Source organism: Papilio xuthus, unplaced genomic scaffold (genome assembly GCF_000836235.2).
Source record: "Papilio xuthus unplaced genomic scaffold, Pxut_1.1 DF827680.1, whole genome shotgun sequence".
Lineage (NCBI taxonomy): Eukaryota > Metazoa > Arthropoda > Insecta > Lepidoptera > Papilionidae > Papilio > Papilio xuthus.
In genome coordinates, this window is record NW_013530969.1 from 6058860 (window position 1) to 6203038 (window position 144179).

The following is a 144179-nucleotide window of genomic DNA, read 5'->3' on the forward strand; positions in this document are numbered from 1 at the left end:
ATACAGCCTCAAGTAATAAAAAAAACAACAGTTATTTATAGTTCAATTTAATCAGTAACTCGACTGTTAACAGGAATGTTTGTAAGGTCAGAATAATAAAAATATTCAAGCGATTTGTATAATTTACAGCGTATTTATGATATGTAAATATTTTGAAAAATTTAATTTGTTGGCAAATGCTTTTATGCTATTATAAATTTTTAATTTGGCGAAAAAATCGAGCAAAAAATTCACATGCGGATTTTTGAACATCCTATATATTATAACTATAAATTGGCACCAAGATATATTATGTAATTCTATATGTATTTATTGAAATTGCAGGTTTTTATGTAATTTAAGCACATAGAACAGTCAAATACAAAATTTCTAAATGACATTTTTCGCATTAAGTAAAAGCAGTATTTTCAAAAAATATTTTTGAATACCAAATTTTAAATAATCTATTATATTTCTATTACAACAATGACTAAATATCTTATTATATAAACATTTAAATTTTTTCGGTGACTACATTTTTTTTTGAGTTTACTGATGCATCACAGTATGAAAATTCCAAGTCTACGAAAATATAAATTTCTCTAATTAAATAAATTCATATGTAATATTAATAAGTAAATACTTGAAATATATTTGCGAAGAAAACTTTGTATTTGAAGATATTCGACATCAAACAATACAAATAATTGTCTTTCTGTGCATTCTCTCCTCCGTCGATTAAAGGTAGGCAACGCATATGCAATTGCGTATGACTATGGGCAACGGTCGCTTCGCTATTTCAGCGCTCGCTCGTTTGCCACCTTGTGATATAGAAAAAAAATCAGAGTAAAAACGGCTATTGTAGGAATTTACATAAATACATAATATAAATATATAATAGTTTAGGTATAGCACAAATATATGCACAGCCTTAATATTAAATATCAATGTAAAAGTATACATGATTTTTCAAGCTTTAACATTTTTATAGAAAGATATTTACAAAAGTTGCGATATCAAGAATATTGGAATTTGCTTTTACTAAAGTATTCTATATTATCAAACGTTCACTGAACTATTTATGTTGAAAATAGACTCATTTATTATCTCACGGAAAATATATTTTTCATACAATCTCTTAAAATACTACAAATTTTAAAGACATAATTTGTGAATGTAATTAACGTAAGCGGATTTTGTATATAACTAATGACAGTCTCTCTAAAGCAAATTCACAAACTCTATGAGTTTAAATTATTCACTTGCATTTCAAAGAGAAAATTTATTTAAAAAGGAACTTTAATTAAATTTAAGCGTAGCTCTGTGCGTGCTCTAACGGGATTCCTGAAAGCTTGTTACCTTTTTCTACCCAATTTTTTAGTCTGCCTCTCAATTCTTCCAAACTTTTCGATTTAGCTTTATTTATCCTTTTGTATTTGACATCTTTTGGTTTGGTTACATTCCTGTGGTTGGACATGACTCGATTGTAAGTCACCACGGGGTTCGACCTAGATTCCTGTTCACCTTCATCGCTTTCAGCGTTGGAAGTCACTTCCTCGTCGGAATCGTTCGCCGGCATCATCCTTTTTGGCACATAAGTATAGGACCAGACTTCTTTAGCTTTGGGCTTAGGTACATCTTTATCAGAATCTATGCTTTTGACTTCCGCAGTCAATACAAGACTTCTCATTCTAAAGTTGTCCCGTCTTTGTGCAAGCAGACTATTTGTCTCCTTGTACTTCTGTTCGTCAGTTTTATTCATATCTTTCAATTCTTTCTCGGTGCTGTTCTGTGCACTCAACCCTTTAGTGGAATCTCCATCGGCTTCTTCTTCCACACTGTATACTGTTTCTAGTATTTCGGGCCTTCGTAGAAAGCCATTAGAACGCCTGACGACGCTGTACTTAATGTTTGGATCTATGGCATCAGAAATGGATCGAACTACAGTAACACTGTCAGGATTTGCGGACCTGAATCGGGGTACGAGTGGGAGATTACTGCAGTCGGAATCTACGTCTTCCATTATGACAGCAGAATCTGAGTCGTTCAATGAATCAAAATCGCCAGTAATATGTGTATCTTGCAGCATATCACGAAAATCTGGGATCTGTTGAGCCAGTTCTATGCCATTTTCGTGCAGCTTTGATTGCAACGTCTCAATGACTTTTTGCTGTTTCATTATAATGGTTTCCCTGAGCGCAAGCATGTTGGTTATCTCTTTCTGCTTTCGAACCAATCTCGACTCGAAGAGTAGAAGTTGACTTGACAGCGACTTCAACTGTTCCGCTTTCTCCCTTTGCAAGCGCGTGACTAACTCTTCTTGAGTGCGATGTGCGCGACGCCATGTCATCAGTTGGTGGGCTTGGGCGCGGTACTTCATGCGCAAATCCCTGGAAAACCAATTACAAATTTATAATTGTTCTCACTCCTAACACAACAGCTATAGCGAATACAGATATCGTGAAATATGATTAACCAATTAAACTTATTAACTTAATAGGACTACTTTAATACCTTATGGTTCGCCGCGCTTCATCCAGAGTGTGAGCTTCAAGAGGGTCGGTGAGGGAGGCGGCCAGCGACACATCCGGCTCCGTCGGACTGTTCAATGCCGATTCGCTCCGACTGCAAACAAACATTTTTTTATCAAAACATAATAAATTTGTTATAAAATAAAAATGGTGTCAGATAAGTTAAGCTACTAAAAAGTATGTAAAATAGTAAACTTTTATAAAAGTTTGTAATTGCAATTACTGTCTAAATGTGTAAACGTGAAAGGTCGATTCCTAGTTTGGTCATATTGCGGCGATGTGTTCATACGTCCTTGCTCCTTAAAAAGACAGCTGTGCAATTTAATATTCATGTCCGAAACCGAAACAAAAACACAACACCTTCTGCGTAGTGCCTAAAATGTCTACGGACTTTGTTGAGTTTCTTACTTTAATTTGCTATGTATATGAAACTCTTATCTTATTTACCAATTTAAATAAAACTTGTTTTTAAAGTTTTCAAAAAGATAAATTAAAATCGAATTATTATTTGAATGGTACCAAACCGGTGACTGTTGGTCGCGGTTGAGTGCCCGACGGGTGTACGGCGGGTGCGGCGCGACAGGTGGCATCCGATACTTCCGCTGGCAGATGTGCCTTGTAACGAATATCATTATACTAAGCAACTGCCAAGGTAATGATGGTTGCACCAACCAAATCAGCACGCGATCGAGTTGATTTTTATATAATTAAAGCTTCATTGTTTTACTTCTAAGTACGTCATAATTTGACAACAGATGCATGGAAATATTGACAGCATTTTGCGCACGTGTAACAAAGGTTCATGACCATGTCATCAAAGCCGAGGCTCACGTATTTAGCAAGGCAATTCATGGGAGATTGGGATACTAATTCCTTGATTATACTACTTAAAAATAACATCGTGTACGATAACTAGGTTAGTTATTTTTTATCTCATCTGCTATCCAAGTCTTGTACATTCTATGTAAATGATCATTGTTTTTACATAAGCTGTGCCGTCTGTAAATCGATAAATAAATAAGTGAGCAATGCTCGCTGTCCAACTGGACATCTCAACGCGTGTGTAAAGATATCGCGTCTCGGAACATTTCCTAGTTCAGTTGCTGTGACGTAATGCCTCACTTCCTGCACGATCTAGTACACTTTTAGACCCTTCTTCCACTATCGTGACTATATGCGTTCTATGAGCAATTAAACAAGCACGCCCGAGATCCATAGAAATAGACTTAATGGAAAAGGGGTCTTAATATAAAAACAGTACAGTTTTAAATTTAGAAAAGTAAAATATTTTTATGTTTCATTTTTAATTTGTAATGGCTTTTATATAAATTATTGTCGTTTTTTTATCACTTCAAAGTTCCGGTTTTTATTTTTATAATAGTTTTATTTTTGTTTCCTGTAGAATGTATTTTATCTTAAATACTCGGATGTATTTAAGTTCAAAAGATATATATGATTAACCTCGGTTTAACTAGACGTGTGCAACTTACCTATTGTGACTAATTACTTTACGCTTGTCTTCGTATCAAATTAATTCAAATGAGAATAATAATAAAAACTGATGTTATCAAAAAATGTCTACATAAGTATTTTTAAATGTTCAATGTCATTTTGGTCTACATGTCATAGCAGTGAAAGTGTTAAATGTTTTATAACAACAAAGAAAAAAAATGTACTATTCAGATGGTAAGGTGTTGCGGTCTACAATATCCTGCGGCCCGTATCTATTTCAGTTTTAGTCGCTTTTGTCGGTCCAACTGTCGTTAACAAAGGACTCATTTTTTTATCTATTTAAATCTTCAGTATGTCTCCGAGGGCTACAAACATATTATATCTATGTTTATTATGAGCTACTAGCTGTCGTCTGTGTAAGTTAAAAAAAACTTAATAAGTAGTCTATGTGTTAGACTATGTTCTACATCTATGCCAAATTTCATCAAAATGCGTTGAGCTGTTAAACCTTCTAACAAACATTCATCCATCTAAACATTCGCATTTATAATATTAGAAGTAACATTAGTAAGAATGTACGTTTAGACGTTAAACGATAATTTACGAAATATTTTTTCATTACCAACGGTGTATTACTTCCCATGATTGCCAACATAAAAACAAAATTCCAACGCTAATAACAAAAGTGGAACAGGTCCATAAATCGTAAGTCCATTGTTGGTATTGTCCTCTTTATGTTCACGTGGAAATAGCGCTTCAAATAGTCATGCGGGCTGCAGTAAAATGTATGCTATCCGTTATAAAAGGCTTTCACATCAAAAACAAAGCAAATCATATTAACCTTCTCATGTCAGATGCGACTACAACGTAATTGTAAGATGAACTTTTAACCTAGTTAATGTTATAGTACTAGTTTTGGTCCAGTAAGAACATTTAAGTGACATTTTTAATACGGGTCATGTCAACTGTAAGGTAATAACATCAATGTCACGATTGGTATTAGGATATTATATGGTAAAAAATATGACAGAATGGTAGACACGGGAAGGGTAAAGATTAGACCACCAGCCGAACGGGTAGATGACGACTTATATTGACCAGCAGATGAAAAAATCTGAACAACAGTGGTAGAGCCCGCTTTAACATCTTCGCACGAATTGGTCCGGCTCGCCCGGTGAAATACCACGACCACACAGAAGACAGGCGTGTAGTGGAAGCAATTCCGCGTTTCCTCTGATGAGTGTGTGTCCCGGAGGCCTAATTTAGTCCTCTTTCCCATCCCACCCTTTTTCTTATAAGGAACTGACTTATAATATTTTCTTTCTGTGCACCCTCTCCTCCGTCGATTAAAGCTAGGCAACGCATATGCAATTGCGTATGTCTATGGGCAACGGTCACTTCGCTATTTCAGCGATTTCAGGTGGCCGCTCGCTCGTTTGCCACGTTGATATAAAAAAAATAGAAATGCTGAATTATGATGATGATGATGGTAAAGATGACCTTCAAAAGAAAAATATTGACTACCTTTCTTCATAAATTATTTAATTTATTTTTTATAAAATATAGGTGTGTTTAGATTGATCATATCTTTTATGAACAAAATAACTTTCATATGAACGATTGATGAAAAATTACTCAAAGCAAAAGGAAGACTTTGACTACTTTGTAATCTTAATAATTTCCCAAGGGATAAATTCTTCTTCAAGGGCTTCTGAATTTTGAATATCTCCTTCAACAATTATAGACAAGGATATTTGACACGGTGGGCATAAATCAAACTAAATAATAGCTCACTAGCGCCCTCCTAGCAATACCAAAACCACTGTGACCAAGTCTTCTTCTTTTTTTTTATATCATAAGGTGGCAAACGGGCGAGCGGCCAACTAAAATCAATCACAGAAAGAAAACATTTTCCCTCCCTATGCATCCTCTCATCCGGGAAGTCCACTTCCACTTCCCATCCTTTCCTTACAAGAAAAAGGAAGAGAAAGAGGGCTAAATGAGGGCTCCGGGACGCACACTCAACAGACAAAACGCGGAATTGCTTCCACTTTGCGAAGATGTTAAAGCGGGCTCTACCACTGTTCGTACGGTAATTGTCATGTTTTTTTCGTTTATGGCATTTTCTGACAAAAGTAACCACGTTACCAGAACCTTTTACATCAGGCGAGAGATTCTTGTTTGAATTTATATTGCAAAGCGAATATTCTGACAACTGTTGTTGTTTTTGGTAAATATTTCAAAAACGTTACAGCTATAAATAATGATTCGCTTTGAGTTTGGCACGTTTCATTCCTGTCACATAGCTCCAGAGAACTGCTACCATAAATATAGCAAAGCCATGTTTTTATAATTTATACATTTATCATGTTAGTTTGAGAGTTATTATCTATTGTTATTTCTTACATCTATATTTTTTTTGTGACTAAGTAATCACTGTTTGCCTTGAAGAGGCATTTACAGCTTCACCGGGCTTGAGGTGGCCGAGCGCAGATAGCGTTTAGCCTGAACCTCGATTGACATTTGTATTAATGCGTTTATCAATCACATATTTGCCGTGGTTTCGCCAGTGAAAACTTACGTTTAAAGATTCTACTAAGCTATAATTAGTATATTTTTAATTGTCGTACCAATTTAAAACAGTTCATGATAGATTTTAATGAGACTTAATTTACCTGCAAACACGTAATGATAATGACGATTTGATGTCACTTCCAGAATAATTATACATGTACACAAATACACGAGTTACGGACAAATTGTTTATTACGGTATAGTACAGAATACCTAGTTAAGGATAAATTTTTATATCATCATTAAGGGTTATTTCTGTTTTAATTTAACATGCAATAGTGTAAAAATCATTTCTTCAGATGCTTCTTTTCATTGCATGATCATTATCCGCCCGGTCATTATGCGTATTGTCCAAATCAATAACATTGTGTGCGACACATTTGTTACCGTTCAATGTACTATTCAGAGCACGTGCTAACCGCAGCCGGGACGCACTTTCGCCACCGTGACTTATGTCCGAAGTGAACGCGTTCTACTTTAGCTAAGTACTGGTTGTATGAAGATACACAAAATCCAACCAACTAAAGAGCATTGTTAAGATATCTCTCTATTTTTCTAAGCACTATCTGACATGGTGTTGGAATTAGCTATTAGTGAATTTTCTGGAATGTTTTCATAAGATAAACTAATCCTATGGTTAACTTTTTATACTAAAGTTTATTCAATATCTCCTAATATTTTGACAATAGTTACTTACTAGCAGTCGCCCGTGATTCTAGAGACTATGTTCTACATATGTACCAAATTTCAGTGAAATCCATACAGCCGTTCTCCAGATACCGTCATACAAACATCCATGAATCCATACATCCATCTATCCATTTCATACAAAATTGACTACACATTGAATACGATATGAAAATCTATTTCGCAATAATGTTCATATGTTTCACAAAATGCAAATTGAAACCGAGAGTCGGCACTTCGTATTGCAACCGCAGACTGCAATTGTCGTCTAAATTAAGCTAATATTATCTAGAATACTCTGCGGAACTACACTGTAATTAGATGGTTCAAACTGTTTAACATTTTAGTACCCTAAGGAACCAAACATTCAATTTTGATTAAATATTATTACATTGTTTTTGTAAAAACAAGTGATATGGGTCGAGCGTCGGTGGCTCAGTGGTCAAGCACTTGACTTGCAATCTGCAGGTCCTGGGATCGAATCCCGCCATGTACCAATGTGATTTTCGATTTTCCGATTTACATATGTACATTTATCCTGCATGCAACCTTACATATAATGTAATACATGCAACCTGCACATATCTGAGAAGAAATTCAAAGATATGTGTGAAGTCAACCAATCCTCACTTGGCCAGCGTGGTTGACTAGGGCCTAATCACTCTTAACTTAGGGTAGGCTCCGAGCCCCTCGGTGGGGACGTATAGTGAGCTGATAATGATGAAGTGATATGGGACTGATGCGGGACTTCTGAATTGCGCTGAATTATCGCTTCTTTACAAACTATCTACAACTTAAAGCAATATTTATATTAGGTCAGTACAGTAAGACAGTATCACTGACTTGGCTTGGCTAGGACTGTTTTGTATTGCCAGTTAGTGTACGAGTGTGTGTGAATAGACATTAATATCTTTTTCCTTCAAATCATCAATATGAAATGAAATTACATTCGATGAATTATTATTAAATCTTCCAATTTCAAAATGAATCATAATAAATATTAGATTTAAAGGCCATTTAAATGGGTCTATATATTTATTCGATGCCACCGTAGACTTTATTGCGAATGGCGCAATAATGCAAATTTAAACAATAATAACATTGCCAGGACCGACATCCGAGCACTTACGAGTGCGCCGGCGCCATCTTGCGTAAGATTACTTACTACGGTGACAGTAATTTTAATTATTTTTAAAGGATCATGTTGTATCAAGACTCGGTTTCTTTTGTTCATAAAAAATTGAGCTATTTGCAATTTACTGTAATTATACATTATTTAAAAATACTTATGTATATTACGTATACAATGCTATATAATTTGAATTAAGGATCTGAGCTGCATAACTGAATATTATGACCATGAGATCTTTGAGAAATAATGAAAACTAGATATCCATGGTCAAATTAAACTATATTTATATATGTTCATGGTCACCCTACAATAACAATATCGTCACCCGGTAGCACTCAAATCAACAGGGCACTGCGCTGCGCCTGCGCACAACGAAAGTACCACTGCATTTTATGTAACGATTATTAATTTGACTGCGCGTGCGCACGCAATTAAACAGATTGAAGTTACTTGTGATTTATTTCGAGGCTATAGGAAGTGATACGAATACAGTTAGATAATTTTCTAAACAATAGAATTGATATGTTATAATTTAATGTAACTTTTATGATCTTTGTGGTAAGTTAATTATAGGTTTAGTTGTATAGTTAAATAATCGAAAGAAGTTTAGAAGTTATTTTGACATAGGTCAAAGTTTACGATAATCTCTCATTGTACAGACTAATATATGGACCGTTTATTATGAAAGTGGTGTAAGTCCATTAACAGCACGTAAATATGTGTTATCGTAGTCTAATTAGCCAAAAACAAATTTATATAAACATATTAAATGTTGATAAAATAATAGAAACAATGCCAGACCTCATATAATTTGCCTGTATTTTTAAATCAACAAATATAGTAACCTTTAATTATCTCGAAACAAAAGAAAATGGACTTACATCACTTTGTAGTGGTAGAGTTAACAGTGGTAGAGCCCGCTTTAACATCTTCGCACGAATTGGCCCGGCTTGCCCGGTGAAATACCACGAACATACAGAAGACAGGCGTCAAATGGAAGCAATTCCGCGTTTCTAATGAGTGTGCGTGCGTCCCTGAAGCCTTATATAGTCATCTTTCCTTTCCCATTCTCTTTCTTATAAGGAAAGGATGGGAAGTGGAAGTGGACTTTCCGGATGAGAGGATGCATGGATAGGGAAAATATTTTCTCTCTGTGCATCCTCTCCTCCGTCGATTAAAGGTAGTCAACGCGTATGCAATTGCGTATGTCTATGGGCAACGGCCACTTCGCTATTTCAGCCATTTCAGGTGACCGCTCGCTCGTACCACCTTATGATACAAAAAAAAAACTTACTAGAAATGGCATATCTACTTTTATTAAACTCTATCTTTCTACAAAGGAATAAAACTATATAACAAAAAAAATCGGTTAAATGGTATTGGCCATAATCACAAGGAATTCGTATAGACATGACCACATTTACTACAGATGGCGTTATTGATATTTACGAAGGTTAGATATGGCCACTTAATGCAAGAAACGTGCTACAGTATACAGAGATAAATCGCTATGGTTTAGGTGGCCTAGATTCATCTAGTAACACTACGATATACAATGGAAAATAATCGTATTAATCTCTAAGTGTTACTTAATTCTTAGAAATATATTATTCTCATTATATAGACCGTTTATTTTGATTTTTTTTTTATATCGCAAGGTGGCAAACGAGCGAGCGGCCACCTAAAAACGCTGAAATAGCGAAGTGGCCGTTGCCCATAGACATACGCAATTGCATACGCGTTGACTACCTTTAATCGACGGAGGAGAGGATGCACAGAGAGAAAATATTTTCCCTATCCATGCATCCTCTCATACGAAAAGTCCACTTCCACTTCCCATCCTTTCCTTATAAGAAAAAGGGTGGGATGGGAGAGAGGACTAAATTATACCTCCGAGACACACACTCATCAGACGAAACGCGGAATTACTTCCACTTGACGCCTGTCTTCTGTGTGGTCGTAGTATTTCACCGGGCGAGCCGGGACAATTCGTGCGAAGATGTTAAAGCGGGCTCTACCACTGTTATTTAATATCGTAATTCGATTTATAATCTGTTGAATTTGATTGCACTCTTGTAACAAAGAGTATATTTCATAGTAATTTATTAATATCTCTATATTAATAGTTATTAAACTTCAATTTAACCGTATCAATTTAATTGCTTTAAAATTGAAAGATCCCTAAAATAATTGAGCATATAATTTGAGTCCATACCAGTAAAATGTTCCGAGGCTTTTATTGTAAAGATGCGTTACCTCGAACGATTACGAATAAGAGTAAATTGTACCGTGTCGCAACTCTCGAATTTTTCCACGCGCCAGGGTTGCCAACTGGCAGATTTGCCACGAATTTCAAGTTTGTATAATGCATATTCAAATACGAGTTCGAGAGAAACAAGGAGACAATGTCTTAGACCAAAATCTATATCATCTCTGTTTTAAAAACGTGTGTCGTTCCCTGTGTCAAAAGTAGATTTTGGTGATGGAACGGAATGGATACAAATCAACAGTGGACATCGCATCTTTTTTGTTTTAAACCACGAAGAAATTAAGAGTTGACAATTCGTTATTCGTTGTTTCTTTGTGTGTTGTACGTTTCTTGAAAGTTGGCAGCCCTAGTTCCGAGGTATTGTTGTCGTGTCAAGGCCGCTGAGATTACGGATCTCTCGAGACACATTTTTTGCAAGTTGCATTAATCGGATAACCTGTTTTTAAATCGATTGCATTTAACGAAAGAAATCGGTTTACTTTTGTAAATTGAAATAATTAAATCTGGTTAATTATGTAATTAAATTGTCATGATTTTTCACAACACTATTAAATTATACTGTAAACGCTTATAAGGATTTTATTCGTGTTAATTAGTAGATAAAATAATATAAAAGAAAACTATTTACCTCTCGGAATCCATGGCTATGTTTGAATATCCAGTTTTATCTCGTACAAACTATCAGCAATCTGAAACAAACAAATAAATTAGTCATACGACTTTGAAACAACAATAAATGTATTTATTACTTACTATAAAAAAATAACTAACTAATAACTAAGAGGGTGAAGTGAGGTTAATTAATATATTATTAACTAATTTATAGCATGAGTTTACGGGGTACGTTATGGCAAATTTATTGCACCATAAAATAAAACTTTAGCACTTTTTATTATTAATATTATGTTCATCAGCAAATGACGTAATTATATATCAACCAGAAAAGTTAAACGTAAAATTAAAGTGGTGGTGAACTCCTAAATGTAACTACTACATATATAGAACAATGAATTAACAATAGGACTGTCAAAAATGTTGCTATCTCTTTTTAATCAAAGAAAATGAAAGGGATAACAATATATTTTTGAATAAGTAATTTCAGATATAAACAACTAAAGAGGTGTAAGTACTAGGATATCAGCAGTCATAAGTAAAAAAATTAACAGAATGTTTAATTTTAATATAAAAAGAATTATGTGTCTTCACTAAACCTGCTTTTAATATTAACAATGTACTTTTAGTTCACAAATAACCATAAATATGTATATTATTGTACGATTCATTTAAGTCTGTGTAAAGAAGTCAGTAACAGTATAGTGAAGGAGCAATTTTCTAAACTGCTGCAATTCTCTGCACAAAATGACTCGCTTCCGACGTGAAAAGCGGAATATGGACGCCGAGGTCACGGCTGCCAGGTCACAAGAGACCGCGATATGAAACAAAAGATTATACAAATGCCTTTATTCCAGAGGTCACATCATTAATATTCTTTTTATATTATAAGGTGGCAAACGGGCAAGCGGCCACTGCCCATAGATATCCGCAATTGCAGATGCGTAAAAACTAAATTTATGGCCATCATACTGGACCGGTCATCTTGGCGATCTTTGGGGGAGGCCTTTGCCCAGCAGTGGGCGACTCATGGCTGACAAAAAGAAGGAAAAAATTTCCCTTTTTATACGTCCCCTTCTCCGTTAAATCCATTACCGCTTTCTATCCTTTGCTTATAAGAAATAGGTGGGTAATAGGGCTTAAATTAGGCCTACGGAACGCACAATCATCATGGGCTCATATAGTTACTGCTTGACCTAATAAACCTTCATGACATTTTTCATGACATTTGAGATAAGACTACCATCATCAACCTGCCCTTATCCATATTGAGGGACGGCACAGTATGTACTACTCCTCCATACATCTCTATCAGCCGTCATATCCGAATCTACCCCCTTCCTACGCATATCCTCTTTCACACAGTCATTCCATACTTTTTTTGGTCTTCCTCTACCTTTGTAGCCACACTCAATCTCATTACTCATTCGAGATTAGACTGTTATCAAAAATTCGTCTTTTAGTTTTATTTTTCAAAAATATAGAACGTAATAACGATTATTATTTTAACAAGATCTAAGTTGTAAGTTTTGTTGCAAGATTTATGTGTTATTGTACTAAATAAGCCATAATAGATATCGTGTAGAATAGTTCAATCAATAAAATGATTATCAATTCATTTGCAAGCAATTTTCAACCTTATGCTAATGATTATAATATTAAAATTGCTTGCGTATCTCAGAAGTAACCGTGGGAATTAAGCCAGTTTCTCTCCTTTATCAATCGAGTGATAGTGTATTAACAAAATAAAGAGTAATGTGTGAAAATCTTATTATCCATAGAACTTTGTAGACTAGAAATATGAGTTTTATATTAGTCAGTTGTTGAGGTTCTTTGGTGAGTTGGCTGGAGTGGTCCATGTCCTCGCGTAAAATACGTAGACGTGGAGTTACAGAAACCCCACCTAGTTATTAGTAGTATCATCATCAGCTCAGTATACGGCCCTCACCGAGGGGCTCAGAGCCTACCCTAAGTTAGGGGTGATTAGGTCATAGTCAACCACGAGAGCCAAGTGCGGGTTGGTTGACTTCACACATATCTTTGAATTAGTTCTCAGATATGTGCAGGTTGCATCACGATGTTTTCCTTCACCGTAAGAACGTCGGATATATGTACATATGTAAATCGGAAACAGAAAAACTCATTGGTACAAGGCGTGATCCTACCCCGGACCTGTAGATTGCAAGTTAAGTGCTGTACCCCTAAGCCAGCGACGCTCCTTAGTAGTAAATATTATAATGAAATCCAGGTCTCTGTCTTTTCAAAGAGAACGAGTGGGATAGCAATATATTTATACAAGTGCGTTGATAGTGGAAACGCACATTAAGTCAAAAAGAACTGTAAATATAAAATGAATAAATAACCCGAGAAAACTCGTAAAATAAAATCGTAAACCACAAACTTATACTTTAAAATAAAGCTGTGTTACATGTCTTGTAACATCGTAACGGTAAAAGAATTTGAAACGTACATCTTAGCGTATTACATAATGTGAATACATACATACATTATGTCTGTTTTGTATATTGATTTCAGATACTATTACAAGTAGGTTTCACTTTAAAATAATAAAAATTTTTTAACAATTTTTTTTAATTCAATGTTATAATTTGGAAGATAACTAAAACATAAGTGGTGACTATCTAAACTATTTTCATTAATTTACATAGAGTATGTTAAGTAACCAGTTTACATTTGACTAAGCATATATTATGCTAAAGATATCGACGTTCAGTTTCAACTTAATCCTACTGTAAAAGTATAACCAACTGTTAATTTAAAAAATGGGACTGACTATACTACCAACACACGACAGGGGCCAAAAAAAGAAAGATTACTGTACAAAATTTGCCTTAAAAACATGCAAACATTACTCACTTATTTCGTAGGAAAAGATAAGAAAATAAAATGGATTTGGCAGGACTCAGGTAGTAATATGCATTTTCAGCGCGTCTAATCTTTTGATTAAAAGGAAGGCATCTACAAATGCGAATTATGGACTTGATTTGGCGAATACCATTGATCGTTTGTCACCTTATAAAATAGGTAAAAAAACATGATAATATTCTTATTTTAATGTGTTTAAATAAAAGAGATTACACGTGGGTAAACTTGCTTATAACCATCATAGGCATGAAGGCAGGATCTGTACCGTTATTGACCTTTATTTGTTCATTATTTTAAACTACCCGTGGCTGTACCGTTATCTAATACTATTGAGCCCCTATATACATTGAATCGATTTTATACGCTGGTATAAGTATTTAACTTTTAATTAATATAATTTTATAGCTTTTGAACACTTAACTTTAACGCAATATTTCTTGTATCTTACATTGAATAAATACATAACAGACAAAACCCTTCGATCAAAAAAACCATTAAAAAAATTACGCGGTAACACACATAAAAAAAAATTATAACCTTTTTGAAGTCGGCTTTCTAAGCGTTTATTTAGTTAAACTTTGTTTGTACTAACCGTGAGTTTCTAAAATCAGTATCTCTTTATAAAAATTATCGTCATTATTTCTGTTTTGTCTTTGACAAAACAAAAATAATATATTTTCAACGATGATTTTATTCTCAGAAACCCACGGTAAGAAGACTTTTTTCAACTTTAATGATGTACGGATGATTGTTGACGGATTATTTTATTTGGTATATCGGAAACCAAAGAATGTAATCTTCTGTCGTGGAAAATCAGTCGCCTATTATTACACATTGCTACATGTAAAGTTTAAGTAAATAAAAGCCTTATCCCGCTTAGCGCTTATAACTTAGTTCGGGTTGAAGCTTCAACTTGACCGGCGGTATCGGGTGTCAGTCACGGTTCCCGGTGAGCGCGGAAGTGGGCTTTCGATAGGATGCACTTAATAGGGCTCAGCACGATGCAACGAGTACCAAAACGTGAACGCCCTATCGTAAAGTTATAATATCTTATTATTGACGTCTAACAATTCAAAAATGTATATTTTATGACATAATAAAATACTGTCTTTGAGCTGCGCGGTAAAGGACAGTATTTGGACATTGCAATATTACTTTATTTTTCTAAAATAAAAGATTTTTTTAAATAAACGTAGCCTAAGTATCTCCTTACCAGCTACTGCCAATGAAATTTCCGTCAAAATCGGTCTAGCCATTTAAGAGATTAGCCGGAATAAACAGACAGACAGACAAAAATTGTTATTTTAGTGTATGTACCGTATATATGTACATGTAGTAAAAAACGGTTTTTTACAAACAGACATTCTAATTTTATTTATATGTATTTATATATTCAAGATATGTACATTTCGTAGTTTATAGCAGTTTAAATTAGAGCTATGATTGGGGTCGAGTCATAAATTGTTTAATTTGTTTTCCATTGCGTAGTCATGGTATCTACATACGAGTTGTTAAAAGGGGGTGAATTTTAGAAAGCAAGGGGGTTGCAGTTAAACACCACATTATTATTCAAACAATTCACGAGCAATGACAACGCAATCTATGTTTCAATGTATTACTTGACGCGGCATACTCGTCCAAAAAAAAACATAAAATTAACAAATTGCTTATTATTATTTTTTAGAAACACAAGGTAACTTCACTTAATATTTTCAAATATTTTTTTGTTAAGAAATAATAAAAAATACGGTTATGAAAGTTATTTTTAATGGCCAGTAAGAATTCCTACAGAGGATGGTGCAAGTGTCATTGTGTTAACAAACGTTGCCATCGGGCTGTCGTAAAGTTTAATCACCCGATAACGTTGCGCAATGTTTGTATATTATGTTGCCGGAAAACCTTATAAACCGCCAGTTTGTAATTTACCTAGATGAATAGTGGACTCAAAAAATTGCATATCGAGTTTATTTGTAAAGACATTTCATTGGTTAGATTGTTATCGGAGCTGTTCAGTTCGCAATTTTATTTTTTACTTTATTGAAAATAAAGTGTCACTTTTACAGTGTCCAAATATCTCTATTTAATAACACGTTAATTTATGTATGAATTCTTTTAGTATGCCTTTACGATTTATCTGGACAAATTACAATCGAACGGATTACACAATTTGAAGGTGACTACACAATAATCGTTTGTTAAGTTTAAAGCGTGGGTTTATTTTTTAATCAACATTTATTGTTCTCCTACGAATCTCGAATTTTAACATGATTGCGTTGGTGTTCGATTGCATAGTAACTGTTTCTTTGTATCGGTTACATGTAAATTTAAAAAAAACTGATATCTTTATCCATTCATCTCAGGGTTACCGTTAACCGTAGATAGTAAGAACTCTGTGCTATTTATAAAACAACCTACGAATGTTAACACGTTCAGTGCCGCCGACTCGCTTAGTACATCCAAGCGAGTTCAATACAGTATGTATTATGTACACCCTTATGTTCATTTTGTATACCATACATACAACTTTATAAAAATATACGATCGCTATAAAATAATTTTTAACTTAGTTTTTTTTTGTTTTTTGCTTTACTTCAAAAAAGAAATCTTGCCACAAAAAGGGTTAAAATCCTGAAGCGAGGCACGTGTTAAATCAAACAAGCTCTCGTTACTTTAGAGTGTTGGATGGAAGGATAGCAATCTCGACAATACAAAACTGTACTACGCAATTGAAAACAAACACGGTTCAGTGCTTTCAATGAAAGATGTTCACAAAAAATCTGTTCTTGCAAAATTATTCTGGAATTGCTACACGAATAAAAATAAATCTTATATCTTACTAATATTATAATACTTAATACTAATAACAATATTTAACGTCTGGCGTCCTGGATGCAGGTAGCACGAGACCGGTCATCTTGACGATCTTTAGGGGAGACCTATGCCCAGCAGTGGGCGATTCATGGCTGACAAGAAGATAGACGGATGGATGTATGAATGGATAGTTTAAAAGTATATCCAGAACTGCTCAAAGAATGTGGATGAAATTTTGCATACATATAGAACACAGTCTGAAAGAAGACACAGGCTACTAGTTAAGTTTTTTATTAATAGCGCGCGGACGGATTCGCGGGCGACCACTAGTTATAAATACATCTTATGCTTCAATTAACTAGCAGACTTCTTTGGCGTTTATTGAGAAAATATGAAATTCACATTGCGAGGGCACAGCCGCGCCTACATGTATGGAATATAACATATACTCGTCAATACCAAGTATATAGTAATACTTTACATGTAAGAAGTTGTTTAGTAACGTACCAAGGTGGGTAAGGATATTGCATCTATGGCCAACGAGATTAATTTTTCCTTCATTTCCCTTTACTAGTTAAGAAATATGCCATAAAGATGTCGGTAATATTTCTTTATATGAATATCGAAGGAAATTGGTTAAAATTAAACCTAATGGGCTTTGTTTTAAAAATTACACAATGTTTCAAATACATTTTAGCTTAAACGTACGTCAACCATTTTGTACCGTGGCCCTATAGTCGCACGGCGCGAATTTTTGAAAAATCATAGCTATTGGAAACATTATGCGTAGGTTTGCGAACTTCTTGACCAATAAATGAATTAAATTTATACCGAAAATACATATTTATGATAAAACATATAACCTTTTGGACATCCATAATATACATCGGCGTTCAAAGGGTTAAAACAGTGGTTCCCAAACTTATTTTGTCTACTGCCCACTTTGAGAATAAATATTTTTTTAGCGCCCCCATATTTTCACATATTTAAAAACTGCTATAACTTCAAATAAAATGAATTAATTATTGTGACCTATATATGTATATTAACGGAGAATTCGAAACGAAACTTTTACTATAACCCGCAACTTGAGACCTGCAGCGCCTACAAGGGGGCGTTATCGCCCACTTTGGGAATGACTGGGTTAAAACACGTGTTTAACTAAACAGTGTCTAATTGTATTTTAAGGGTAACATAATTTCTTTAACTTAAAGTGGCAATTAACTCAATTAACGCAAAACTTAATATACAATTTAATCGTTACTCTTTTGAGATTTGTCTATGATAGGCCTGCTGCAGGAAACATAATAATTACAACTTGGTAGGAGTAATAAAGAATCATATTTCATCAACTTTTATTATAAAAAACGATTAATTACTAAGTAATAGTCATTGTACCGTTTTCGTTATAATTTATTGTTTGCGCGTCTGAAGAAAGTTTTCTTTAAAGCCATTTAAATTACTAGCTGTCGCCTGCGACTCCGTTCGCGCGGAATTAAAAAAAAATATTGGTTGCAGCGTAATTTTATATAGCCTAAAGCCTTCCTTTATAAATGGACTATCCAACAAAAAAAGAATTTTTCAAATCGGACCAGTAGTTCCAGAGATTAGCGCGTTTAAACAAACAAACAAACAAACTCTTCCGCTTTATTAGTATAGATTCTTTGCAGTATTGCTACTATACTTAATGTTTAATATCATTAATATTGCTTTTCATTTTTATGAATATTAAATTTACGAACTGTCGCCTGCGACTCTGTCCGCGCCTTATTAAATGTAAACTTAGTAAGAAGAGTATGTTTTCTTCCAGACTATGTTCTACATCTTTGCCAAATTTCAACTAAATCCGTTAAGTCGTTTTATGTCTTGAAACAAACATCCATCCGTACATGTAAACTTTCACATTTATAATATTAGTAATAATTAAGATTAGTTGTATTTTAAAGAGCAATCAAATATATATGTTCGTACGTTTGTTTTTTTTTTATATTTATAAATTAAGGCTTTAGTAACTTACATGAAGACAAGAATACTTATCTCAACTTAACAGTTACATCCATTACTTGAGAAGTAAGAAAAAGGTCAAATAAACGTATTATTCAAGACATTTTTATCGCGTTAAATGTTTTTCTACTCGTAATAATATCTAAGCATCAGTATCCATTGTCGTAAGGAGTGGCTGGTACTGTCACGTTGCATTGTCTGCTTAATATATTTGGAGATAATTGGAAATGTTTTTGGAGCGTTCGGCTTATCATATTAATGGAATATTTTTGCGAATTATTCCAAGAAAGGTATCTAAGATATTAGAAAGTTCTAGTAACAAAAGAAAATGTGCTTTTGGAATGATTAGCTTTTAACTTAGTAAGTAGCCTATGTGTTCTTCCAGACTATGTTTTACATCTATGTCAAATTTCATCGATATCAGTTCGGTCGTTCTGAAGGTACCTTAAAACAAACATCCATCCATCCATCTAAACATTCGCATAGTAAGATAAGATTTATACTGTTACTAGCGGACCTGACAGACGTTGTCCTGTCTACACGTGTTCAATTTGAATAAATTAATATGAAGTTAATATTTGATGAAAATTGTAAATCTAAACCATTCCCAGATCCCCTTGAACACACACAAAAAATTTCATCAAAATCGGTCCAGTCGTTTGAGAGAAGTTCAGTGACATACACACTCACAGAAGAATTATATATATATAAAGACTAGCGGACCCGACAGACGTTGTCCTGTCTACACGTCTTTAATTCGAATATTATTTAAAATTTGACACTGCGATGGTAGCGCCGTCTGTCGGATCCAATGTAAAACATTCCAAAATCAACAACTACTAATAAATTAAAAATGAATTAAAAAAACATTGTCCAGCGGACAAAATTGTGAATCTAAACCATTCCCAGATCCCCTTGAACACACAAAAACAATCATCAAAATCGGTCCAGTCCTTTGAGAGAAGTTCAGTGACATACACACTCACAGAAGAATTATATATATAAAGATTGTCGACACAAATTTAAGAAAAGATATTGTCGTCCATTTTATTATTTTTAGGAATATAATAGAATATTTTATATGTTGCAACGAAAACCTATCCTAATAAGATTATTAAAAACATAATGAAATTGTTGAAAGAGCAATCCAATTTATATTGAAATATTCTGAATTTTGTATACCAAATGCTAAATTCAATTCTAACCGAGTCTAACTTAGCTTGTTATGCAGAATTCTAATTATGATTGAAATTCAATTTGCACAATGTACGGCTATATTGTAATAATTGGATAAAGCTCCAGTCTCTCGTCAAATTTACTAATGAGATACCAACACTCGACTCAACAGGGTAGACATTATGTCTATTATCATTAAAATATTTTTTCATCGTCGGTGGGTCAGGGGTCAAGCACTTTATTTGCAATCTGCAGGTCCTCGGTTCGAATCTCGCCATATACCAATGTGTTTTTCGATTTCCGATTTACATATGTACATTTATCCGACGTTCTTACGGTGAAGGAAAACATCGTGATGCAACCTGCACATATCTGAGAAGTTCAAAGATATGTGTTATGTCAACCAACCCGCACTTGGCAAGCGTGGTTGACTATGGTCTAATCACCCTTAACTTAGTGTATGCTCCGAGCCCCTAGGTGGGGACGTGCGCTGATGATGATAAGAGGGTTATGAGTATCGCATTGGGTGTACATATGTCATATTGATGCCGTGTACATGCAGTTTAAGGTACGCGTCCATTGGCCCGCGCAGGACGCACCGGATTTTAGTTTGCTTTGTATGATAGCCTGCGTCCAACATCCGCATCGCATAAGACAAAGCAAATCTGTTTTATCCGTACGTACGGTGCGTCCGGCGCGGGCCAATGGATGCATACCTTTAGATGATTGAACTCATTTTAACAAGTGAAGTATTTCTATTCGTATTTTCCGCGGAGTGTTATGACAATTTTTTGTATAGAAAAAGTTGGACTAATATTTCGGTTGAAATATATTTCTATTAAATAATAAGAAAAGGTAATATGTTAAAAAAGGTTAAAGCATCAGAAATAGTTGCAAGAAGTTTTTCCAAAAGTTACCTTATATTTTAAGGATGAAAATGAAAGTTTCTTATTACTAGCGAATTTGTCTGAGAATTTACTGCTTATTTATATAAATTGTACCAAAATACCATATCAGACGTCCGATCAGAAAAGGTTGCGGTTACAGAGTATGTTAACCCGTACTAATTTAACTTGAAAATTGAATTAATATGTTCGGCTTAGTACTTTGAACATTCTAAACTTATCATCACGTCATACGTCCCCTCTGAGGAGCTCGGAGTCTACCCTAAGTCACGGGTGACTAGGCTATAGTCAACCACGCTGGCGAAGCGCACAATATTATGTGAAACTCTCAAATATTTTGTAAAAATTAAATGTTAAAATAAATTACATTCCCTCGAAAATTAAGAGTGAGAATTTTATTGCGAATGAGAAGCAATCTAACGTAATGATCGCAATTAAATGGGGGCGCCACTCGACCCCACTTAATTATTTCCCCAAAGCAAACCATTACAGTATTTTGTGGTCAATTTCTAACAAGTTAAGGAATGTTAGGATCGTTTTCTCATGTACAAAGAACAGACATGATACTACTGTTAGATTTAGTAGACTAGCGGTTCCCACCAACTTCGTCAGCGCGAAATTGAAAATAGCCTAAGTTACTCCCGTATACATCAGCTGCCTTTCAATCCAAGTCACATCAAAATCGGTCCATTCGTTTCAAAGATTACGCGATACAAACTCAAATTTGCAGACAGATGGACAAAAATTTTACATATTTTTTTTTAGAAAATTACATACAAACTTTACAATATTTTTAATTATATATAATAGATTAAGTTATATTAAACAACACATTTCATCGAAAACAATCATAGCGTCGGTGGCTCAGTAGTCAAGCACTTGACTTACAATCAGCAGGTCCTGGGTTCGAATCCCGCCATGTACCAATGTGTTTTCGATCTCCGATTTATATATGTACATTTATCCGACGTTCTTACGGAGAAGGAAAATATCGTGATGCAACCTGCACATTTCTGGGAAGAAATTCAAAGATATGTGTGAAGTCAACCAAGCCGCACTTAGCCAGCGTGGTTGACTATGGCCTAATCACCCTTAACTTAGGGTAGGCTCCGAGCCCCTCGGTGGGAACGTATAGTGTGCTGAAGATGATGAATCATAGGTTTCTATAACCAAAACACACAGAAAACTTTTATCACATCTCCTTAGAAAAAACTCTTAATTTCGGTACTAAAAATGATAGTTATGAATATTGTTTTCACTTTCCGTATTTGATTCTTGTAATTTATAATCAAATTCGATTACGTGAGTAACACACTGACCGCGACATCTTTAAGCCTAAGCCTGGTTCAGATCGATGTATTACTTTATATCTCTGCCGACCCACATTTGACTACGGAACTTCGTAGTGAATGTTATGTAAAGTATTGCACCAACTTTGTTATTATTTTGCATAATATATTTTCCGTCAGCATAGAGTTTATTACATCTAGTGTAGTTTTTGTCGACTTATTACTATATCTTATTTCTTACTAATCTTACTAATATTATAAATGCGAATATTTAGATGGATGGATGTTTGTTTGAAGACATTTCCAGAACGTCTGAACGGTTCTCAATTAGATTTGGCATAAATATAAATATAGTTTTGAAGAACACATAGATTACTATTTTTATTTAAATTCCGGATAGAGCCGCGGGCGACAGCTAGTCTCTAAAGATACAGTAAATCATAAGATTAATATAATATCATCATCAGCTCGCTATATGTCCCTGCTCGCTGTATGTATAATGTTTGCGTTACTTCCGTAGGTTTCTGAGGCCAAATTCCGTCTTTTTTGAAAAAGACAGGGATGATATGTTTTATTCAGAGATTTTGGTCTCATAAACAACAATGAAACGTATACTTAAAAGCTACTATTATAAACTTATACATAATTTCATGAGAATTCTAATACATAAATAATTAAGTAAAAGAAACAAAATCCTATTCTTATAAAAAGTAAATTGGTATAACAAATTAAAGCTTTGTTGTCGCCTCATTTAGGTATTTTAAGGTATCATCTTTGGGAATAACGTAGTTTGAAAAAGTTTGAGATTAAATCTTAAAATTAGGTCTACACTATTCTATAGACCTAATGAAAATTTCAAATTAAAGAAAGAAATTGCTAGATTAATGCACCTATTTTAAGATACGCCTTAGAAATGTATTAATAAATAGTCTTTGGCTGAAGGTAGCTAGAAACTTTAGCGGCCGTATTCAAATGCCCTAGGCTACAACAGACCTTTAAGCTTAGTTCAGTATTAATACTGCGGTTCCTTGTGCGACCAAATTGCAGCCTTCGATACAATGTAACATGCATCTAATATGATTTATATCGGTATATGATAATACTAGCTGTAGCTCGCGACTCTGTCCGCAAAAGAAAATGATTGTAATTAGTAGCCTATGTGTTCTTCTAGACTATGGTCTACATTTATGCTAAATTTCAGCGAAATCCATGCAGCCGTTCTGGTGATAACTTACAAACATTCACCCATCCGAACATACACATTTTAAATATTAGTGTTTTATATTTGGAAATTGAACGAACATTTTCTTCACGTGCATAATTTACAATATAGTTAAACTAACTGCATTGCTCTGGCAATCTCTTAGTGTTAACTTAGTTAGTGAATCTACACTAAGGGTGTACCTAAACTATTCTGAATGACTCTGTTTTTATTTTAAGATGAATCTTTTTACATTTCTACATTTCCCTTACGTTGGCTAACGTATATTAAAAATTACTAACATTTCGTTTTATTTATTCGCGTACGAAATGTAACAGGTAGAAACATATGTGTAATTTTCCGAGCGCACGAAAAGCTAGGACGTTCGTTTATTCTTGTCGGAACGAAATTTAATATTTATTAATGTTAGAGACATAATTTTAAGTTTTACGTACATATATTAATAATATTATCCTCTAAAACAATAAATAGAGATTATATTATTTTCAAGTATAATAGTAAAAAGTTAATCCATCTAAGTTGATCATTTCGTCATCAGTTCACTATACGTCCCCACTGTGGGCCTACCCTAAGTTATTGGTGAATAGGCCATCAATCACGCTGGCCCATTGTGGGTTGGTTGACTTCACATATATCTCTGAATTTCTTTTTAGATATGTGCAGGTTGCATCACGATGTTTTCAACGTAAGAACGTTGGATGTACATATCGAAAATGGAAAAACACATTGGTATATGGGTGGATTCGAACCCTGAACCTGTAGATTACAAGCTAAGTGCTTAACCTTTGAATCATCGAGTTTTTTATACATCATAATATAAACAGGGCTCAAGTAGTTATCTAAACTATTTTATATTAAAAGTATATCAGAACTACGTAACACAATATACAATGATGTCAAAGAATTCCATATTATGCAGGCTAATGTTGAAGAAGCCGGTTGCTTCATACTACAAGCTATTTATGCGTCGTTTAGCGATTAAGCATATTTATAAAAAATGTTAATTTGTAACTCAACCACTGGGTATTGGTGTCAAAAGTTGAATTTATATCTTAGCAAATTATTAATTCATAAACGGTTATTTTTTTCTTTCTTTACATAAGATTATATAACTTAGCTTTTTTTGCTTACAAATTTGATTTTCCTGTCTCAGATATGTTTTAAAAATAGACTGTTAGTAGCATCCGTGAGTTTTCGAGACCAAAATCATCAATATATAGTTATCTCTGTTTTGTCAAAGATAATGACAGGGATGACGATATCTTATATCTTTAAATGAGAAATTCTTGTATTTATATAATTGGAATCTCGGAATCGGCTCCAAACGATTTTCATAAAATTTAGTATATAGGGGGTTTCGGGGGCGATAAATCGATCTAGCTAGGAATCATTTTTAGAAAATGTCATTTTATTCGTGTTTTATCGATAATCAATTTAAACATAAACTTAACTTTTTCTATCGGTAAGATCGAAAAATATTATTCATATTTCATCATTTTATTAGTAATTCGTACTTAAATATAATTTTCAAAAAACACAATTAAAAAAAAAAATACCGAGCAAAGCTCATCCAGACTTTGTTTTATACATCGAGATTTCGATCTTAAAAAAAAATAGATTAAAGCTGCACTTAGAGACATATAAGACTATCCTTAAGTGTATAATCTACATCTGAATAAGTTACTCTTTCCGTTTTAGTAACGCAGTAACGTTGGCATTCCAAAAATGTTTACTCAAGTCAGGCTTAAGATGTAAGTCAAGAATCTTTATAAATAATTTATATTTTGGCAAACAACACATAGGTATTAAATTACAATTTCATTTCTTTCTTACCCATACTCTTGTAATTAATTATAAAGTATAAATATATTAACTCGAACATAAGAACATGAAACAGGTTTGAATGTTATCGAAAATGACATCACTTTAGCTCTACTTTAGTTTTTTATCGTATTAATTACAGCAGCAACAAATTAATAAGATAAGGTTTTTTTTAATTGTTTAGCGATGAGATGAATTAAGATTTTAATCAGATATGTCTGTACTTGACAATACATTTTGAACGCAAACGTTTGAACTCTATTATGACGGATATAAAACTCTGTAATAATTAGGGAATGTAAACAATATTTTTTTAGGTAAATTTTCGTACGTAATCGAAATTTGAAATCAGTCCTAGATACTAGTAGGTGTAGGTTTAAAGACGAAGAAAAAGGTGACTTACATGAAAAAAAATCTCTTAATATCATTAAGTGAAAGAAATCTACACTAAGCGACTACCTTAATAACTAGTTAATACTACGATTAAAAACACTTTTTTGGATTATGTGAACGATTTTATATGAAGATCGTGAACCAGATGCGACGGCTGCTGTATATTATTGTTTTGACTAAAACCCTGTAGAATTAAAAAGGTAACATGTGAGTTTTGTTTATTCATTAAGTGCGATAACCGTACAATATCTACTCGTAATGTCCGTTGCCAGGTCGCCGACACACACGCTCGGCTAGCCACCAGTTATTCAATCCACGTAACTCATTATAATTACCTTTATAATCACGTGTAAATTACTGTTATTTTTGTTTATTGATTTGAGTTTATAACATATTTTTGGTGATTGCATTAATCTGATGCTAATCTGATCTCAAGAAGTGATGTCAAATAAACATATTATGTTGTTTATATCTACATTTCTACAATAGCACTAAACAATCAAATTCAACAGAAAAATGTATTCAATTTTACTTGTGCGAGAAAATAAAAATAGATGACCTTGCTCTCGCTTCAAACATATAGAAAAATATAATCCTATAATAGGCTTTCATCGTACAGAGAAGGGATTAAAATGTGAGAGAATTTCATTCGTATTTTGTACCGCAGAGAATGTGACGTCACATTGTGAAACTAAAGCCTTATGTGAACGAGGCTTTACATTTTCTGACATATTAATAAACTAGCTGTCGACTGCGACTTTGTCCGGAATTAAAAACAAAACTATGTCTGCAGTATGTAGCATATGTGCTATTCCAGATTAAAATATATTTCTATTCAAGATGTTCAAACGCTCTGTAGTTACGAATAAATAGAAATAACGAGTACGAAATTCCAATATTAGTTCTTTACGGGAATAGCACTTTTCAAATATCTCTGCCCGCATCCCGCTACGCTCCGCTACACCTAAAATAGATTTCTGCGCAGCGGCTCGAATTTAAGAGCCGCCAAGATATATGAATACTATTATACAACGCATGAAGTTTCCTATTTTTTATTTTTTTAGCCTTGTAATTAAAAGTGTGAATAAAAAAATTATATATTAATACAATATTTCAAGTCACATTGCGAACTAAAAATAAAATGTCTAATGAAACCATTGGGGTCTGTTACAGATTATAAATGAAAAAAAAATAACAATTTTACAATTTATTTAGAAGTTAGTAGATATTTAATTAAGTCACCGTTATATTTTTAATGTTCACGAACAGGAAGTTATTAAAGAAGGATGTTCAATTAGCATAATCATTTAAATAACTTAGCTGTTATATACAACGAAGTATATATATACTAACTAACATAGCAACATCGTTGAGAACAGGATATCAAGTTGTGTTCTCACGATGATACTATATGTTACATACTAGCGGTCGCCCACGACCCCATCCGCGGATCGATAAGGACATCCATCGAAACATACGCATTTATAATATTAGTAAGAAGTAAGAAATAAGAAGTAAGATTTTGAAATATAATTTAAATTATTATTAAATAAGAAATAAACTATTAATAATTTAACAATAAAACGCTAATCAATTGTTAAGAATTAATAGTAATGATAATTATTAATAAAATTTAAATATTAAAAATTAAATTTTAAATCGAGATTTATAAAATTGACTCCATACTATGTAGATAAAACACTAAAATTTTAATTGTATTTTAAAAACATTTTAAAGAAAATGTGCAAATTAAATTATTTTATAGTTGTTTTATTTTTAATGATTGTTAATATAATTGAAACTATAAGATTTTAAATTGTTTTTTGAAGATTAAAAGCTTTTATTGTATGTGTTAATAGAATCATTTAGGAACGTTTTTATTTTTGCTCTTTTAAGAATATTTTGCCTTCTTTAATTAAAATATTTTGTCTTCATAAATGAGCGAAGACGGTCTTTAATTTCCCTCAAGACTCAACATTTAGATTAATAAACTGTTTTCTGTCTTAAATATTTCGATTTTCATTTAAATTATATGGGAACTTTTGCAATGAAAATTGATTAAAAAATTATTTAAGCAGTCTCTTAGTGTAAATCTTTCTTTTTACTTATCATACTAATATTATAAATGCGAATGTTTAGATGGATGTTTGTTAGAAGGTATATCCAAAACGACTGCATGGATCTAGCTGAAATTTACCATAGATGTAAACATCGTCTGGAAGATCACATAGATAATGAAGTTTTTTTTTATCCCGGCCGGACAGTAACGCGGGCTACAGCTGATCTTATCATCAACTACGTTAAGGATGACATTACTGTAGGCATTCCATATAAGGACTATGAATCTTTTTGTTAAAGTGAATTGTAACTTTAGATTATCCTGATGTTTATTAAATTCAATGAACTAATAAATTTTGATGCACAAAGGAAATTTTATTAGGACCTTTATTTTATTAAGAGCTCTCAAGCGCTATATTAAATTGTCCATAAAAGTTAAAAGCCTAAGAACCTTCGGTCGAGTCTATAAGTCAACGTTGATTAAAATTGTTTTAGGTTTGGCGTTGTCACATTTATTTTTGATCTTAAAACACCCAACTGTATCTTGAAAATAGAAACTTTGAGAAACTTAACACGAACTGGTATCATACTTGTGGCTGTTTAGTTCTAGGTTATTATGTAGTTTTAGTTACCCGCGAAACTCAACTGATCTTTGCATTTAGAGCTAGCGGTTGCCAGAGTACATCACCTACCTTTACGTCGAAGTCGTGTTAAAATCGGTCCAGCTGTTCCTGTGTTTACCAGAAAAATACGCGACATTGCGAACAGACATACAAACAGACAAAAGTTAAAATACAATGTTTCTCGTTATCTACTGCGTAGTTTCATATGTACGAAATACGATTTTTTTTTCGATGTTTCTTTGCGAATATTTTCCATATCATAAAACTTGATTTGAAATAAGTTTATTAAACTGTAAGTAATGTAGAAAACGGGAAGGTAAGTTAGCTGTTAAGGCAATTAAAATATATCTACCTTCTAACTAGGCGTTGCATTAAAAGTGGTCTCGTTTCTTCGCCTTAAGGAAAACTTGATAAGTATTTATCTATTCAACTGTGGTTCCGTAGAATATATCTTACTAATATTATAATACATTTATAACTAGGTTAAAGCTTTAAGAAATATTGAAAAGGGACAAACACAGCTTTATTTTTTTGACTTATGTCGTGTGTAATCATTTTAAGTCCTACACTTTTGGATATAAATGACTTTATACTTAATATTTTACCTTTAGTGCCTTTTGACGAAGGTGTCTCCAACTTTAAATTTCAAGTAAAATAAGACTACACCCTCCGATTTACGGTTCCTAGGTAATGTTACAAAATTTTATTCAACCCCTTAACCCTAGAGAATTATTGAATAATCCGATATCAACATAAAACGGTAGAATTTAAAAGGCCCCTGAGACGGTAGTACCTAGATCCGATCTTTATGTACTTGATGCGGCTTCGAAAGCGATTTACATAGTTTATTTTAGATATCGAAATCAGAACGTTATATATATTTATGTAACAGTGTTGGTTTTCTTTTCTCGGTTACGAACTGCCTAGCAAAAAGCAATCCTTTAAGGTAAATAGCAATATGTATAACTGTTTTCATCGCCGAAACATGTGTAAAAACATATTATCATCGTTATCTTTGGCAGAAGAAAGGCAAAAATATGTTATAATACAAGTCTTAACAATGTAACCTTAATGTATGATAGTGGGTCTTCGACTCAAAATACCGTTGGGCCGATCGATTCCTCGTTTGAACGACCCAACGGGAAACAACCAGGAAAACTATGCATATCGAATTTAAAACTAAACAAATATGATTGTACAACATATTGTTTTGTAAATATTGTATTCATGAACGATACGGTCAAATGCTTCAATTGAAAAGGTAATTTCATTCAATAAATTTTCATTGTGTTCGACACTCCCTTGACATGTTTCTCTATTTGATGCTTTGTTAGACGTTTTGTTTTGATACTGTATACAGCAGTTATTGTAGACCTAGCACGAATATTTGTGAAAAAAAATTATATTCAAACAAGCTGTCTCCCGCGTCATCCACGCAGAATTAAAAACAAACTTAATAAGTAGCCTATGTATTCTTCCAGACTATGTTCTACATCTATGCCAAATTTCAGCGAGATCTATGCAGCCGTTACAGAGGTACTTTCACAGAAGACAGGCGTGAAGTGGAAGCTATTCCGCGTTTCGTCTGATGAGTGTACGTCCCGGAGGAGGAGTGTAATTTAGTCCTCTTTCCCTTCCCACCCTTTTTCTTATGAGGAAGGGCTGGGAAGCGGAAGTGGACTTTCCGGATGAGAGGATACATGGAAAGAGAAAATATTTTTTTCTGTGCATCCTCTCCTCCGTCGATTTAAGGTAGGCAACGCATATGCAATTGCGTATGTCTATGGGCAACGGTCACTTCGCTATTTCAGCGATTTCAGGTGGCCGCTCGTTCGTTTGCCGCCTTATGATATAAAAAAATTAAGATACAACGTTATCGTTTGGATGTTTAAGCAGTGAAAACTAACGGTTAGAAATTAATTTAAATATACAAATATCTGTAATTATTATTCAAATAACAATCAATTTATAATAAACAAACAATAACTTACATGAGCTTCTTTAATCAAACACGCGGTACCTTTTATGTTGGTTTCACACTAGCGCAGAACAGTAGAACTATTATATGGTCTCACACGTCGAGACAAAATTGCATTGTGTCCACAGTAAGTATATATTCAAACAATGACAGTACTGCATGATCCACTGTTCTTTCACTGTGCTTTCCTCGTGTGAAATTAACATTACGATAGCTTGTCTATCGCAACCCACCTGTAACTAATGATTAAAATTAATCACTACTTATAAAGTCGGCGTGAAATCGATAATCGGATGGGTGGGCGGCCACCGAGCTATACAGGATGTAATGATTGTTTGACAAATTAAAACCATCGCGAGTCAGACAAATAGATTTGATTTATTGCTGTGATAAATATTGTTACATTGAGAAATTATGAAAGACGAAGATACCATCAATTTTTAGTCTTTATTTTAGAATCAATTCACGGTATTTAAAACTAATCTCTTTTGCAGTTTGTATGTACTGTAATTGTGGATTAAAAAAGTAACAAACAAATATTATAAATATTGTTTTTCTTATCTTATTAATAAACATGCGAATGCTTAAATATATGGATGTGTTTTAGTTAGTAGGTATCTCCAGATCGGCATAACAGATCTTGATGAAATTGTGCGCAGATGTAGAACATAGTCTGGAAGAACACGTAGGCTGGCAAGTTTTTTTTAATCCCACACGGATGGAGTCGCTGGCGTCAACTAGTTTTTAAATAATGAAGGCAATATGATTTCGTACATATTAGGGCAGCTAGATAGCAATTGTAAAATGTGGTTTATAAGTTAGTGACTATTTAATAATGTAAGGAAGCATTTGTAAAGATCACCGCATTACAACTTGTCACTTTATTATACATGTACCGTGTTTTACGACGCCCGAGGGACGAAATCGTGCAAGTCTCGATCGATACATATCTAATTAAGGCTCTTCCTTATAATAAAATCATGGGTAGCCTTAACAAAAAGAAGTTGTTAATTCACTTTAAAAATATCTTCAAGGAGATATAAATAAATTAGTTTGTTTTTTTAGGATCAACAGTCTTAGCTTAAAAGGGTGCTCAAATTAATCTGATCGGAATAAATAAGTAACATTTTATTAATAGAATAAAATGAAATAAACATAATAAATTAAATATTAAAATAACTAACTGTCGCCCGCGACTCCGGTCGCGCGGTATTAAAAAAAAACTTAATAAGTAGCCTAGGTTTAATGAATGTATAAGATGATTATTTGAAGGTATCTCCAGTACGGATCTCGATGAACTTTGACATAATAAGACATAGTCTAGAAGAACATGTATGCTAATATATTTTTTATTATAATTCCGAGCAGACGGAGTCGCGGGCGACAGCTAGTTAAATGATAATTTCTAACAGATGTAAATTTAAACATAAAATATTAACGGTATAAAACATCTATGTATTCATACAAATGTAGTCATAAATACATAATTACGTACAAGAAGTTAAATGGACCACTGCCAATGTGGCTCATATTAACGGGATATCTCGCACTTGAACTTAGAATAATTTTAATCAGAACAACAAGAAATTATCTCGTATGTCGTACAATGTACAGTTTTAATAGTATTTTAATAAACTGAATAATAAATCAAAATTATTCTGAATATAATATCAAAATTATTTAAATCATATTTTGTACATATATATAAAACTTATATTTAATTTTTTTTTGTCTGTCTGTCCGCAAGTTGCGTTTGTTCCCTGTAATCTCAGAAACAGCTGGACTGAGTTAGACAAAGTCGCGAGCAACAGCTAGTTTAAACCAAATCTTACTAATCTTACTTCTTACTCTTACTAATGTTATAAATGTGATGTTTTAGAATTTATCTCCAGAACGGCTGAACGGATGTCGATGAAATTTGTCGTACATACAGAACATAGTCTGGAAGAACACATAGGCTACAAATCAAGTTTTTTTAATCCCTCGCGAACGGAGTCGCGGGCGACCGCTAGTTAAGAATAAAAATTAAGTTCTAATGATATAAGAATACATAAAAATGCATTAACTAAGAAAACTAATGCTATTAAAAGAAATAAAGATTAAGAAACCTTTTATAATTATATTAAATGTACAGAAATATCTTTGCCATGTCTATTGAAAATATTACTATGGTCTCTAATTAATATTGTAAAGAAAACGTTTCTATATTTGCTACGAACTCTGCATTGGAGGGGCTTTTTACACTGCATTAGAACGCGTTCAAATAGACTTAAATCACAATAGATTTAGATCGAACAATCTACAATTTAGGTTTGAAGCCAAAACTATGTCGGTGATCAAGGCAATAAAATAAACTATCTAAAAATCAAGGTCTTGAAATTTGACAGCGATATCCAAACCAATCGGCTTTTGTTTTTAGATTTCAATTAAGAAAAACAACAAATTGCAATATTTTAACCTCAAATATGACTACAAAATTATTTAAAAGAGGGTCTTGACAGACAGACGGACAGACAACAAAGTGATCCTATTAGGGTTCCGTTTTTTTCCTACGAGGTACGGAACTCTAAAAATGAAATAATTTTAATTAGTTCTAATTATAGAAACTGAGTATACTAGTTAAGTAACTTTGAGAAATTAACAAGTACTCGAAAAATAAACTACCGACGTATTTGTGCTCTGTTAACGGGAATTCTAAATTAACGTTTAAAGTGATAATTTTTAACTGCTTTTGTTTACTTTGTTGAACTTTGTGATACATTCAAAGTTTTTCTCACGCTTAGTTGAATGTTTACGGCGAAGCGATGTTTATAACTTTTAAATACATTTCGTCTGTGAACTTAGTTATCAAACAAAGGTCACGAAAAACAACTTTTTTATATTAAATTTAAAGATAATCTTACTAATATTATAAATACGAAAGTTTAAATGGTTGGATGTTTGTTAGAAGGTATCTCCAGAATGGCTGCTTAGATCTCGATGAAATTTAAGATGTAGAACATAGTCTGGAAGAAGACTAGTCTACTTACTAAGTTTTTTTAATTCCTCACGGACAAAGGTAAACGTAAAATTACATTAATGGTACAGTCAAAGCAAAGAATTGTCCGTTTCATTTGTTTTTTTATAAGTTAATTGGAATTTCAATATCAGGGAGGCTTCAGAGTGTCATTACGCTTCGGATCACGTAGTCCAATCGAATTAAAACAATTACAGTAATATAAAAAATAGAGAAGCCTGCACGTGCGAACGCCATCAAGTTAAATTACAAACTGATCGAGGGAAGCTTTTATTACTTTGTAATAAAAAAAAAATGCAGAATAAAAGAATACGTCCGTGCGGCTTTGTGGTAAATATTATTAGGAAGAAAATCCGAAAATAAGCCAGTGTATTGACTCAACACTAGCCTTACTAAAATGTCGACGTTTATGTCCCCCTCACTATTCATTCTGACAATGGACTTTGTAACAATAGCACGACATTCGCGCCATATGATTCTAACTAATAATGTCTAAAAATATGTATAAAATTGACGACTTTATCCTTCTGATCGCTGGTTTTTGAGTCCAAAATCTCTGTATAAAACATATCGTTATCCCTATTATCTTTGGCAAAACAGAGATAACAATATGTTTTAAACGTAAATCTTGGTCTTAAAAACCCACAATGATATCACCTCTCTAATATCTTTAGATAAATTGATTCAAACAAGTAAATTAATTCAACAAACATTAAGATCGACTTTAAGATAAAACTTTTGTGCAATCCTAAAAACAAAAACTTTTCAATAGACGCTAAAACATAAAAAAATATTGCATAAAAACAAACGGATCCGGTTACTCAATCGTATTGGTTACAGATAATTCTTAAATCAACATAAAACATAAAGTGGCTCCAAAAAGGTCAATTGCATTATATAGGCTTTCGATCATTCGTAAAAAATTCCACCGAGTTTTATTCAAGCAGGTTTAAATGCTTTTAAAATCAACAATGATATTTGTTGCTATGACAACGTGCATAATAATTAGCAACAGACCATGAAAGTCTAGATTTGCAACTTAGGGAACATACCCATACTACGCGACCTATTTTTTTTAGTTTTTTCTAAGTTTTTTAAAGACTGCATGCATACTTAAATTACTAGTGAATTATGTATTATGAAAAAGAACAACTAACGACTACGTCACAAAAACCTAAGACTCCCCCCGCTCCTGTGTCTGACTGTAGTATTTTAAAGACTCCGCTAAACCCCCGCCCCCCTTAAACGGGTCAAGTAGTATGGGTACGTTCCCTTACCTGTGCTTGAATTTGGATTATTATTAAAACTGTTTGACCTATTCGATTTTTAATTTGACATTCAACAAGGTTGGTAACAATCCTAAATTAGAATACACGTTTGTGTTTATACTGCATACTAATCGTGACATTAATAGTGGGTTTCTGAGACCAATATCAAACATAACAAAAACTCATTTTTCTAAACTCTGTTTTCTCAAAGATAAGGAGTGAGATGACGACAAGTTTTAAAGAATTACAAAAGAATCATATTGTAACACTACTAATGCAGATTGATGTGTGTTTTTCAACGATTTTGCCACTTTTTCTTTCGTAAACCTGTATCTTAATGCGTACTTCAAGGAAGAATTAAACCAATAATATAAGTCTAAGTTTCTTGCTAAATAATCTGTCGAATAATACAACCTTTCGAATCTATTCAATAACGAAATAACCAGAAGAAAACATTAACTCCGTTTATCGGCGTAATTCGCCGGTTTAACGTAAAACAAAGAGCTCGTTCGCCGAGATAACAATGCCTACGTTAGCAATTGGAAATGAAACGAGCTACTATAACGAGCAATCAGCTGTTCAAGTTAAAATGCACACAAAGCGAGACTGCAAGTTGATATTGCGATCTGTTTTCGAGATTATAGTGAAGTCAAACGTTTTGTCGACACATTTAGAATCTCTGTGGGGTTAGACAAAGTGCATTCGCTCCGAAACGATTCCATAACGAACTTCGAACTGTGGAATTGACAATAACTTTCGATAAGGCACGTGACTGACGCGCGTCAGCGTTTAGATGGATGCTTGTTAGAAGGTATCTCCAGAACGGCTGCTTAGGTCTAGATGAAATTTGACATACGCTACTAATATTTTTTTTTTAATTCCGCGCGGACGGAGTCTCGGACTACAGCTAGTCATAGAATAAGTTAAATTTCAAATTTGACTTTGTTTTACATAACGGTTGAGTGGGATTGTCAGCGTCGAGTTTGCTGCAGCGACCATTTGAATTCAAATTGTTTTATATATTTGTTTGCTTTGTCTTTTATAGCTTAAACGATATATAATATCTAATAATCTATACGAAATAGCAAATAAAGGATAAAAGAAAGCAATACAAGTTGAAAATATAAAAACATTTTTATGTATTATATAATATAATATATTGAATGCCAATTAAATTGCAATGAAAATGTTTAGAATCTATGTAGATGTATATGTACGATAGGTATGAGTACCTATGTATTATAAGTACATAGTAGAGTTATCATAATTCTTAATTACATCAATTAAAACCATCACCAACGCAAAAAAGTAACTATACACAAGATCATTTTAAAATATATCACAATAAAAAACAATCGTCGTTTTAAAAGAGAAAGTTTCTTAGTAATCTGAAGACAATCCTCTTTGTGAAACATTTCAATTGACATAATTTAATGGGGTCCAGCGATGCGTTCTTCATTCACAACTCGAGGGAACGGTTCAAAGGAATTAAATTCCTCGACGGTTTCGCGCAATTAACTTTTTTTTTTCGTACCATGTAGGGCTGGCAAACGACGAGCGACTTGTCAATCCTTGACTCGTTGGTAGACGGCAAAACAACGTCGACTTGTAATACTTAGTAAAGACGAAAAATAAATGACTATCAACGATCCATTAATCACTCTGACCCGAAGATGTGCACATTAAATTCGTGACCCAAATACACTTGCACTTTACATACCCTGAAGCCCTAATTTAAACGGGCGTGTTTCAAACGCCGCGCTTAAACTCATCATTGGCGGCTCTTTATCGACGAACTCTTTAAAATCACGCTTGTTAACGTTTGCCCAGCGCTTAAAATGCAACTGCAAAGTACTGCCGGATGCTACTGCCTTACCGTATAAAAAAGCGTCTATGCGAATGAGGGCTAAGAGTGTGTCTACATCTATCAACAACTTATGAACTTCTGCGCATTCGCCAAATATGGACGGACTTTTAATTCGCGTTAAACCCAAAGAGGTGTCAGCCCTAGCCATGCGGGTTGTTTACCTGTCCGTCATGACAGACAGTCATTCTTCGTGTCGTTGACACTACTTCCTTGTATGTACGTTTGTTTCGTCTGTATATGTAATGATTACAAAGTTAAAATTACCATTAAACGAGCATTATTCCGTTTTTATTGCTGGCCATTTCCTTTACGGATCTTATTTAAGAAGTCTGGCTGGATTTAATTTCTTTAATTGTAGTAAAAAAAATACTTTCATTGGTCATTTAATTTAATTAATTTTTAATTTTGATAAACGTGCAGACGTTTTTAGGAGTAATCAAATTTTTGTGTTCTTTAAAACTATAAATTTTTGATAGTTGAAAAGCTAAGTTACATTATTTGAACAAAGACCACAAATTTTATTACCTCAATAAATATAATTAAGTTTATTATATTATATATCCTTATTTCTATAATTACATATAGTCTTAAATCTATGATATATAATAAGGTATTAAAAAAAACGAATAATTCACTAAAATATGTTATTAAAAGGAGTCCCTTTAGGCAAGGTCCCGAAGATACTGGCAGCGTTCCCCCTCTAGACAGCTAAACTAATTTGAACAAATCAATTTCAAATCGGTTCAGTAGTTTCGGAACCTATTCAATGCAAACAATCATATCTTTACTCTTATATTATTATAGAGCACTGCTACAAAAGTAGCTAGTAAATTATTCCTCGTATTTATTCTAAAAACCGCTGACGTATCAAGAACCCGGAAAGTGAAATTAACTACACGGGTTAATTAACAGAATACGTAGCTAAAATATATCCCCCAGCGAACATTCTCACTGAGTATCTCACTAGAGATAACTCAGCCAAATTAAAGAACCGTAAGTAATAACCCAACAGTGTTGACAATTTAAGTAAGAAGGAAAAATATTTGCAAAAAAATTACAAGGAAATATATTTTGTTGATTTTTTTTCCCTTTTTACTTAATATTTGTATTTCTTGTTTAAATATGTGTTCTTATTTTGCTTTATATTGAAATTTAAGTAAACAAACGTAACCTAAACAAATATGAAACAGGACATTTGTACACAACATAAATATCCTTATGTTTTATTTCGCGGATGTATATTATTCGGTGACGTTCTTACGGTGAAGGAAAACATCGTGATGCTGCACATATCTGAGAAGAAATTCAAAGATATGTGTGAAGTCAACCAAATCGCACTTGGCCAGCGTGGTTGACTATGACATAATCACCCCTAACTTAGGGTAGAGCTGATGATGATGTATATTGTTATCTGTTATCATTTAACAAAGCAATAACTTACTTCTTACTATTATAATATTAAAAATGCGAATGTTAAGATACATGGATGTTTGTTTGAAGGTACCTCCAGAACGGCTGCTAGGATTTTGATGAAATTTGGCATACATATAGAACATAGTCTTGAATAATACATAGGCTATTTATTATATTTATTGATTTCGCGCAGACTGAGTCGCGGGCGACAGCTAGTGTCAAATAAATCTCAAGACAACTACTTAAATCTGACAACATTGACTCTATTAAAATCATCTGATATTTTAATTAATCGTAATATCTAGTCTTTATAAAGGTGTTCAGAGATTTTTATTGCAATACCTAATATGACTTTTAAGCTTAGTTTACACAATTAAATGCTGGCTATTCTCACTAATACTCCTTTAAATGTATTTTAAGTTCCTGTTCTTTGTCTAGCCTTATTTCCTAACCTATTCGTAGTGACGTCGACTTATCAGAACTACGTGAGTTGTATACCTAACGTTATGTTTGTCGCAACTGCACCTGTTTGCGAAATAAACAATACGTTTCGTTGTATTCGTGACTTTACACCGCCATATTATGTTTTCTATAGTAAATTTTTAAATTGATATTATATTTGTTTATTAAAGCACGATTCTACTTTACTCACGAATTTACTAACCTACACTTGAATTTATGCATCACATTTTTTACTTACATAAAGTTATTAAATGTAAGCTGTCGCCCGCGATTCCGTCCGAGGTGAATTAAAAAAATGATACATTCCATTTTTAAATACCATGTTCTACATGTGTGCCAAATTTAATCAAAATCCGTTGAGCCCTTCTAAAGATACTTTTAAACAAACGTCCATCCATCTAAACTTTCGCTTTTATAATATTAGTAAGATTTTATTTATGAATATTTTATTTATTTATATAGATATTATTTCTATTCCCCTTAATGTTATTTTAGTAATGAATAATATTACTTCGTATATGCTAAATTACTTGTTACATTCCACTAAAAGCCGAGACGTACAATACAAATAGAAATATAAAAAAAAATAATATCCCAACAACTGAAACATCTCAACGAAAATCCAGGCAATTGTCGTATAAGAGCGAGATATTTTCCTTTAATATTTTCCCGTTTCACGTTTACTCGTTTCGATAAACAATTGTTACAACTTTAGTAAGGAATTTCGCTCAATAAAATGATATCTTCTATAAGAAATGTCTACTTGAACAAAAGGAACTTCTGTAAAAACCATTTAATACAAAATCGGTTTTTAAACGAAATAACAGTAGCAAACCTTATATCTGGCAGAACTACAGAAAACCATAACATTTTTTTTTATAACAGAAGGGGGCAAACGAGCAGCGGGAACACCGAGGTGTTAAACGACGCCCATAGACATCAGCAATCCCAGAGGAACCGCAGATGCGTTGCCTTTGAGATGGTGATAAGCTCGCTTCTTGAAGGACCCTAAGTCGTAGCGGTTTGGAAATACAGCCGAGGACAGACCATTCCACAACGCTGCTGTGCGAAGCAGGAAGTTTCGCGCAAACCGCACGGTTGTGGATTGCCAGCCATGGAGATGGTGTGGATGGAACCTGTCGTGTCGTCCGATGACGGAACTCGGCGGCAGGAATCGTTCCAAACAATTCTTCAGAGCACTCCCCGTGGTAGATGCGGTGAACATTATTTAATCTAGAAAAAGCATAGCTGATTTCAAACATGGTTTTTGTCTTTAAAAAAAATAGACAAGTGACAGTTCAAACAGCAAAAAAGAATACGTAACTTCTCTTAGCGAGTTGAATACAAGCATGCACAATATGGCACGTGCTTTGATAACTTGGCAATCGGGGCCGGAACATATTCGCGTTGCTCGACATATTGCGTTACAGTACAACACTGGCTTCGCATGCGAATGTATAAAGCCTTTCTACATGTCTTTATCTACAGATATTTTACGTTGAATAAATATACAAAAGTTATGAAAATATTTGGGAATGAAATTCAATCATTTAACGGTCACTGAGGGATTCATTTTAGCATAAAGAAGCTACACTAAGCGACAGTTTGAGCTAGCATAAAAACTGTAAGTGAGAAAAACCAGTGTGACAAAGATATTTTAGTCTACCGATTACTTTAGGATAGAATAAGTGTAAAACTCTTTAAATTACTACAAAATGTTTTCAAATTTGCGTTGTTTTCTGAATAATCTAATATACAATCCTTGTTACTCCTTAAAATGAATGTTATCATTTGATTTCTTACAAAATTCTCGTAAAACAAATCAGTTTTTATATAAATATTCATCGAAAACGCGTTTAATATAAATCTCAAGAGATATCACCACAAAAAATATTCCGAGAAGACAGAAATATATCTTTGAACAGGCGACGCAGCTGTTATATACGAGTCTGGAATCTAACCATTTGTTCTTACAAGAATAGCAAATATTTGGTTAAGTGTTATTCATGTAACAATATACAGAGATCGTAAACATTTTTTCTACAATTGTAACGTATAAAAACATATGAGTAATTTTATCGTATTAACAAAGTAAAGACATGGTGAACAAAATTATCAATTAATGTAACTAGTCGTCGCCCGTGACTCCGTCCCAACGCAATTAAAAATATTAGCCTATGTGTTCTTCAAGATTATGTTCTACATCTATGCCAAATTTCATAGACATCCGTTGAGCCGTTCCGCGGATACCAAACAAACATCTATCCATCATCTAAAAATTCGCATTAATTATGTTAAAATTAAGATTAGCAAGATTGACAATGGCCGTATTCAAAGTTGTTATTTTCAGGCAGGTTAAGTACCTCATTGAAAATAAGAAAATCTTATACTTTTCATAATTTACTTATTTCATAAGTATAAAAATTCATTGCATTAACCTGGCTTTCCCTGACTACATCTGGATATTAAGTATGCAGGCCGCTAAGTGGCTCACATCCGACTTTAGATTCGATTAATGGACCGCTCAAACACCACTGAAATATTAACAAGATGTAGGAGCTTGCAATTATACTGAGAGCTTATTGATTAAAAATAACTAATAAACGACGCCATATTTGTGTTATATATTTATATATGTAATTAAACTTATTAACGAAATTAAAATATGTTAAACTTACTAATATTATAAATGCGAATGTTATAAAATATCTACAGAATGACTGAACTAAGATCTCAGAGAAAATTGGCATAGATGTAGAGCACATTCTGGAAGAACACATAGGCTACTAATTAAGCTTTTTATAAATCCTCGCGAACGGAGTCCTGTACTTAAGTCACTTGTTAAATATTAATAATATATTCATATGTTACTCCGGTAAATACGAAACGAATCGGTTATGTCGGGGCTTCAAGTTCACAATGCAAACCCACATATTAAAAACATGCCCGTAAAAATTGCATTCCTGGGTTGCTTTTAAAAAGCAATGCTAGCAAATGTAATACGCATGTTACATATTTGCTTTTGAAAACATAAATTGAACTGTGCTTGATAATTTTGCAATGCAAACATACAAATTCCGATCTGGCAATAACAGAATTTCGTTAATTAACGCGAATTTAACAGTATCAATTCCCAGACATGTGTAAAATACAGTACGCTTTCTTTTATGTTAGTCGGTTTAGGTTCTCACTAACACTTGTACAAAAACATAAACTTGTCTCAGTTTTATCAAAGAGAATAAAAGAGAAGACATGCTTTTGTATGTTTCGTCAGTGGAAACAGAATGTGATAATTTCTCTTACTACCACGTTCGCTTTTGTTCTGCTTACGTCATAAATTTTTACAAACTTTCTTACGACATGGGAATAATTTGCAATTTTACATACATATTTTGACTACAGTAGCGGAGAAATTTATTATCTGAATCTTGTGAAAACCATAGATTAAATACTGATTAATAACCATAGATAATAATCGGAGAGAAATTATTAAAAAATAAATTGTTCAATTGCTCAGCTTAATAAAGCTTTATAAACCTAGTTTCTTCTGACACAAATTCGTTCGTGTCAGAAGTTCGTTCGTTCTAAAAATATATAACACTAGCAGTTGCTCGCATAGAATTAAAAAAAATCTAATAATAAATATAGTCTGTTACCTAGGGATAGTGTAACTTCTCTACAATGAAGGAAATTTTCTAATCGACTCAATAGTGGAGCCTATTCGATACAAACAATCCAATCTTTCCTCTTTATAATATAAGTTAAATTAAATTCAGTTAAATTCTCTTATTATATGTTGAGACAGTTTAATAACATCCTGAAATCTATATTTTTAAAGCTTCATGTATAATGTCTTCGTGCTTAGTTTAGCTACACAAAGATGTTATATAAATTTCCTCCAGCAAACCAATACAATGCGTTCAAAAGTCGTCAAAATTACGTACGCGATCGCCTTTTGTTCCATATTAAGACTATCTCGTTACATTTACACAAAAGTCTTTGTTTCGGTAGCACTAAGTGAAAGTCCAAAGCTAAATGGTGCATTGTTTTGTCATAGCTTTACTTTCTATTCAATCTAGACCAGTACGCCTGTCTGTTTGTGCCTTTATCTATATTGAAAGTTGCCGAGTAACCATCAATTATTACTTCTTGGCGGGAAAGATCACGATTTCGAAGTAATAAAAAGGTAAAATTTACGGCGCACAATCCCTATTACGATTTAACGTTCCCCAAACCAAGTAATCGATTCTCCATCGGTTTATGATTGATTGTAGACGAATATAACAGCGCCATAACTTTTTTCTGTGTAATTATAAAAAATATTATAACATTACATGAATTAAAACTATGTAGATTTTATTGTTAGCGATGAATCAATTGCTGATAGCAATTGTTTTTTGCATAAAAAAAATGTCAAAAATTACAAACAGTAATGTGAAACACAAATATTATAAAGCGGAAGAGTTTGTTTGTTTGTTTAAACGCGCTAATTTCATGAACTACTGGTTCGATTTGAAAACTTCTTTTGTTGGATAGTCCGACGTTAGTAGATAGAGGAAGGCGTTAGGCTATATAACATTACGCTGTGACCAATAGTTTTTGTTTAATTCCGCGCCGCCGGAGTCGCGTGCGACAGCTAGTATTAGATATTTTTAATTATCATTTTAATATAGTACTAACTTAGTATAGCTAACGAAAACTCGATATATCGTTTATTACAATTACCTTCGGATCGATCTTAAAATAGGTCATTATGTTCTGTCGTATAACAATCAATATAAAAGTCTCTAAATATCTAAATATAAAATAATCGAAGCGTGTCTAATTTAGAATATACTTCAAATTGTTGTTTTACTCAGGTAAAGAATTCATCAATTTTAAATGGAATACCTTGGCATACTGACACAGTGAGACTTTAAGCGTCCGAGAAAAAGTAAACTCATTTTGACTCACGTAATATTAACAGCTGGTCGATATATTGTGATGACTCTATCAATTTTATGGACCGTAAAATCTTTACTGAACATTTTATAGTTTATAATATTTCTTCTAATAATTTAAAATCGAAAAAAGTATACCCGGAGTTTGAGTTGGCACGCCGCGTAAAGGAGTACTCTTGCTACAGGCGTGCCAAATCAAGTAGCTTAGAAGACAACCCCAAAAATCTTACGTTTAGATCACCGTCTATTATTTACTCTTACGTAAGCTTATAATCTATATCTTTTTGAAGGAGATTTCTGTGTACTTAAGTTATAACAAACTTGTAATTAATATTATTATACGACTCGTATCTAATTCGACCTAATTTAATTACGTTACAGTTTCTTAACTCTCTTTGTAAAACCCTCTTAGAATTCCATTGATCGTATTTATATGAATTTACATAAAATACATTTACACATTATAATCCTTATGGTCATTGTTATAGAGTCCAAATTTGTGTTATTTAATCCATGTCCACCGATTGCTTATGTGAGTTGTAACTTTACTCTTGACACGTCTTTACCTTAGAAGAAAATGCCGTCCGTATTAACCTAGTTTTCAATAGTTTTCCCTATGCGTGGACTACTGAATAAATTAATATATTTATCAAATGCTTAGAATATAAAACAGCTTTTGTATAACATTGGCTTGTTTGTAATGTAATAAAAGCAAAAAAATACAGCTAGATGTTGCCCGCAACTTAATTAGCGGCCTATGTGTGTTCTCTTAACGTATTTATATTAGTAAGATTTACACAATCGTACACTATATTACAGTTTAAGAAAAGTACTGAAATTAATTAATTAAGTAAAAATAATCAAACTAGATATTTTTAATCATCGTCATCAGCTCACTATACGTCCCCACCGAGCTACCTCGGAGCTCGTGGCTCGGAGCCTACCCTAAGTTAGAGGTGACTAGGCCATAGTCAACCACGCTGGCTAAGTGCAGGTTGGTTGACTTCATACATATCTTTGAATTTCTTCTCAGATATGTGCAGGTTGCATCACGATGTTATCCTTCACCGTAAGAACGTTAGATAAATGTATAGATGTAAATCAGAAATGAAAAAACACATTGGTACATTGCGAGATTCGAACCCAGGACTTGCAGATTGCAAGTCAAGTGCTTGATCTGAGCCACCGACGCTCTAATTTTTAATGCTTTATCCGAATTGTGATGTAAGTTATTTTGATAAAGTGTTTTTCGTATTTACGTTACAGAGACGAAGTAATCCTATCCTTTATTCAAATAATAATGCATACTAAACAATACAACAAACAATGCTAAATAATATAATTCAAACGAACACAATGCATTTTCATTGTGACAGTTGACGAATTAATCTCGCCTTTAAAGTCCCAACAATGGATAGTTTAGCGTAACGCAAAAGTCTAGAGCAAGGCCTCATTATAAAAAAAACGTCCGTTGATTAGAAACTGGGGCAAAGTTGAATATGAAAAAAATAATTCTAACGTCTTCATATTTCATCTCATACCTGCTTTGTTCCACATGTCGCCACAAAGTCGAGTCTGCCTTAATTTCTCACCAGTAATGGTTGGTTTCTGAGCTCAAAATCTCGGTATATAATATATCAACATCCTTGTTTAACTAATAATATAAATGCAAATGTTTAGATGGATGGATGTTTGTTTGAAGGTATCTCTAGAACGGCTGAACGGATCTCAATGAAATTTGGCATACATATAGAATATAGTCTGGTAGAACTGAGGCTACTAAGCATTTTTTTAATCAGCGCAGATGGAGTCGCGTTCTATAGCCAGTCTTTGATGAAACAGAGATGTTTAAAGAAGAATATTGGTCTCAGAAACTCACGGTAAGTAAGGAAGGAATTTCGAAGGAGTTTCCAATGTTTGTTACTTAAATGCCTATTCGGACCGAATGTTTACCAATGAAATTAACTAAGGTGTTTTATCATTAACTAATTTTATGGAAGACTTTGTTAAATTGTTTTAAAATAAAGCCAAAACTATAATTCAGAATCAAATGCCATCGTGTACCACAAATGAGAGCTAATGACAACCAGCGCCCTTAATAAAGGGGTAGTAACAGGTGGGTTCTGCAATTTGCGGTGCCACTAACTGAAGTTTGTCGTAATTGGACTATAAATTAATGATAGTACTAACATAAATCTTCTCGAAAAGTAACTAATATATAGTAAGTATATATTCAAATAACTTACTAATAACTTACTTCAAGTAACTTGAACTAAAATATCAACGTTCTTTCTCATATCTAAATACGAGTACAATTCTTGTCAGCATTTTCATACCGAGTAAATTTTATATATAACTAGCTGTCGCCCGCGACTCCGTCCGCACGGGATTAAAAATAGATGTTGGCCGATTCTCAGACCTACTCAATATACTCACAAAATTTCATAAGAATCGGTCAAGCCGTTTCGGAGGAGTATAGGAACGAAAATTGTGACACGAGAATTTTATATAAAACATTTCGTAATCAAAAAGTTAATCCCAACTGAATTAAACGTAATATTAGAAGGTCAATAATTAATCTTAGTTAATGAAGTAAATTAATTAATTTAACTTGCAGTGTATTACACAGACTGGGGTAACGTGGTTATTGTTGACGTTATTACTAACTAAGCGGTGTGTCCAATTAGTACCAAATGTTACGTCTACCATTTGCTATTTTTGGACTACCAACATGCTATTTTTTTTCATAACTATTTGAACTCTTATATTTTTTTTTTATATCATAAGGTGGCAATCGAACGAGCGGTCACCTGAAATCGCTGACATAGCGAAGTGACCGTTGCCCATAGACATACGGAATTGCATATGCGTTGCGTGCGAAGATGTTAAAGCGGGCTCTACCACTGTAAAAGACGACACTGTAGAGGACAAACAAATATTGGTTTTTAGTATACGCAAAAAATACACTCACAGGAAGATTTCGTGTTTGTTATAAACATGTACTAAGGATCCATAGCTATGTATTCAATCATGTGTCGACACTTGCTTAACAGTTTACCATAACGGGCAGACAACGCGCCTCTCGCGTTACTTTTTTGTCGCACAACTCCTCGTATTACAGGCTACTATTAGCTACGCACCATATTGTACGGTGAAATATCAGGACAATATTTCATGCATACATCTTTTCACTAGTTAAGAAGCCAAGGTAACATTGAATATTGTAAATTTAGTTTCAATCATAGATTCAACAGTCAGGAGTTTTTTTTAATTAAGTGCCCTTTATTATACTCAAATAATATCAAAAAACAATACGTGATTATTAGTACTTTTTTAATTATACAAAAAAATAACAATAATATGAATTTTGTAATAAGCATTATTTTAACTTTTTTTAATAAGAGAAGGGGGCAAACGGGCGGAAGAACACCGAGGTGATCAACGACACCCATGGACATCTGGGAGGAACTGCAGATGCGTTGCCGGTCTTAAGGAAATGGTATACTCGCTTCTTGAAGGTCCCCAAGTCGTATTGGTTATCGTTAACTATTTAAATTGTAGTAAATCCTACAAAATTCCAAATCTATGGTCACCCTAACATCTTATAATTTTATGGTGTGCCTTAACTTGTATCGTAACGTGTATTCAATTGTTTCACACGCTTATGGTTAAGAATTTTTATTTAATGTGTTATGTTTTGTTTGCGTTTAGTAACGGTGGTTTGTAATATTACCAGTTTTCTTTAAAAAAAACCATTATTGAACATCAGAAAAACATGATATACGTGAAACAAAAACAAGTTTAATTTGTTCTCCTTGTAAACAAAATAAAAGTTACCTAAATATACATAGGTACCGCGGCTCCGTCCGCACGGCATTGGAAGAACTTAATTAGTATATTCTTCCAAACTATGTTCTACATCTGTACCAAATTTCATTAAGATCTGTGCCGTTCTAGATATACCTTCTAACAAACATCTATCGATCCATACTTCTTACTAATATTATAAATGCGAATGTTTGGATGTACAGATGGGTGGATAAATGTTTGTATGAGTTATCTCCAGAACGACTGCATGGGTCTTGCTGAAATTTGGCATAAATGTAGAAAGAACACATAGACTACTAATTAAGTTTTTTTTTTTAATATTCTTCTAATAATATACAATTAACTTTTCTATTATTTCGCGCCGAGGGTGTCACGGGCTTAAGATAACATAACTAGATTTTTAGTTACTTTAGTTATGTAACGCACGATATAGCACTTCACCAAAATTTAGCGAAGTGTGCCGCATTAAATTGGATGATAGTAACGTAACTAGCGCTGCGTCGACGTAATATGTTGAAACATCGAGTTTCAGAGTTAAGCTTCACACTGTTTCAGTGTAAGGTAAAGTTAACTGACGGCTTAGTCTTCTTACTTAGTTAGGAATACATGAAGACAACTTTAAACGTACTTATGTTTGAATGATATCAGCGTAATCTTACTAATATCATAAATGTGAATGTTTGGATGTATGCATAGATGTTTGTTAGAAGGTATCTACAGAACGGCTCCATGGATGTCGTTGTTTGCTATATATATAGAACATAATCTGGAAGAACACATAGATTACTAATTAGTTAGTTTAATTCCGCGTAGACGGAGTCGCGGGCGAGAGCTAGTAATGAAATAAAAGACGATTTTATAAAGAGATATCGGTTGCCAAGTACCAATTAGGGTTGGATAACGTCTCAGTGTTTCGCAGCATGCATTTAGTGCGCGCAAGAATTCATAATCCAATTCCTCTTTTCTTTCTTCTTCTTCTTACGCTAATGCATGTCTATATAAATACTATAAAAAAATTCTGTTCTATTTTTATCTTGTTAGAATCCTATTTCCAACTCTGTATTTCATGATCTTTGAGTTTAATCTTACAAATCTTACATCTTACTTATATTATATATGCGAATGTTTAGACGGATGGGTGTTTGTTAAAAGGTATCTCCGGAACAGCTCAACGGATCTTGATGAAATTTTGCACAGATGTAAAACACATATACTACTTGTTAAGTCTTTTCAATCCCGCACAAACGCAGTCACGAGCGATAGCTATTCTTGCAAAAAAAATACGATACCGGCTTTATAAATTAAAGTAAAATTAATGTATATGAAAATGTAACACAATTCGTGGGAAGAACACCTACAGATCAGTTTACCGTTGGCTTGCATTACGCCTGCACTAATCTGGGAAACTTACACGTAACGTAATCGCGTGTGGGCAGATAAAGCTGAGGTTTACTTGTTTAAATAATTAAAACTTGCTTTGTAATCATCGCATTGTGTGAATTGTGTGAGGATTATGTTCATGCAATGAATGCAGTTACATCAGATATTATTTAATTATGCATATTACACTTTGAAGTGTTAGAACACATAAGAATGTTGAAAAATATCCCATACGTTAATATTTCGTCGCGTAGAGAATTGCTTTCATCATATTCAACCTAAGCTTGTCCACTGCTGGACGTAGGCCTCCCCCATCGATTGCCACAATGCCCGGTCCTGTGCCGCCCGCATCCAGTGCACTCCCGCAACCTTGACCAGGTCATCGGTCCATCGTGCGGGGGGCCTACCTACGCTGCGTCGACCCGTCCGCGGCCGCCACTCTAGGACTTTTCGGCCAGAGAATTGCTTTATTATGCTTTTATTGTTTACTAGCTGCCACAACTCCCTCAAAACATAATTATTATCCTATGTGTTCTTCCAGGCTATGTTCTTCATCTGTGCCAAATTTCAACAGGATCCATGCAGTTCTGGAGATACCTTCAAACAAACATCCAAACATTCGCATTTATAATATAATATTAGCAAATTTTTGTAGTAAGTTCAATGTCAAAATAACATCAAATATTAATACCCAATAATGTCAGGGTGTATGCAAAAAGCCTTAATATAAAAAATATATACATATTATGATTTTTTTATAATTTTTATCAATTTTTTTGAAACTAAATTTCGGGGGATTATCAGAACATTCAGCCAAAGTTTATCGAATTCTCTACATGGATTAGAACAAAACAATAGATTTCTATGTAAACTTTAATCTAGTTGCTTAATTTTATTTACAACAACCTGACTACAACAGTTCAATATTACATCATCCAACTCAAATGTTTAATTTACAAATACCTCGAGATATGTCTCTGACATATTGGAGTTTGTCTAGCCAATTAGTCAATAACCTGTGGTCTGTGACCAATTATCTCTTACTGCGTCAATTATAATTCGCAACATGTCAATTTTGACACAATAATAAATGTTGCCAATTAACTAATTATAATAATTATAAATTCATATTTAAAGTAGACAATATTTGTTTAAATTTTATGAAGAAATTACTGTGGGTTATAAAGACCGAAATCTCCATTTAAAACATAATGATATCTTTGGATGACAATATATTTTATACAGAAATTTTTGTCTCAGAAATCCACGATTAGTCTCTTAGTTTGATATATAAAAAAAATGACACCAAGGTAATTCTAAATTCCAGTTTACACTATCGAAACACTAATACAAATTTTAAATATTATCATCGTTTTCCTTCTTGGACAAAGTGGTTCACCTGTGAAAATATATGAAATACTAGCGATCACAGGCGACTTTCCCTGCGCGGAATTTAAAAGAATCTTAATAAGTAGCCTATGTGCTCTACCAGATTATGTTCTACTCCATACCAAATTTTATCGATATCTGTTGACCAGTTCTGGAGATATCTTCTAAAATATCCATCCATTCATAATCATTTTTATGCTATTCGTTTACAACTGCAAAATAGAAACTAAATTGTACCTGTTTTTCAAACTTTTATTTTATTTAAAAAAAAAAACAATCTGACACAATATAACGAAAGAGTATTGTTACAAACCCGAGCAACACATTTATTATGCGAAAGGTTTCCTTCTTACAGTTACATTCCCACGTTAAAATGAGTTTGAATAATTTGCGAATTAAGGCGATACGTTCATTTTTAATCAGATTATAAAATTAACGTCCCAGAAAGGAGATAGTTTAATTTTACCCACGTGCTTAAAACCTGAGAATTAAATTTTAAATAATTAATTTACCAACGGAAAAACAACTCGGTTTCATTGGTTTGGTAATTTTCTCATTACATTTATAATTCGTGTTATTTATTACTAAAAAAAATAACTTTTTAATTTCGTTTTTTTTTATAATTTGTTATTAAACAATTAAGGACCAAATTACACTCTAGTACCAAGCAAACAATCCAAGCCAACAAAGATAAACAGAGTTTTAGTTTTTATTTTATATTTTACTATGAAGTATATAAAGCAGCAGTTTGCGTGTAAAAAAATAAAGAAAAGAGTAAAGCAATTATTTATTAAATCTTTACTATCTATTATAAACTACCTGTCGCCCGCGACTCCGTCCGAGTGGATATATAAAAATCTTAATTAGTGTAGCCTATGTGTTCTTTCAGACTATGTTCTATATGTATGCCAAATTTAATCGAGATCCGTTCAGCCGTTCTAGAGATATCTTCAAACACCCATCCATCCACATCACATCCATCTAAACATTCGCATTTATAATAGTAGTAAGTTAAATAAAAAGCAGCTCTTCAAGGCATAAATTAAAAAAAAACAATAAACAGTATCCTATTTCCGTCTCCTGGCTCTAAGCTACCTCCTCACCAATTTTCAGGCACATCGGTAAAGCCTTTCTTGAGGTATAAATAGTGTAACTAACACGACTTTCTTTTATATATATAGATTCGTAATAGCGCGTTCCCAGAATTGTAACTACGAAGTATTATATCTATATAGCTCTCTGATATTAATCAATTTTAGCAGTTTATTTGGCAAACAGTGGTGGCCCCTGTTGACTGTGCGCTCGCGGAGGTCAATCGGTTCCGTTCAACAAACAACCAACGAATTTTGTGTTGAGTTTATTAAATTTTGTCTATTAACAAAAACTTCGCAAACTCTTAATTGGATTGCCGTAATATAAAATAATAAATAGTAGAGTGAATAGGCACTTACTAAGCTAGCGCGTACCATCTTTCGACCAAATCTCCACTTCACCAGGTGGGACCGTGGTCAAGCGCTAGCTTATAAAACGTAAAAAAAAATATAAATAGATTTTAGTTATAGATTTTAACAAAAATCTAGTCATCATCAACCTGCCCTTATCCCTAAAAAGGGTCGGCACAGTATGTACTACTCCATACATCTCTATCAGCCGTCATATCTAAATCCACCCCTTTCTTATTAATATCCTCTTTCACACAATCCATCCATACTTTAATCGGATGACATATAAAGATAAAACTTTAGAATAGATGTAGAAAAAGACTCAATCTAAATAAGAGATCCCAAGCGTTATATGAAAGTGAATATAAAAGTTTACTCCTATTATTGTCCTGAGACTGAATATTTTGTTACATAATAAACAAAGGTTGATATTGTTATAAAAGGTAAGGTAAACAAGATAAAATTGCTTATCTGTCCCTATGCGCCAAATCGCCTTCAAGATCATTCTTCAATTTTTTTTATTACGTTTTTAATAAAGCCCTAAATCAATAATTTCAATGGTTTAAAATTCGAATTCGATCTTTTTACTCATAAAGTATTACCGTTGAAAATAAAACCAGCCAATTTCAATGTCGAAGTAGCGGGCACCTCGGGTTATACTTTTGGGAAAATAACTCGTTGACCCAATTTATCTGTATCGTTGCTTTATTTGAGCATTCAATGACAGTCGTCGCTAAAACTGGTTGTAGAACCAGCCGGTGTCTGGCTATTTTTGGGCTTCACAAGGTTTCTTACGACATTAAGGTTTTGCAAAAATTTATACGTATAAAGTATTATTTAAATCGATAATAAAAAATCGTAAGATAATGACAAACAAAGACAGATGAAAGCTAAACACAGACGTATTCATTGGATTCAAACAAAAAATAGTTAAATTTATGTATAGTAAATAAAAAAAATAGAAAAATCCGAATACCCATTTCATATTACTTATTCAGTTTGAATCACTTGATCTTTGGCCATATCGAGACGAAGACTGAAAAGTTTTTCAAACTACACCATTAATAGTTTCATCTTCGTCCTTAATCAAAGGCAAGTAATATTTTTTTTGACAAGAGTTGGAAAAAACGTATTTTTTTTTATCTCGTAAACGTTTTCGGGGCAAAGTAATCAAGCAGCCTATTGTAATGTTTCCCGCAGGCTTCGCCCGTATATTTCACTGAGGCTGAATATGAAATTGCAATGAAAACAAAAACTGTGAGTAAACCGCGTTATTTATTCACAGCGAAATAACTTGCACTCTCTGAATTTCGGTGCTCTATGCTTTATTTCGTATTGGTTTACGAACGACTATTTTTATACTATCGTCTGTTTATTCATTTACTAGTTGTCGCCCGCGACACCGTCCACGCGGTATTAAAAATACTTATTAAGTAGCCTATGTGTTCTTCCAGACAATGTTCTACAACTATGCCAAATTTTAACAAGATCCATGCAGCCGTTCTGGAGATACCTTCAAACAAACATCTAATCCAGTGTTTCCCAAACTGGGCGATAACGCCCCCTTGTGGGCGCTGCAAGTCTCAAGTTGCGGGTTATAGTAAAAGTTTCGTTTAGAATTTTCCGTTAATATACATATATAGGTCACAATAATTAATTAATTTAATTTGAAGTTATAGTGGTTTTTAAATATGTGAAAATATGGGGGCGCTAAAAAAATATTTATTCTCAAAGTAGGCAGTAGACAAAATAAGTTTGGGAACCACTGGCCTAAGCATTCACATTTATAATATTAGTAAGATTTGAAAGGTTGTTGTTCGATTGACAGGTTGTTTTTTGTTTTTGTCTTTGTAGATCCATTGTGTATCCTCTCCGGAGTATCATAGAGGTACAGTTTAACTTTTTAATTTTTATTTCTGTAACGATATCACAGTTAAGATCGACAATGTGATTTCAATTGTTTTTAAGTGAATAAATGAACGTACACGGTGTAAGTCGTAGAGCCGTCGTTTATGCAAATGAATACAATACCCTAGCAACAAGTGTGACGGCACCTGATTATTCGTAATGCTAATTTCACACGAAGCACAATGAAGTAGAGCAGTAGGACAGTGCAGTGTTGCTTTTGATTAAACGAACAAACCGCAACAAAATATTGCTATTTTCATAGTAAGCAGGTAGTGATTAAGAACCTGTCTTGTAATGTGTAAGTTCTGGATTCGAATCCCATTTTGTACCAACGTTTTTTTCAATACACCAATTTCATACGTACATAAACCCGACGTTCTTAGAGTTAAAGTTTAACTACATGTGAGAAATCAAACAAAATCCGCACTTAGCCATCATGGTTGACTAACACCTAGTCACCCCTAAGTTAGGGAAGGCTTTGAGCCCTTCGGTGGGGACGTATGAGCTGGTAATGAACGTTCAAACAGGAGCACTGCAATGTCTGCTACTCTTCCTCACCCCACCCACGTGTTACCCACGTGTGAAACTATTGAAATAAGCAGTGATAATTGTGCATTTACAATTCTTTCCATTGAGACATCACGAGGTAATCCATCGCAAAACAATAATTCTGATTATTTGATTCGTTTATAATAGTCTTTATAACTTTTTTATATAAATTTTAAAACTATTTCAAGAGAAAACAAAGAGATGAATATTAATTTAATTTTATATTAACTTAATTTATTATTCACAAAGCCATCAATGGTGGTGGTGTTATTACTGTAATTAATTAAAAAACTTAAGATCTTGTATGGATGGCTGGATGTTTGTTTGAAGATATCTCTATAACGGTTGCATGGGTCTCGCTGAAATTTAGCATAGATATAGAACATAGCGGGGAAAAACTAATAGGCTACTAATTAAGTTTTTTTTTTAACTCCACGCGGACGGAGTCGCGACAGCTAGTATACTCATAAATAGTTATCCACGTTTACAATATCCATTTCGTCTCCAAAGTTTTTTAGAAAAAATGTTTGCTTTCAACTTACGAAGAAAGAAAACTTTGTAATAGCTATTTGAAGTCGAAATAATAAAATATTTATAACTCAAATTATAACTTTAGGAAAGTCCCACTTACGTCAATTATAGTGTTAACGAGACTGTTTTCTTTTATTTTTAGGAGTATTTTGTGTTACTTAAACTCCATATAGTAGGCATGGATAAATAAATAACCCCATCAGGCTAAGAGATCAGATGTACTTCAGACTGTGCGTGGAATTGCTTACATTTAACGCCTGACTTCTGTTTAGTCGTGGTATTTCACTAGGCGAGCCGATTCGTGAAACAAATATTTTCTTTCTGTGCATCCTCTCCTCCGTCGATTAAAGGTAGGCAACGCATAGGCAATTGCGTATGTCTATGAGCAACGATCACTTCTCAATTTCAGCGATTTCAGGTGGCCGCTTGCTCATTATTTTTTTTATTTTTTTTTTTTCATACAAAAGATTTCACAAAGAATTTTATCTCGCCAAGCTGTAATGCTTAACGGCGAGACGCGCTAGTTATCGCAAGAAAACAAAAATGTATTCAATCAACAACATTTACACATACTTAAGGTAAACATTAAACACATAAACATAACCTCACTTTATTACAGATTTGTTTATCGATGAGGACACTTTTTCTTCATCGAGAAACAAGTCTGTCAGCTTTGACTTTAACAATTTTCTGCTTATATCTTGTCTCTGTCTTAGCTTAGCTATTCTATTAAATAATTTTGGTACCATGTAATTAGACGTTCTTTCTCCATAGTAATTCTTTACCTTCGTCTGAACTAATTCTTTGTCATTTACTCTTCGTGTATTATATTTATTTTTTACTAATATTTTACATTCGTCCTTGTAAAAGTATTCTAATCCTATTAATCAATCTTTTTGTAATAATTTGTCACCTTATGATATGTAAAAAAAAAACAGATGTAATTTTAGCTGGCGTCTACCACTACTAAAGGTACTTATTAATTCCTAAAGTACGTTAATTACATAAAAATCACTCATATCATCTTTATGCTAGCTGCCTCCCGCGACTCCATCCGTACGGAATTAAATAAGAAACTTAATAAGTATGTTGTTCCAAGCTAGATTATACATCCATGCCATCCATCTAAACATTCGCATTTATAATATTAGTAAGATATGTTTCGACACAATTTCACTAGTGGAAACCCACACTAAACTTAGTACACAAACGTAAAGAAATTGTAAACAAACTATCCATGTGATTAATTTAAACAAGAATAAACATAAAATTCCTACACAATATTAAACCACAAGATCTCCACTTAACTGTTAACTTGTAACATTAGTGTCAGTTTAGAGATTCGCCTTCGTATCTCCAGTTTATTTAACATGGCTACTGCAACAGGTTATGTCCTCTTAAGACCGGATTCTTAGTAAAAGTTTTAAACGCTTGCTTGCGAACTTAGACTTAGAAATAATAAATACTGTCCATTAATAATTATCTTGCCTATTTTAATTTTTTGAAATAACAAACAAAAAAAATTAACAAAATTGTTCTTCGTCTAATTTAAAATATAATAAAATGCAAATTTTTGGTAATTTGCTTAATTTTAGCCAGCATCTAAACGCTGAGACTAAAGCAAATTATTTATTGCCTAATTTAAATTGTTAATTTTAAGACGTTATAAAATTGTGTTTTTTTAAATAACGGTTTATTGCACAAACGGTTCCACTTATATACACATTTAAGGAAAAATGGCGCAGGCAAGTATAATAAGTAAATCTAATATTGAACATTGTTTACGAAGATTTACAGAGTGTGTTAAGAGATGGGCGACCGAAATAATATCATAGCTTTTGTCCGGAGAATTTTCTTTTAATAAGAGACGTCAAACAAATAGCTGCTCAAATCTTCTGCAAAACTTTCATCGAAGGTCATATTAAATCGATTAAAAATATAATTAATTAAACATTGAAGCGTTAATAGCCTAATGGTTAAGGGCACGGATGCGATCGCGTGGTCGGTGGTTCGAATCCCTCGGTCTTAAACCGTGTCATAGCACAAGTATAATGCTCAGTTGGAATAATACAAGAATTATTAGTAAATTAACAAAATATCTGCTTATCTTACTTCTTACTTATATTAAAAATGCGAATATTTAGATATCATCACCAGAACGGCTGAACAGACTCCCAGATAAAATTTTGGCTTACATATAGAACATAGTCTAGAAGAACACATAGGCTACTAATTAGTTTTTTTTTTAATTCCGCGAGGACTTTTATAAAAAAGATCAAAGTTAACTATCCTAACATTAATCCAACAAAGAAAAATAATAATTTTACATAACAATTACCATGAGTTTTATAATTGCATTCATTGTATTATTCCATTAAACAAATTAAAAAAAACATTTAAAAATGAAAATTAAATCTAATCTTCTTTGCTTGTGAATTATTAAACAATTCTTAACACAACAATGCGAAACCTTGGCGAATCGAAAGGCTTAACCTTTTGCCAGCCGTTATTTTCAACGTTTAATGTCAAATTCGTAGATATAAGTGTCGTGATGCAATCCAACTTTGTAGCTCGATTTATGCCATAACATATCGATGTACCGTCACTCGATCGTTACATACAATATTTAGTTACATGAACAATTAATCGTAGTCGTTATAGGAAAGATTTATAGACGCTATTTAATACAGAGAAAAAAACAATAAAAACCGACTTAATTTACACCAAAAACCATCGGGGAAATTTAAAAATCGAATGGAACTTTCTTTAAAAACTCTCAAACTATCTCAGTTAATATATCTTCTTCAATTATACTTAATTATTTAATTTATTGCTTACTAGCTGTCGCTCGCGACTCCGCCATCCTATTACAATGTATACTTCCAGACTATGTTTTAAATTTGTGCCAAATTTCATCAAGATCTATTGAGCCGTTCTAGAGATATCTTCTAACATCTATCCAAGCATTCGCATTTATAATATTAGTAATATAAGTCGTTGTTAGCCGTCATATTGTTTTATTCCCGCGCTCGTAAATCATTGAGAAACTACTAGTTAAAGCCTAAATCAAGTACTTAATAGTTATATTTTTTAATCAACAATAAAATACTGATGTTAGTAGTTGCATAAGCTCGGAACGATCCTCTTTTTATATACAGATCCGTGTTATGACGGTACGGAACTTAATTACAGTTTTTAACAAAGGTGAGTGAAAGTCAAACAATACGTTGATTCTTGTAATTTCAGTTATTTGATATAAATAGTGTGATTTTTCTACATCACACTGATGTTTGAAAATCTAAAAAGTGGAACAACATACAAACATAAAATTTAATTTTTCACTAGCGCAACTAACGCGATTGTGGCCAATCGGAACAACTTTGGATGTATGTTAGGTAAAATCGTCGTATTTTCGACCAAAAAATCTATAGTAGTCCATACCCCGACTGTATATCTGGATATCGTGCCTGTCACTTTATTTATGCAGCTGACTGTACCAGTAATGCATCAATTCCACTAGTACTTTTGCAATTGCCGCAGAAGTATCGCGCTAAACCAGAATATTTTTTTTAATGTTTTAGATGATATGAAATTAAGTAAATTGTATAAAAATACTAATAACAGGCGATATGTCATAAACAGGGATATACGCGTGTTCTCAATAGCTCAGTTTTTAAAGGTGTGTCCACACTATACAACGATTTGCGCAGTCAGTAGCGTGCTCGTTATAAATTTACTTTGAACATTAACTGCTCTTATGATTTAAGGTTGACTATTTAATGATAAACACGCGAATGTTACACGACTTTATTATACGTGAAATTATAGGATGTACTATATTAATAAGCTACCACTTTTACTACTTAACTCTATCCCAGACAGTGTTATAGCAACGCTTGTAAATGTCATTATGACGTAAAATATCTTATAACCTTCATCATCAGCTCACTATTAGCCCCCACTGAGGGGTCTGAAACTACCCACGCTGGCCAAGTGCGGGTTGGTCGACACATATATTGAATTTCTTCTCAGATATGGACAGGTTGCATCACGATGTTTTCCTTCACCGTAAAAACGTAGGATACATGTACATATGAGAATCGGAAATCGAAAAACATATTGGTACATGGCGGATTTCGAACCCAAGACCTTCAAATTGAAAGTCAAGTGCTTGACCCCTGAGCCACCGACGCTCCATCTCATAAGCTTACTATGTTTAAGAACTAACGGATAAGTGAAATAGTCATTATTAATTTGACACCGTGGCAGGTCGAAAAATATATATTAAACTTATTTATTTTTTATTAATTCCTTCAATGTGAACATTTAAAACACTTCCGATATACGATTTTTGCATTGTAGGTTAACAGGAAGTGTCTGTGACCTTATTTTTGACAGCTGTCATGACAACAAAGCTATAATTAGAGAGTTGGCATTGTGCCATTAATCAGGTCTGTTAAATATAGATAGATTAACACGTCTAGACTGGGACGTGGCGTCTCAGGCCGCCTCTAGTCCCATTAAATATTTATTGCCTTCACGCTCTCTTGATTTATGTTGATTTCAATATAAACTAATTAAGATAAACAGTACATTTATCTTTGAGACGTTTATGTGATAGAAGAGAATTGCTGTTCCTTCTTGAGGCTTAGATTCGATTCCTCAACGAAATATTTTCGTACTAAAAAATCGTGAGTAGTGGCTTAGTAGTACATTATTTGCTTATTGTCACTTTGGGAGTAAATATGAACTTCTTCAACTCATAATGATGGGCAAAATCGTAGGCATAAGACGAGTTGGAAGGAGGAGAAAGTCCTGTTTGAGAAACATCCGGGAATCGACCACTATTGCCAGCGTTGAACAACTTTTTCGCTTGGCACAGGATAGGAATGGGTTCGCTGAACTGACGGCCAACCTCTAGGAATGGAGAGGCATTAGAAGAAGAAGAGTAAAGTATGTGTGAAGTCAACCAACCCGCACTGGGCCAGCCTGGTCACCTCTTAGTTAGGGTAGCCAAGCCCCTTATTGAGGACGTATAGCTGACAATTATTTTCACTTAAAGTGTTAGTCAATTTTTCTTTTAAACAATGGTAAATCAGATGGTAATGCCAAGTTAATTTCTATATCAAGATATACCTAATAGCTTAAGTATTAAAATTTATGTTAATCAGGATACAGGGTGAACATATCTGTCTTCCAGTGTGTAGAGGCGGCACACAGAATTAATAAATCTAGAGATTAACACGATCCTCCTCTGCTAACATTTACACAACATGTATAAAGCCTTTCTGTTAACAGAAACAAGGGTTAACAATATTTTTAAAGGAAAATAAAACAAAGTTTATAAATTACACTAAGGATGCATACTCCGCGCCCCGGGGGGGGGACGCGGTAGTTATGTGGGATTCTCCTCCATAGCGGAGGCATACCCACTAAACCTCTCTGTTCCTCCAACGCATCGGGACGGGACCACGGGCACGCTTTCGCTCTCGTCCGCGGCCCCGTCTGCACACTAAGGATATCTAGTGTTAGTAACGAAAATATAAACTACTTGACCGATTGCAAAAATTCTAAAAAATCAATGACACATTATTTCTAGGTTAAATATTATTTAATACTAGCTGTCGTCCGCAACTCTGTCCGCGCGGAATTTAAAAAAAGTAGCATATGTTCCTCCAGACTATGTTCTACATCAATGGCAAATTTCAGTGAGGTCCGTTTAGCCGTTCTGGAGATACCTTCAAACATACATCTAAACTTTCGCATTTATAATATTAGTAAGAGAAATAACGATATGAATACATAACTAGTTTTCATTAACCGGAGGGTTATGTATGTAAATAATTGTTTTAATTTGTAACTTCCTAGTTAAACTAACTGACAGCTAACAAGACTAGATCATTGCATGTTAACTACGAGGTTTATTTTGCAGTTTCACTGTAAGGTCCTTTCACTGCGTTGCACGCTACATCAATAGACTTCAATCACGTAATTATTTTTTACCTTCGAATATATCTTTTAGCGTAGATTCTCACTGACCGAAGTAACTATAAATTTATATTATCTGTCTCATTGTTCGTGAAAATACAGCGATAAGAAAATGTTAATTTTCACAAATATTTCGTCAATCCACGGCTAGAAGTAACTGTTGTCCTTGAATAACTATTTCAACATTTTTAAGCATCAAAATCTTAATAAAAATGTTTCGTGGTTTCATAATATAATTTTAATATTAACACGTTAGCTGCCATGTCGGACTATATGTCCGACAAGCTAATGTTTCAATCAGGCCATGTCGGACTATGTGTCCGACAAGCCATACTTCCATTCATATGTAAATAACAAGTATATGAGCAATGTAAATAAGGTATTACTCAATTTTTAGGTGTTTCCAAATGGTTTTGGACAAAATTTAAAAAACAATTTTTTTCGTTTTTCGAAAAATTATTCTGGCAACTAACGTGTTAAAAATAAAACGTAAGCAATATAATGTTAAATCCAAAAACAATATAGCATATCTTGAAAAGTTTGGTCTTAAATTGTGGCGAGTATAAAGGGTTATCCGGAGTACCCTTGCCTTGGGTAAACATTACGAGGGATACGATGTAGGTACTTAAGAACAATAATATTCCTGGCACATACCAAATCTTTTATTAAGTATTGTTTTTGCAGAACAAACGTTACGTATAAAAGAAGAAAATTATTTGAAAACAGGTATGTTTTGGTTATTTTCTTTTATAAAGAAATATTAAAAATACATGTATTTTTTTCATAAAGACTCTTTGAAATATTCCTTTACAATGTTTCCTAGAAAAGGTTTTGCTGTACAAAGCGGCTTAGAAAATAGAAAATGTAATAAATTAAATTTTCTTCATATCATGTATTGTACCTAAATGCCAAAGTTATGTCAACAACTAGCATAAAAGCATATCTAATTTAAAAAAGCTTAGTACCCTTACATACTTAACTTATTTCAAAAGTCGATGAGATCACGTATTGTTAATTCATTCTTATTTCAAACAATGCTTCTTTGCTTTTACCTTACAACTAGCTGTCGCCAAAACCTTAAAAAGTAGCCTATGTGTTCATCCAGACTATGTTCTAAATCAAAACTGATATATAAACAAGGCTAAACACTCACGTATATTCGTCCGGTGGCGGCACCGACTAGTTTCGAGCCCATCGGGGGCCTTCAGCAGGATGAGTGGTACTGGTATTATTTCGCGGACGCGGCCCGTCGCTCACTATGTTTTACATCTGTGCCAAATTTCATCGACATCCGTATAGCCATTTCGGAGATTTTCAAACAAACATCCATCCTAACATACGCATTTATAATATTAGTAAGATTGAACAGCTGTATTACACAATCTATTACAATATCAAAACAGTTATTTATATCACTAAAAACTCCGTTAAACGTGCAGTAAACCTGTAAGAATACATTAAATGATGCTGTTACAACCAGAACTACTTGTAACACATATTATCTTGGGTGTAGTAAAAATGGTTTAAAAAAAAAACCTTGAGTGTAATCCCCAAAAAAGACAAACCTTTCCTAGAATACCAAATATACCTATACCTAGCTACTACCTACAGTATGACTATATTAGTATTTTAACAGTGGTAGAGCCCGCTTTAACATCTTCGCACGAATCGGCCCGGCTCATCCGGCGAAATACCACGACCACACAGAAGACAGGCGTCAAGTGGAAGCAATTCCGCGTTTCGTCTGATGAGTGTGCGTCCCGGAGGCCTAATTTAGTCCTCTTTCCTTCCCATCCTTTTCTTTATAAGGAAAGGATGGGAAGTGGAAGTGGACTTTCCGGATGAGAGGATGCATGGAAAGGGAAGATATGTTCTTTCTGTGCATCCTCTCCTCCGTCGATTAAAGGTAGGCAACGCATATGCAATTGTGTATGTCTATGGGCAGCAGTCACTTCGCTATAACAGCGATTTCAGGTGAAAAAAAATGATGCTACTACCCGAAAATGTATATAATGCCTCTTTAATTCAAAGTGAACCTAGGCCTTGGCCTCTGACAATCCAACTTTCGAAGTCTGGCACCACCCCGACCTATTCAAAGACTCTCTAAACTTGGTCTGGAAGAAATATTTCCACAACGATCCCATTCGTTATATGTCCTGGAACACAGTCACGCTCTACAAGTAGCCAACGAAGCGTTTCCTAGGGAAACATGTCTATATCTACCTCTCAAATGAGGCCATCTACAGGATGACAAATGTAGATAGAATAATTCGTTGCTGCAGTTCGTTTTTTTGTCAATTTAAGAGATATTCTGGCATTTTAATTACTTTGTGTGTAGGCAAATACATAAACAAAATACTGCCAAATAATAAACGAAGTTATGCTTTATTCTTCTAGGCTTTGCTTCTCCTGATAGAACCCAATAATAACGTACCTAACGTTATTATTGGGTTCTATCTTTTTTTTACTTTTTAGCCCACAACAAATAGGAGGAGGTTATCAATATTTTTTTTTATGTTTGTAACTCCGCCCCTAGTACTCCGATTTTGTATTTTTTTTTTTGATCGAAAGGTGTTTTTACTAGATAAGAGACTATTATGTACACTGGCCACTTAATCTGATCTTAGCCCACGGAGTTTGTTATAAAAAAGTATCAATATTATTTAAATGAAATAGTTCGTATAACAATTGCAGTTATTTCAAAAAATAGGAAGAAAGGTAGATTACAAAACAAACAATAAATGTTATTGGTAATCTGTTTATATTATTGTTTTATTTTCATATTATTGTTATATTACTCAGTTACATGATAAATTGAACAATAAGAGGAAAAATGTTTTGTTTAAAAAAAAAATAAAAAAAAATCCTACCTGTTTTGGCAGTAAGTCCAACTGCACTATGCCAACCAAGAAAAAAGTAGTCCAATTAAGTTCCAATAAACTCGTAAAAACCAATAACGAACACTTTATGCACTTTACAATTTTCCCACTTGAATCCGAAGATTTGCGGCCATCAAACTTTTAGACGACAAAACTAATTTGCAAATAAACTTTTTTAACTATTCAATTAATTATTAATACAAAAAATAATATATATAACACAATATGTATTACTTAATCGCAATATAATTATTAAACTGGGCACATTAAATACACAATGTTTTATCAACGATCATTTTGGCGGCAACGGCCATATTGACACGTTCAACGCGCGACGCGAGTCTAACTGGACTGGAGCGAAAATGGCGTTGGTTGGCTCCGCCGGATAGCGAACGGCCCTCGTGAACCAAAGATCATGCGTGAGAACTCACAGGTAAGCGAAATGGTAAATCAAAATTTTCGGGTAACTTTTCTTTATCTGAATTTTTGTAATTACAATGAATAATGAAAATAAAAAGACTGTAACCAATATTTGTCAAGTGTACGTTCATTTTTTATTATTAACTATTAGTCCCCGTCAATTATTCGATTTTTTTTTCACCTTTTAAAACTTCCCTAGAGCTCTACGAACATTTCAAGACCAAGATAAGATAAATCCGTTCAACCGTTCTCGAGTCTTAGCGAGACTAACGAACAGCTATTGATTTTTATATATAAATAAATAGCTAGAAAAATTAACAAATTAATCATACTATATTCATAAAAAATATCACCTAGCGTACGACCTATGTGTCAAAGTTTGCAGTGCTACCGCTGCGAGAGAGAACCGGTTTGAAGCCGCGTATAGATCTAGCAATTTTGAAAAATCATTAAACCTACTAAATATTACAAGTTCCGAAGAGTAGAATAAATTAAAACTGTTTCTTTACAAAGTTACACAACTTATGAAAATGTATAGTATGTTATAACTATGTTAAGTGTAAATATATCACCACGAAATAGTTCCTAATAGTACTACAAAAATGTCATATTATGAAATCAAATGCACCATAGGTATCTAATTATTTTTCAGTAAGGAATCAAAAGATGTTTAATATGTAGTATAATATTTTTTATATCATGAGATGGCAAAGAAGCGAGCACAGAAATAGAATATTTCCACTTCCCATGTATCCTCTCCTCCGTAAAATCAAATTCCCCTTCCCAATCTTTTCTTACAAGTCCGTAAACGCCTCTGCGGTTCCTCTGGTATTGGAGATATCCATGGGCGTCCATGTACACCCCGGTTTCCCGCTGCTCGTTGGCCCATTCTCTTATAAAAAAAGGGAAAAAGGACTAAAATTAGGGCTTCACACTCATTAGACAAAACGTGGGATTGCTTCCACTAGACGCCTGCCTTTTGTGTGATCATGGTATTTCACCGGTCGAGCCGGCCTATTCGTACAAAAGATATTATTGCTAGCGTCTACCAATGTTAATGATAACTTCAACAATCGCTTAGTGTATGAATAAAGGCAAAAGGTATAATTAAACTTGTTACATTTGTGTGTCTATAATCTGTTTTATTTATTCAATATTTTCACAAAACTAACATACCATTATAACCGTGCAGATTGAAGAGTGAAAACTCCATAGTAATTACAACTCGGCATTCAAATTAACTTAACTATGTTATCCAATTATGATCGCTTACCGGTTAAACGGTTAGCAGAGATAGAAAGAGAGAGTTGCGTTATAACTATAATTAGTAATTTCTACAGCAACTATGCACGTTTAAAATACGGTTATTTATATTTATAATTCAAACGAACGTTGTAACCAGACGAAGGGAGACATGAACGATCAGCGCTTTTCCAGAATTACGCTGCGTTAGGGCGGGCCTAGTACGAATATTTGTGACAAGCCCCATCGTATCGTAACGACATTTGTATTAAAGGTTGTGCAGCGCCCTTTCCGGCCATAACGAACACTAAAAGTAGCAATGTTGCAACACCGCATGTCGTTTTTAGAGTTCTGTACCGCATAGGAAAAAAACGGAACGCTTATAGGATCACCGTTGTCCGTCCGTCTGTCTGTCAAGACCCTTTTTTATTTTTTTACTGTTGTTGGCTGCCACTTATTGCTAATTTAGTGAGTTAAATCTACACTGAGGGGCTGTTAAATAAAATTAGCAGTAATAAAAGAACCTTTATACATTAGATCTAAAAATAGTAACCATCCTCAAAACATTTCCTTCCTAGTATCTCCTACGATCTCTGTTTTACACGACACCTCTGGGAACATCTGAGTCAGCAACAAATCTCGTTAGAACATCATGCGTTACAAAGATATTTATTATTAACAACCTTTACCCACGCGTCGGTTTAAATGCGCGTATATCACAGAGCAAGGTACGACATTGTATAAAACAAAGGGTAAACAAGATAACTTTTACCTAAAATATTTTCTTTGTCACGGAATAATTCAACTGTTTGTAATCCACTTAAATGAAAGTAATTTTTGGCTTAATACAAGTTAACTGTATTAAATAAATTCATTTATGTTGTAATACATAGACAAAATCTCGACAGACAATAAATTCATATGGCCTTCACTAAGAGCCAATTCTGCGTTTATAAATCAGTAGGAACATATCATGAAAACATCCCTCAGAAGTCTAAGAGATTAAAGCACAAATAGATAAAGGTGGATACCCTGAGTGATAAAACATAATTTAATTTTGATAACAACACAAAAAGTTTTTTTTTTAAAACAAAATTCAATGTAAAAAAAAAACTTTTAAGATTTATGTATTGGTAACTAAAAATTTTATCGTTTTTTTTATAACAGAAGGGGGCAAACGTGCAGCGGGAACACCGAAGTGTTCAACGACGCCCATGGACATCAGCAATACCAGAGGAAGCGCAGATGCGTTGCCGGACATTGACATTTTTTGTTTTTTTATGTATTGTATTAAACATCCAAATATTTATGACTTGTCGTTAATTATAAAATATTTAATTATAAGAAACCGTGATCCCTGTCTATCACATGGAGTCATGGAGATATTTTTTTTTAATTAATAATATCAATTAAGGCCATGACCACTACGGCCAAGTGTTATGATTCGCCTTCAAATTAGTCAACAATAGAAAGATTGACATCGAGATAAAAGTATAAATTCAGCGCTGTCTTCAAAATATAGATTTTATTTATATAGCACGAATTTAAAGGTCTAGTAGGCCAATTTAAATAAAAAAATACAAGTTTGGTAAAGTTCTTTTAGAACCTAGAAAACAAATAATATTTTCAAATGTCTACACCACACCGGTCGATCTGTTTGCAGTTTCACAATGTAGATATGTCAAACTAAATCTGCACTTATGCGGCGTTTAGTGACCGTTAGATAATTAACTTTGATAGTAGGCATGTTGTTTGTCTTACCTGTTGTGCGTTTAATCAATGTGAATTTTTACGATATTCTTAACATTGAAATATATCGATGTATAAACAATCGGAACGAATAACATTCACTTTTATTATCCAAATGCATGTTGATAGAATATATGAACTTGACACATATTTTTTACTTGGTAAGAAAATTTATTTAACCTATAATAGTTATTCTTTTGTTTTTATCAGTGATGGGAATTAGCGGATTTCATTTTTACTTTAGACTTAAATTATTTCCACTAATCGACCTTGCGTTTGGGTGTAGCAGTCGCGGGAACCCTAGTGGAAATATAACAAGCGTCTTAATTCGAAAATCGAACGTACATCAGGTCGAAATTGGGTCTGAGATGCCAAATGTTGAATGTGGCCATTGATTCAGACAATGTTTACTGCTTGTGTTCATTTTAAGTAAAAAAAAAACAAATGTTACTGTCTTTTGATAATTGTTGTGCACTGTGATGAATATAAATAAATTTAAAACAATTTATAAAATACTATGATTTAATATTTTTTTAATTATAAGTTGAAAACGGCTTTATTAATATGCACTATTTTTTTACAATAAGTCTTCCATTGGTGATGTTTCAACTTCAATAATTTTGGGACTGTTCGGATCTAATGCGGGCACTTCATCTTTAACAAGTATTTGTGTTTGTTTTTTATTAAATATAATAAGATTTTTATGTTTCAAAGCAATATGTTTTCTGACTGACCGATCACTATGAAATGACCGATTGCAATACGGACAAAAATGTTTTTTCTCTTCATAATGTATTCTTTCGTGTAAAACAAGCTTTTGTTTTGTCAAGAAAAACATACCACATATAATGCACGGTAGGTTTACATCTGTGTGTCTATTTTTATGTCTCTTCATGGAATCAGATCTATTACACCTATATTCACATAAGTCACATTTAAGAGTTGGCTTATCTTTATTATGATTGCGTCTGTGGTTGTATAATTCCGCAGCGGTGTAGAACGCTAATGCACATACTTCGCAAGTAAAACTCTTTGAGCCGCTGTGACGTTGCATATGTTGTTTTTGACTTAACCTACTCATTGATTTTTCGCATATTGGACACTGTACTTTATCGTGACTTCTTATATGTCTGTAAACTTGAGATCTTCCTCTTACACTTTTCCCACAAATTTGACATGTGATTTCAACTTTATATTTTTTATGTACCATTTCTTTGTGATTCTGTACAGTACTAAGTTGTGTGAATGTTTTCAAGCAAATGTCACATTTATATGGTCTGTCTCCGTTGTGAATAACAATATGGTTCTGTATATCTTTAATTCTCTTGGTTTTGTAAGGACATTCTTTACAATAGAACAACCTAGCTTTACCTATACCGGTGATATCAATCATGTTGCTTTGTAAAGAAGTGCAACTTCGCTTCTTAGTGCTCATATGACTGTGGTACGCTTTATAAGATTTAAATGTTCTTTTGCATGCAGAGCATATCAAAGAATTTAGCAAATGAGTTCTCTTCCAGTGCACTCTCAATTTGCATTTACTTTTGAAGTAAGAGCCACAGTCATGGCACTGGACTGTAGTCTCTGTGGATGGTTTCTTTTTATCTGATCGGTCCAATGATTTACTTTTTAATGACTTGTCTTCTGGATACTCTATGGATATGTTGAACTCCGCGTCATCGGATTCTTCGGCGAATTCATCTGGTTCATTTTTAACTGTGATTTCTGAATACTTATCCTCACCCTTTAATATATTTTCTATATCTTTGTTTTTAAAAATACAATTCGCATTTTCACATTTTTCTTTGAACTTTACAGCCGTTTCTAATTCTTTGTAACATGTTGAACATATTGTATCTGGTAAACCGTCGTTCAGTTTTATTTCAATGTTTGTTAGGATGTTTATATGGTCGAAAAGAGGCAAGTTTTTAAATTTATCAAAAAGCGACTTAAACTTAGCTACACCCGACTTCCAACATATCCGACAAATCGAAGTATTTCCTTTTTTGTCATTTATCTCCGGCGTTACGTAAATTTCTATTTCCATTTTAACATAACAAAAGAATAAATAATATTATTATTTATGTTTACTTGTTGGACATTTTCTCCGATCGATTTTTGTCAAAATTGACATGACCACTCAATGTCAACTTGACACTTGACAGTTGAAAAACTTTTTTTAAACTAATAACTTACCCAATCTTTCTGCCACTCTAGGCCAGCAACTATTTTAATATTTATGTTTTGGAAAAAACGTTTTTATCATAGCATTCTGCTATATCAGATTCAAATTTCCTATTTTATAATAATTTATAGTAACCAAAAATTAAAAAGAAATTAAAGCGATAGTCACATCATATTTTGTTGTATTGGAAGATGTGTCTAACCTGAGTAATATGTTTGAAGTTATTTAAATTATCTATTTGAATATGCATCAGATTTAAAATTACAAACCACTGCGTCAATCACTTCTGCAACTCCTCTGTTCGGACAGTGATATCTATTCAGACATGTAGCGATGATCACGTCTCGTATCATAAAATTAGGGATGTAGTTAAGTGTCTTAACGAATTTGAGTGATACTAACTAATGAATTTCTTTGTAGATGATAGGGTAAAAGAGCTCAAAACATTGTTCTGGCTTTGAAGTAAAACACAAATTCTTTTAAATAAATAAATACTTTATATTCATGTTTTTTTATAATACATATATAATTTTTGACGTAAATTTTTATGGTTTTACTTGTCTTGCAGATGTATTCTTATCAATAACTTATGTTATAAACTTATATACTTAAGGAAAAACAATACCTAAAAATACAAAACATTAAGATTCTAAGAAGACTAGTAAAATCTTTAATAACAGGGTGTGATTTTAGTGTCGCTTTCAAATATTTAAAAAAAATTTAAAACAATAAGGAATCAATCATATGAATCAAAACGTCTAAAAACAAATGACTCTGAAATCACATCCTTTTATATTGAACAATGAATTTTTAGAGCCTGAGAAGCAATTTACTTAATATTAGTGATAAATCAGAAATGTTTAAACCATTTTTTTTTGTCACACAATCGCACATTTTTTTTAAGTTATCATGGAAAATGAAGATGAACTAAGCAAATAAGTTGAAACTAAATCTAATTGGGACCTTTATAGTAAGATCTTAGATACAAAATTAGATTCCTTTTACCTGCTTAATAGTTAAATATTTTGGATTTAAATATGACAACTCTTGAATATTTGATTCCACTCAAGTACTTTTTTCTTTTAAAAAAATTAAAAAAGACAATTTTAATTGTCCTAGAATTGAGGTCATTTAATTATAGTGTTTATGTTATTTCCAGTATTTTCCAATTTATTCAAAAGTTATCATTTGTGGTAACATTGGTATTTCCGGAAATTAATTTTATGTATTAAAAAAAGAAATTATAATAACCACTAACTACAATATAAACTAAGGCACAATTCTCAGACGTAAAGTAAAATTATCGTTCAATAACACCTTGGTCCCGGAAATATTCGATGAAATTATTTCTAGAGATTTTTTTTATCTGTTAACATTGTACTTATAATCTATGGCCCCGCACACGCACGTTGTGGTTAAAGTGAACCATTAAATACACTGACTCTATAAATGGATACGTTGCTTAGAAATGACAGCTTTTGTTCCGATTTAAATGCATCTGTTAACAGTTAATGACAGCTCCTGACAGTTAATTCTATGCATGTTATTAGTTCCAATCCTCACCGCAATCGCAACCGTCAGCGCCATATTGGAAAATGAAATCGGAACAAAATGACACAGTTTATAGCCTATCCATGTATAGTCAGTGATTAAATATTTGTTTGTTTTTCAAGTTATAACGCTTTGGCTTGCAGCTAATAATGGTTCACTTTTTGGGGATTTTACATAAATTCTTTACGACTAAGGGGCATTGAAATCTTGGCACTAGTATTAAACTACAAATCAGAGTATTCTAATGTAGGTTTTATTGTAGATTTAAATTTAAAGAAAGCTGATAACATTTTGCTCACAATGACGAATAAAACCTATAGATATATAAATGGTAAGATTTTACACGGAGAAATTATTAAAAACGAGCGAGCGGCCACCTGAAATCGCTGAAATAGCGAAGTGACCGTTGTCCATAAACATACGCAACTGCATATGCGTTGCCTACCTTTAATGGACAGAGGAGAGGATGCCCAGAAAGAAAATATATTCCCTTTCCATGCATTCTCTTATCCGGAAAGTCCACTTCCACTTCCCATCCTTTCCTTATAAGAAAAACGGTGGGAAGGGAAAAAGGACTAAATTAGGGCTCCGGGACGCACACTCATCAGACTGCTCGCGGAATAGCTTCAACTTGACGCCTGTCTTCTGTGTGGTTAAAGCTTTAGTTTCTTTATGTTAATTTTCTGTAGTCATCATATTTAGTATATAAAATGAATATCTAAATATTTCTTTCGTATCTTTATCTGTTTTGTCACAGTCACTGTCAAAATAGCAAAATGACAGAACATCCTGTATAGTCTTTACAAGTGTCACATTGTAAAACCGTTTTATCAAAATACATGTATTTTGTAGGGATTTCATTTATGTATAAAACTAATTTGTCATTTGTATGTTTCGATAATATTTTCTTCTTGAATTTAACTAATATCTAATTAGTTTTTTTCCATGTTATTAGTAGTCGGAGTAGTCTGTGAGTACTCTTGAGTAGTCTATGAGTAGTCGGAGTAGTCATGTCATGTAATTTACACTTCTCTGTGTAGAAATATATTACTTATTTAGTTTGTAATTTTTTTTAATTGTTGTTACGAAAAATAGTATCTGAAACGATAACGGAAAATAATTTAATTTAAGTCAGTCATTATGATAGAGCGTGTGTCAATAAATCTTAGAGATTTGATTACTGAAAATTTGTATGATATGTTTGTATGTACGTCTGTGTGTATTTCTATATGATTGACGGATTCTTGATGAATACTGAAGAATATTTTTATACGTAATTGTCAATATATATAATTCTGGTTATAACCTGTTTTGTAACAAAGAAATGAAACGTCTGATCTCTTATACATGGTGTTTCTTATTTCCGAAATAGAATCTCGTGAGTGCCACAACGTGCGATATTAGATAATAGCTAACTATAAATATGAGTGTATGTATGAGTTCAATCAGGGGGTTCCTGGTGGGAGCAGTGCGGGACCGGCGTGGGGGAGGACTTGAAGGCACGCGGGAAGAGGGAGGAGTAGGAGGGGGGCGGCTCGTACTCGGGGGGTGTGGGGGGTGCCGCGGGGGGCGCCTGCGACAGGAACAGCTGCTGCGAGGATGACGTCACAGTCACAGTCGGCGGCATGTCGATGCATGACGGTGGAATGTTGATCGGTGTGTCTGACGGCTTGGAGCGTTTGCAGCAGCACTCTGTAACAATTAAAAAATTATTATTTTCAATAGAAATATACTTGGATGGACTTAAATATTAAATCACTGGCAGAAGACATCTTGGATAGACGCTACAGGTACAAAACATTAGGGAGCAACAGTGTTGCCAACGTGACAAGGAAACATCACAACTTTTCAGTTTATATATAGAGAAAAGGAAAGAGAAAAAAAGGTTTTAAATTAAAATAAAAGAAGTTAAGATTTATATATCTTCTGTTATCATTCCAAGAAACAGTAAACAACTCACCCCAGGCGAGGCAGAACATGAGTATGGTGGCGCAGATGAGCATACCAACGACCAGGTAGCTCCAAGGTCCATACGGTTTCAGCGCCGCTGCGAACTCCAGGAACGCGTTGCTCTTCTGCTCGCTCTCACCAATCTTCACTGCAAGTTTTATATCGCCTGCTTTCGATTATACTGATCTTTGTCTTAACTTTAAAACCAGTGGAATTATACCAAGAACTTTATGAAGACACTTTATAGCTAGTGAATAGGTTCATCCAAATCTTGTAGAATTGATTCTTTTGAGCAAAAAAAGTATCTTATACCGATAATTCAACCAAATATTGCATTTCATCATCATCAGCTCACAATACGTCGCCACTGAGGGGCTCTGAGCCTACCCTAAGTTGGGGGTGACTATAGTGCATTTAAATAATCGAAATCAAAACTCACTTATAACTGAAGGTTTAGTCATCCCATCAGGCTGATCCAGGCCCAATAATTCCTGATTCCTTGCCGCAAATCTCCGTAGCAACTCTAAGAAGGGTGGGTCTCGTCTGTGAGCGCAGGCGGAGCTGTCCTCGTCCTCTCCGCCCGGACAGTGCCGCACACCGTCGCACACCAGGTAAGATGAAATGCAGAGACTGGTACTACCGCACACGAACTGGGACTCATCGTTGCATATTGCTCCTGGAATGTTATAAAACATCATTAATACGTAAAGTTTTAATATATTTTTTTTAATTTAAATGAAATAGACAAAAAATATGTTAATAATTTGTAAAATTTTCTTAATTAATGAACATTTTGACTCTTAATCAATCATCAATAACATTTACAAACACGCCATAAAAACTTACTTATAAATCTTTACATCGCGGTAGAGGTCTAAATTAATAAAGGAATTTTCTTCATATTTTTCGTTAAAACCTAATTAGGAGTAGGTTGAATTTAGCATTGAAATAAACACTATTTTTTCATAGATTAATTTTGCTCTTTTATTATCCATAGGCGGAATTTTCGGACACCCTGTATCAATGTTACACATACCACTGTTAACAGCGGTGACGACAAGACGCAACTTCTCGGTGTGCTGGTAGGGCGTTGTGGGGGGATTCCACACGATCTTTATCTTGGGCGGCAGCAGCTTTGTGCCCGCCTTGGCTGCCACTTGCGCCGCGTTCCCGCCGCACAGTGACAGACGCCATATTGGATTCTTAGCGTCCACGATGTACTACGGAAAGTTATTACTGAATGTAATACATACAAATTATTATTAGTTGATATTTTGGGATAATAACTAATGCTTTAGAATTAAATATTTCATGATTCAGAAATCTATAAAATAATCTTTTTCTCTATTTGTTAAGACTTTCGAATTTAAAACAACCGTACAAATCATGTTTCATCTCTAGAGGACCATTTAAAGTTCATAGTAAATTATGTTCACAATTAATACTCTGATGCGTATCATCTAAATGGGTCTTAATTCTTTTCTTAAAAAATGATAATATTATTTTGTACTGGTATTTCAATGGAAACCTATACTTAGAGGAAAATTATAATTGGCGCCATAAGTTTAGAATTAAATATAATTTTTGCAAGAACATCCCGTCGGGACTTACACCATTTAACTTCAATTAACCCTTGCTCTCATAAAACTCAATTAGCCGACGCTATACTGGTCGTACAGAAGTGGCTATCGTCTTACAATAAAAAGAAAAAATAAATTCTTTACACTACTACTTACTTCTTTACTAATAAAATATCTAAAGAGTATTATTCAATTTGGAACCATTGGAATTGACTGTGGTTTCGTTTCGCATAGCAACATTAGTGATTAAATACTTCCTTCTACTAATTAAATGACTTTGGAATTACCCGAACAGTTTGGTTTAATTTAATATATGTGGTTTTCCAACATCGAAAATACAAATAGCATAAAGGAATTTACACGTAGTTAAAAGATATGTAACTTGTAATAAAAATATTAAGAAATACTTACAATGAGCATCTTGCAGGCGTCAGTATTGTTGTTATGCGCGAGCGGCGCCGCGCCATCGGTGGCTGTGTCCTGCGCGTGCGCAGGGCTGCGCGCGCTCCATTTGCGCGCCGGTGCCGCGCCTTCGCGCAAATCCGTCAGACCGCGCTCCCACTCAACTAGCGATTCCTGGAAAACAAAAAAATGCAAATTTAGTAAATCAGTTATAAAATGTATGGGCAACTTATTATATCAGATTATGCAATCTGTGTTCAATACTTTGGCTATTTGACAGTAATAAGTAAAAAAATAAGCATTTCAGCCAACATAATTTCTATGATATATGTATACTCAATATAGACATACTGATCGTGGGTTTCTGAGATTCCCGTTTAAAACATATTGTTATATCAGTTTTGTCAAAGATGTTGACAGGGATGACGATATGTGTTATACAGAGGTTTCTGTCTCAGAAACCCTTAGTGTAGATTTAGTGCGAGAAATATACACCGTAGGACTTGTTATGTTATCTTTTTGGGTAAACTATCCTAAAATACTTGTATCAATCTGTTTTTTTAAAATAAAAGATGCAACAAAACATTCCCTACGTAATGACGTCAAAAGGAAGGAATACCAATGTATGTTTGCAATTGTATGGTTGTTAAATGTATGAGCAGCTGAATAATCAGTTGTCAGTGAACATGAGTCAACCTCAAATGTCTTAATTTGAGTATTGTTATGGTAATATTAAAATCAATGGAAGTCAACATAAAGACAAACCAACACAAATTGAACATACTTTAAAATAATAGATTTCAAAGAAAACATTATCTTTGTTATAAACTTGACATATTAAACAATAAGATTGTAATTATATTTTATTTTAAACATGTTTTTGGATACTTTAGTTTTGAATTATTGACGATTTACGTGAGAAACCAATTGTTAAATTGCGTGTTTCTTATTTTGTTGACGTTTTTATAACGAATATAACGCATTCCTACACGTATTATTTTGTAAATGTATTTATTCTATAATACATTCGCAGATATTTGTATACGTCACCGATAGTTTGTTAAATTTGTCAATTTACTATCAGTCTAGACATATTAAGTAATATCTTACTAATATAAATGAGAATGTTTAGATGGATGTTTGTTGGATCTTAATTATATTTGGCATACATATAGAACATAGTCTGCAAGAACATGTAGGCTACTAATTATGGTTTTTTAATTCCGCGCGGTCAGAGTCGCGGGCGTTCGTTAGTTTACAATGAGTATTGGTTAAATAGTATTTATATTATTATTCTTTTGATAATCTGCAAAGGAAACGTCGCCAGTTTTTATGTAGCTACGTGTTACATATAAATATTCAAGATTCGCCTTATTTGTTACCCCGTTGTCGTATTGTTCGAAGCTCTTCCAGTTTGTAACCTCAATGGTTACATTGTAAATTGATATCAAATTAAAAAACACACACACAATGCTCCTTGTATCTATCGCAAGCAAGCTATGTCTTACTAATATTATAAAGTTTAGATGGATAGATTGGTCGATGTATGTTTATAAGAAGGTATCTTTAGAACCGCTGAACAGATCTCGATGAAATTTGTCATATATTTAGAACATAGCCTGGAAGAACACAAAGGCAACACATTTTGTTTTTAAGTTTTTTTCAATTCTGCGCGAACGTAGTCACGGACAACAACTAGTCTGTTGCAAAGTTTATTGGTTATTCAAACTGAATATTGCTCATTACAATGTCTTTTTAATCGGATTCGACTGTAAGTTTATTTGTAAAAGACAATAAAGGAATTTTTTTACTTAGCTTTTGAAGCAGTATTGATTTGATTCTATAACTACGATGTCTTCGGTTTATCTTTACAAATCAAAATGTTAAAATAAGCAACTGATACTGTGATTTTTATTATTCAGATTCTTTATGTAAGGTAACAAAAGATTATTGAATACAAAGCAGATAAATCTTATTACGGAAGGCGACACGCGTTGAATAATTTTGTTTTGGTATGCCGCACGCAAACGATGCTCAAAATACTCCGATAGTTTGCAATTTTATTGTTGTTTAAATATAAAAATTGCGTGAACAGTTACAAAGGATTATTAAAGACACACTGATAGTGGGTTTCTGAGAGATTCCCGTTAAAAACATATTGTTATATCAGTTTTGTCAAAGATGTTGACAGGGATGACGATATGTTTTATACACAGGTTTCTGAGACAAAAATATAGTAAGTTAATACATTTTTTTCGTTTAGAAAAACATCACTTCAAATAAATAAGAAAAATGCAAATCTATTTTTGTTGATGAAATCTTTTTAATTCGATTACTACGTGTATGTATGGGTAGATGTAAGAATGTCGAAGCATGAGAGGTGTGGCAGGACCGTGATGTATGTTGGTCTGTGGTCTCTGCCTACCCTTCTGGTTTACGGGCGTGAGTTATGTTGTTGTTAGATTACAAGAATTCTGTAAGCTAGCAACATTTCAATGTAACAATGCGATATTGTTTAATTGCGAAGTTTAGACGAAACAAAGAACGATTGCGTTTGGTAGTTGCGTCAAGCGATGTGCGAACTGCAAATGTAGTATTGCACCGTATTGTTTTGTATTGCTTTATATTGTGTGCAATAACTGTTCTCCGCGATGCATGCGATAAGGCAAGGAATAAGAATTAACTCAAAAGTTACGATGACTCAGTTTATTTAGAAGATGAATCTTAATAATATAAATGCGTTTGGATGCATAGATGGATGTTTGTTAGAAGAAACGGCGCAATGGATCTAGTTAAAATTTAGCACAGATGTAGAATGTATTCCGGGAAAACACATAAACAATTTTTTAAATTATGCGCGGACGTAATCGCAGGCGACAGCTAGTTTGGAAATTAAAATTGTTTTTTTTTTCTCTACGTTCAACAAAATCAAATACGTATTACTAGGAAGTATCAGTCTATCTAAAGAAAGGTACGTAAAATAAAAGAAACAGAGCAAAAATCTACTTGCGATCAGACAAAGAGCAAAAATAATCAATGCATACGCAGACGATGAGTCGTTGACTACTTGTAATTAATTTCAAAGTTAACAGAGTGATAAAAGTGGTAGAAGTTTAACAGTTGTAGAGCCCGCTTTAACATCTTTGCACGAATTGGCCCGGCTCGCCCGTTGAAATACCACGACCACACAGAAGACAGGCGGTAGTGGAAGCAATTCCGCGTTTCATCTGATGAGTGTGCGTCCCGGAGGCCTAATTTAGTCCTCTTTCCCTTCCCACCTTTTTTCTTATAAGGAAAGGATGGGAAGTGGAAGTGGACTTTCCGGATGAGAGGATGCATGGAAAGGGAATATATTTTCTTTATGTGCATCCTCTCCTCCGTCGATTAAAGGTAGGCAACGCATATGCAATTGCGTATGTCTATGGGCAACGGTCACTTCGCTATATCAGCGATTTCAGGTGGCCGCTCGCTCGTTTGCCACCTTATGATATTAAAAAAAAGTAAAAGCTAAAAAAATGTAACGAGACAATGCTTCTCATAAGACAGCTGAAAGTCGTTCCAACTTCCTAAGGGGATTTCCTTATGAACAGACTGATAGCTAGCATTGTCTTGTCACGCGGTTCCGCTCGACCTTGTTTACGTTCATTCGTTCTGCACGTTTCATAGATCATTGAATAAAGCTAAATTATCTACAGCTGGCTATCACAGCTATGATATGATTTATGACAGGCGTTAATTATTATCAAGGTGCCTTAGTACTAAGAAATCCAATTTAATCTAGCCGACAGTAGTGTAATATTTTCTGAAGGAATATTTTATTTGTTGGACTGATGTGTAAGCGTGAAGTGTCCTTTTTAGATTCCGTTTCCATGCCAGGGTGTCTAAAGGATGCAGAGTATTAATTTATAATTTTTTTTTATAACAGAAGGGGGCAAACGAGCAGCGGGAACACCGAGGTGTTCAACGACGCCCATGGACATCAGCAATACCAGAGGAACCGCAGATGCGTTGCTTGACTAATCTTCATTATACCTTTCCTTAGATCTTCAATACCGAATTAAATAAACGATATCAAAAAAAATTATGTCAGTGTTAAAATCAGAGAATTTGTACGAAAAATTCGGCTGCAGAAAGGTGTGGATCGAAATAAACTTTTCCTCTCTCTCAGTTTAACTTTATAAATATCACTATTGCTACATTGACTAGATGTCCAATTTGACGATAATCAGTCCCTTATGCGAAAGGTACATATCTAGGCTATGGATCAGGTGTCCAAGGCGAGTTACCAAGGTTTCTCATAATCTGAACGTACAATATACGACCTTGCGCAATTCAATACAAAACCACCTCGTTACAATTGAATTTTAAAATACCTACTATAATATAAGGTACATTATTTACTATTGCGTTAATGCGTGGAAAATTATTTTCTCAATGGATAACCGTTTAACATACTAGAGGGACCAAGTTCGAGAAAAATTTAGGACATTTTGTTAAAAATTGTTAAACAAATACGAGGCTTTTGTCTAATTACTTAATAAAGGGTTATTTTTATTAAGTAACTTTTAGTTTAAGGTTTTTGATTTGAATGGAAATGCCACTTGAACAGATTATTCATTTGTTCATTTCATGAAAAATAATTGTGTTATATAATTATTTAGGATAGTTGGACTAAGGGTTCAATACTACATAAATTAAATAATTATATTTTAAAGGAACATAGATGGTTGTTTTATTCATACTAGACTGAGTTTATAATGAATTTTGGTGTTCGTAAATTTCTGAAAATCAGTTGTTCAAATAGTCAGTCTTAATTCTTTGTTACTTACTCAAAAATTACTTTTTAACTCTTATTAAAAAACATACCAAACAGAAATCCTTAAAAAATACAAAATTTGGTTACACTAATATCACAGTTCGACCTAAATGCAACAACTATAGTGTGATACGTCACAATGTCTGCATGTTTGTCGTCTTTTGTCATCTTGTATGCTTTTCGTATTTACCTTATAAAATATTAGCTATTTACAGCAAGTCTTGCTCAAGCAATTGTTAATTTAAAATTTATTTTAATTGAATTTTCTGACGCTACTATAATGTTTTTTTTATATTACACACATTTTTACTTACGTTTTTATGATTTAAACTATTATTTATCTTCAATTTAAATCGACCATGACACTGAAAATATTGTTATTGTTAGAAACTATGTTAAAACCAGCTATCGCACGGGACTCCGTCCGTGCGGAATTAAAAAAGCAATAAGTAACCTATGTGTTCTTCCAGACTATGTTCTACATCTATGCCTTTAGCCGTCTATATATTAGATTAATTTTATGAACTGATCAGACAGATTATGATCTATATTATGACCTAAGCATTGCATTCCTAAGACCGTTATAAAACAGGAAAGTACATACCATAGAATCTCATCTTGCATATTTCCGACATAGTTTTCTCAATGGAATATACATAATATATTTTATACAATACTCTTGTCAAGTAGAATGTGAATTTATCTTCCAGTCTAAGATTTATTATAATAATTAATGGACCATAACCTGACAAAAAACCTAAAGATTAGTCGGAATAATTAATAATTGCTGTCGCCCGCGACTCCGTCCGGCTATGTGTTCTTCCAGACTATGTTCTATATCTGTGCCAAATTTCGGTAAGACCTATGCAGCCGCTTTGTTGATACCTTCTATAAAACATACATCTAAACATTCGTGTTTATAATATTAGTAAGATTTTCAAATTTTATGCTGATATTTTAATTGCAAAAAAAAAAGTTAACGTGAACAAAATGCAATATTTATATAATATTTTATCTATATGAAGGATTAGTTTCCGTGTCCGTACTTACAATACTAATTGTGTCAGTGCAAGTCACATGTCACGAGTAAGTCATAAACGTATCACGTCGAACGTTAAATATAACCTTATTCTAGATCCCAGCAGGTTAAAAAGATAATTATAGTTATTATGGTTATAGTATAACGTATATTACACTGACATTCTGTTCAGTGTAATTATTATCACATTTATATATAAAATTAAATTAAAATAACAGTCTCTCTGAAATTAAAGACATGGGCTACCTCTGTAACTATTGACTGATTATTTACAATTTTTATTTTAATATTTCTAAGTCTTTTACATAATTTAGGATAAAAAAATAAATAATTTTACTCTAATTATTTTTCAGACTAAGATTAACGTTATCTTCTGTCAGTTTTTAATAAAACGTGGTCTTGAATTTCATAGGAAATGACATTGCCTTGCTTTCACTGTGATAATTAAAGGAAAAAGAAACGATAAAAACACCGGATCTCTAGGTCTACGATTGCAAAATTTCCGTGAGTAAAAGGCGTTGTCTGTTATTATCAGTCAACTTACCTCTAAATATATTTCTCAGGCACATGGGAAACACCTGTAGAGGTAGGCTAGGTAGAGGAAGTGCATGAAAGGTGACATGATTAAGAAAAGGGTGACAACTGACGGTACATTGATTTGGAGGACAGAAACCTGGTGCGCCAACCCTACGTAAGTAGGACCAAGATTAGTGAGAAGGTGACATGGTAAACGATCATATTTGTCAAATTAGTTTGATGAAAAAAATTGCGCGTTTTGAAAATTAGAACGTAAGGCATTGAGAGCAATATTTATGTTATTACTACCTGTCGCCCGCGACTCGGTCCGCGCGGGATTAAAAATAGATGTTGGCCGATTCTCAGACCTACTCAATATGCTCACAAAATTTCATGAGAATGGGTCAAGCCGTTTCGGAGGAGTATGGGAACGAAAATTGTGACACGAGAATTTTATATATAAGATTACGGAAATAAATCATGCACGCAGCGAGCACTGACCACACCGTGACATCTGATTAGTTGCAAATGTTATTATTATTAATATGTTTTCTAGCTGACAATGCCACTGTTTTCTACTTGTGAAGTAAATAGTAAGACGATTTAATAACATGTCTAGAAGACGTGACATTTTTCTAGGTTATGGAAAAATATTGCTTGGAATCTTAAATACAACAAAATTCTTACATTTTTTCATCGCCCGAATGCTACTAGCGTTAAAAATTAGAACAAATAAAGGGAAAGGAAACAATTAAAAGAGGAAAGGTAAAAACAGGTGATCTGTTCTGGATTTATTTTATCTGTTTGCACATTGGAATTATATTTTAGTTGTCCGGATTAAAAACTTAATCACTTAATTATTTATAAAAAAAAATAGTGATTAAATTTTTTATACGCTATTTGTAATGACGCAACTGACAATCCGGTTCCATATAACTTACGTTCGCGCACACTTTGTAAGGTTATCAGAAAATGTTTCCATTTGATTCTAGATTGTAAGATATTGCAAGAAAACATGAATGCATTTAACCGTCAGTTTTCACTGACGAAACACATCTACAAATATATATGTACTCGCCATATTGAGGAAAAATATGTAAATAATTTGCGTACAGAGCGTCGGTAGCTCAGAGACTAAGCACTTGTAATCTGCAAGTCCTGGGTTCGACTCTCGCCTTGTACCAATATGTCTTTTCGTTTTCACGGTAAAGGAAAACATCGCGATACAACACATATCTGCGAAGAAATTCAAAGATATATGTAAAGTCAACCAACCCGCACTAGGCCAGCGAGGTTGATTATGGCCTAGTCGCCTAACTTAGGGTAGGCTCCTAGCCTCTCAGTCGGGACGTATAGTAAGCTGACGATGATAACGTGATGTAATGATGAAATAAAAATTATCTTATTAATTAAGGGTTCAAACAATAACTTATCAAGTGTATAAGATAATGACGTATTAGAAAAAATATAACAAAGATATGTATAATTATGTTTCAATTAACAACCTATTGTCTTCACATGTCGCCACATTTCGTGAGATTGCGTCAATACGAGATTGACTAACCAGAGACATGCAAATTTTATTTGATAATAATCTGAGTCAAAAACTTTTGAAACTCTTATTCCGATATGATACTAACATATTTAACTTGTGAAGAATTTTATAAAATAGTTTTGGGTGCGATAGGAAATTTTTGCTTTAAAAATTAGTAATTCAACTAAACATAATTTTGTTACCAAGTTAATGATCTTTGCAGTAAAATTCTCGATTTTATTTAGTCATATTTTGAATAGCATGATTAATTTTCATGTCACAAATGTATAAACGATTATTCGATTATTTTATAAAGCCATTGTATTTTAAAAACGAAGCTGACTGTGCACTGTGGACGACCTCTGCTCAACGGGGAATTTGGACAAGTGATTCAATAGTGGATGTATGCGAACTCAAAAGAATCTTGTTACTAATTGTTCTTAGTATCAAAAATAAAGCCGAAACCGAGCAATAACTATTTGACAGTATCATTAAAATGTATTTAACGTAAGCAAAGATTACGAGCATCCGGTGCATCGCTCTGACATACGATTTCTTAGAATTGCATTAAAGTTAATCTGCAAACCGGTCGTGTGGTTTTCTCTCGAGCTATATGCAAGCTGTTAGACCAGTCGTGCTAAAAATAAGCTGTACACCAGTCCCGTCATTGTTGACTTACGCGTCACGTGATTGTGGTCACACAAACTAATCTGACCGGTGAGATAAAATAAACTACAATTGGATATTACAGCCCTCGTGTTAATGTCGAAAAAAATTTACAAAATCCTTTTTCTTCAAGGAACCCAAGGTCTTTTTTCTGTGTAATTTTCTATTCCTAGTTAGTTTTTACACATTTTCTCACATAAGTAATCATGATTACAGCGCCTCTAACTGGGCCAAGTATTTTATTTGCACTGTACTAAATTAGAGAATAGGGCCTCACTCTTCGTCTTTGCATGGCGTATATTCGGACAAGACGGTCGTCAAATCAGAGTAGTTAGATGGAGTAAACCTGTCGTCTACCATTGTTGTTGTTGTTGTTGTCGAAAGCGACTATGAGTACGAATGAGATCGTGCAATATTACTATTAATCAATGTTAACGCTTTTGCAGTAAACATTAATCTTCTTACGTGACTTATTGCATTATAATTGCAGACAGAAGAGGGCGTGGCACGTGACTTATGAGACACGTGGTCTGTATTCATCAGGAATACGTAATTTTAAGGTAATCACAGCGTAAATCCAATGACTACTAATAAAGATGCAATAGCACAGCTCTCTATGTAAGGGAATTGTTAGACAATGAATCATCCCAGTAAAAATGTAAAACAGGTAAACAAACACAATACTTGTATAATTTGAAGTTTTTTTTCTGAAATACGGAATTTTATACCTTTATTTTGTGTAATTTTTTATCTAGATTATTTGATATAAAAGCTTAAAAATAAATTATGTACTGCTGTTATTTTTAATAGCGCAATTTTAGAGTAATTTGTGTTTTTTAAAGTTCTTAATTACATTGTATTTATATACAATTCACTTACATATAAATATATCGGTTTTTATGTCTGTCATACATGAAATAAAGGTCGATGTAAGGTCACATTTTATCTTATTTCTTACATAAGAAAATCTTAAAATTTATTCAAATAGAAACAAGAAATTACGTCACTGACACGTAAATTGAGATATGAATATTCCTTATAATAAACACATTTACAAACATCAAATTTGTTAAATCTTATAACGATGAGATAAAGAAAATTATACTTTAAACTTAGCTGATATAGAGTTGATATTGATAATTAATTAGTTATAACGAGTTTAATAAAGGTGTGTAGAGATACAAAGTATTAACTGCGCACAATCCATGACGCTTGGACACACCCACCTTGTTGTGAAGGCAACTCTGATATAATGCGTGCCAGTAGAATATATTTCATACTAATGGTGTAGGAATTATTGTGCTTAGTACTAGATGACCTCGATTTAAAGTTTTGCTATCTATAAGAGTTCTAGGATCAAGAATAGTGCTTGCTTACTACCGACCAACACAATAACCAGCCTCTTACTTTGTTCAGGTAATTTTCACAGAAGCCTTCCATTTGATTTGCAATATTGTTAGTGAATAACGTTTTCAAACATGCAGACGGATTACCGTGGTTTTCTGTGACTAAAATCTCCTTAAAAATATTTTTTTATCTCTGTTTTGTCAAAGATAATGACAGAGATGACGCTATGTTTTATACATATATTTTGCCTTACGTTACTTAGCAAGTCTTACCGCTTTATTTCTTCCGCACGACTCCCTGTCGGTTGGATTTCCGTTTTATTTTTTTCCATTCCTACTACCGCTTATTGATAAAAACTTGAAACTTTATAAAGTTATGAAAAGATAACATAAATACTGACTTTATTTATAACCTTTTAGTTGCATACAGTTTAGAAGACAAGTTTCTTACGATATGTGATTTTGTGTAGTTACAAAATATCAAGTTATTTTAGTTACAGCAAAGACATTAAGAATGCATTTAGAAAAACGTCTTTAAAACTAGTTTGCTTTACAAAAGAAATGTGTAGTAAAACATGTGACTTTTAAATCAAAGCTTAATGTAACTTAACTTTATATTATTTAAACCTATAGAATCAATACAATCCACTCCTTTTGTGGTGTCTGAGTCAACAACTACAACTGGTTTATGGCCGTTATGCCTACGCGATGTTAACCAACCGAGTTGTACAGTCGACCTTTATCTTGACAAGACCATCAGAATACTGTCATCTTAAATTCGTCAGAGAAACAAGGAATGCGATCACGCCACTCTTTGCTTTATTCTCAATAATTTAAATAAAGTTATACGTCAGAATAGTTTAAATATTGAATATTTATTCAGTACAAAATCATATTCTAATATCAGATTTCAAATTCTTGGATAACTGATTATATTTTCATAAAATTCAATGTACCAATGTGTTTTCCGATTTACATATGTACATTTATCCGACGTTCTTACGGTGAAGGAAAACATCGTGATGCTGCACATATCTGAGAAGATATTCAAAGATATGTGTGAAGTCAACCTGCACTTGGCCATCGTATTTGACTATGGCCTAATCACCCTTAACTTAGGGTAGGCTCCGAGCACCTCGGTGGGGACGTATAGTGAGCTGATGATATATAAATTCAATGATGATTGAACAGATTACGTAATAAGACAAAGAAATTTTATGAAATCTGACAAAGTGGTAAGTAATTAATAAGACGAATATGTGTTGAAATGGATGTTCAATTTTGGACATAAAATATTATAATTTTATTGAAATAAGCAGTTAACGTAAAAATAAAGTAGTTACTACTAAGTATTAGATATCATAAGAATTTTTGTATTAAAATTCACAATTCATCGAAATTTAATTCATGTGAGTTTAACCTTTGTTATAATAATTTTGAAGGAAAAAGAGAAATAATATTATAAAAAAAAACATCTGATTCACTCTAAATATTAAATTGTAGTGCGTGGCTCGAGAGAAATCGGGATTTCTTCGAAACGTTGAACATTCGAGGTCAAATACTGCATACATCACTGTTATCGTACATAACAGGATTCTAAATTAAATGCCGTATTATTATGTGAGGAAATTAAAGTCACATACCACTTTGTATCGAAGATCAGAGCTGATATCACAATATTTATGGCTCAAAAGACTCCGTTTAAAATAATTAATTCATGTTGGTACACAAATTAATCATTTATAAATTTGAATTCTAATACCTACAAAAGCTTTTATTTCGTACTCAAATAATGTGTAGCTCGATAAGAGAGGCGCTGCTATCGGTTAATTCTGTCAGAACACATAAAACCTACATGGACATAGCCAATAGCATAAAATACAAAAAAAAAACATATGACAGCTACAGTACGAAAAGAATTCCGTGACACTTAATAAGAGGGCGTTAGTGTGCTGTCATAATTTAGTTTAGCTATTCCGCGTTTCGTCTGATGAGTGTGCGTCCCGGAGGCCTAATTTAGTCCTCTTGCCCTTCCCACCGTTTTTCTTATAAGGAAAGGATGGGAAGTGGAAGTGGACTCTCCTCCGTCGATCAAAGGTAGGCAACGCATATGTAATTGCATATGTCTATGGGCAATGAATCCTGAATGAGGAAAATTGTCGGAAAAAATAATGTCAATAATATATAGTTATAGATAGGGCAAAGACTGCAAAACTACTGTTTTTACCTTAACAATTATTATGGTAGAAACGTAAAAGTTACGAGAAAAGATGAATGAAATGTTCTAGTTAAAATACGCAGTAAATATGCGTTTGCTGTGACGTACATTTAAAGGAAGTTCTACTTGGAATACGTATAGGTGTATTGCGACATAAAGAGTTACATCTGTTAAATAACCTCATAAGAGATGTAACTATATTCGTCGCGTACATCGAGCAGAGCAAGATGTTTTCTTTATTTAATAAGGTGGCAAACGAGCAACCACCCAAATTGGTTGAAATATCAAGGCGACCGCTGCCTATAGACATCCGCAATTGCAGATGAGTTGCCTACCTTTAATCGCCAGAGGAGTGGACGCACAAAACGAGGTTATTTCTCTCTCCTACTCTTCCTACCTCCGCAAAATTTACTTTCCCATAATTTCTTATAAGATAAGGATGAGAACAGATGTTGCCTAGCGTCTACCACTGTTAAGAAATTTTAAATATCAAAGTCTAATAAATGATTGTCTACTCCTTTGACATATTGACATAAATATGTCTATCAGTAAGCTTAAAGCTAGCAGATGTAAACGGTGCCAAATTACTTATTACCATAACACAAGTCCATTGAGGTCACTATAAGTAAAAAATCCAGCGAAAGTTTAAGAATTGAGAGTTAGTTTCACTATCATATGACTTCTTGTGCTAATTCGAAGAACTTTAATAGTAGATAATATGATTGATAAAATATTGTTGAGTGACTAACGAGGAAATAATCATACTATACTAATTCATAGAATTGAGCTTTTAAAAGAGAATTTTGCGTTCCTACCTTGTTATATGTGTTAAGGAACTATGACACTCTCTTTAGAAGAACTGAAGTATATACCCTATTTCGCCCATACATTGTAGTCGTGTAGTAGTGTACATGATTGTTTGTATTGCTCCGAAACTACTAAACCGTTTCTAAAGATTCTTTTATTGTTGGGAAGCTAAACTATCGCGTGACACAGGCGTTCATTCGCCCAATTCCCTTAAAAACATGAACAAACTTATCCCTAGACGTAATCATCATCATCATAATCAGCCTAAATTTGTCTACTACTGGACGTAGGCCTCCCCCATCGATTGCCACAATGCCCAGTCCTGTGCCGTAATAATTAGTACCAAATACTAAGAGAGCCAGGATAACATAATGATCCAGCTTGGTATGAACTTTGTCTACTTGATATTTTATCAACAATATTCAATATAACTTCAGAAACCTGTTTACAATCACATAAAAAAGCAAATATTTTAATACGTAAATACATTGAGGCAGTCAAACATAGACGTCTGTCTCTACAAACAAGTTTTGTGTATCCGGAATCAATAGTTACGTTCTGCAATAACTGGCATACTAAATATATTACTTAGGACACTAGTATTTGAAATTTACGACCTAATAAAAATATTAACTCCGATGGTTAGACGGCGTAAATAAAGACGCAAAGTGGGCATAGCAAATTGGAAGTCCGTGGCCAGAGATGGACCGAGATGGAAAAAGTTGCTGGACCAAGCCAAGGCCCACAAAGGGCTTTAGAGCTAGAATAAGAAGATAAATATTAACTATAAATAATTAGTTGCATTTTATATTTAAATCTGTATGTTCCAAAAATATTGTGAAAATTAAACAGTTGTTTTTTTTTGTTAATTATTTATTTTCTTTTTTTTTTAATTAATACATATGTAGAATCAACATAAAGATTTTTGTTAAAACTTGATGTTATTAAAATTAAAAAACTCACTAAACCGGTTCGTGAATTTGCATATCCAAATATTAATATATCAATCAACATAGTAACTAGTTGTTGCTGAATTTGCGTTGAAATTTTATTAAAAACAATACGTAATAAATATCACTAAATTATCACTTAATTTTCTTATGGTTTTGTTTTTTTTGAGCTACATATCACCTTACCCTTAACTTAGGGTAGGCTCCGAGCCCCTCGGTGGGGAAAAGTTTGACACCACCTTGAAAAAAATACAATATTGAATAAAACTCCAAAAGTTAGTGCTCTACAAATTATTAATTTACCTTATTAAATAGGGAACTTTTTATGTATTTAACATAAAATAATTTAAAAACTAGTGGGCAGTGTATAGTGAGCCGGTGATGATGATGTTCCCCTAGTTATTATAATAAAATTTAATTAAACTTAAGAACAATCTCGAAGTAATTGCATTGGAAAATAGGCCTTAGATTAACCGGACTATATAAGCCAAGGTTCATTTAATTTATACGAAGCCTTAGCTATTGTTAGCCAATTAAACTAAATAAGTATGTCTTATTAAATCTGGGCCACGAGAGACTTTGTTTACTTGAAGACATCTTTACAAAAATTTCTTTGTCATTCTGAAAGACGGTTATATATTTAAAGTTAACAAAGGAATAAGGTTTATCGGTAAAATATCTAGATTTCTCAAGCATATGTTTATGCTTATTGTTAAAGATTTGATAAGTAATCTGATATGTATGAATAATGACATTCCAAAAAGCATGGAAAGGGAAGAGTTTTTGACAGAGAAGAATCGCCTCCTCCGTCGATAAAAGGTTAGCAACGCATCTGCAATTGCGTTTACGGATGTTAATTACTATTTCGGCGAATTCAGGTGGCCGCATGTTTATTTGCCAATTAAGACATAAAAAATAATAGCTTTAGATAAAGCTCAACAAAACTGTTAGATGGTAAGTAAATCTTTTTATTGATAGTTGGCTGTGGCGCCGTCGTATCAAGATTGGTAACATAATAAACAAGTCAAGAATAACTGCGCAAAAACTACATGTCCTTCAAATTACAAACGCAAAATTAAACCAACATCAAAAGTCAGAACACGGACATAATTACAATCAGTCGTCGTTTGTAAGAGCTCGAGAAAGTGGCGCCAACCAGTACCAATTGATAAAAACAAAAGGTGCAATCATATACCGCGATGTACATCGCTCGCTACACATTAGTTACCTTTTTGTTGTTACTAACATAACCTGTAATGTATGTTGCGATTTGTGACAAATCGTATATACAGTTGGGTCTAAGTTAGCGACGTGTTTTGCCAGTGAAATCGAGGCATGATACGCTTAATTTGACGACGAAATAACGGTTACTCCTAAACCGAGCTTTAATAAGCATATCCTTATAAAAACTAATATGTTTTATATATTTTCAAATGGAACATTCTTATCGATTTTATTTAAACTACTTACTGGATATTCCGTTGAATATCTTAATAGTATTTTAATAATTACCTGAAACAAAAATATAAAGTTTAATAAGTATACCTAATGTTTGAAATAAGGGGTGAAACTTTACCTTTTTTTTTTTTTCAGACGGGAATGCTTTATGCATACTCCGCGCCCCGGGGGGGACGCGGTAGTTATGTGGGATTCTCCTCCATAGCGGAGGCATACCCACTAAACCCCTCTGTTCCTCCAACGCATCGGGACGGGACCACGGGCACGCTTTCGCTCTCGTCCGCGGCCCCGTCTGCGCCAGCTGCCGAGGCAGCTCCCTCTCGGGGAAGGGTGAAACTTTACCTTACCGTAACTTAAGAATGCCAACTATTCCGCATTTGGAAAATAAAATCAAGGTCAAAGCTCTCAAAAATTTATTTTTCCCGTTTTTCGATGTAATGGCGTTATCAAATTATTGCCTTAAACCGAGTTGTAGATCATAAAATCACTTAAATAAAGATTTTTTTCTAAGCAAATAATTGTCACTTCAATATTAAATTTAACTGGGTTACGAACATGTATTCATTAAAACCAAAACATAGTAAATTGACATCAAATCGTAATCCGATTAGCGTCCAAATTTTAAAGTCACAAAAGGCAAAAGCATTTGGCATAACAGTAAAATTAAACGGAACTGTAAACTTTACTCAATTGAAACAATACGTTCTGTTGCAACAGGTGAGTATGTGGGGCACATCTTATCTTGAATAATTCACAAAGCAATACATGCTTTAATGCTATTGCATTAAGATCTACTTTGATGACAAAGATTTCATTGTTATTAGAGTTTATACAGAATGAGGTAACTATTGAGAATAAATACGATTATACTTAATTAACCTTTAACAATATGAATGTACCCAACGGTTAAGACCAGTCTTTCCCAAAGTTGGCGATAACGCTGCAGGTCTCAAGTTGCGGTTTAGAATTCTCCGTTAATATACATATATAGGTCACATTAATTAATTAATATATTTTAAAGTTATAGTGCTTTTTAAATATGTGAAAATATGGGGGCGCTAAAAAAATATTTATTCTCAAAGTGGGCAGTAGACAAAATAAGTTTGGGAACCACTGGTTAAGACGATGATGAAGTGTTTACAGATGCTTAGACAATAAAAGCGCAGACTTAATGATTTTGTTGTCACATATACGAATTGTCTGTAACAGTGTTTTCCAAAGTGGTTCAGCTAGACCGCCTGGGGCTCACAATAGAGTTGGCGAAATAAGGCTAAGAGTAACACAAGTTGAAGCATCATAACGTTATATCCACACCAGTAAAGTTTGAGAATCTATGTTCTACAAATACAAGTATTTGACATGTCTCGTGATTAAACAATTAACTAATAGATGTTATACGTAGCTGATAACATTAGTCGTAGTAATAGGTTGCGTCATTAACAGGTGCATCGTATCCAGCACTGTCACGTACTCTTGATTATAATCTATACCGTTGCAATTAACTACCATTATGTTACTAGCTTTAGGTCGAAACTCGGAATTTAAAAAAAACTTAATAGACTATGTGTTCTTCTGGATTATCATTGCCAATTTTGGGCGAGATCCATGCCGTTCTGTAGGAACCTTCTAACAAACATCTATCCATCCAAACCTTTGCATTTATAATATTATTATAGTAAAAAGTTTTTTTTTTATATTATAATGTGGAAAACGAACGAGCGGCCATGTGAAATTGCTGAAATAGCGTTGTGACTGTTGCCCATAGACATATGCGTTGTATACCTTTAATCGACGGAGTAGAGGATGCACAGAAAGAAGTTACATAGTTACTATATTTTTTCCCTGTCTCTATATTTAATTTCTTTCCATATCTTTTAGTTCATACCAATCTGTTTAGCTTAGCTTTACGATTGTGGAAATTATAAAAACTAAAATTACCAAACTTCTTGTCCGCTAGAATTCGTTAAACATACAGAAGTTTAGTTTCGGTATGATGGTACTTACTATTTTAAAAGGAATGTAAGATAAGAGAATATTACCGAAGTTATTTACAAAGGCCTAGATAAAATGTAGTCACAACTTTTGTCAAACGTCTTCTTGTTAGTCTTGCATCAATAGACATTTTGCAAAGTAGAACAAATCCGTGATACTCATCCAAAGCGGTTGTTACAAGGTTACCTTTCAATTCCATTAGTTGATAAATTAATGATAGATGTTTAGTATGGTTAATACCACACTTTGAATATTATCAGTTTAACTTCGATATAGTTAAAATAAAATTATTCCATCACAAGCAAGACATACTTTGGATACTTTTTAGCTTTATACCGAAACTGATACGTCGGTTTCTGGGACTGAATTCGCTGTATAAAACATATCGTCGTCCCACTCATTATCTTTAACAAAACAGAGATAACAATATGTTTTATAATTGTGTTTTGTTCTTGAAACCCAGCATAAGTAAACGAAGTTTCTCACGAAGAGAACAACCTTTCTTATGTTACGTATAATCTTCTATTTCAATACAAAGTAAAAAAAAAGATTAACCTGACTTATTTTGTGTCTCATCATCATCAGCTCACCATACGACCCCACTGAGGGACTCGGAGCATACCCTAAGTTAGGGGTGACTAGGCCAAAGTCAACAACGCTGGCCAAGTGCGGGTTGGTTGACTTTTCATTTCTTCTCAGATATGTGCAGGTTGCATCACGTTCCTTCACCGTAAGAACGTCAGATAAATGTACATATGTAAATCGGAAATTGAAAAACACATTGGTACACAGCGGGATTCGAACCTAGGACCTGCAGATTGCAAGTGCTTTACCTCTGAGCCACCGAGGCTCATTTCATAACCAGATATAAATAATTATTCGACAAATACTTGGTATGTAAGTAATTTGAGTACATTTCCGTATTATTGAAATGGTGCTTTACCTATTATCGCAGACCAATTGAAAACTAATCGAAAATGCATCTATTGTCCAACTAAGGGACAGACAATTCCAGTCCTTATATGCAGATGTATGCCTATATTAATATATCCGGGGACCATAAATATATTGTTTATGTATAAGACGAAGGTTTTTACATAATTAGTAACATCGATTATATAATGTAAATGAACTTAACCTTTTTTTTTTCAGAGAGGAATGCTTTATGCATACTCCGCGCCCCGGGGGGGGGGGCGCGGTAGTTATGTGGGATTCTCCTCCATAGCGGAGGCATACCCACTAAACCTCTCTGTTCCTCCAACGCATCGGGACGGGACCACGGGCACGCTTTCGCTCTCGTCCGCGGCCCAACATGAACTTAACCTGAATACGAGTCCTTTAGTACCATGATCAGAATTTAAAAAATTCTCACCTACAATAGCAATATGTTTCGTAATGTTTACGTAAGTAAATGCTAATCACAAAGGTTTTTTTCTTTTTCTTTGAACGTTATGTATAATTTATTACTTATTAGAAAAAATATAATTTATAAATCTTCTAGAACAATGTTACGTGTATATCGTAGTGATTGGATATTCCAAACATATCTACTAACATAGTTTGTCGTACCAATAAGATAATTTAAAAACAAAATTTGATATTGCATGATTTCTCAATTTTAGGATTGTAACCGAGACGTTTTGTAATTGAAAAAATCTTTCTAATAATTAAGCCTCTTATTTAACGAAATCTTTGTATGAAACATATAGTCATCCCTTTTTTTCATTATTGACAAAACAGAGATAACAATATGTTTTAAACGGGGAATTCGGTCTCAGAAACCCACGGTAACTCATCTTGAACATAAGTAAATTAGCCGTGAAACATTAATAATCACATGATTTTAACCGTGGGTTTTACAACCTAAAGTCTTGTACAAAAACGTATCGTCATCTCTTTCATTCTCTTTGAAAAACCTGAGACAAAAATATGTCTGTGCAAATGTTAACAGTGGAAGCTTACACTAATACATTTGACTGGTTGTTATTCAGGTTTTAAAATTACATAATAACAAATGACACATGGTTATTATTATATTGTGAATATTATCTTCTCGATTCATCATCGATTTTACTGGAAACTTCGTTCACTTGCGAAAGATTGACCGTGGGCTTATAATGTATGCATTTATTTCAATTGGTGTTACCCATTAAATCTGATCGAAAGTCTTGCTTATTGGTCACATCCGTCAATTATATAATACATAACAATCTGTAGAACAATACAGAGGAAGAGAGAAAAATATCTAGATGTAACGCATGTTGGGACAGAGGTAGTGAACCAATGGCACTCGATACAATATTTTGGACACGTAACAATATTCATTATGCACCACGAAAAAGTGAATTAGGCATTAAATGATAAGCAAACACTAATGATGAAATAATAATCAAAAAGATAATATTTTATGATGGCTTGTTTATGACCTCATTGACAATTCTTGAGAAAAATGGCATGTTGATACTTAAAGGTTCACAACCCCTGTCCTAAGTATTCTATTAGTAATAAAGGAAACTGTTTATTCAGATTTTCTTTATAACAAGTTTTAGTATATCATTGCTAATTTACTTATATAAAAACGGCTAAAACATTCACGTACATTCGGACCGGTGGCGGCACCGACTAGTTTAGAGCCCATCGGCGGCCCTTCGTCAGGGTGGGTGGGACTGGTATTGTTTCGCGGACGCGTCAATCGCTCACTGATATTTTGGAAGAATAAATTTCTTTGATATAGTCCCCCAAGGTTCACAGTTTCTTTTACTTTGAATCGTGTAAAAACATTTAGTAAATCGTGTAATATACAAAGTGGACATGTATACATTTCTTGCTTCATTTATTAATTGAAATCATCCAGAAATAGAACTGAGAAAGCTTACAAGCAATAACGACTAACAACTATTACACTGAGTAATGTTTATTGAAGAATTGCTTTTCAACTTTGCAAATTGCCGTCCAGTCGAGTTTTTGTCGACGTCACATTATCAACATTGTAAACTCTGTTTTATTTGAAAGGATTAGAGTACAAATTACATTGTACATGAAAGGAGAAATGTGTACGTGGTTAAGCTCGAGCACCGTTAGCTCCGGACTCGTTGGCTATTTTTGGACCTCAGAATAAGTTGCGAGGCTGGTCCGTGAGCAGCGCGGACCCCTCGCTCGGACCCCACGCTATCCAATTTTAGACGTAGAATGTTTTAGCTCGATCTTGTTCGAACGCATCAAGATTCTTAAACGAGTCGGGGAATTTAAATTCGGTTGGTTGCATTGATTTGATGTGTTGGATTCCTTTGTTTAATAAACATTGTTTTTTATCAATGTCTGTACAATGTGACCTTTGTTGTTTTGATGAATATTGAAAATCTGTATAAGATATGAGTGTGAAATGACGTTTGTATAAAAAATTGCTTTACCCTTTTATGATGATTAGGTTATAATTTAAACACAAATAAAATAGAGATGACTAATAAAAAAGTTGGTATCTGTCTATATCAAGTTCTTTACATGTTTAATGTGAGAATCAGTAGATTATTTTTAACTAGAATTTCATTACGCAAAAGTTTGTTATAGAACACAATATATATGAGTAGTATTAACTTTCCTGTGGTTGTTATCCTGTTTCTTGAAAACAAACGAATACTCGAGTCTAAACAAATGTATTTCAATAGTCATTCAATTGCAGATATCCATACAATACATATGAGGAAATATTGTTAACTAAACGTCATAAGAACTCCAACAATATTTGCTAAATAAACTGTAAAAAATGACGTCAGTATTACCCAGAAGGACTAGCTAATAGAGGTTATTTCCAATTACTTTATTATCGATTCAAATTTAGTTTGAGATACAAGGCATCATGGAAATGCCAGCACATAGAATATTTGATCCTTTCCTTTGGGTACGAAAATGTACAATCAGAGAATCTGTAGGCGTTCCACATTAAAAACTATGGTCGTTTGATTGTTTTGTAAAATTTTAAATGTATCTGTACGAAAACTGTCTGTGGTACATAACTAGTTGCTTTTTGTTATTACTCCGTCGTTTGTGCAACTCATTACTAACTAATTGGTTATTTTTAAGAGGCGGTGTTTATCTCGTTATTTTCCGTTAGTGAGTTCGCTGCGGATTTCCGCGACTGTACTTTTTTACAGTATTTCTTCACTTTGGCTTACAATAAAAAACAAGTACTTATAAAAAACGTAACGTTTCAATAGCGAATAAATTACTTTAATTATTGTCATATGACATAATCCAGTATTCGTGGGCGTGAAAATGTAGGAGTACGGTCTTACCTTAGTTTTGAATAACGATAATATTTAAATTAAGTACAGTGGGCAAAAAAACGTTACAAGCTGACGGGCCCGCTCGCTCGAATAGCCAGACGACCTTGCCGAAACATCGGGCGTTGAGATGGCGACACGACTTTTAATATACATATGTACATACATGTGTACATAATCTACATATTTATTGCAGGTTATTCGAAATGTCTTTTTGAATGTCAGCCTTAATTATTTTTGTGATTGTTTTCCGGAACAATTTTTGCTAAAAAGACAATCTTAGCGAGGTATTAAGATATGGATAGATAAATTTCTTCTTTTGTTGGCATCGTCTACTGAAGGTGGCGATCATCATAACAACCTCAACTTTGAACCCAGTTGAAAAACCGATGGACTGCGGCTCTAATAGATGAAATAGCGCCATCTATTGTCTATTGTTTTAAACAAAGATTTTTAAAAATTTTACAACTTGTCGTTGACATGGGTGTGTTTGCAAAATTAGAGTACTACCATATTATCCTTATCTTAAAGTCAATAAACTTAAAAAAATATTTAAAAATCTAACAGCATTTTCTATCTCAAATACTTTAACTGCTCTCAACATTAATTCGACAAAGAAACATTTTAATCGATGTCAACCTGTAATATGTTTAGATGCCACGGTCCGGTCGGGCGAACACCGCGGGGTTTAGTGGGTAGTCCGGCCTTAACCTGTATGTATTTGGCGACCTCACACGGGGTGACACAGTCAAGGTGTCATAATTAACACTATCCATCATTTTAATGTCTACAATGTTAATATGCATTATACAAAATGTCAAGGACATAAACGTTGATTTTTATCAATAGAAACAAGTTTAAAATTTGACTATTTATTTTGCAACAAGTCTACATATCGTGTTCATTGTAATCGTCGTAAAAGTTAATCCTAGTTAACCGTTAAGGTTTACATTTTATAAACTCACTAGCTATCGCCCGCGACACTGTCCGCGCGGGATTAAAAATTAGATAGTAGCCAGTGGGCATATAAAACTTCATAAAAATCGGTCAAACCGTTTCCGAGGAATATGGAAGCTAATATTGTAACACGTCGAATAAGTTAATTGAACGGCGTATTTATGTAAACAAGAGAATGTTAAATCTAATGACGAACGTCTTTTGTTATACATTTTTAAGATACTGTGATAAGATATTGTATAATATAATATGAACATATTTTGTCATTAACGAGTGCATGAAATCTACAGTTTGTCTATGATTTAAAATATTTGAGATTCTACTAAGTTACGAGGGTTGTAAAATATGTTATTTTCTAGACCATCATTACAAACTATTATATATTTATGCAACTATATAACTACAGAGTAAACACAGACTTATTTAATTTGCATCAATATTTATCTAATATTTGAGTTTAAATTGCGTAAAAATGTAAACTGTATATCATTATAAGGTCAAGCACCAAGCACGCTACACGCATAGTATCACGTAGACCAGTGAACGCGCAAGACATCGCTAATTAACATAATATAGTGAAATAAAATAAATAATTTTAGCAAAATAAACACGCATTCATTCACTTACCGCACCGTCCCGCCCTGCTGTGGTTATAAAATTCAGTCTGTTACCCTTTTTATTGGTTTAAAATTATCAAGTCCCGAATCCTCAATTTGAACGATGACCTTGAAAATTTTACTCATTACATATTTATGTATAACTTCACTCGATAAATTATGTTGTTTATTATTCTCGGTAATTACCCACAAAGATAACGAGGCGATATATTTTTATGCAATGTTGAAAAGCTTTTAACGCGACCAAAGTATTTAACCCCATTCCAGAATTTTCTTGCAACATGGCGATGTCGAATGAGCTGTCTTATTAATTTTTTGTATTTTAGTTATTAATAATAACATTATTAATAAGAAAATTGTTTTCTTACCAAGGGTTTCTGAGACCAAAATCTTAGTAAAATATATCGTCATCCCAAACGTTTGACAAATCAGAGATAACAATGTTTTAAATGGGAATTATAATATCACAAAAACCCCCGATTTATCAGTTGAGTCACGTGTTTCGACGCCATATAGGTACAAATTACAGCGTCTAATGATTATCGAGGCTTTTGTACTGGACGCAGAAAAAAGATCAAACTACGAAACATCAGACAGACGCGGGTTTTCTCGCTCTAGTTAGCTAACCTTGATCTATAGGAGGCACCCTAATCAGCTTAACTAGTCAAGAATTATGTTTTCTATATTTATATTTATCAATTCGTATTATTTAATATTACTAAATCATCCACGGTTGCTTCTTTCTGCACAACAAGAAGTCTTAATTTAGAAAGTAAACTGTATTTATGTTATGATATTGTTTTCAAAGGTATGCAGTGGAGAAAGTCGTACGAGCAATACTTCCCCTTTCACTGTTATGTTTCAATCCGATTATGGCTATCCAATTGTGAGTTAATTTATACGAAGGGATATCAAAGCGATGTCGATAACATTTAGTACTCTTAGTGAGCAAATGTAAGAAACATTCTTCAGCCAAAAATACAAAAAACTTACGTCCACTCGGAATTAAAAAATAATAAATAGTCTATGTGTTCTTCCAGACTATGTTCTACATCTATGCCAAATTTCAATTAGATGTAGCCATTCTGGAAATACCTTCTAACAAATATCCATACATCCAAATATTAGCATTTACATTAGTAAGATGTATATAAGTTAGCCGATAGATGGCACTGGAGATGAAACATAGTTTTTACTGCTTATTTTCTTTTTATTTTAACGTATTATATTAATATCTAGGTTAAAGAAATCCAAACAAATTTTGTAATCATCATCAGCTCACTATACGTCCCCACCAAGGGGCTCGGAGCCTACCCTACGTTAAGGTTGATAAGGCCATTGTCTATCACGCTGGCCAAGTGCGGGTTGGTTTCACACATATCTTTGAATTTCTTCACCGTAAGAACGTCGGATAAATGTAAATATGTAAATCGGAAATCGAAAAACACATTGGTACATGGCGGGATTCGAACCTGCAGACTGCAAGTCAAGTGCTTGACCACTGAGCCACCGACGCGAATTTTGTAATGCTCCTTAGAAAAAAAAATGAGGTAAAAATGCTACACTAAATAACATAAATAATTTCGTTCCTTGAAACCCGGATGAAATTCAGGTCGCAAATGTAAACGTCACTTATTATCATACGTCTGCGAATTATTTGAACCAACACATTATGCATACTTGTAAAAAAAAACGCAATAAACCTTCAACATTCACAACATTTTATTTTTATTATCTATAACATTGAAAACCTATTTACTGCTCATTAAATAGATAAAAAAGCAATTGGGAATTTCAAAAAAACATTGTGACGTGAAACAAACATAATTTTCACATTCATTAAAAATGTCACGAACAAATTACGTTTCTGATTAACAGAAGTTGTTCAATATTTGAAGTACTTCTTAAATCTATGATATTAAATAAAATATTAAAAACGAATAATTTACTAAAATATATTATTAAAAGGCCTATAGGCAAGGTTCCCAAGATACTGGCAGCGTTCCCTCTTTGGATAGCTAAACTAATTCTTTGTCCGATGTAGCTGCCAGCTCTTCGGTCCCCTGTGATGTCAATAAATTTTTTGGAAATGTCCTTAAAAAGCCTAAATAAAGTAAACAAAAGTAAATAAAGTCTGATACATTTTGATTTTTTAAATGTCGTTTTCCATTACCAAAGACATGTAATGACAATCTGTTTTTGTGTTTTGATAGTGGTAATATGTGATAGATCGTACGTAATCAGTTACACGGAATAAAACACCCTGTATATGGTTTCTTTGCTGGTACTTGAATACATACAATTATGTAGACAAAAAATGGCTCGAGCGAAGATGTAAATATGTTCGATAATAGCCGATACAACAACCGGTTTATTCAAATCGTCTTTTTATGTAGCGAAGTTTTACACAAGTTTTATTTGTGTTATAACCGTTGGTTTCTGAGACCATCCGTTTAAATATATATTGTTATCTCTGTTTTGGAGGAATGACGTAAAGTTTTATGCAGAGATTTAAATCACAGAAACCCATGGTAAGCGAATATTAACGCCATAACAGTGAGATTTCGCTCGCGAGTAATTTATTGGTTTAATTCAAATACAGGATATTTGAATATCTATATAAACAAAAGAAAGTCGTGTTAGTTACACTATTTATAACTCAAGAACGTCTACACCGATATGGCTGTAAATTGGTGAGGAGGTAGCTTAGAGCCAGGAGACGGACATAGGATACTATTTATTCATTTTTTTCGAATTTATGCCTTGAACAGCTGCATTTTATTTAACTTACTAATATTATAAATGCAAATGTTCAGATAGATGTGATGTGTGTGGATGGATGTGTAGGTTACACTAATTAAGTTTTTTTTATATATTCACGCGGACGGAGTCGCGGGCGACAGCTAGTGTTACATAAATAAACCGGATACTTAACATACGTAATTCATACGCGTAAGTTTCTAGAAAAATATATTTATAACAGGATCTGAGGTTTTTAAATAGTAAAACCGTAATATTATTATAATTATACTAATAATTTAAATATGATCATAGATAATCTATCGTTATTACCAAATAATTAATGCACATCTGTTAACACAATTGTGTTGCTTGTCATGTATGTATTTCTATGTTTTGCATGTATGGGATCGTTGCACGAGCCATGGGGCCGCGACCCGTAGATAAAGTGAATAATTTGAATTCTTATCTGCGATATTTAAATAAAGGTGAGTCTATTTTTAATTTATCTGTATTATGTTTATTTTATGATAAAATTGTATATGTTAAAAACTGATTGCAGTTATAAATGTTTACGATTTAAGGAGAGACAAATTATGAAAACAACGCGACTGATAAATGTTTTCGCACTAACAGTGCTAACTAAGGTAAGCCCTTAATGACTAAGATAACTCAATGACTAATAGTGAGTCGTAATTCTAATAAATTGTAGTCGCTGTGTGTCATACGAACACTAGTAGGAGCATGTCTTTTAATAAGGTGGAAAACGAGCGAGCGGCCACCTGTAATCGCTGATATAGCGAAGTGACCGTTGCCCATAGACATACGCAATTGCATATGCGTTGCCTACCTTTCATCGACGGAGGAGAGGATGCACAGAAAGAAAATATTTTCCCTTCCATGCATCCTCTCATCCGGAAAGTCCACTACCACTTCCCATTCTTTCCTTATAAGAAAAAGGGTGGAAGGGAAGAGGACCAAACTAGGCCTCCGAGACGCACCTTCATCAGACGAAACGCGGACTTATCCCTCAGACATGATAACCAATTATATTTATGACTGAATCTCTTGCTTCAGATTAGAATACGAAATTACAAAAATGTTAATTACGAATATCAAAATTAGTAACAATAGAAATTATTTACTTAAAGCAAGAAGACACAAGGAAGTTAAGACAAACGATTCTTAAAAACCATCTCCCACAATCGCTATTATAGTTCCGCAAAACTATTAGAAAAACGTCATGAGAAAATAATTAGAAATAACATCTGTATGGAAAAAGCTGTAAGAACATGGCAAACAGGGAAAGTGACACTTTGGAATCTTGCATTTTTCTTCTTTATGTATCAAAATAGTAAATCTTACTAATGTTATAAATACGAATGTTTGGATGTATGGATTATTAGAAGATATCTCCAGAACGGCTGCATGGATCTCGCTAAAATTTGGCATAGATACACAAGCTCTGAATTAAGTTCTTTAACGCGGACAGAGTCGCGGGCGACAGCTAGTCGGACAATCAAGTACATAGTCTGGCTATCATTGCGGGAAGCCACGCATCAACGCACTATGGCTTCGCTGACAAGAACGAATGAACGACGAGTTATACTTGATAACGCGTTATTACCACCAATCCAATTACACGGTTATGTGAATCCACTAATGGGATTGGTGTTTTTTACCTGACAGGAATAATGAGCGCCATCTATTGTTAGACTCGAGGTTTCATCGACATTGTGCAACGCGATATGTTTATTTTTGTGGTTATTTTTTAAGAAATTAATTCAACGCGCATTTCTACGTTTATATTGGCGCAAGCCGCAGTACCTACTTGTAATCGGTATTCAGTAAAGTCCTTACAATTAAGTGTTATTTAATCTAAGGATAACTAATAATAGATTGGTCAAGGTAACCGACAAATATAGATTTATATTACATACAAATATTTCTAGGGCAAACATATTCAATACATATATGGGGTTTCTTCTTAATAACATCAATAATAAAATCACACTGGCCATATGTTCAACGTTATCATAGTATGGACATACCCATAATGAGCCTTATCCTCATTATTCTCTGTTTGAACTACGAAAAGGACTTTTTGCAAGCCATTTTTTAATTTTAAAGGGAATTTTATTTCAAATTCTTTGTATGTATTCTTTTTCCTCGGAGGAGCGTCGGTGGCAAAGTCAGGTGGTGTGGTCAAGCACTTGACTTGCATTCTACAGGTCCTGGGTTCGAATCCCGCCATGTACCAATGTGTTTTTCGATTTCCGATTTACATATGTACATTTATCCGACGTTCTTACGGTGAAGGAAAACATCGTGATGCAACCTGCACATATCTGAGAAGAAATTCAAAGATATGTGTGAAGTCAACCAACCCGCACTTGGCCGGCGTGGTTGACTATGGCCTAATCACCCTTAACTTAGGGAAGACTCCGAGCCCCTCGGTGGGGACGTATAGTGAGCTGATGATATATATTCTTTTTCCTCTTATGAGTAAGGTAAATATGGATTATATATTTTTATATAATTAATTGAAGGCGATTAGTAGACAATAATCACAAAAACAGGTAAAACAAGACTACTGTGAACTATTATAGTGTAACATAATAAAATTATCGCATCATAATTTTATTACTCATAAACATAACATGAATTATTATGTTTATGTCAATGTGTGTTATTTATTAATTATTAAATAATAATTGTATATAATAATAAACATTCATAACCCGCAGTTAGGTAAGTATTGGATTTTTTTTAATAAAAAAAATGTGCGCTTAATCACAATTGCACCTATTTCTAATAAATCGTTAATTGCTGTAAATAAATCTACACTAAAGGGTAATCATTAGCTAAGGATACTTAACGAATTTAAGTGCGGTTTTGCAAAAGTACAAGAGTTACTACAGACAAAAGCGATGAGTAATTTTAAAACAATGATATTGGTTATTTTATACGACACTTTATTTTGATATAAAGTGATTGTTGACTCCCTTTAAAAGTGCTTCCTTGTAATAATTTGGTTTTATGATTGCCATATTTAGAGATGCATAAAATTAAAATAATTTAAATTTTACAATAAATAATTTACTATTTATAAAGTAATAGCTGTCGCCCGCGACTCTGTCCGCGTGGGATGAAAAATACTTAGTTCGTTTTTTTATAAAAGGGAAGGTTTACCTTCCCTAGACCTCCACGAATATTTCAAGACCAAGATAAGATAAATCCGTTCAGCCGTTCTCGATTTTAAGCGAGACTAACGAACAGCTATTGATTTTTTTTATTTATATTTTTTTTTTTTTTTTTTTACGCTCGTGGTCATCATCAATATATTAGGTTTTTAATATATTGTGAGCAGGAAATTGGTAAATGTTAAAAATAAATTTGAATAGGTTAACAAGTCTTGTTAATTATTAAGTCGAAAGTAACAGGTTTTCTTTTATCAATTTTAGTGAATTTATGTTTACTAGCGGTCGCCCGCGACTTCTTTGGTGCACAAAAAAGTAACCAGTAATCCGCGTTTATCAGCCACCTTGTCGTCAAAGTTCCTTTAAAATCGGTCTAATCGTTTCGGTGATTACTCAGAACAAAGGCGGTCTTACAGACAAACATTTTAGAAAATTGTTTTTCGTTATCAGCAAACGTAAATACAAAATATGATTTTTTTTCAATATACTGTGATTCCATTTCTTTTCTGTTTGGTTCTGTACATGAGATTTTTATTTTTAAAACTTAAAAAAAAAATTAATTCGTAAAGAAGAAAAATTACTTACTTTATCACAACAATATTACATTTTCTTTCAAATTACAACCCTCCTAATTTAACGCAGTATTTTATCAAGCACAAGTTCAGTGCCTCATATCGGTTTATTTCAGAAGTCAATGACCCTTAGACAAAGACTTAACTATATTCCATTTGGGTTCCCAAGCGAAGCAATAGACAATATCTAAAAAAAAAATGTTTTAACGTTCGATAGATTTCGTATAAATTAATTGTGAATGCATAATAGTATAGAGAGCGTCGGTGGCTCAGAAATCAAGCACTTGACTTGTAATTTACAGGTCCTGGGTTCGAATCCCGCCATGTACCAATGTGTTTTTCGATTTACGATTTACATATATAAATTTATCCGACGTTCTTACGGTGAAGGAAATCATCGTGATGCTGCACATATCTGAGAAGAAATTCAAAAATATGTGTGAAGTCAACCAACCCGCACTTGGCCAGCGTGGTTGACTTTGGCCTAGTGATCTCTAACTTAGGGTGGGCTCCGAACTCCTCGGTGGGGACGTCTAGTGAGCTGACGATGATGATGATGCATAGTGTAGAGTTCATTTGTATAATAAAAAAACTTTTGCTACGACCATGTTATTGGATTTAGGGTAGTCAAACATATAAATGAATACCTAGACATAGACTTAAAAATAGTACCTATTTTTAATGCAACACAACGTTGTATATCTAGCGCAAAACTTCGTAAATAAAACCGCAATGCTGTTATTTGCCTATTCACCACGGTTAGTTCATTCTTTATGAGATTTTAATGGCATTTCCTGGTCACTACAAAAGCTTACTATAAACAAGTTAAGTATGCAACTAACAGATTGTAAGAAGTAGTAATTAGGGGCAGTTGTGTTAAATGAGAACATATTGGAAGAATAATCGAGAAGCAGAAACTACTATAAGGAAATACAAGAACGTCGCCAACTTATATTTTATTCTAGATCTAGGCAGGTATTAAATTTTCTGTATTAGTCCTACTTTTTCTCTTCTACTTTATGTTTGTACATACTTCTGTTTCTTGACATAAAACTTATTGGTGTGTAGTCAGAATAAATATGACCTAGTTTTACACCGGTAGTTACCTACTGTTGACTGTGTAAACTATATTTTTATCGTTACACTACTTTGTTTTAGCTTATGAATGTTGGTAAGATTAGAAATGTGTATCGTACGTCGTATTATCTTATTCTATATATGTAAAAATTAATTGCTGTTCGTTTGTCACGCTAAAACTCGAGAACGGCTGAACGGATTTATCTTATCTTGGTCTTGAAATGTTTGTGGAGGTTTAGAGAAGGTTTAAAATTGGAGAAAAATTCGAATAATTGCCGGGAAAACCCCAAAGAAAGTCTTTTTTTTCCATATAAACAGGTGAATGAATCTCGCTGATGCTTGGCATAGATGTAGAACATAGTCTGGAAAAACACATAGGCTAATAATTATTTTTTTAATTACGCGCGGACGGAGTTCCGGGCGACAGCTAGTATGAAATATATTTATATTATTACAGGAAAAAAAGCAAAAGATATAATATTAATAAGGGTTTTTGTAGCATAGCATAAGACACACCAAGCACACGAGATTCGATTTATTGGCTTCTCTTAAAGAAAGAGTTAATAAATTAAATTAAAAAAGATTTAATGCGAAATCGATAATGTGAAGGTTTTCTTTTGTTTTTTTTTTAAATTTATTAACAAGTCATAAACATGGCTTCTTAGAGAACCCAGCCATAACTTCATGTATTACATTCCAGATATTTCTGATTTAAAATCAAGTAAACTAGTTCAAACTAGTCGCAGGCAGTACCTAAACCAACAGACCTTATTATCAATAAGGCTTCGTAATACAACATTTTTATCTCCTATCAAAGTCGTTGCCGTAAAGGAACACATCATGAGGCATCCTGCACATATCTGCGAAGAAATTCAATGATATATGTGTGATGTCAACTCGCACCAGGCTGGCGTGGTTGACTATGACCTAGGGTTAACTTAGGCTCCGAGCCTTTCGGTGTAGTGAGCTCATGATGAAAGTCACTAAAAAATTATATACTGACAATCACATGAATTATTTACTTTTACCTGGAAATTATTATACCAAATTATTTGTTGAAATGAATAAAACCATCGTGTACCGTTAACCGTAAACGAAATGTGAATTAAAAACAATAATCGATTTTATACGGCACATGACTCATCTGTGCACGAGCGAGAAATCGATTAACAGAATCGATTAATCGAAGCGAAAAAGTATAACGATAAAGGATATTTGAATTACTCATTATTTTTGAATAACTTCAATTAGTTCACAATTTACTTACAACGAATTCTTAATAAAAATTTGGCAAACTTTCAAAGGATATAACAAGTTGCAACATGAATGTAAAGCAGTCTGCTGTTAACTGACGCAGGAGATGACAAACAGGAAAAGATTTTCCTTCCTTGTCATCCTTTCCTGTCCTTTTCCTTTCCTGGTCATCGTCATGTCACATCCAATTTTTTGTCCCACACTTAACTTATCAAAAAATGATGGAAAGGGTAGATCGCTAAAATTGGACCTATCCTTTATAAATTTCAAGAATTCGTAAGAAAATTCACCTTACAGAACTATTTATATTCTGAATACTCAGTCGAAGTCTGTGTCTTAGGTGATAAAGATTGTATAACAATAGTAATAATTGTTACCTTTCCCAATGATGCATAGTAAATACGTTATGTCAGATAATACTTTACCTTGTCACGGTTTGTTGACACCACTGAGAAACTATAACACGTGGTGAATGAAGTTAGGTTATCAAATGATATATTATGTCATTAGTTAATACTTTTAACGATTCACCGTTGGTTTCTGAGAACAGAATGCCCGTTTAAAACATTATTTTCTCTGTTTTGTCAAAGACAATGACAGGGATAACTATATGTTATACAGAGATTCTAGTCTTAGAATCCAACGATACTTAATCGTTTTAAAAATGGTAACAAAGATAGTATTGTTATAACTAGCAAAAACCAGTTAAAATGTATGAATTCATCGAGAAAAGCTCCAAAATAATGGGCCTAAAATTAGCAACATTTTACACAATTTTTGATGGGGAAAGTAATTGCACAATACGAATTGCTTAGAAAGAACACATTGGCAATAACGCATGAAATCCTAACACCCTTATCTTGTACAAGTTGCGTGATTCACATCATGAAGCAACTGTCAGCACTGTTTGTCTATCCCAAGTTGCCGCAACTGTTACAAAACACAGTTTTATCTACGTGACTCGCACTAAAACTATCACTTTATTTATTACCGCATAGATGGCGCCCGCGACTCCGTCCGTCAGAATAAAAAAAGGGTTAGTTGCTTATGTTTTCTTCCAGACTATATTCTACATATTCTACATGAGCGTCGGTGGCTCAGGGAGCGTCGGTGGCTCAGGGGTTAAAGCACTTGACTTGTGCTGGTCCTGGGTTTATCCAACAGTCTTACGGTGAAGGAAAACATAGTGATGAAATCTGCACATATCTGCGAAGAAATATGTGTGAAGTCCACCAACCCGCACTTGGTCAGCGTGGTTGACTATGGCCTAATCACTCCTAACTTAGGGTAGGCTCCGAGCCCCTCGGTGGGGACGTAACTGATGATATTCTACATGTATGTCAAATTTCAACAATTTCGTTTAACCGTTCTGGAGATACCTTCCTACAAACATCCATCCATCTAGAGATTAGGATTCATAATACTAGCTTTTGATCTGAGTCTACTGACATTTAACGTACTATTTATCAAAGGTAAATGACAATCACTTAATACATCGAAGGTTTATGTTTACCTAGAATAATAACTAATTACATAGATGTTAGATATTTAGGACATTGTCAAAGATATTGCTTAAGTTACAAATGTTTGCTATATAACAGATTAATTTTCAAGGCTATTTCTAAACTATGGTTGGTTACTAAACTTTGGTTCCTAAGCAACGGGGATCCATCCTTTGTGGTTGATTTTTAGGGTACCGTAACTCATAGAAAAAAACGAATTATAAGATCACTTTTTTTATAAGAGAAGGGGGCAAACGTGCGCCGAGAACACCGTGGTTATCAACCTCACACATGGATATGCAACACCAGAGGAACTGCAAATGCGTTGCCGGCCTTTAAGGAAATGGTATGCTGGCTTCTTGAAGGTCCCTAAGTGGTATTGGTTTGCTGTCCGTCAGTATGTCTGTCAAGACCCTTTTTTGTTATGGCAAGAAAAACTTAGTTTACATTATGACGTTTGGATAATATCCTGCTAAAAAGTTATTGACCCGCTTACAACTTCGGCCTCCGTATTTGCTAACATAGTTGCTAATCAATGTTGTACTATTTTAACTATAGTTATGGATAGATAGTTGTTAGTCATTGTCAGTATCTAAATTCAGCAAATACTGTTGAAAAAGATTTCTGTTTGGTATCGTTGTTTTTTGGAGCAACGTCGTATGATTAAATAGTATGTTGAATCAACTTCATATATACTTTACAAGTACAGACAGACAAACAAACCTTGCGATGAGACACGCGATGAGCTAACAGCAGTCGTTTGTTTTGCACAGTTTGTTTTATGCACGTCTGTAGACTTAGCAAGACGTATAAAGGTATTATTGCAAGAAAATACGACGAGACTTCGACATTTATAATGAAGACATGTTTCGTATTTCGTGATATTTGTGTCTTGACATGTTGCTGATACTTTACAGATTTCTAAAAAAGACAAAAAGGCGTCCTTAAGCGGTAAAAGATTTTTTGTCTGTACATTCATTATTAACCGTGAGTTTCCAAAACCAAAATCTCCGTTTAAAACGTATTGTTTTGTCAAAGGTAATCACAGTGAGGACGATATGTCTTATACAGAGATTTTGGTTTTAGAAACTTACGGTAATTCATTCAGTTTTGACATTCTGCTATCACAAAGTAACGTCATCGCTTTAAATTTTTCTGTACACATAATAAAATCTTGGTCTTACCTTAACATCAATCAGTCGTACAGTAAAAGCGGCCGCTTCAGGCGCTGTCAGGCGAAGTTGACACGTCGCGTTGCCTGCAGAAGGCGGGCGGGAGAGGGACAGCGCCAGCGCCGCCCCCGCTCCCGCGTTCCCTCCGACCTCCACTTCCTTTGTGCGACCGCATAGTAAGCTGGAGCAGTCGCCTGTAGGGTAAACAAACTGTTATAGACAACCAGCAACATTTTGATATCTAAACTACATGGCAATATTATATGAAGAATAAGTATTTAATAGCATTTATTATATACAACACGTAATCAATAATTTAGTCTTGGTAATTTGCTGGCCTTTTAACATTGAAATAATACGACTTTTATATATAACACTAGCTGTCGCCCGCGATTCCGTCCGCGCGGTATTAAAAATAGATGTTGGCCGATTGTCAGACCTACTCAATATACTCACAAAATTTCATGAAAATCGGTCAAGCCGTTTCGGAGGAGTATGGGAACGAAAATTGTGACACGAGAATTTTATATATAAGACGAAATATTTTCAACGCGGGTGATTTTACGCAAGAAAAACAAGGTAGTCCATTGTTTCATCTTACACCTTCCATCACCTAATGGTTTACACGTATTCAGTCTTCCTGCCACTTATTTCTTAACATCACGACAGGATATTTCAGTTATGAATTACTTATGTCTTATTTATAATCTGTAACGCTTCAATGTAAGCTCTAAGTACGAATGTAAACCTTATCGCTCTGACGTCATACTGTACGCAAATGCATCAAATTAGTTACGGACACATATCGATTAGTACCAGCAGTAAATCATAGAAGTAATCTTAATCTTATGCAGCTGCAGCAACAAATATTACTTCAAAGGATCAAAAAGACTCAACCAGAACGGAACATCTTTTTTGTAAGGACTCCCAGTTATCTATACTTAATATTATAAAGCGGAAGAGTTTGTTTAAACGCGCTAATCTCAGGCACTACTGGTCCGATTTGAAAAATATTTTTTTGGTTGGATAGTCCATTTATAGAGGAAGGCTTCAGGTTATGTAACATTACGTTGCGACCAATAGTTTTTTTTTTCATTCCGCGCGGACGGAGTCGCGGGCGACAGCTAGTGTTATTTTATTTATGTGGCATAATAATATTAGAATTATCAGGAATATATTTGATAGAAGATATGGTAATTTTGTTCCTTTAAAGCAGCAGCAATTGGATTAGATTCCAAATTCAAAATTGGGAGCACTCAATTTCCTTCAAGCGTGAAACCTAATTTTATAGTCTGGTTACTTTGATTAACCACACGCAATAATTAAAACGATTAATTGATACGACACTATTCTTAGAAGCCATGGTCCTTTCGAGTCGGATAAATTGTGCTACAATTAATTTTAAAAATTTCCTTTTTCGGTTACTTCTTTCAGATGAAAGATTGTCTATGATTATTCATAGAAGTTTAACTTAGTCGTTTTCATTAATTTACCGAATTGAATGAACGAAACGAATACGCTACGAAACACAACAACATTTAATCTTAATTTACGCCGAAGGTCATTTTAATTAGATGTTCATATGTTTACAATTATTCTTCCATTTAAAATGTTTTGGTGTAGCTTCTTTTGTTTACAGTATTAGGCATACTTTAGAATAGTTTTTAAGCCAAACAGACAGACAGGTACAAGCGGTAGCGGAACGCAAATCAACGTTCAATAAACACGGTTTAAAATACATTAAACAAGATATAAAACTTAAGTATAGTACTAAGCACATATAAGAACATAAGCTCGTAACATAGTTGTCATGAGGTAACAACTCCTTAAACGATATTTAACTAAGTTATTTTAAGATTATGTCGCGATAAGAGTGACTCATTTATACGACTTAAATTTAGAAGAGGCATGTTTTCTAATTAACTTTAAATTTAATTTTTCATTTAGGGCGATATAAATATTAACTGTATATAATAATAGAAATTTAATTGAGATTTTTTATCAATCTACTATTTGTACAGATTCTAGATTGGACATCGTTGTACAACCAAACAATTAATTCAATACCCTATAAGGCACTATAAATACAATTTAAAATTAATGATTTATTTTTAACATCGTCTTATAATCGTTACTTAAGTACGTAAACCGTTCTTCCAGCCAGTCTTAACGTAAGATCATTATGCACAGGTTCTATTTATAGAACGCATTTGCATCGCGCTTGCGTAAGAAACTAGACGCATGTTCGAGAGTCCACAGAAAGTTTTGTACACGTTGCCTGGTTGATAGGCTTTCTTGTGCACTACACGACTGTAAAACTAATATAGTGCTATCCAAACTTTATGGCTGCTCGGAATTTTAATTTAAATTGGACGCGATTTTCTCCAAACGTAGTGGGCTTAAATCTAGACGTGTGTTAGCATCTAAACACGAGTCAAGATAAAGTTTAAATCTTGTTATAACTGGTGCCTGGCTGTTTATGATATCCTGGTTGACTTAACAATTACATTGCGTTAAAGTTCTTCGCCGAAATATATTATACAAAGCGTTTTATACTTATAAAGACATTTTATTTCTTACTGGAATATTATCAATTCGTGGAATGGTAATACATGTCTTCCTACGCGTCACGTATAAGAAGAACCTCGATAGATTTCTATAAAATTAATGCAATGAGACATGTTTTATCTAAGTTTCAATTTAGTGGAAATAAAAGTCTATTTCCACTACATTACTACATTGATTGTCATAACTCGGAGATATTAATAATAAGAGAATCGCATACCAGTAAAACATCATACAAAAACGTCAGAGATTTCACGATAATTCATATGTCTAGAAAAGTACCACTCATTCAAAGTCTTTTGCCTAGTTTTCTTAGTCATACGAGTATATACTTGTAACTCGTAGCCGTCCTCGCAATTGTGTAGATATAAATAAACTATACAATGCCTGGACTGCATATGGAGAGATGCCAACAAACAGCCTGAAGGTATGTCATTGATAGATAAAATATGAATCCCACTTGATCGAGGCTACCGTCTCTTGTACTCCTAAACGAGGACACCTTATATTATAAATAGTGTATTTTCAATCAATACAAACCAAAAATATATTAAGCAATTACGAGAATTTGTATAAGACGGATTTTAGTACTATAGGGTTCTTCATTCGGTCTTTTTACATTGTTATATACAATCTTCACAAAAGCTGTCTGTCCGTTACTAGCACTTATCTTAAAAGTCTTTGAATGTGTTCTTGCACTTCACTTAGACAAGAGGAATTGTAGGAATCACAATTTTAATTGTCCTTGCATGAATAACAGAGTCTATAAATTCAGACAATTTAAAAAAAATGAATTATCTTTAACCTTAAAGCAGTATCAATAGCATAGTTTGTGCAGTCTTTGTCCTATGTTAATGTTACTAATATTATAAATGCGAATGTTTGGATGAATAGATTATGGGTGTTTGTATGAAGATATCTTTGGAACGGCTGCATGGATCTCGCTGAAATTTGGCATGTATGTAGAACATAGTCTGGAAGAACCCATAGGCTACTTATTAAGTTTGTTTTTAATTCCGCGCTGACGGAGTCACGGTCGACAGCTAGTATTGAATAAATCTGACATTTACCCATTGAATAAATGTAATAGTTGCTTGAATCATGCGTATTCAATGAAGCTTATCAATTAAAATATAAGGGAAATATCTGTTTGCTTTATAAACATTAATTATATGAGCAGGTGAGTAATTTGTTAAAAAGCACGTGCTAACAAACGTTACTAAAGCAGGATTGCCTTGGACCGTAGCTTTTCATAGATTATCATGACCATGAACACGTAAATATATTAAGAAAAATGATTTATAGATAAATAAACATTAAAACCTCTTTGGAACAAAGATTATTTATAATCTATTTATTTATTTATTTTAAAATATCTTTAGATTAGGATTTATTTCAGTCCAATGCTAAAAGATAACCCTTAGATGATCCTCAAATTCCGTACACAACCAATTTTTGTTAATTATTTCTGTAAGATAAAAGTAAGTGGTATTTTAAATTAAGGGTGAGAGAAGACTATGCTAGAAAGTGTATTTTAACGAAAAAATTTTAAATTCCACGAGTTCCAGTTTGTCTATTATAAAAGTTTATAGATTTGGATTGCAAATATAGACGTCGTCTTTTAACTTAGATTGTCGATCTATGTTACTAATATAAATGCGAATGTTTGGATGGATCAACTGTATGGATCTCGATGGACTGAGAACAGTGTAAAAGGACGCATAGGCTACAAAATTAATTAACCCTAGCGTAAGTAGTCGCAGACGACAGATAATCTACTAGATAATTTGGATGAATTCTAATACACGGAATGAAAGATAAGTTTATATGTTACACAATATAACACAAACACCATATTACTTTGATAATTAACCATTAGGTAAACCTTAACTGTATTAAAAGTATAAGATTAACTTGATTAGAAAATGTATTAAAGTACACATCGAAGAAACGCTACATATGTAAGAAAAACAGTACATTGTAAGTATAGTAATATTCCCACAGCAAGTCTAGACTAATCAAACTATACACAATGTTAAAGCGAACAATTGAAATGAAGAGTATTGTGAGAAATTAATAGTCTATGGTACAAAACATAGTAAAATTATTACTTTTAATCATAGTGGAAATGAAAATCTTAAAGTACTTTCAATACTTGTAGAAAAATCAGTTTGTTGTACCGAAACCTTTTTTTTTATCATAAGGTGGCAAACGAGCGAGCGGCCACCTGAATTCGCTGAAATAGCGAATTGACCGTTGCCCATAGACATACGCAATTGCATATGCGTTGCATACCTTTAATCGACGGAGGAGAGGATGCACAGAAAGAAAATATTTTCCCTTCACATGCATCCTCTCATCCGAAAAGACCACTTCCACTTCCCATCCTTTCCTTATAAGAAAAAGGGTGGGAAGGGAAAGAGGACTAAATTAAGCCTCCGGTACGCACATTCATCAGACGAAACGCGGAATTGCTTCCACTTCACGCCTGTCTTCTGTGTGGTATTTCACCAGGCGAGCCGGGCCAATTCGTGCGAAGATGTTAAAGCGGGCTCTACCACTGTTTAGTATAAACATCTTAAATCACATAGTTTTGTGGATGTTTTGGTAATGAAAACTCGTAGGAAAGGTCCGCGCAGACAGACTAAATAGAGTCGGAAAGCCGAGCAGATTTTTATGGAAAGAAAATTTAATTATTTTTTACTTTGTACGTCCTTTTTTTATCTAAAACAAGCCTAAAACACATGAAAAGTAAAGATGAATCTTGTTTCAATCGCATAAAGCTCAATTTTATTAAAGGATAAAAATCGGAATTGTTCTTCGCCCCGGTCCATCTGAACGGACCCTAACAATATCGTTGAGTGTATGAGTACACACATTGCTGCATAACAATTAAAACTATTTATATATAAGGTCGTGTTGTACATTTGTACGTTAGCACATGTTGTTGACAATCACGCGTACATAGAGCGATCATCTATGCTAATTAATTACTAACAACATACCAGCTTATCTTTAAGTATGGATATTTGTCTTAACGTTATGTATAATTCTCTGTCGTTACCCCTGTTGCCGGCACATACGGAACCTCTTTATAATTTTTACTTACAATTTTTATATTTCGAACAATATGTATTCCTATGTATTCCTTCCTTTTTTCTAATTTAATATCTAGTTTTAAATATATCATCAAGCCAACAGTGCGTGCTAATCTTATTACCTTACTCTATTTTATAATATTTTAGTATCTCTTTTAACTTTTTTATATAATTTTCTGAAATTTATCAAAATCCAACCGTTCTTTTCCATCCTCTCTATTTTCCGTCGTCTTTAATCTCACTTAATTTAGGGTAGGCGTACCAGTTTTCGTCCTCTAGATCAATCATTCTATATTTTATTTGTAAGCCCCTTCTTTATCATTCATGTTATTCTCATATTGATATACGTCAGTAATTCGTGTTTCAACAGTGTAAAGCCATGATAAAGCTATAAACAGATTTATCGCCACATCCAGTGTCAAATAATAGTAAAAGTGTATAGACTTTACGTTACCACCTCTAATTAGCAAACAGTCGTGATGTGACGTCACGAGTCGTCCATGGACAACGGATTTTAAAGCCATGATTACCACAGAACCTTAATACATTGTAGTAAACACGCACACGGATTTATTACAAGGACATGGTAGCATGGTAATTTTTTTTCGCTCCTCTGTAAAATAATGTGTTTAAATTATAAAACAGTTCATGTTTTAGATCTAAAAATTATGGATGGATTGAATGATGCTGATAAAAATAAAAATATAGGAAGCGGTCATAGAAAAATCATATCAACACGTATCATTGGAATAGGAACCCAAAATATGTTTGTAAAAAAAATGATATGAATCAAGAAAAAGTTGTAACGTCTTTATTCAGTTGTACTTAATAAAAACACAGCAACAACATCCACAAATAACATCACAATAGACAAGTTAAATTCAAACAAAATTTGACATTGACATTGACAGAGCTGCGTCGTGACGTGGACTCGGTACTACTTTCAACGCTTCTGCGAGGTTATTAAAAAAAGTGGATTAACGCATCGACAACGAATTGAAGAGATAGACTAAACAAAAGAAAATAACTAAATTTGAATTTAAATAAACACAAGAGAACCCTAAAAAATGGTTAATAGTATTATTGGCCATAGTCAAAATGTCATAAACTCCATGCCATAACATTTCACGGACATCACCAAAACTCAACGTGTAAACAAGTTAATAGTCCTAATACCCCATGAGCTCATAGCTTTTTACAATTCTGTGTGCATTAAAAAAACAAATAATAGAAATAATGACAGTAATATTTGTACGAATAGAGGACACATTAATGTTAATTCTAATAGCGACTTTATGCCATCATTTTCCTTATTTGTTCCCACAAATCCTTTCTTAAACAAACAGGACATTCGAAGTCACAATTCAGGCTATTGTATATGTGAAATATAAAACGCAAACCGTATGCCGTGCATCCGTGTCTCACCAAGTGTGCCAAGAAACAGTTGGCCCACAGCTAACTGTAGCCCGGCTTGCGAACCATCTCACGAGAACACCATTGTCCTACATACACAATTACTTGGAAGATTCTTTTAATGCGCCCCAATTTATCCGGTCTCAACGTTAACAACTTGATATCTTAAATTAGACTGTGTTCATTAGTTTAATAATCCAAATAAAGATTCACAGAAGCTTGCATATCCTGCCAGATGCAGGATGATGTCAATAAAAATGAATTACTTAGATCGTGCTTCTACCTTCTGTTAACTTTTTGGTTTTTTCAAGCAATGTAAGGTTATTTAAAATGCCTACAATATCATAGAAACCTCATTTGGTCAAGGGGAAGAAAATGTTTGTTCAATATTGTGCTTAGTTAAAGAAGATAATTAAAAAAATCGTTGACCAAATTCTTATCCCAATTACTTGGAAACAACAAGCTTCTTCTAAACTGATCTAAAAACAGCTAAACACTCACGTATATTCGTCAGGTGGCGGCACCGACTAGTTTCATTCGAGCCCATCGGGGACCCTTCACCCCCCAAATGGGCTCGGGGTCCGTTTTTATATCAGTTTATTATAATGTCTCACGAAAGTTTGAATAATTTAATCTTCTTCTATTTTATGTAATTCCGTCTTCACCATATTCGAAGTCAAGAAAAACTTTTCACAAATTGTCTTGACTCATCAAATCAAGCTCACCAACAAAATTTATTGTGTTCTAGATGGTTAGGGGCAATTGCAATATATTGACCTTCCAGTTTCATTCTGCGATCATTGAATCAATCGTGGATGTCTTAATTGACCTTCCCACGTGTCAATTGCTCCAAAATATTGGTCCAAGACAAATATCTTCCGTCTATTAAGGACAAACATGTTATTGTCATCGATTTGCTCTTCATTTCCAATGAATATTTTGGAGTCACCAACAGAAGAATTTTCTTTTTTTTCAGTATTTCTGAAATACTTGATAATTCATTGAGCGTCGGTAGCTAAGGGGTTTAACCGCTTGACTAGTAGTCTGTAGGTCCTGGGTTCAAATACCGCCATGTACCAATGTGTTTTTCGATTTACGATTTACATATGTACATTTATCCGACGTTTTTACGGTGAAGGAAACATCGTGATGCACGTGAGAAGTAATTCAATAATACTGAATGATACTGGGCCAGCTTGGTTGATTATGGCCTAGTCCCCCGTGACTTAGGGTAGTCCTAGCCACTCAGTGGGGACCTAAAGTGAGCTGATAATGATGATTTCTTAAAATCTTACGGTTGTCGGGTATAAAAGATTGGTCTTAGTTGCGTCATCACATGAATTGGTCAATTCAATTAAGTGGTCAGAACTGACGAGTCTATTGAATACAAGTCCTTGAATTATATGCTTAAAGGTAATTTGAAATAAATCTGTTATTCCAAATGACAGATTGAATAATGGCCACTATTTTGTACATCACTCAGTCACATTCAGAAAAATTACGCTCACTCATTTTTTGTGTATTCAATCTGTAAACATATATGTAAACGAAACATAAAGAAACTTTACACATAATCTTTGTTTGATTAATAATCCTTTTAAGATCACCTTGGTGCTAAGAAATTAATGGGTGCTCTTTTTAACTGTCTTTTAACAAATCACTTGCTTCATTTATAATTTCTGATGCACGTTGTCTAGTTCCGATGTAGTAAATTATTTTTCTATTAATTACGTTTAGCAACGTTTTGGCAACTATTATGACAGTAATAGAATGAATTAAAAATATACAAAGACAACATTAGTGTGGGCAAAACATATTTAAGTGGTGATAAACAATCGCCAAAAATAGTTGCAGAACGTGTGTCGCGTACCGATCGAGTGGTGCCAAGAGAAAGTTGAATCCGTTCCACTTCGGCATTAACATAACAGACAGACAATTTGTCTGTAGTAAACATGTATTAAATGTTAACGATTTTTGGCAACAACACGAGACCGCACAAGCAAAGCAACCTACAGACTGTATCTCCATGACCCACTGGCATGAACCGAATAAAACCTAACTATTTTTGGGATCACTCACAATTAAACGGATAGTAGATGATAGGAACCTACAAAAAAATCATACTTTTTGCTCAACCCAATGAATCCTCAGGAAGTTGCAACAAGAAATTCGTCCGTAAGTGGTTTTCTTGTTACTACCAAATTACACCTTAAAAGCTAAATGTATCGTACCATTATTTCTTATGTAAGTGACGTTTCTTGTTATAAAACAAAAGTTACATAAAGTAAACAACTCAAATCCATTTACCTCTTAATTGAGCTAACAATAAAATTGCGAGTACACAATTGTAAGTGTTGCATTCCTCTGATCAAACTAAAAAGGTTTTCCTCACAATCATTTCATTATCCTTAAGATAATCGTTGTATTGTCGCATACTTTACGTAACTAGTGCTGTAAGAAAATTATCTTTATTATTAATTTGCTATATATAATTTCACGCTCGTGAACAAAACGTAATAATTGAGGAAAAAATTGAGACGGGGGAGAAGCTAGGGGTAGACTTATAGTCCTATGTCCCGACAGTGCGCCGCCAGTTCGATCTATCCTGGGCTCTGCGCTTGGTCTCGGGCCATGTAAGCCCAATCGCCTTCATTTCGGCAGCTACTGATCGCCGCCAAGTTTGGTTAGGACGGCCACGTCTTCTAGGCGCTAGAGGGGTAGGCTTAGGAAGAAATGGATGGATTCCATGAAAGGTGAAATGATTAAGAAGGGAGGGACAAATTAAGTGAGGTAAGATAAATCGATCTGGAGGACAAAAACTGGTGCACCTACCCTAGTGAATGGGATTAGGACAGGGAGATGAGAGATATAACATAATAAAGAAACCCTAATTTCCTTGGTTGCATCACACATTACGCTAATTAAGAATAAGTACTATGTCCATAAATTATTTTCTTACTTGAGCAACAACTTTTTCACACGTAGGTCATTTCAGTAATAGTATGCAATATTTATCATTATTGGTATTTCATATAGCAGACATATAAGTAATACTGATTACAAATAATTTCCAAATTGGAATTACTATAATATATTTTTTATCTTTACTGTGTTATGAAACACACATATCACTACATGTGTATGTACTTAACATTATGTAAGTAAATAAAATTATATCAGCAACTGCTAATATATTGAAACAATAGATAAATTATCTGTCCCCGAATTCATACGTATCTAGTTTCGTTGCAAAAAAAAACGTCATTTTAGATTTTTATCTAAATTACAATATTACTAAAATTCTCGTGTCGCTATGTTAGTCACTAATCCTCCTAAACAACTTGAACGATTATTATGAAATTTTATATGCATATTCAGTAGGTCTGAGAATCGTCTACTATGTTTAAATCCCGCGTGGACGTAGTCGCGGGCGACATCTAGTTATCTTGACCCCGAGCATTTATTGGTGACAACTAAAAGAAAATGAGTTTAGTTGTTCGAGTTTATCTTTTTTAGGCAGATGCATCACGCGAACCAGAATAATTAAGCCCCTTAAGAAGACAGATAGTGGGTCCAAAATTATTATTATAATAAAATTCAACATAGAACAGTCGTACATTTAGTCTTTAGTTAGTATTTAGTTTTAGTAACATAAGTATCTCCGTAATTAAATTAGTCCAAAACATTAGTTATAGCTTTAAAATTTTAAGAAAAATTAAACTCGAAAGTTTTAAAACTAGAATTTATTTGACCGTTGCCAAACTGAAAGACATTGAAGTTTTTTTACGTTGCATAATATTGTATTTTTCCACTACAGCCAAATCAAATAATCTGTCGTTAAATTAACATAAGGAAGTTATATAAGGTATCGTCTAGGTTATAGACAAGGAATAGGTCACCTTGTTACTTTGGGTACCAGTGAAAAGTGTGATAAGTACATATTTACGTTTTTGCATTACTGCTTTTGTTTTGTAATTTAAAAGAACCTAAAACTTTGTTATTGTCCTATGGTAAAGTAGACATTAATTTATTAAACACTGGCTGTCGCCCACGACTCCGTCCGCGCGGAATTAATAATAAACATAATAAGTAACGTATGTGTTCTTCTAGACTATGTTAAGAGATCCGTTCAGCCGTTCTAGAGGTACCTTCAAACAAACATCCAAACATTCGCATTTATAATATTAGTAAGATTATCATCGCTTTTAAAATATTTATCAGACTATTCAAGTAACTAACGAAAATTTATTCATATTTGGAACGCATGTTTACTCTTTCTTTAAGTTAAAGGTGCAATAGATAACTAAGACTGGCAGTTATAAACAATGCTGGTTTATTCTTACGTTTCGCAGCAAATGTTTTTGCAAAAACAATATCTCATACCAGTCCAATTAGACGCGTTATAAAAACATCGGACATATGTATTTCCTAATTAACACGATGAAGTCTTGCAAGTCGAGATGTTTCTTAATATAAGTGCAAAATATTTCCACAAGCGTTACTATGCGATTAATAAAATTCAGCAAATCACACGTTCTCATTGCCCGTCGGCTGGCGATATTGTGAAACTTCGCTGTTTCGCACATTACAACAAAAAAAAACAAGTAAGCGTGGATTGTATGACCTTTAAATACATATCCGATAATTTAACGAACGTTCTTTATTAAATTTTTTAAACAGGTAAGTAAATCACTTTAAATATTAAAACCAAATTTATGCTAGCAAATTATGTCTTGATATAAATTTTAAATTAAAATTTTAACTGTCGGAATTTAAAAATGTAATATTTCTACTGTTATTTAGCCCTCCGTAAGTAGTAAGCAAATGATATAAGTAAAAAGTACAAAAAAGTTATGTATCTGTTTGATGAACTAGTATCATATATAGATGAAATAACTTAAGAACTAAGTTTAAAATAAGTTATTTTAAACTTACCGGATTGGAATGCTTGGAAAAGTAGAATAGAAAACACTAGTATTACTGTCAACATTTTTTAAGAAATACCAAATCGTACACTCTCAACATGGAATTAAAAATCAGAACCGTTTGCATCGTGTAGTCGTTTGAAATAAAAGAAAATATCAATCAAGATCACGGCACAGTTAAACACACAATAAACTGAAAGGAACTGTTGAAATTTTGTACACAAAAATAACAGTTACAATTCGAAGTTTAGACGAGAGTTACGTCGTATGGGCTTGTTTGGAATCATGGCGGTAAAATGCGGCACAGCCACGCACGTCAACTATACACGGCGGATAAACTGAAACTGACAGTTGGATCGGAAAGGCAAAGGCGCGAAGGAGAAGTCGCGCTTCGTTGCGTGTTAACTGGCAGCTCCCTCTATAAATATACGGCGAAAGGCTTCACTGTTTGTAATGCCTTGTTTTATGGCGCCAGCAATTTAATTAAGTTTGCTAGACATGTAAATCTATTGCTGTTTTTGCTAAAGACAAATTATATATTAGTTTATATATGAATTTTATGTTAATATAGGTATTTTTGAAATCTCTTCTATTCAGTAGAAATAATACATTTTTTTAAATAATATAAATTGGTGCGGTATGAAAAAAAAAATATTTAAAAAAATAAGCCAAAGAGCGAACTCGTTTCTAGCAAACATATTTGAAAAGGGGCGTCGACTAAATTTTGCCCTGTGGGCAAGACTCATATATTAAGTTGTAAAGGAAAAAAACGCTAGATGGGAAAAAGCCGCATAAAGCAGATTTACGTACGTAAGGTAAGGTAATGAAAAGCGTGTTGGATGAATACGTGGCCGCCTAAAATGTTTTGGTTGGTATTTCCAAAGATGACATGATTGTGCAATTATTTAGAGGTATGAAGTATATTTTTCATTTGTCTTTGGCAGCGGCAGCTGTTGCTTTACATACGTTAATCCTTTTTATTCGTATCTACGGTTAGTATGGTTTATCTGGTACTTAGATGTAACTTAAGTGTAACTTCAATATGTTAAAACAAAACTGATTTGGCATACTACGTTAAAACGCAAAAGATGACAAGTTATTTTTTATGAAGTGACCTATTACTTTTTTCATAAATTTATTTGAAGTTAACTAATATGTACTACTATCAGAATGTTTATTAATATCCGTGCTTAACAATATACTTAATACACTGGTAACATTTAGCTTTCTTAAAAATATCTTTATCAATTTATTTTCAGAATCATTATACAACTGCGTCATTATAAGTATGCAAGCATGAAAATTTAAGTGCGTGTAGCAAATCACTTATAAGCGCGAAGGGTGCCGCATTTTTGTTGTACAGCCATGGTTCACGTGCGTGACTACCGAAAATAAATTTCAATACACAACCTTAAAAGTTTCCAGCTGAAAACGTAGATATAACGAAGTAGTTTTGTTAAAATTTACCGCAACATAGTTTTATCTCTTTTTTTACAAAGACGATGATGAGGAGGGCAATATTTTCTGAAGTAATGGAAACTCGGTTATAAATGTTACAGACCATTTGCGTAGTTATGCCTATTCAACCTCTCTTTCCCATTCCTCCCTTATAATGCAATGGTGGAAAAGGAAAAAGGACTAAAATAAGGCCTCCGGCACGCATACTCATCAGGCAAAAAGTACTTCCACTTGAAGCATATCTTCTGTGTGGTCGTGGTATTTCACCAGTCTACCATTGTGAAATGATGATTTCATTATCTTACTCAGTAGACCCATTTTTTTTGGAATTGTGTGTTAAGTCTCTCTTAACAGTTGGAGTAAGACTCCGCTCCAATGGCATACCGTATTGCTAGTGTTTAGAAGTCATGTATTTCCGCAGGTGAGAGTGGACTATACGATATATGTTGTTATATAAATGTTTTTTATCTTTTAATGTTAAATTTTATCTTTCTTCTTTACACAAGAAAGTATTTAACACTAAAAAATAATATAATAGCAGTAATAATGAAAAACGTAACGTGTCTTGTCAGTGCAGATGACCAATATCAGCTGTCAACTGTCAGTCGATGACGTATTCTTTTTGTTTGTAATTGTTTGTTTATATTTTTACTTTATTATGTTTGTAATTTATTTTGACAAACTTACTATGTACTAAGTAAATAAGTTCTTAAAATTATCAAATTATATCCTATACTAAGTATTTTAACTTTACTCATTGAAGATGAGTTTGAAGAACACGACTTTCAATGTATTTCTAAGTTGTTGTGTAAATTCTTTTTTAATGGAAATATTGATGGCAAAAGCGCCTGAAAGTGCCAACTTCGTTACATTTTTGCAATTTTTATTCATATCAATACAGGGTTTTTTATTTAGAACTTTTAGTGTGGTAAGTCAATTCAACATTATAATTTTTCCATCCACTTTTTATTTTTTGGGTTTGACAATCTTATATTTTATAAAAAAGTTCATCAAACATCCTAAAATAGAAGACATAAATTTCTAATACAGTTGAACCTGGATAAGCAGGAGTCCAATGGACCGATATATTTTTCTCACTGTTAGAAGTTTCTCTTTAACCCAAGTTTCTTGTTCTGTATGCTGGGACTGAAAAATTACACGGTTAAAATTAGTTCCTCGCTTACCTAGGTTAGACTGCATTACAAAACAAGATTGTTTTTTAATAATTATTTCTAACTTTTCATTAAAACTATTAACTTTTCAGTTTAATCCAAACATTCCATTCAAGAGATATTTCATACTAATAGCTTTGTTTTTTGTGACAAGTGTGGCTAATAACTATGTATATGCCTTGCATGTACCATCCACATTACATATGATAATTAGGTAAGTTTATACCAATGTTATCTAGAGGAAAACCGGAATATTTATTCCCTAACTCATAATAAATTGAAATTTTAAAGTATGAGTTGGTGTAGTATCTTTATAGTCTTAGAATCTCATACCAAAAAGTATATAAACAAAGCCTAGGTATTTATCAAACATCTATAGTGATTAATTACGGCATTGAATACAATTTTAGCTTAAGCAGGTCATGAAGGGTTCTCGAGAAGACTCTTTGTAGATCAGGTTCAGTTACGGAAAGGTCTAAAAGGCCAACCCAAACTATTCATTCTTTTTCAGATCAGCAACATCCCCTGCAAGTACTCTAGTCTCATGGTATGCCAAGAATAAAGTCCCTAAGGTGACATCTATTATTGGATCAGTTCTGATCAGTTTGGGAGTAGCATTAGCTATGTATGGTGGTGCTACCGTCATTGAAAATCAAGGAAGTTTCATACATTGGTGCCTTGGTGTTATAATATTACTGTCTACGTTAATATTGGGAGCATTAACTGGACTACAACAGGAAATTTTATATACAAATTATGGAAAACATCCCGATGAGGTTAGTAAATGTATAGATAAACATGAAATTCAACTGTTCATGCACTAAGCAAGGTTTTGACTAGAGCCTAGTCACCTATAACTTCAATAGACTTTGAGTGCCTTTGTATTTTTTGATGATGAGCTACAATAAAAAGATTTCTTTTATAAACAAAGCATTCCAATTACCATGCATTTCTTTCCAGATGCTGTTCTTCACTCATTGTATACCACTGCCCTTGTTTTTATCAATCTACCCGCAATTAAAAAACATTGCCTTGTCTATGTCAAGTGATTTATGGTTAATTCTTGCATTAAATATTGTTTCTCAGTTCTTTTGTGCTCATTCCGTCCACGATTTAGCAACTAAGGAGAATTCTGTTACTGTGACATTTATATTGACGATAAGAAAGTTTATATCTTTGTTAATATCAAGTATAGTATTTAAGAATAATTTAACAATTTTACATGTGTTGGGTACTATTTTAGTTGTTGTTGGAACATATATTTATTTTGATTGCTTTGAAAGCAAAAAGCAAAGACCAGTTAGTTTAAAAGATGAGTGATTTAAGGCTGTGAATTTGTGTGCCTTTTAAAATATTTTATATTAGATGAATATGTGCTTGTATTTTTTTTTATTAATTTATATTCTGTAGCCAAATATAATGAAATGTTATGTGCATTATTTTTAGACTAAGAGAACTCTGTACTTATGCAAACTACTACTTTATTGAAGAAAATTTTGCATAAATGTGAATCTCTTATATAGGTTTAATGAACTGCAATGTGGAAAATCCGTCCAAAAGTATGTGTATAATTATATATATATATATTAGAAAATTGTTGAATTTATATACATGTTTTACAATTTATATATATTTTAAGTATGGTTGAAGGTGAATAAAAGAACATCAAATAATTTATTAACGTATTTAATTCTTAAAAGTACCTTAATTTAACAATATATATTGCAATAAGACAAAACTCATACACACTCATTCTTACAAAGTCTGACGGCTATTATGAACTAACAACTTTTTAATGCATAATTTTATTTACAATTAAAGTTGTCATAAATCGGAAAATAGATTCTATATTCCAACATTAATCTAAAATTAATCTTCCTGATTATTACGTAAAAATGCTAGATAGTTAAGACTACTTTAACAATCTTGGGTGCTGATAAAAATTCCCCTAAAGATGGAATTCAATTTAATTTTAAGCTGTCAAATACACTATCTTAACTATAGTTTCAAAAATGTGTTGAAATATTGCATTATATTACAAACTATGTAAATTGTGATTGAAACATTGTCCTGAACAAACAAAAGCGAATGAAGTTAATAATATTACTATGGATGATCCAAACTAAATGTCACAAACACACCACTATATATCAAAACATATTTATAATCAAAGTTTACTCAAGTTCCTTGCATCCAAAACGGATCAGCGTCCCATACAACATTTTCAATATCTGAAAACAACAAATGTAATTTAAGACTCATAATTTACTTGTGTCTATTCTTGTTACTTTTAATACTAAAATTATTCTCAAATGTTTAAGATTGTTCCCCATTCCAAAGCAAGTGTTTGTCAATAAAGATAAAACACATATCAGCTAAGGTATGGAGGTGCCATGATATTGCACACTTATGACTCAAGCGTTTCACATTGATAATGAAACGGATCTACGGAGCGTGCGAATATAACTACAGTACAATAATTTTCAAAATAAAGTTCCATGGAGTCTATTGTCAACTTATTTGACGGATGACAACCTGACAAAGTGTCAATGTGTGGTATAATAGAATGGGTCACAAAATAACCTAATTATAAAACTTTAAACTTTACCTTTAACTTATACTGTTATTTTCACGAGACATATTTGCCTTGAATTAAGCCTATAATTAATTATCTTGAGTTGCATAAGATCAAAAGATAGGCGAGATTTCAAATTTTGGTAAAAAAAGGAAGTTATACCTGGTTTTGCTGTCGGATCTGCTGCGTCGGTCGCGTGACCTGGATCTGCGGGGCGAAGGCGAGCGGCGACGCACGGAGGGGGAGCGCCGCGGTGACAAGGAACGACCGCGCGAGTACGAGCGCCGCCTTGGGCTGCGACTACGGGACCTTTAATATAACATCATGTCATTTTATTGATCACATTAAAACAATACTGACCTTTTACATTTTTAAATTAAAAATACAAAGAAATAGCTTATTTACTTTGTATTTTCTGGCAGATATAGAGGTAGCTAACCGTTTCGATTACGTTTGCTTGAATTATTCTAAAGATTTAAGCACAGCAGGATACCAAATATTTAGATTTAACTTGACAGTTGCCAATTAAGTTATAAGTAATTTATGACCTAAATGAAAATGTTCAAAACCAATATCTTTAACTGACTTCACCAAGGAAGTTATTAATTTCTATTAAAATAATCACATCTCGTACGTAATTTATACTTTAACTAGTTTCTTCACCATACACAGTTTACTAACATCTAAAAATAAACAATTTGAAAATAAAGAGACACCAAATATTGCACACTGAAACACCAACATTTTATAGCATCTTTCTAAGTAGGTAAACAATATTAGGTAAGGCAGAGTGCTAATTATAGGATTTAAAAAGTACCGAGACTTGATGAGCCTGCGAGGGCCGCCGGGCGGTGTGGCGCTGCTGTGAGGCCGAAGGGAGTTTGTTTACCGAGGCGGTGACAAGTTTCAACATAATCTTCTAAATGGTGACCATAAGAAGTTTTGACAACAAATTGTTGAAACGGAGAGAGCTGATCGCCATATAGGTGGTATTTCTAGCCGGTGCCTCGGTGACGACGCGTGTGTGCAGCAGATTGCAGTGAAGCATCAGGAGTTGCAATGACATTCAGGATTGTTGTAGGTTCCTATGCTATGTGGCTCATCAGTGGTGGTTATCGTTCAGGTTGCGGAAGGTGTAGGATCAGGTGATGGCGGTCGAGAGGATAGATATGGGGAGGCAGTTGTTGGAGACTTCAGCTGCGCGCAGATGGTTGGAGAGCCGGTCGCAGAAGTCGAGCGGGATGTTGATGCGAGCGGCGTTCGCGGATGTCTTATTTGTATACAAGCCGTAGTTGTGGTGAAGAGATGTGGTGAGGTCGTTGGTGTGTTGGTGGTTGGTTGATAAAATGGACCTGTAAACGTTCCAACACCCACCACATTAAATAACTTCTTTGTAAAAACTAATATCTACCAGTTATTTTCTATATATTTTTGTTTTTTACTGCGTGAATTCTGTTGTTGCATCAATACCATTTTGTTTTAATATTGCAATATTATTATTAGGTGTAAATAATGTTTAAAAGAATTGGGGATCAAAATTATGCTTCATTAGAGTTATTAAAAGACAATTAAGTAACGATCACTTTAAATGAAAAGGGTGGTTATTACTTAATTAGTTGTAATTTGCGTTAAGGGAAGCCTCATAAAGGTAATTTCATGTGTAAGTAGCTAATCTCATCTAGTATTGGTGTAAATCTATCCAAAATACCTGCGGTCCCTTCTTGTGCGCCCATTGGACATCTCAACACGAATGCGAGTTCCGCAGCAGCGTCTAAATAAAACAGAAATATAAAAATGCACATTCATTTAGACAGTCAAATTTGTCAATACTTATAATTTTGGTTTTAATATTATGTCACTGCACTGAATCTATTAAAAATTTATGAAGTTTATAAAGAAATTGTTCCCCATTCCAAAGCAAGTGTAGGTCAATAAAGATAAACACATATCAGCTAAGGTATGGAGGTGCCATGATATTGCACACTTATGACTCAAGCGTTTCACATTGATAATGAAACGGATCTAAGGAGCGTGCAGAAACACTAAAATTTATTTTTAAAATATATGTAATAGATATTAAAATAAAGGTGGACCATTATGTTACTTCAGTTATTACACTCATAATATATCTCCTATGATGCAATCACTAACAAAACATCTAGAAAATTACACAATATGTTCAATTTGCAATTTAGTGAATTTGTAAGAATGAGGTCATGGTTTGTATAATAATATTGTGAAGAGTAAATAATGCCAGGGTTTTTTTTAACTCAGAACAGCAGCGCTGTCCTGACATGGAATGTATGAGCTCACTGGCGCTGTTAGAACAGACACTATGCCAGTGCCAGCGTTGATTTTGAAATTTTGCTTAAAATGGCGGACACAGATAAAAATAAATAGTATCTATTAATGCATATCGTATAAGATAATGAAATTTTATTTTGTACTTACGTTCCATCTAGCCCACGAACTGAATCTTCTGCATCTCGAGGATCCTCAAATTCAACAAATGCAAACCCTGGTGGATTTCTCGCCACCCACACATTCCTTATATTACCATATTTAGAAAATATTTTTTCAATTTCGTACTTTGATGCATTTGTGCCAAGATTACCCACGTACACTTTGCAGGATAAATCCCATTCGCGGTAGCGTGACATCTGGAAATATCGATAAGAAAATTAAATTTAGAAACCACGTGCCGCCATATTAGATCAATAATTTTATCCCATGCAACAGTCTCACAATTTGAATAAATACCTTATAGTTTGTAATTTAACAAGTTAATGACACGGTATGAAATTCTTTTACAAAAGCGTAACGATTTAATAAATATTTATAACTTAATTTTCGAAAATTTTGAAAATACGTAATAGATACCAAGAGTTGACCAGCTAGCGTCACCAAAATTTCATCACAGATTAGATTACATTACGACATGATAAAAAGTCCAGAACATATTTTAAATACTCTTTGATCCAAAACATAAAAGTCATAGAGCATACATCAAGCAAACATCTGAGGTAGTTAAATAACAAAAACTAAAGATAGTTTTCGATCACGTGTTTTTGTACAATTTTATTTATATTATAAGTATCATATGTATCATATGATGAACTTTGTTTTGTTTTGTCAATAAAATAAAGCCCCACACAATTTGAACCATTTGTTTTTCTTACAATTAAAACTCTTTGTCAGTCAATCAATATGCTGTTGTCAGACCTAAAGGTCTATGTTACCAGGTCATAAAATTAAAAAAAGAAATGCTGTTGTCAATCTGTCACAAATTCATTGTTGTGTGCCAAACAGCTGATGGCCTTTGTGATTGCGAATTATTTTTAGATTAAAAAATAAATGAACTTAAATAAAAATGGATGTCGTAGGCCTTTTAAATAATATAAATGATAAATCTGATATGTTTGCTGTGAAGACATGGACAGCGGAATGGTCAAGTAATTTTCAAGAAAATCAAGTAAGTTTCAATATCGATTTTATTCTTCTTTTCGAAGGCGAAATTATAACCATTATTTTTGATGGCATTTTGCTTTTCAAACATAAACTACAACAAACCTTCCCGTATTAGGTAACTGCTTGTTTAATTTTAGAAATCAATACCCTTGAGAACTATCGACTAATCGCGAGCGAGACATCTATTTCATGGATTTGTTATATTCAATGGAAAGTAATAAAATTCTGTATCGTTCTGGTTTATTATATTTGAATTTAAAATAAATACATATTAAATATGTTGAATTACCTTCTTAAAAAGTAGCTTTGTTGAGGTATTTCAAACTACGTATGTATTTTTTTGGGGCTTTGGGGCAACCTATCCCTGCTATAAAAAAGTGTTCTTGAGATTATCTGGAGCAAACAAACAAATTATTGACTCTCGAATAATAATACAGATATGAGTTAGTTAAAATTACACAAAGTTTGTTTACTTACATTTGCTCTCTTGTTAATGAAGACATTTTTATTCTATCAGCCAAGCAATTTCACATCCGTAGCACCCTCACAATATTAATTGTTATTTTATTATGGTACCTTACCATCATCCTTATTGTGTTTTAAAGCACAGACAATAATGAATTTTTGTACATATGTCAGCGTTGGAATCCTACGGGAAAACAAATAAATGTAAAGAATGTATGTTTAATTTTTTAACTTGACACCATTTTGAACATAAATATGATGTGTTGTATCGCTGTGTTAGATTTCTTTACGCAATTCCCATGTTAGTATTGCAACAGTAGTATTAGTAAAGTGGCGTAAACGCAAGGACTACCGGTCCGCGCCGCGGTCAGTGTCGCGCTTATTCTAAATTCAAACAGACGCATTTGTTTATTCTAATTTTAAACGGATCCATGTTTTTTCAACGAAATGCTGTTTAGGGTATGAAAAAAAATTCCCTAACATGGTCTTTGTTATTTTTGTCTGTAGTCAAAAATGTACAGTTACTAAAAATGGCTTAAGTCATTAGGTTTTTTTTTTAAATAATGGTAAATGTTTTCAATGAACCTTTTATTAGAATTTTTGCATTGTAATTGTACTTATACAAAAGCAATAGCATTGCTTTTGTATGAGTATTTATCTCTATTGTTGTTTAAAGTTAAAAAATATTAATTAACATTTTTTAGGCATACCATCTATTTAATGTTGGGAGCAAAAGGTTTTTGTATTATTAACAAAAAAATGTTCTAAGCTAAATAACTTTAAGTTTAAACCTTGATTTTTTTATCTTGTGATACTTAATATAAAGAAGCGTCAATAGCCTAATGGCTAAGGGTACGGATTTCCGATCACAAGGTCGGGGGTTCGAATCCAACCATTCGACTATTGTCGTAAAACCATATCCTAGCACAAGCCTAGAGCTTAGTTGGAATGGTAAAAGAAATATTAGTAAATTTGCAAAAAAATCTGATAATATTTAAAAAAATGTATTGGTATAGGTAGTGTATATCATTTGTTGTGTTTGTAAACAACATTGTTGAGGTCTATTATATGTTAATGCATTCCATCGTATCCACGCTTGTTATCCACGCGTTAGGTCTCTTGCAAACAAATTGTCATTTTCCTTTCCTCTTCGTATACTTCATTAGTGAAGGTCATGCTTGTCTTGAATAAAAACTATGCTAATAATTAACGGTAATAAAGGAAACTTGTAGCTAATTTTCATTCCTAACATTTGGAATAATGTAGTTGATATTCGTTATAAAGAGTTGCTTTTTAATTTTTTCGATATTTTTTTTTGTAATTTTTGACCATAATTTTTTTTACTAGATTACTAGACTTTTTGTTAGATATTAATAGTGATTTGTCATTGTAGAAATGGTATAGCATAGTTTATTTCGTTTTTATATGCAGCAAAAAAATATTAGTTAAAGTTTACATGCTGAATATCGACCTAGAATTTTCAGTATTGCATATGCTTAGATGTGTGACAAGAAAGGATAAAGTTAAAAATGTGTATATTAGAGGAAGTTTGAAAGTAGCGCCAGTGATCGAGAAATTGAGGAGTAAAAGATTAGCGTGGTTTGGATATGTTATGCGGAGGGATGATGATGATATAAGCAAAAAAGTAATGAGATTGAATGTGGATGGCTACAAAGGTAGAGAAAGACCAAAAAAAAGTATGGCATGACTGTATGAAAGAGGATATGCGTAGGAAGGGGGTAGACTCGGATATGACGGCTGATAGAGATGTATGGAGGAGTAGTACATACTGTGCCGACCCTCGATAGGGATAAGGGCAGGTTGATGATGATGATGAATTTTCGGTATTGCATCTTTTGAGTTATTTTTTCGTTTGTGAGGTTCCTTAACAATCAATAGTTTCGCGGAAATGATCGATTGTGTTTCATTATATAGATATCAAGGTATCCACGCTCCTCTATAGACCAGTTTTTATCCTACGACCTTGGTTAACTGCAAAAAAAGAAACGGAAGTCCAGCATTTTTCCTTTCTAGACAACGACAAGTAAATTCTCATTATGATTTTGCTTTATTTAAATTCATTTAAATTATATAGTTGCTTCATCATAGACTTTTTTTATTTATAATATTCAAAGGAAATATGTTACGTAAATACAGTATGTTCATATTTACATTTAAATATCATACTTGCGTTTTTTTGCGATACCTGTGCCTGTTTAAAACTAAATTTATTTGCATTTACTTAACATAGAGATTATCCTAAGAATGAATAATCTCAAAGGTCGATCGATTTTAAAGTAATTTTTTTTTTGTAAAATCTCTTGTTTGTCACTTTACTATAATTTTATTGTATTCAATCTCTTCGTGTTTATTCAATTAGATTGATTACCGCAATGTTTATTGATAATTCAGGATTTAGCGTGACTTCCTTGAAGTAACCAATTAAAAAAAATACAAAATTTTACACTCTCTACATACACTTTTTTAAGTATAAAAAATGATTTTATTTACATATTACTGCTGTTAAATAATTGACATTTATTTTACAAACATTGTACAAAATCAGCCATCATAATGCAGTTGTAGAGAAAAAACTGTTTAAGCCCTTCTCCCCACCTCTTCTCTTGCACTACTAAAGTGCCGGACGTAAAGTCAAGGTCACTGTTCTTTTAAAGTCATCACAAACATATGCTCAAAAATAAATGAATAGAAAAAAAGTCGCACGCTCCCAATATTTGCTGGCAAACATTCCAAACGTGACTTTTTTAAAGCAATACATAGGGTAATCGATTATTAGTAGTATTAGTAGAACGTGGCATTTCTTATTGTTTTGAATGTTATTTGCGTCATCGTATACAGCCGCTTTGTTGGTCACGTGTAGTGAAGCATGCTTTCAATTTAAACGAGATAATCGTAATGTGATGTAAATATTGCGAACAAACAATAATTCTTGTTCGTGTTATCCGCTGCGTAAAATATTACGATTTTGAGTTTGACTAAATTAGTCATGTTTTTTTTAATGCATAGATTTATAGAGCTTTGTATGGTCAAAAAAATCTTACTAGTGTTTATGCCTGGTTTACAGTATGACAGTAGCGCTGGCTTGGCATGGATTGCTTGGCCCCCCTTTTTTTTTTAGAGAGGAATGCTTTATGCATGCATGTAGTTATGTGAGATTCTCCTCCATAGCGGAGGCATACCCACTAAACCTCTCTGTTTCTCCAACGCATTGGCACGGGGCCACGGGCACACTTTCGATCTCGTCCGCGACCTTGGTTGGCTCCCTAGCATCAGTTAATGTTTACATATAATATTATAGTGCTCTTGACCACTATTGTCGTACTGTATTGGCTCAATGTAAACCAGGCATTAAACTACTCTACTATCTATGGGTTCATAATTTCCGTCGCGCTAATCTCTTAGGATTATGGTCGAGGACGACTTACTAAGAAATCTGAGCTACTAACAATTTTATTTAACCTTGGCTATGGTCTTTATTATCTTAAGATATTAAGCTAAGTAATTGATTTGCGATGTATTTACTGAGGTATCTTAATCTGTACCAAAATCACTCTAAGACAAGGAAACAAATGTTAAAATTGGCATTAAAAATTTAATTTTTTACTATTTTCAGTTGCTGTGGTCTTTCTGTGGATGTCTTCTTGTATCGTTACTCGTCGTCTTCTTCTATTACTATAAAAGATGGCGATTAAAAGGTATTTTTATTAGTTTGTATTCATGGGCATCGCCAGTGTGGATATGAAGGGCTAGCTGCCCTCTTAGTTAAATAAAAAATGTAAAATAGTATAGAACTACTTCCAATAAGACCATATACCTACCCCATTACTCCTCCCAACCACTTCGTCCTAGTCTAGATCATCAGCTGGCGTCGTCCATCTTTTCTTCACACCCATGCGTCTTCAGAAATGATATTTAGCACATTATGAAATCTATTCGAATGGCAATGTACAGACCATGACCCGCTTTTTATGATAAGATAATTTTACTAAAAGAACATATTAATATTTGTCTATTATCGTCTATTAAATATTTTGAAATCAAATTACATTTTATATATAAAATATCTTTTATGAAAACTATATTGCAACAAAATTATATCTGCAATGGATTGCTTACTTCGCTGGCGCAGAGACCCAAAGTGGTGTTTGGCCTCCGACAAGAGAGATCACCGAAGTCGACTGTCCTGAACCTTCTCTTGCCAGTCCATCGCTTCTAGCTTGTAAAGCTGGAACTGCAATGCATTGATAAATAAACATTGTAAATTTTGCACATGGCATTATGGGGTGTTAGGACTAAAGTGCCCTTTAATTTGATTTAAATTCGCAGAATTATCTGGTGGTACGGGAGCAATAGATGCTGGGGGGGAACCAGCGAAGAGGTTCCGCAAACGAGACAAGATGCTGTTCTATGGGCGACGTATGCTGCGGAAGGTCAAATCAATTTCAAACTCTGGCCAGGGTCGTAAGAGGCGAGCGGTTATGCGCTTCGCCAGAAAACTGTTACAACTGAAGAAGGAAGCAGCACCTGAACAACTTAAAGTACGACAATTTTGGTTATTTTTTATGTATTTACAAGATCAGAGACAAATATTTAAAAAAATCAGTGAAATTATACTGTTTTAAATGTCACGAGTTCCTTAGCTTTTATCCTTGATTTATTTTTAATTTTTTTAAATTTAATTCATATTCAAAATGAAATTTAATTTGAAAATAAAAAAAAAATTACATTAAATTCCGTAAAATTCTAGAATAGAGGTAAATTACGCATATGACAGCTATTAAATTTGTTTAGATTAAAAATAAAATGTCTATGAATACCAATATTGCAGATTTCCATAGCCACATCGTTGTTTATGGTTAAAAATTTAACGATCATTTCGTTGTATCAGGCCGTTTACTATTGCAATATTGTACTTTAAAAAAAAACAAATTATAGTATAAAGATTTCTTATAATTTTCCTTAGGTGTTAGAGCCTCCAGCAGAATACTTAGAAGAAGACTTAACAAGTGACGACCGCGTACCTCCAGATGCACTTTATATGTTACACAGCATCCGAGTCTTCGGCCATTTCGAGAAACCCGTCTTTCTGATGCTCTGCAAACATACAGAGATACTCAACCTACCCGCTGGAGCCTTCCTCTTTAAAGTCGGTGAGTTATAAATGTATTGGTTTTATTTCTATTAAATTCTAGTATTCTGAACATACACAGGGTGTCCCAAAAGGTTACGTACATAGGAAGGGGGATGATAGGGGTGGTCACAAGGGTCACCAGAAAAATAAAATAAAAATTCCCCTCTGGATATTAAAAAAAATAATGCCATTTTTTAAAATCAGAAGGTGTAAAATTTTTAAGTTTTTAAAAAATGCCATTTATTTTTTTTTATACCCAGGGGGGAATTTTTATTTTATTTTTCTGGTGACCCTTGTGACCACCCCTATCATCCCCCTTCCTATGTACGTAACCTTTTGGGACACCCTGTATGTGTTAATAACTTAATTTTAAATGCGATACAATATTTTAAAAAATAAAATTGAATAAATATTGCTATGTTTGATATATCAGAACAAAGATACAGATAATATTTTTGTACAGCCATTTTCAAATATCTTGTCGGCTTTTAACTTCGCGCAAGTCGCTGCGCACTAAACAAAGTTAGGTGTGTTGGGGCGTTTCGGGATACGGGGATACTGCATAAAGAGCCGATCACCTTGAGCCACCAAGATATTTTAAAAATAACTATTCATATAATTTAGCAATTCTTATGGTATTTAAACATAGTTCCTATGTATAAGTATTGAAGGATATTTGCATTTGTGGTGATAAGGTGACACGGACGAGAACGTGTACGTGGTGCAGACGGGGCGTGTCAACGTATACATTACGAATGCGGACGGCAGCAGTCTCTCGCTTAAAGTGGTGCGCGCTGGGGAGAGCGTCACCTCATTGCTCAGCTTTACTGACGTGCTTACGGTAACTAGTCTAGATTTTATGGTACTAGATACTATGTTTTTGGTAAAAACCTGTTGATAAAAAATGATAGTCTTACTAATACTATAAATGCGAATGTTTAGAGAGATGGATGTTTGTGTGAATGTATCTCCAGAACGGTTGAACGAATCTCGCTGAAATTTGGCATATATATAAAACATAGTCTCTAAGAACACTTAGGCTACTAATAATGTGTTTCGCGGGCGACAGCTAGTAATACAATAAATGTTAGACTGCTTAGTGAACGGAAAAACAGAAAAACTTCTATAACAGTCTGGAGTATACGACTCTTTCAAAATCAAAAAGTTCGTGAAGTTTATAAGTTGAAATCAAGCATGATTTAAAAAAATGTTTTTTTTCTTCCAGGGTCACTCACAACCTTACAAAACAGTGAACGCAAAAGCGCTAGAAGATTCCCAAGTGATAAAGCTACCGATGCGAGCTTTCCAAGAAGTCTTCAAAGAGTATCCTGATATATTTGTCAGAGTTATTCAGGTTATTTGATTATTTAATGTATATTTTTCAATTTATTTTGTGTCAAGTAATTCCGCGGGATACAACTAGTTAAATGGATATATGTTTCAGATAATCATGGTACGACTCCAACGTGTCACGTTCACAGCTCTTCATCAGTATTTAGGATTGAGTGCTGAACTTGTCAATCCGGTATGTTATGTTTTTTTAATTAATTTTGCTTAAAAAAGGATTTAAAAAATATATTACAAAAAATATTTTTTTGTAGAAAAAAATCATGTCTTAAACTTATGGTCCATTATTGTATCATTTACCCTACGTTTCTCACAGGGTAAGGACAAACGTCGTCCCGGAACTGTCTCCTCCCCTGGCAAGTCAAGTAAGGTGGTACTGGTGGACAGTGGCACCACAATGCATCCACATAACCACTCCACCCAGTCGCCGCATCACGAGCGCGTTGAACATATGGTCAGTTTTATAACATAACTGAAGGATTTTAACTGTCAGAACTCCTGAATGATTTTTTTAACTTTTCATAGATAGTGTACATGGTGAAGGCTAATTAAAAAATATCCTAATTAGGGAAGACAAAAATAAATTTGCGTTTTTAGATTTCACAATAAGATTTCTTAGTATTTAAATAATTAAAAATTAAAAACAAAATCTCATTCTCATTTCTAAATACAGCCGAACTTGGATATGCAAGAGTCCAAAAGACCGAGATACTACGAGACTCACTTATAGAGGTTTCTCTCTGACAGGAGTTTCTCGTTTATAAAGGTTTCTTACTTATCCTTGGTCTACTATAATTGTAAAGTACACAAATCCTATCCCTCATGATATTAACATCATTGCAATGGACAGGAGGGCGGACATCAGACCTCCTCACCCATACACATCCAGGGTAGAAAACCCCGCCCCGACATGGTGCCTGATCTCACTTCTAACACGCCACAGGTAACTTCATATTTAAATGTGTATATATTGAGGCAACACCGGCCCCGGACTGGTGTGGCCAGTGCGCGTGCGTCATAATTTAACCTATTTCCTGTTTTTTGCTCAACAACGATCATTTTGTTGTGACAAGAAAAAAAAACTAAATACTGACTGAAAAGTAAAAAAAAACAAAAAAGGTAAAATTATGACACGCGACCTACACTGGACCCGCAACCCCGGGGCCGGTGTTGCCACATTAACTGACTCCTTTATCGATTTCATATTACATTTCCCTTGTAATTTTTTTTTCACAATAACTTACCTTAATTTTTTTTCTAAGTTTTCATGTCACATTAAATAAATTTTACAAACTTTTTTTTATTTATTTTAAGGTGGCAAACTAGCATGGGCAACATAAATTCGCCGAAATAGCAAAGCGACTTCTATCCGTAGACATTTAAAATAACAGCGTTATCTTTAGTCTACGGAGGAGGGGACGCACAGGAAAGGGGATATTTCATCTTTCTATACGTCCCTATCAACTCTACCACCCCTTCTTAAAAGAAAAGCGAGTACACAATACGTGGAGCGTCGGTGGCCGAGCACTTGACTTGCAATCTGCAGGTCCTGGGTTCGAATCCCTCCATGTACCAATGCGTCTTTCGATTTCCGATTTACATATATACATTTATCCGACGTTCTTACGGTAAAGGAAAACATCGTGATGCAACCTGCACATGTCTGAGAAGAAATTCAAAGATATGTGTGAAGTCAACCAACCAGCACTTGGCCAGCGTGGTTGACTATGGCCTAATCACCCTTAACTTAGGGTAGGCACCGACCACCTCGGTGGGGACGTATAGTGTACTGATGATGATGTGCACAATAACTGATATTTATTTAGGATAAGAATCTCTCAAATGGTTTAATATTTAGCATTGATGATGAATCTTTGTGTTTGCTGACCGCAGCAGCAGCCCGACGTGCAGCCGACCTCCTCCTACAAATCCAAAGAGGGCTCATCTTTCAAGAAACATAACACTGATAATCTTGATGAACAGGTAATTTGTTTATCTCGTACCAAATCAACACATATTTGCGCAAAGAAGAATACTTATAAACACGTGATTTAATTTTTAATGAAAAACTAACAAGTAGTTTTTGAGTTTTCTATTACGGATTGTAGGGAGTTTAGTAGTTTATTTAACTATTTTAGAATTTTCTATACTTCAAGTGTTGCCCCGCTCACTCAAGGCCATGCATTTTTATTTGAAACTAGCTGTCGCCTGCGAGTCCGTTAACGTGGAATTAAAAAAAACATAATTAGCAGCCTATGTATTCTTCCAGACTATGTTCTATATCTATGGCAAATTTAATTGAGATCCATGCAGCCGTTCTAGAGAAAACCATCAAAAAAATATGCATAAATATTCGCGTTTATAATATTAGTAAGATGTTATGTAAATATTTCAGGCTTTAATCCAAATAGCGACGGAAGCGTTTGTGAAGGAGTTGGGTCTGGAGAGTGACAATCTGTTGCGCGGGAACGTGCAAGTGAGGGACCTGCCTGCCGGGACTTACATCATGAAGGAGGAGAGTCATAAGGTAACACAAACTGTGTTCTTAGTTTGCTTTTCTTTCCATTATAATGTCGAACAACTTGTAAAAATTGAGACCTCAATTTTTCAGGCTGAAAATGATGATAATATGTTTTTCTAGGCGTGTTTTTGGTGTGGAAACATACTTTCATATGCTTTATTCGTGCGATTTGCTTATATTTATGCAGATTTGTTCTTTGGTTACGTTTGATTTAACGAGACATATGTTAAAAAATGAATACGATAAATAAATTACAATTTGTAAGTTTCTTGTCGTTGGTTTCTAAGACTGAAATCCATGTATCAAAGGCCGGCAACGCATCTGCGATTCCTCTGGTATAGCTGATGTCCATGGGCGTCGTTGAACACCTCGGTGTTCCCGCTGCTCGTTTGCTCCCTTCTGTTATAAAAAATGTAAGAAACATATTGTTGCGCTGTTTTGACAAAGACAACGATATGTTTTCTAAACGGATTTTGGTATCAGAAACCAACGATTAATAATTATATAAGCATTTTATTTACGGATACAAGTTTATTGTTTTAAAATATATATTTTGTTCGTTTCAAAAGCTGTATTATTGTATCGAGGGTGAACCAGAGATTGTTCAGGTAGATATTGTGTTTGGCGCGTTTTTTTTTAAGTCTTATAATTGTTATCATACGTTTGTCTTTTTTCTAAATAAAAAAACAATAAGCAATGTAAATAACATTAATTAAAAAATAATTCTACAAATGCAATAAAGAATGTATCTTCATTTTCCTTCATTTGAAATAATTAAAAATTCACTTCCATTTGGCATTATGGTATTTTAAATGTACGAAAATCATGTATGGTTGTGTGACTGCATGTTATCAAACATTGTATGCAATTCTCAACCAATGAATTCTTTTTTTAATAAAAACAAATAAAAAATCCTATAATAAATTATAATATGCATTATTATATTAATTTTCGTCTAAGTCTTAATATGAAATTCAAAATCAAAACGATAATTTTTTTTTGTTTTGTATACTAAGTTTTCGTGGTAGGGTCACTAATATATAAATAAACAATATTGTTATCTCTCTTTTCTTCTAAGAGAATGAAAGGGATGTCGATTATTTTTTGTATATGAACATTTTTACAATGGAAAAGGTGCAAAAACCATTAAAAAAAATTGCAAAAATTTGCTTGGCCGCTACCTATCTGCGCAGAATTAAAAAAAATCTTGTAATAATTAAAGCCTGTCTCCCGGATATAGTGTAGCTTTCTAACAGGGAAAGATTTTTTTAAATCGGTTCAGTACTATCGGAGTTTTAATACAAACAATCAAATCATTCCTCTTTATAATATTAAGATTAAGCGTATATGACTTCTCACGAAACAATTGTTTAATCCAGGACGTGGCTCTAGTGTACCTTCTATCTGGAGCTTTACTGGTCTCGCAGAAGGTGGCCGAAGGTGAAGGGGAGGTGCATATGTTTACTGCTTACCCAGGTGAGATTAAATAGTTTTATAGATTAAAAATACTCTATAATTTTTCCACGTGCTTCAGCTAAATTCCTGTCAAAGTCCCCTCAGAATTGGTCCAGATGTATCGGTGATTACCAGAAACACACACAACTTTACAGGCAGACAAATTAAAAAAAATGTTTTTTGTTATCAAAAATGGAAATACATTATGTGGTTTTTTCGATATTGCATACTTATACTAAAATTTTATTAATTTATGTTAACACTTTCAGTGCCACTGATTTGCCTGGAATGTTTTCGTAAAAAAACTTTATGGCATGGAATGTGTTACAAAAAACAATGCAACTTACTTAATGTTTAATTCTATATCTTCAAAGAATAGCTTACCGTGGGTTTCTGAGACTTAAATCTCATTTCAAATCATAATATAAGACTGGAGTGAGATCTGGGTCTAAAAAACCCACGGTTAATCTTTATCCAGGTGAAGTGGAGGGTGGTCTAGCTGTACTAACGGGGGAGCCGAGTTTCTTCTCTATCCGAGCTAAGCATTTCTCTCGCATCGGACTGTTGTCAAAGACGACTGTGTACAGCATCATGAGGGAGAGGCCCTCAGTGGTTCTGCACATTGCCAACACCGTCGTCAAGAGATTGTCACCTTTTGTCAGACAGGTTGACTTCGCTTTGGATTGGGTAAGATATGTTCTTATAGTTCAGTGTTTGATAGTGTGCCTGCCATTCAGTCATTACGTAGGGACTCTGAGTGTAGATTAAAGATGACAAATCTCGATGTCTTTAGAATGTGGGCGTAAGTAAGATTTAAATCGGCCTCATTGAAATGGATCTATGAAAAGGACTTTTTAGGGTTCCGTACCTCATAGGAAAAAACCGACCCTTATCCATCCATCCGTCTGTCTTTCAAGACCCTTTTTTTTCAATAAAATTAGTTTTTGTCTGCGATTCTGGTCGCTATATGCTCTTGTAGACTATGTTCTATATCTATACGTAATTTAAGTGAGATCCATGCAGCTGTTCTGGAGATCCCCCCCCCCCCATTCATCCATCTGAACTTTCGCATTTATATTAGAATCCAAGATTTAAATTTATATTTTTAAATATACTCTACCGATCTTTGACAGATTAATGACGTTGTCGTTGACGCACAATTTTTTTTTAAATATTTATTTTCCATTTTAGGTGTTTTTGGAGTCAGGTCGTGCAGTGTACCGTCAGGACGAGGAGTCAGGGTCCACATTCATTGTGCTGAGTGGTCGACTCAGATCTGTCATCACTCATCCAAATGGGAAGAAAGAGTTAGTGGGAGAATATGGCAAGGGAGATCTCGTGGGAATTGTACGTGAAAATGTTCTATCAATTGTTCTCTATACAGTGGAAACGTAATGTTCACTAAGACTAATATTAGTTTGAAAACATTTTGTTAGAAATCTTCCTTAGTGTTTTATTGACGAGTTTTAGTGTCGTAGTTAAATTTGAAAAACTACAGTTAAAGTCTTTTCAGTTTTACATTTATGAAATTAATCGTAAATTATCAGTTAAAATTTTTAATTCTTTATGCACTTAGTATACACAATATCTTGACCCCTGATCACATAGTACCAGTATACTTATCACGTTTCAGGTTGAGATGGTGACACAAACACGGCGTAGTACCACGGTAATGGCGGTGCGAGATTCCGAACTGGCAAAGTTACCTGAAGGTCTCTTCAATGCCATCAAGCTGAGGTTCCCCGTCGTTGTGACCAGGCTTATTAATTTACTAGGACATAGAATTTTGGGTATGTAATATAATGAAGTTTACTATTTAAAGTTAGGGAACATACCCATACTACGTGACTTACTTTTTTTAGTTTTTTCGACCCCTCCCTCCCCTCGGTGACCACTCGTAGTACATGCCAAGACCCTGCCCCCATTAGTTTTTACGTAGTAATTCATAATTATGATTTTTAATCATTTCACAGGTAAAACTTGAAAAAAAATAATTTGGCTCATACTCTTCTTTATTGCATAAGACTGCATGCATACTTAAATTACTACTGAATTATGTGTTATGAAAAAAAACAAGTAACGACAACGTGACTAAAATCTGAGCCCCCCCCCGCTCCTGTGACTGACCGTAGTATTTTAAAGACTCTGACACCCCCCCCCGACCCTAAACGGGTCACGTAGTTATGGGTACGTTCCCTAAGGTCCAAAATTTATCGTAATAGAATAAAAACCCATTTTTCTTTATAAATCTTGAAAGTTTTTGCTGAGTTTTTAATTACAATGATTTACTATCTGTTGTTATGGAAACTGTAATTTGCATGTTAACTTTTTTCTTGTATAAATAAATCTGTAAAACATAGAAAAATGGGCTTTATTCATATAATCATAGGTCCGTTTATCGATCTTTATAACACAGGAAAATGATCTCTATTGACATACTAATAGGTTCGATTTTTGTTTTCCATAACACAGGAAAATGGACCCTATTTATATGGCAATAAGATCGATTATCGATCTTTATAACGTAGGAAAATGGACTCTATTTGTATTTAAATACGTTTGTTTATCGTGTACAGGTTCATGGCAGAAGCCGGGCGGCGCGGGGCGTGGTCCTGCAGCACTAGAGCCGCGCTCCTCACAGCACACGTTCTCCACAGTGGCCGTAGTACCTGTGGGCGACGACGTGCCATTAACTGCCTTTACATACGAATTGTATCACTCGCTCAGTGCTATTGGTAATTATAAACATCGATTACTGACTAAAATTAATTGTAACTAAAAAAAATCTATAAATTTTCAATGTTGGGTAGTAAAATTCTGTACTAGAATTTTTCTCCCTCAGGAAAGTACTTGATACTTTATCTCAGAAAGAGTACATTAAATTATGATCTACCGTATATAGTACCAGCAGTTGTCCGCATAGAAGCGCCAATAGCCTAATTGTTTAAGGGTACGGATATCCGATCACGAGGTCGTAGGCTCGACTCCCGCTATTCGACTATTGTCGTAAACTATATCCTAGCACAAGCATACAGCTTAGTTGGAATGGTACAAGAAATATTAGTAAATTTATAAATATCTAATAATTAAAAAGAAAAATAGCATATTAAAAAAATCTAGTCACAAATATATTATATTTCAAATCGGTTTAGTAATTTTATGCATATCTAATGCAAACAAATAAATAAATCTTTCGGTTTATATTTCTATGTTTAATAATTTTTAAGGTCCCACCGTACGATTGACCTCTGACGTGATCCGGAAACTGCTGGGTCTGACCATCATGGACCCCAACAATGAATACCGCCTCAGCTCCTGGCTGGCGCAGCAGGAGGACAAACATAAGGTATGGACTCTTACATTAGTCACTGTCAGAAAATCATTCAAAACTTTCATATCAATATATTCTGAAGGATTAATTACAAACTATGTTCCACATCTATGCCAAATTTCCGCAAGATCCATACATCCAAACTTTCACATTTATAATATTATCAAGAAGTAAGATAATA

General features: G+C 33.6%; 6 protein-coding genes across 16 annotated transcripts in view; 2 read left to right on the top strand and 4 right to left on the bottom strand.

The window, feature by feature from the left end:
• Positions 1-756: 756 nt before the first annotated feature.
• On the bottom strand, positions 757-63603 carry LOC106116996 (uncharacterized). 2 transcript variants are annotated; one of them, XM_013311062.1, is made up of 4 exons: positions 63254-63603; positions 11253-11313; positions 2494-2604; positions 757-2369 (listed from the first exon to the last, which is right to left on the bottom strand). In XM_013311062.1, the coding sequence occupies exons 2-4, from the start codon at positions 11264-11266 to the stop codon at positions 1289-1291; spliced, it is 1206 nt and encodes a 401-aa protein (XP_013166516.1). In that variant the 5' UTR covers positions 11267-11313; positions 63254-63603; the 3' UTR covers positions 757-1288. The 2 variants fall into 2 exon arrangements, with proteins under 2 accessions (XP_013166516.1, XP_013166517.1); XM_013311063.1 differs by lacking the exon at positions 63254-63603 and adding an exon at positions 30416-30564.
• Positions 63604-67183: 3580 nt separating this feature from the next.
• On the bottom strand, positions 67184-68795 carry LOC106117012 (zinc finger protein 62). Its single transcript, XM_013311079.1, has one exon. The coding sequence runs from the start codon at positions 68718-68720 to the stop codon at positions 67251-67253; it is 1470 nt and encodes a 489-aa protein (XP_013166533.1). The 5' UTR covers positions 68721-68795; the 3' UTR covers positions 67184-67250.
• Positions 68796-69394: 599 nt separating this feature from the next.
• Positions 69395-121416, bottom strand: LOC106117331 (uncharacterized). Of its 2 annotated transcripts, none has more exons than XM_013311590.1 (7): positions 121065-121416; positions 109066-109247; positions 74351-74515; positions 73396-73579; positions 72799-73035; positions 72370-72507; positions 69395-72101 (listed from the first exon to the last, which is right to left on the bottom strand). In XM_013311590.1, exons 1-7 carry the CDS (start codon positions 121117-121119, stop codon positions 71851-71853), a joined length of 1212 nt encoding a protein of 403 aa, XP_013167044.1. In that variant the 5' UTR covers positions 121120-121416; the 3' UTR covers positions 69395-71850. The 2 variants fall into 2 exon arrangements, with proteins under 2 accessions (XP_013167044.1, XP_013167043.1); XM_013311589.1 differs by having other exon boundaries at positions 72370-72525.
• Positions 121417-123190: 1774 nt separating this feature from the next.
• Positions 123191-125310, top strand: LOC106117070 (UDP-xylose and UDP-N-acetylglucosamine transporter). Its single transcript, XM_013311142.1, has 4 exons — positions 123191-123440; positions 123777-123898; positions 124196-124460; positions 124645-125310. Exons 1-4 carry the CDS (start codon positions 123276-123278, stop codon positions 125002-125004), a joined length of 912 nt encoding a protein of 303 aa, XP_013166596.1. The 5' UTR covers positions 123191-123275; the 3' UTR covers positions 125005-125310.
• Positions 125311-125402: 92 nt separating this feature from the next.
• Positions 125403-129188, bottom strand: Rbp1 (RNA-binding protein 1). 2 transcript variants are annotated; one of them, NM_001311971.1, is given in 5 exon segments: positions 125403-125915; positions 126422-126568; positions 127968-128030; positions 128711-128919; positions 129020-129095. In NM_001311971.1, coding segments are annotated over 4 exon segments (426 nt in total). In that variant the 5' UTR covers positions 129020-129095; the 3' UTR covers positions 125403-125908.
• Positions 129189-129568: 380 nt separating this feature from the next.
• Positions 129569-144179, top strand: part of sws (patatin like phospholipase domain containing sws) — a 26619-nt gene continuing 12008 nt past the window's right edge. For 4 of the 8 annotated variants that reach the window (XM_013311598.1, XM_013311601.1, XM_013311599.1 and 1 more), the window contains exons 1-17: positions 129569-129731; positions 133827-133908; positions 134540-134751; positions 135177-135363; positions 136040-136185; positions 136570-136698; positions 136789-136869; positions 137008-137145; positions 137542-137634; positions 138585-138674; positions 139087-139218; positions 140592-140688; positions 141146-141354; positions 141859-142014; positions 142301-142457; positions 143244-143402; positions 143895-144013. In XM_013311598.1, the coding sequence (XP_013167052.1) occupies positions 129630-129731; positions 133827-133908; positions 134540-134751; positions 135177-135363; positions 136040-136185; positions 136570-136698; positions 136789-136869; positions 137008-137145; positions 137542-137634; positions 138585-138674; positions 139087-139218; positions 140592-140688; positions 141146-141354; positions 141859-142014; positions 142301-142457; positions 143244-143402; positions 143895-144013 (2289 nt within the window). In that variant the 5' untranslated portion in view covers positions 129569-129629. The remainder of the gene's footprint in view (positions 129732-133826; positions 133909-134539; positions 134752-135176; positions 135364-136039; positions 136186-136569; positions 136699-136788; positions 136870-137007; positions 137146-137541; positions 137635-138584; positions 138675-139086; positions 139219-140591; positions 140689-141145; positions 141355-141858; positions 142015-142300; positions 142458-143243; positions 143403-143894; positions 144014-144179) is intronic. The other 4 variants (XM_013311600.1, XM_013311602.1, XM_013311603.1 and 1 more) reach the window with 3 other exon arrangements.

What these genes read in the sequence shown, in the direction of transcription:
- LOC106117070 (XM_013311142.1), top strand. Translation starts at nt 123,276, where the DNA reads ATGAGTTTGAAGAACACGACTTTCAATGTATTTCTAAGTTGTTGTGTA. An exon ending in TATTTAGAACTTTTAGTGTG is followed by an intron (nt 123,441 to 123,776) that starts GTAAGTCAATTC and finishes TTAACTTTTCAG; the next exon opens with TTTAATCCAAACATTCCATT. An exon ending in ACATTACATATGATAATTAG is followed by an intron (nt 123,899 to 124,195) that starts GTAAGTTTATAC and finishes ATTCTTTTTCAG; the next exon opens with ATCAGCAACATCCCCTGCAA.
- Rbp1 (XM_013311727.1), bottom strand. Translation starts at nt 128,919, where the DNA reads ATGTCACGCTACCGCGAATGGGATTTATCCTGCAAAGTGTACGTGGGT. An exon ending in GTTCGTGGGCTAGATGGAAC is followed by an intron (nt 128,031 to 128,710) that starts GTAAGTACAAAA and finishes TGTTTTATTTAG; the next exon opens with ACGCTGCTGCGGAACTCGCA. An exon ending in CGCACAAGAAGGGACCGCAG is followed by an intron (nt 127,612 to 127,967) that starts GTATTTTGGATA and finishes GAACGTTTACAG; the next exon opens with GTCCATTTTATCAACCAACC.
- LOC106116996 (XM_013311062.1), bottom strand. An exon ending in GAAGCGCGGCGAACCATAAG is followed by an intron (nt 2,370 to 2,493) that starts GTATTAAAGTAG and finishes TTGGTTTTCCAG; the next exon opens with GGATTTGCGCATGAAGTACC.
- LOC106117012 (XM_013311079.1), bottom strand. Translation starts at nt 68,720, where the DNA reads ATGGAAATAGAAATTTACGTAACGCCGGAGATAAATGACAAAAAAGGA.
- LOC106117331 (XM_013311589.1), bottom strand. Translation starts at nt 121,119, where the DNA reads ATGTTGACAGTAATACTAGTGTTTTCTATTCTACTTTTCCAAGCATTC. An exon ending in ACGCCTGCAAGATGCTCATT is followed by an intron (nt 73,580 to 74,350) that starts GTAAGTATTTCT and finishes AACTTTCCGTAG; the next exon opens with TACATCGTGGACGCTAAGAA. An exon ending in CGTCACCGCTGTTAACAGTG is followed by an intron (nt 73,036 to 73,395) that starts GTATGTGTAACA and finishes ATAACATTCCAG; the next exon opens with GAGCAATATGCAACGATGAG.